Source organism: Struthio camelus, chromosome 15, assembly GCF_040807025.1.
Source record: "Struthio camelus isolate bStrCam1 chromosome 15, bStrCam1.hap1, whole genome shotgun sequence".
NCBI classification, from domain to species: Eukaryota; Metazoa; Chordata; class Aves; order Struthioniformes; family Struthionidae; genus Struthio; species Struthio camelus.
In genome coordinates, this window is record NC_090956.1 from 628,174 (window position 1) to 768,931 (window position 140,758).

General features: G+C 57.3%; 1 protein-coding gene and 1 long non-coding RNA gene across 2 annotated transcripts; both read right to left on the reverse strand.

Annotated features, from left to right (window-relative positions):
* Nucleotides 1-32,443: 32,443 nt before the first annotated feature.
* On the reverse strand, nt 32,444-33,148 carry LOC138061097 (uncharacterized). The gene is made up of 2 exons (XR_011134736.1): nt 33,041-33,148; nt 32,444-32,635 (listed from the first exon to the last, which is right to left on the reverse strand). It is a non-coding gene; the product is annotated as an uncharacterized lncRNA (long non-coding RNA).
* Nucleotides 33,149-33,349: 201 nt separating this feature from the next.
* On the reverse strand, nt 33,350-100,357 carry HS3ST4 (heparan sulfate-glucosamine 3-sulfotransferase 4). The gene is made up of 3 exons (XM_068908771.1): nt 100,120-100,357; nt 99,378-99,798; nt 33,350-36,433 (listed from the first exon to the last, which is right to left on the reverse strand). Exons 1-3 carry the CDS (start codon nt 100,337-100,339, stop codon nt 35,797-35,799), a joined length of 1,278 nt encoding a protein of 425 aa, XP_068764872.1. The 5' UTR covers nt 100,340-100,357; the 3' UTR covers nt 33,350-35,796.
* Nucleotides 100,358-140,758: the final 40,401 nt, after the last annotated feature.

Genomic DNA, 140,758 nt, shown 5'->3' on the forward strand with positions numbered 1-140,758 from the left:
CCCTCCCTGAGCAGGAATCCCTCCGCGCCCACGCACGCGACGGCTTTGCTGCCTCCCCCTTGTTTGTGTTTTATGATGAATCTGTGCCCACTTGCAGGGGACCGTGCCAGACCGGCAGCAGGAACGGGCATCGTGCCCGAAGCGGCGCGACTCGCCGTCGGCGCTGCGGACCCGCCGCGCAGCGCCAACACCGCCAACACCGCCAACACCGCCGGCGGCGGGCGCCCGGCGCGGGCCGGGTCGTGCCCCGTGCCCGGCTGGTGACGGCGAGCTGCAGCCGCGGGAGGCCCCGCAGCGCGCCGGGCGGCCGCCGCCGTCTCCAGCTCCCCGAGGCGCCGGCGGGCGCTCCGGCCGCCCCCGCTCCGCCTCGCGGCTCTGTGGGGCGAGCCCGGCCTGGGCTCCGACCTCGCGACGGTCCCGGCCCGCGGGCCCTCGCGGCACCGCTGCTCCGGAGCAGCCCGGCAGCCCTGCCGCGGCCAGCTTCGAGCCCCAGGCAAGCGCCGAGCGCGAGCGCGAGCAGAGAGCGAAGCGCGCCGAAAGCAGACTCGCCGTCACCAAAGACCGCTATAAAATGATAACAATGTCAAGCTAGCCGATGATGTCCAGAGCTGCCTTGGGCAGCTTGGTGAGGGTCCGTCCGGCAGCGCCTCCGCCCCGCTCCTTCTCCGGCGCGGCTCTCCGGCGCTTCTCCTGCTGCTTCCCGGCGCAGCCCCTCGCCCGGGTCTCTCGCCCGGCGGGACGGAGCCGTCGGTGGCGCGCTCGTTGCCCTGCCCGGTTCCCCCCGGTTCCCCCCGTCCTGCTCTCTCCTGCCTCGCCGCCTGCCCGGGCGGACACCGGGGCTGTGCAGCGGGCTCCGGCCCCCGGCAGGTAAAGGCGCGTTTGGCTGGGGCCGTTCTCACCCGGGGTGCCGGCGCCCCCGAGACACCCGCAGCACATCCTACCGAGGAGCCGGGCGAGGCGCTTTTCTTCCTGTTGCTGGAATAACCATCGCAGTTCATGGAAAACGCGACTCTTTTCTCCTCTGATATTTAATCTCAGCAGCGCAACAAACCGGCGCCGCGAGCCTCGGAGGACGGGGCAGAGCGCGGGCTGCGTGGAGGAGCCGGCGCCGCTGCCTCCGGCCGGGAAACGGCCCCAGGCGCGGCGGGGCGAGCGGTGCGGCGCGGCGGCAAGGAGGGTCGGCAGCAAAGCCGAGAGGGGAGCAGAGCGCAGCGCGGGGCGGGGGGCCGGAGCCCGCGGGGCGGAGGAGGCGGCGGGTCGCAGCCACCCGGAGACGCGCGCGCGTCTCCCACCAGTAGACCCCCGGGGGTGCCCTGGGGTTCAGCTGGGCACGGCGGCCGGCAGCGCTTCCAGCGGGAGCTGGCGGGCGGTGAGCCACCTCGGCGCGCTCGGCCCGGATGTGATCGAGCCCTTGGAGACCTTCCTGTCTCACCTGCCTGGCGCAGATCAGAGGAAGGCTGGAAACATCGGAGACGACAACACGTAAAAAGCGATAGGAAAGTGAGGACTCTCCCCGCAGGCAGAGGCCGGTTGACCTGACCGCTGGCCGCAGAAAGACCGCTCGTGATCAGGGGTTGCTTACCTGAGCAGCGGCTGGTTCGCTGGTGGCTGCACGGGGGGCTGGAAGGAGGCGCGAGCTCCTGCCATTCGCAGGCCGATGAAAGGACTGCGCGCGCCCGGCGCAGCCCCTTTACCACCAGCTTCACCCACTCGGAGAAGCGGGAGCCGTTTCTGGCTGCTTGCTCAGAAATAAAAGGAGCCCAAAAATCAATAATTTGTTTACATTGTAAAACTTGTTGAAAATCAATTGGCTCCACATGTCGCAGATCTGATTGCATTTTGTTAGCGGTCACAGGGACTGGTTTTCCCTTGACACGCCTGCGCTCGTGCTTTCTTCAGTGCATCAATTGTACCAAGCTTTTTGGATAATTGAGACCCAGCAACAATCCCCTTTATAAATATTAACTCCGATATGCTTGGGAGACTCTGCCGCTCTTGGATGAATTTTTAACTAGGTTTTTAAATCTCTTCCTCCTCGTCAGAGGAGCGGGCGCGTTCCCCGGCCCCGTGCCTGTCCGCCCGGCTCCGCGAGGGGCGGCGTTGGCGGTCGCGCTGCCCGTGGCGCGGCACGGACGCCCCGGGTCCCGGCCAGCCGGCGCTGCGGCACGGCGCACGGTCCGGTCCATGTCGGCGTCGCTGCTCGTGGGCCTCCTGCCGACCCCTCGGGACGCTCGGGAGGGACGCGCACCGGCTCCTGCCTCCCTCGGCCGGCAGCAGAGTCCTGTCCAGCAACGCCGGCCAGCAGCCCGCGCGGCGCCTCGGCTCGCCGCGGTTTTCCCTGCGTTGCTTTTCCTGCGGAGCAGCACGGCCCCTTTGAGTCCGCAGCGAGCACGAGCAGCCACCGCTCCGCGTTGCTTCCTGATCGCCCGTCTCCCTGGATGCTGAAAATCAGCTCAGACCGGGTGGAAACGGCCCCTTCCACCCGTGCCCAACCTCACCAGCCGCGGCCGCCCGGGAGGATGTGCCGTCCCCGGCGCCTGCCGAGTCGTCGTGCTCAGGTCCGGGCGGGCGCGCGAAGGCACAAGGAGCCGGCTGCGGCCGCACCTGCCGGGCGGCCGGAAAATGGGCGGCTGGGCCGGTCCCCTTGCTGGCCTGGGGATGGGATGGGATGGGATGAGATGGGATGGGCTAGGATGGGATGGGATGGGATGGGAGAGGATGGGATGGGATGGGATGGGATGGAAGAGAACAGGATGGGATGGGATGGGCTAGGAGGGGATGGGATGGGATGGGATGAGATGGGATGGGCTAGGAGGGGATGGGATGGGATGGGAGAGGATGGGATGGGATGGAAGAGAACAGGATGGGATGGGATGGGAGAGGACAGGATGGGATGGGATGGGATGAGATGGGATGGGCTAGGAGGGGATGGGATGGGAGAGGATGGGATGAGATGGGATGGGATGGGATGGGATGGGCTGGGAGAGGATGGGAGAGGATGGGATGGGATGGGGATGCAGCTGCATTGCCAGATGCGCTGCCTTTGGCCAAGTCCCCCTGCCCGTGACCGTGCCGTACCTGCTCGTCCTCTGCGCTCCACCCTTCCCCACCCCTGTTTCTCTCCATCCCCTTTGTCATCTGCAGGGTGACAACCTCCTTGGGGCGACAAATCTGCCTTTCGGCAGGCCCCCAGCAAGGCTGTGGCCAGAGGGAGAGTGAGCAGCAGCACCTCAGACTGCCCAAGCGACACGAGTTTGCCAGGTCTCCGAAGGCTCGGCGGGGGGTTGTCCCTCTCCAGCGGGGAGGCTGCGGCCGCGGCCCCGTCCCAGCGTCCCCACCGGCCTTTCCTTTGAGCCGTCCGCGTTTGTCTGCGCCGCTCTGCAAAGCAGCAGGTCGGAGTCCGACAGCTCTGGCCTCTCTCAATTAAACTGTCTCTTTTCCCCTGCAATCAGGTGTTGCCTTCTTTAATATCATCTGAAAGTCTGTCAAACTGTGTATTTTCTTGTGAAACCTTTGTACAGCAAAAGACAAAAGGAATAAGGGAAGCTGTTAAAATGAAAGCCCTACTTTACATTTCAAATGCTCCAACAGATTTTTCCTCTTCTTTTTTCTTGGATGTTTAATAAAAGCTCCTGGAGGATTTCTTTACGGCGACGGCGCGCCAAGAGGGGCGCCGGGGAGGCCGCGTCCCTGCCCGGCCTCGGGGCCGCGCGAGCGGAGGCGGGATGCGCTGCCGGGAGAGGCGGCGTTGGCCTGACGGGCGCCTGGGAAGCGGCCCGGGAGCCGCCCGGAGCGGCCGCCGTCCCTCTCCAGCGGCCGCAAACCCCGGTGCCTGGCCGGGGCGCCGGAGCCCGCGCGGGCGGCGGGTGGGGAGAGCCCAGGGCGAACGCGGGGGAGAGCTGCGCTGCGGCCCCGCCTGTGTTACAGGGCTGCAGTTGTCTGTTTAAACAAACTGCAGCATGCTACGAATATTATTAAAATGTTCCACTAGTCGGTAAAAGCGCAGCTGAGCCTGAGCCTGCAGGACTCGCGTTTTGATTCCTCGGCGTCCGCGCTGGGAGAGCGGTGCCCGCTCGGTGCGGGCGCTCGGTGCGGGCGGACGGACGGACGGACGGACGGACCCACCCGGCACGTTTTCGCTGCCGTCTGCGCCGCCTGCCCCGGACACGGCGCCGAGCTGCTGCCGGGGCTGGGGGGGCGCCGAGGGGCAGCGCGGGGCCGCGTCCGGCTGCGTGAGCTGGCTCCCGGCCTGGGGGCTGCCAGCGCCCATCCAGCAGCGCCAGGGCAGCAGGAGGAGGAGGAGGAGGAGGAGGAGGAGGGGGAGGAGGAAGGGTCGCTCCCGGTGTGAGGGAGCTGGCAAGAAGCAGCACCGGCACCGGCTGCTGGAGCCGTGGCTGGTCCAGAGGCTGGAGCGCATCTCCGTGTCCATCCACCAGCGGGAGGAGGAGGAGGAGGAGGAGGAGGGGGAGGAGGAAGGGTCGCTCCCGGTGCAAGGGAGCCGGCGGGAAGCAGCACCAGCTGCCGGCACGGTTGGTGGTCCAGAGGCCGGGGCGCACGTCCCCGTCCGTGGGCGCCCGCGCTCGTGGCGGAGGCTCTCGGGGCTGCATCCCCAGTTTGCTGCGATGGGGACGGACGCGCGGCGCCCGAGCCGGCTGCAGCCAGGGCACGGCCACGTCTTTTGGGTCCGGATCAGTACTTCCCACCTGGAGGGAGGGAAGACGTGCCGCGGCACTGCCTGCAGACGCGACCTCCCACGGGTCGGCTCCTGCCCCAGCAACGCGGCGGATAGAGGGGGAAAACGGCATTTCTGACCCGCTGGCGGGCGACAGCCGTCCGTGAGCCGCCCCGAGCGGCCGGGAGCGGGGAGCAGGAGCTGCGGCACGGGCCGATCTCCCCTGTGTTGGAGCGTTCGGGGAGGACAGGTTGTTTCCTGGCTACTTGAGATGGCTGCAAAATGTAGCGGAAATGCCAAAACAGGCAGACTGTGGAGCGTCACATTTTGTTAGTGCCGCGTGGAGAAGGGTTGTCAAACCGGCGAACGAGACACGGGCAAAGTCTGCAACCAACACAAACTCTGAGGTTTATTCCCATCCAAAGTGTTGTGTTGTGAGTGGACGTCAAAGCCGGGACTCAAACACCTTTGCTTGCTGCCAAATACAATGTTAGAGTCTGGAGCATTAACCAAAGCTGATGGAAGTGTATTTATTTAAATTGTCAAGATAAATTAACTTTTAAAGCCACAATGAAAAAGTCTTAAAGGTCTGTGCCGCGAACCGGCAGCATGAATATTCAGGCACATGCGCTCATTGAATTAGTTTGTTGCAAACATATTTGGAGACAGCTGTTCATTTAATAATCAGGGATAATCACAGAAATAGACGACCAGTTACTCCATCTAAATTGCATGGTTAAAATTATAATTTTATAACTCTATGTCAGCAATTAGATTTAAAAGCTATAAAAATCCAGCAAAACCCAGTTGGGGGAAAGCTGCTATTCATTTAATGCAGAAAAGGCAAGGTCAGATTTGGGCTGCCACCACGTGTAACCAGCAGCAGCAGCCGCTCCGACGTCCTGCTTTTTGTGACACAGGCCCGACGCGCGGGGCTGAGCGCTCTGGTCCAAACGGCCTAAGGCTAAAAGCAGTCCAGGCAAGGGTTAATTTTTTTTGGCATTTCCTGTCTTCATTACAATATTTGTGGCAAGAATAGATTAATTCCTCCCATTCTTTTTGCCTTTCCAGCCTTTCGTCACGGGAACGCATTTCCCAGGGCTGTAACGTTTGATACTCGCTCTGAGTTACGGCTGCACCGTTTGCTGTAAAAGTTTGACTCTTTCAGTATGCTGCATTTTGTTCCTACCCCTGCAGGCTATAAACAACCCAAATTACCTTTTTCCTTAGCTTCCAAGAGGACTAATCCCCTCTAGCGCTTTATCAGTCAGTTGAGGAAGAGTTGGACCAACCCGCCAATCCAAACAGAATATATTGAAAAAACCCCATGTTCCTACCGCGCAGAACGGTGCCGCGACGCGCCCAGCGGCGCCCAGCGGCCGGTTTTGGGCTCGCCGCCCCCGAGCGCCGGCAGGGCAGGATGCTGCGCCGACGGCCCGGGGCTCTGCTGGGCAGGGAAGCAGCAGCAGCCGGCGCGGCCCTGGGAACGAAGCGGGTGCTGAGTGGTGCGAGGGGCGAGGGGGAGCAGTAGGTCCTTGCCCGAGGGGCCGGGGGCGGCAGGGGCGCAGCCTCTGCCCGGCGTCTCTGCCGGCGGCAGCCCGGGGCGGGAACCGGCTTCCCCGGCCCCGGAGCCTGGAGGCCGGCGGCGCGGCCGGCGGCGCGGGGCGAGGAGCGGCGGCGGGCAGGAGAGGGCGCGGGGCGGCCGGGGCACCGCGGGCGGGCCGAGGGGATCGTTCTCGTTCTGAGCCTGCTGTTTAGTCTGTTTTCCATTTAAGGAGCGTTTAATTATGAGAGGCTTTGTTTTTTAATTGTGGTTTGCAGGCGTCGGTTGTTCTGAACGCGTGCTCACGCCCGAGTCACCACGGGAGCTCCCTGGCTGGCGAGCCCGGGAATTTTAGGGAACAAGTCGCACAAGGAACCGTTTCAGCTTTCAAATTCCCGGTTTACGCTGTGTTTTACGCTTCGGGTGCCGGGAGCAGGAGCAACCAGCTGCCCGTCCCGGCGGCCGGCAGCTCCCGCCCCTGCGCCGCTGGGGGTCCCGGCCGGCGTGGGCTGCCAGGGTTGCTGCAAACCTCCTGCGCGGTGCGGGTTACGGTTCCTACCGACCGCTTTCACTATTCCGGAGGGAACCATCAGCGCCTTGTTGTGGGTAAAGTGACAATAAATGAAAGGGCCGTCAATTTGCAGTCTTGCCGCACAGCGGCACTCAACCCGGTTCCTGTTAACGGTCTGTTGTCCCCCCCGGGCCGAGGAGCCCCGCGCGGCCGGGGGGGACGGACGTGCCCCAGCCCTCGTCCCGGCGCTGCGCCCCACGCGGGTCCGGCCCCGGGCAGGGGAGGCGCCGGCGGGGCCGTTCCCCGGCCCTCACCCGGGCTCGGGGCCTTCTGGGCTGGGGGTGCTTGGGGGCGACGGTGCCAACAGCCGGCCACCGAAAAGCCCAGCAGCGGTGCCTTGATGTTAAGCGCCCACTTTTCCAAAGTTTCTGCAAGGCGCAAGCCCTGTAAGCGCCCAAAGAGAGGCCGGCCCGTCCACGGGGCCACAGCGCTCGCTGGGCAGGAATCCCCCTCGCAGCCCGGCTCGCGGCTCCCCCGACACGGGGTGCACGCTGGGATAAAAGCGGTGCCGGACAAACTCGGTTTAGCCAGAGCTGCACGTGCAGAAGCAGCTCTGCGCCAGGGAAACGGGCGCTGCTTTTCGGCGTGGGACTGGCAGCAGGAGGTCGGAGCTGCCCGCCCGTTCGGCGGCCGGGAATAACGCCAGCCCCGGTACGGGCCCGGCCGAGCCGGCACCTGCCCGGCCTTCCAGGCTTCGGGGTGCGACGCTGCAGGGCGGGAAAGGGAGGCAGCAACAGCGCAGCCTCGGCAGCCCAGGGCAGCGCCGGCCGGCCGCGGCCACGGCCCGGCACAGCACAGCACGGCACAGCACAGCACGGCACGGCACGGCACGGCACGGCACAGTACAGTACAGCACAGCACAGTACAGCACAGCACAGCACGGCACAGCACGGCACAGTACAGTACAGCACAGCACAGTACAGCACGGCACAGCACGGCACAGCACGGCACAGCACGGCACAGTACAGTACAGCACAGCACAGTACAGCACGGCACAGCACGGCACAGCACAGCATGGCACAGCACGGCACAGTACAGTACAGCACGGCACAGTACAGCACGGCACAGCACGGCACAGCACGGCACAGCACAGCACGGCACAGTACAGTACAGCACGGCACAGTACAGTACAGTACAGCACAGCACAGCACGGCACAGCACAGCACGGCACAGCACAGTACAGTACAGTACAGCACGGCACGGCACAGTACAGCACAGGACGGCACGGCACGGCACAGTACAGCACAGTACAGTACAGCACAGCACAGCACAGCACAGCACAGCACAGCACAGCGCAGCACGGCACAGCACAGCACAGCACGGCACAGTACAGTACAGCACAGCACGGCACAGCACAGCACAGCACTGTACAGCACAGCACGGCGCAGCACAGCGCAGCACGGCACGGCACAGCACGGCACAGCACGGCACAGCACGGCATGGCACAGCACGGCACGGCACGGCACAGCACGGCACGGCACGGCACAGCACGGCACAGCACAGCATGGCTCGGTACGGGACGGCACGACACAGCACAGCAAGGCACAGCACAGTACAGCACGGCACGGCACGGCACGGCACGGGAGGGCACAGCACAGTACAGCACGGCATGGCACGGGACGGCACGGCACGGCATGGCACAGCACAGGACGGCACGGCACGGCACAGCACGGCACAGCACGGCATGGCACGGGACGGCACGGCACGGCACGGCATGGCACGGGACGGCACGGCACGGCTCGGTACGGGACGGGGGCCGCAGGACGCGGCTTTGCGCTGCCTGCCGCGCTGCTCCGCTCGCGCGTTTGCTATTCGCTTTGCCCAAGGACAAGGAGAGTGCCGGGCCGTACCCCTCAGGAATGCAGTTTTACGGCAGTGGAGCTGTAAATAAAGGTCCCTCCGCGTCGCCCCGCGTGGCGACCTGTCGTCGCTGACCCCGCCGCCCGTGCCCGAGCGAGAGGAGCCCGCTGAGCGGGCAGGGCCAACGCGGACGTGCCTTGTGCTGGACAGCTCACAACAACCCCTGTGGCTGTTTCGACGATACATGTGAATGGGGGAAATCCTTATTTTTAGACTTGCATTCCGTGTTGGTTTATGAATTTTAAAAGAAGAAAATCTTCGTTCTCCGGGGCCGGATCGGACGGGGTTTCTCTCCGCCCGAAGTGTCCGCCCCGCACAGGACCGCCAGGGCAGAAACGCGCTCGCAGACCCCCTCCTGCAGCAGCGCCTCGGGCCGTGGGCGGGCGGGAGCGGGGCGCCGGGCGCGGGGCTCTGCCGCCGCCTCCGCCAGCAGCGGGCACACGGGCCGGCCAAAGCCGAGCTCGCCCGGCTGAGCGCACCCCCGGCCCCGCGCCCCATCTCCGGCGCAGCTGCAGCGCGCACGGAGAAGAATTTCCCTTTCATCACCCTTTTATTCCACCTTTTAATTCAATGCTAAGTCATTTTCCTTCTACCTTCTTTTTCTGTTTCTCCTTGCCAGAGAATTTTCCAAGCCCTTGGTATTATCCTTGTCCCTCTCCAGCTCTCATCTAGTCCTGCAAGACCCTCTGGAGAGAGGGTAATCACACCAAGTAAATTGACTTGCATTCAGTGGCAAAAAGCTTCATTAAAACCCAGTGAAGGTTCCCAGAGGCACCTTCAGCTCCCAGCGAAACCCGCACTTGCAGCAGCACGAGCCGGGGTGTAGCGGGACGGTGACGGCGGCCCCGCTGCCCATCGGCCGGCTGTGCGGGCGTCCCGGCCTGCGCCCCGGTGCTCTCCGGGGAACCCTGCTCCTTAACCAACACCGACACCGACACCAACACGGGCAGAGAGTAACGGTGCTGCACCAGCATTGAGGCTGCTGTGCGCCGGCCCGGCAACCGCTCGGCAGTGGGGCTGTTCCAGGCACGTTCTGCTGTTGCACAAAGGACAGCGGGACGCCTGCCCGCTGCTGCTGCTGCTGCTGCTGCTGCCGCTGCTGCTGCCGCTACTGCTGCTGCTGCTGCTGCTGCCTGCTACCCACTGCCTGCTGCTGCTGCTGCTGCTGCCACCTGCTACCCACTGCCCGCTGCTGCTGCTGCTGCTGCCACCTGCTACCCACTGCCCGCTGCTGCCGCTGCTGCTGCTGCTGCTGCCGCTGCTGCTGCCACCTGCTACCCACTGCCTGCTGCTGCTGCTGCTGCTGCTGCTGCTGCTGCTGCTGCCACCTGCTACCCACTGCCTGCTGCTGCTGCTGCTGCTGCCACCTGCTACCCACTGCCCGCTGCTGCTGCTGCTGCTGCCACCTGCTACCCACTGCCCGCTGCTGCTGCTGCTGCTGCTGCTGCTGCCTGCTACCCACTGCCTGCTGCTGCTGCTGCTGCTGCTGCTGCTGCCTGCTACCCACTGCCCGCTGCTGCTGCTGCTGCTGCTGCTGCTGCTGCCTGCTACCCACTGCCTGCTACCCACTGCCTGCTGCTGCTGCCAGTGCTGCTGCTGCTGCTGCCACTGCCGCCGCTGCTGCTGCTGCTGCTGCCGCCACCTGGTACCCACTGCCTGCTGCTGCTGCTGCTGCTGCCGCTGCCACTGCTGCCGCTGCTGCCGCTGCTGCTGCTGCCCGCTGCTGCTGCTGCTGCTGCCGCCCAGTACCCACTGCCTGCTGCTGCTGCTGCTGCTGCCCGGTGCTGCTGCTGCCGCTCTTGCTGCCCACTGTAGGAAAAGCTGTCACTGGCTGGGGCAGGTCATGGGGCACCTGGTGCGTGGAGGCCCACGGGCGTGGGCTCTGCAGAGGAGGCGTTTTCCTGCACAGCGGGCGGGCGAGCGCGGCTGAGCGGCCGTGGGGAAGCGCCGGGGCTTCCCGCGGAGGTCCGGTGTCGGGAGAAGGGGCGACTCGGTCGAGGGCCCTGCTGCGCAGAGCTGCGCTTTGCAAACCTGCAGTTAAGAATCTGTCAGGAAGAATAAATTGCTCTAGCGTGGTATTTCTCAGGAAGGATTACCTTACTACCTTAAGGTAACTTAGAAAGTCAGCTTCTTTCCTCCTACAGCAGAGGAGCAATTACCACTTTGTAAAGCTTTTAATTTTTTTAACATTGCATATAAATACTGCTGCTCAAGAGTTCAGAGGCAGGGATTTTAAATCTAATCCACATTTAACAAGGCTATTAAAGAAAATGTTTAAGCTGTCAGAATTTAACTGATTACAATATTTAATAAATCTTACCCCCAAAAAGATGTCTTTTAAAAAAAAAACCCAGCAAGAAGCCAAGATCACATGGCTTTTATATGCACACTACTGAGAGTGCTTTAATGGGAAATGGAAACCCAAAAGATGCAATAATCCTGCCAAAAAGGCCCAAATGTATTATAAAAATGTTTAAAGCTCCATTTGAGTTTTTCTAATTAACTTGATAATGACACCAGCATCCTCTCTCTATCAGTCTCCTGGAAGATCAGATGCTTCGCGGTTGTTAGAGCAATGCCGAGTGGCAGGAAAAGCTAGGATTGCTCCCTTTCCCTTTCGGAGCTACCCTGCGGCACACGGGCTGCGCGCCGCGCCGCTCGCCGGGGAGCGGGCAAACGCGGGCTCCGGCGAGGGGCTGCCCCGCGGCTGCCCGCCCCCGGCCGGCCGCGGCCTCCAGCCCGGTTGCCGGCCAGGGCTTCCTGCCGGCAGATGGAAAACGGCGACGGGCAAACGCTGCTGCTGCTGCTGCTGCTGCGCAGGGGCTGGGGCAGCGGCCAGCAGAGCGTGGTGCTGCTCCCCGGCTCCCCGGAGAGGCTCTGCAAGGCCCGAGCTCCCTGCTCCCGGGCTGTGCAGCTCCCTGCGCCCGGGGAAGCGCCGCTGGCCGGCGGCGGGGCTCCGCCGGGACGAGCGTCCGCCGGGACGAGCGTCCGACCGCGCGCTCCCGCTGCGGGGCGTCAACCGGGCTCCCCCCGCTCCGGCTCTTTGCTCCCGGAGGCGAGGGGCGCCCCGGGCTGCCGGCACGGACCCGCCGGTGGAGAGCGGGGAGGCGGTGCATTGCTGCCCACACTTGCCCTTAGGCAGAGCTGTCTGAAAGCCTGTCCGTCGCTCGAGGCCTGGGCAGCCCGGGTCGCTGCGCAGGGCCCTGGGAGGAACCGGGCTCCAGCAACTCGCCTCCCCTTGCTCTGCAACACACCCAGGAAGAGATCGTTAAACGATACGAATCTCTTTAAATCTTCTGGAAACAGATGGGCAAACGAAAGCATCTGTCTGGGCTCCTGGCAGTTGCTCAGATCTGTGTTTGGTGCCTCTTCTGCAGGCAGTGGCAAAGCAGGAGGCAGAGATGTGTAGGGAGAAGGTGAATCAAGAGCCAGGGCAGCTGAGCTTTATGGAGCCAGCTGAGCCCGAACGGGTGGTGAGCGTGACATCTGCAGCACTGTCCTGCAGCTCGCTGTGCGGGTCCCAGGAGCAGGACTCCACCAAGCAGCCACAGATCGATGGAGCTGCTTGTTCCTCTGCAGGTCCTGCCGGTTCCCGCAGACAGCACAGCATCCCCGCGGGCAGGGATAGACCTCGATGGAGCAGCGGTGCCTGGACGGACTGGTGGGGAGAGCCGCCACGTGCCGGTCTCTGCAGAGGGATGTCCTCTCGTTCTTCAGACGTGCAAAGGCGTGCAAGCAGACACGGGGTCAGGTGCAGCCCATGCTCTAGCAAGCCAGCCCCTGGTCTTTGTTCTGAGGCTGCTCTGCTTGTCGCTGGTCTGACGAGGGACGAAGGCTGAGAAAGTTCTCCCACTGAATTAGCTGAGATCCACATTTTGAGACTGCATTTCTTGTTGTCTGGGTCAGAGCAACAGCCCGGAGCTGTGGTTTGTATTCTCTAGGAGATATTAACTGTAGAAAATCTGAGGTCAAGGCAGAGTCATATAATTTCATGGTTGAAAACTCTGGGCTGTAGCAGAAACCTTGCTGATCGGATGGTCAGTGTTATAGGGGAAACGTCCCTGGAGGAACGCCGAATGCGTTTGGGCAGAGGGACAGCCCCATGTACCCTCGCATGTATCCTGAGCTTTGGCCTTGGCAGGCCGGGAGGGTGATGGGGCCCGAGCTGCCATTGCTCCAGACATCGAGTCTGGAGAAATGCTTTGATGGGCTCACAGGTCTCCTCGTTTTAGCTGGGTCCATGTGCAGGTGCCTGCTGCTCCTGACACTAGCACCTGGGGAATTTCTCCCTTGCTCCCAGCCTAGGCAGCAAGCGGCAGTGGGGAAGCACTGTTGACTCTCTTCATATGTCCACCAGAGTAGCCCCACAATCACTACTGCTGGCATTTGCTTCTGTTTGCTAATCGAATCCAGGCTTTGCTTTTCAATAGCAGGCATCTTCCTGAGCCTTTGAACTGTGTCTCGTGACTCTTGCTCCCTTTCTGCAACTTTCATACCTCTTGAGAGCGAGGAAGGAGAGCAGCTGCGATACTGCCGTGCTGTCTCCCCGGAGCCGTGCGGAGAAGCTCTCCTCCCGCTCCTAATTAGCGCCTCCGTTCGCACACCAGCCCCTTTGGCCACAGCTCATGCTGGGACTGTGCAGAGCTGCTTGTCGATGCATCTCGGATGCTCTGCCAGGTCCTTCGGTACAGGACAGGCTTCTCCTCGGAGGAGCCCAGCTCCGGGACGGCTGTCGCCTCCCTGCCACCTCCCCAGCAGCGACGCCTCTGGACAGCGCCCCGGGGCGTTCCTCCCCGCTGGTTCTTCATCCGGTTAGCGCGGGCTCTGCTCTGTGAGACGGAGCCAGCAGAAGTCTGTTTCGTCAGCGTAATTGCCTCAATCCGCCCAGCGTGTCCTCTCCTCGGAGGAAGAGCAGGGCTGCTTGGCGAGGGCTGCTCCGCGTTGCAGCGCGCCAGCCGGACTCACCCCGCCTGCAAAACCTTTACGGGGCCCCCATGAGCTTTCCTATAATTCTCCTCTGAGCCCGCGGTCACTCCCCAGCAGTTTATAAAGTGTCTCTGTAACTCCCCTGGGCGTAGCTCTTCTGACCAGCCCTCTAAATACCCGGTTCCTTATTAATCCTTTGGTAATTTTGCAGAGCACTGTAATTTCCCCCAGCTCCAAACCTGAATAAAATCTAGCAGTGGGTCGGACACTTCTTCCTCCGGCCTCTTCTCTGGATTTTTGGGCACAAGTTATTCAAGCGTGGGACACTGTAAGAATTATTATTGTCACTAGCATTGCGTGACATCCTCCGCTGGTAACTGATGGAAAGCACTTCTCTGTGTGTGATAAATGGCCATAATGGTTCTTCCCATGTAGGGAACAAAAATATCTACTGAATGTGTGTGGGAAAGGTATATATTAATTACTATCTTTGCTGTCCCTGTAGAAACAGCCTCTGCCATTGTTAGAATTTATTTTGTCACTAAAAATATGAAATCTCTGTTTTGTTACCCCCGTCAGAGTATCTTCTGCTGTCCTGTAACTTTTGTCTGCTTCTCGGAGCTCTCGACCCTGCTTGCCCAGAAAGCTATTTCCTTCCCTCCCATCCGCGTTGGACCCCTTTCCAGCCACTTCCTTGGCTCCCAGTGAGCCAGCCCCAGCCTTTTAACCAAAGCTGTCATTTTCCACCTCAAGAGCAGTCAAGTCGGGGACGCGCGCAGGGCGTTGGAAAGGCGTGTACCGACCACGGTCCGCGGTGGAGGAGCCGGTCGCCTGCATGCTTCAGCCATTGACCTGACCCACCTGCAGAAAGTGATGGACATGCCTGTCCGAGACGCGGGGCGCAGCAGGCGCGTGGCCACCGCACAGCTCTGTAGGTGTCTAGTGGTGGGTGTTCGGACACCGTCCTGTACTGTGCAAACTGTCCAATGCTTGACTCTGTCAGACACAAATTTGTTAGCCAGGTATCTTTTGGAGATAGGATCTCCAGGACCCTCCTGCGCTGTCTGTAGTCTAGCAGACGGCAGCGATGCCGACTCCTCTGAGCTCTGCTGCTCCTGCGTCCCAGCACGGCACCCTGCTCACTCTTGGCCTTTGGGGCTCCTGAACAGGCACAGCTTTCTCCAGCCTGGTGTTTTGCCTTCTGCTAGGGTTTTTTTTCCCCCTCCACTTTCTCCTCCAGCTCAGCACAACTTGCTTTGCTTTCCCTCATCTCGTGGCAATGTTAATCTGCCTTATTCAAGCTGAGATTTGCTACTACTTGTAGTTTTAATTCAGAAGCCCTTCCCAGGGCTACAGATCTGTGTCCTCGCTACGTTTCCCCGGTTCGGTCCAGCAGGACCACCTGCAGCTTGGCGTGCTTAGCTTAGAGGTGTTGCACGGAGCCCTCCCGCGGCAGCCTGCTCGGTGGGGCTTGGCTCTCGGCCTCGCCTGGGTTATCCTCCTCAAAGAGCAGCTGCGAGCGGGCTGGCTCAGCGCCCTGCGGGGAAGGGTCTGCTGTCCGGGCAGCCCTCCAAACGGGCATGTCTAACAGCGCTCCGGAGGCACCTTTGCAGGATCTCTGCAGCCACTTGAGAAGTGGCCCCAAAGAGAGCCCAGAAAAGGGAGTCTGGTCTGCAGCACGCCCTGCGGCCGGCACCGGGAGAGCTGCCCAAAGCGGCAAACGACTGCTGCTCACGAGCATCTGCTGTCCCTGGCCTGGGCAACGCAGAGCAGCTCTGACGGCTCGTGGCAGACTTGGCAGCCCTTGAGATGTTTGCCTGATGCAGCAGCTCGCAGCTCCGGGGAATTCATAACACGCGCCTCGGGGGATTCCCTGCCTTGCTGCAGCAGGACGCCTGGCCCCCGCCGAGGCTGGGCGCTGCCCTCGCGATAATGACTGCATTTCTGGAGCGCGTCTCCCGCCAGGCTGCACGGGGCGGGCAGGGACCGCGCCGAGAGGGAGCTCCCGCGGCGCGTGCGGGCTCCCGGAGCAGCAGCCCGCAACAGCAGACCCGCGGGAACGCAGCCGGCAGCATGTTGGCCCGGGAGGCGCCGGGGAACCGCAGCCGGGGGCACGTGGGCCCAGGAGGCGCCAGGGATGGGCTCCGAGCCGTGCCAGCTCCCGGGGTGCCGTGCGGCGCCGCGGGGCCAGCGTGCCGGGGGCCGGCAGGATGCGGGGCACCTGCTGCCCTGGGCGCCGGCAGGCTGCAGCTCGGAGATCTGTAAGGCATGTCGCTTTATGGAGGGTGGAGGGTGACGCTGCTGCGTGCTGCCGCTCTCTGCGCCCCGACCGATGCCTCGAAGGAGCCCGTCGGGGCACAAAGAGCTGCCTTTGCTGGGGCTCAGCGCACCAGCCGGGAAGCGGACGGCTGCGCTCCTCTCGCGGGGAAGGACAAGGTCCACAGCTGGTCTTACCTGTCCGTGCTGCAGGTTAATGCTTCAGCACAAGCACCTTGCTGCTCCAAGAGGAAGATCTGACCTTTGCTGAAAACCAGGAGAAGAGCAGCAGGGGAAAACATCTTTAAAAACAACAGGCAGGGAAAAATGCTAGCGATTTTGCATCTTGGCTTAAAAACAATCCATTTTAAAACTGAATTCCAATATCTGTTTGGGGAAATGGCTGTGAAAACTGTGTTTCCTTGTTCTAAATTTTGCATTGAATATAAAGAAGCAAAAGATTTCAGGAAGTTTACAAACAAATAACCTTTTCTAAAAAGTGGGTTTTTTAAAAAGCCAGCTCATACCAAAACACCAGCTGCCCTTGCTGCCACCCGCCCGTGCATGCCAGGGAGGCGCTGTGCTCCCGCGCGGCGGCTGGCGGCGACACGCGCACCCTGCTCACGGCTGCCCTCAGCTCCTGCACGTCCGCGCTGCCCCGCACCGCTCTTTCTCAGGTGCCGTAACCGGCGTGCCCAGCGGCGCCCAAGGGGCAGCGCCTCCGCCTGCGGCCGGCACTCGCCGGAGCCCTGCCGGTTGCTGCGGCCCCGGCCGGCGGAGCGGCGCTCCTGCCGCTGCCCAGGTCCCGCGCCCGCGGCGCCCCGATCCGCCTGGCCCTGGTGATGGGCTGTCCGCGCGCTGCACTGCGCTGATGCCCTTCTCCGCCTCAGCCTTGCCTTCTGGGGAATTTCCACCCGCACTTGCATTCATTAAAGAGGCTTCACGTATCGTACGGAGATGGGTATTTTGAAAAACAAGAGATCGATGCAAGTGTTGAGCCACTTTATTGGCTCATTCACTTATTAGCGAACGTGGCTCCCTTCTTGCTGTTTGTGCTCAGAATGGATTTTTATTGCTTAATTCTCTGTAAGTGAAGTGCTAGCAAATTGTAAAATCCTATTGCTTAACATGTAGCATTAAGTATTGAACTAGCAAAAGAATCAATTACAGGTTTGGTCGCTGATTAGCTTGACTTTATGGAATTTAACGTCAAGTCTCATAATTCTGCTCTTGAATTCAGCGCAAACGGCACGTGCGGGAGGGCTCAGGGCTGTGAGCTGCTCCGTCCCAGCTCCGCTGCCGCGGGGCGCTCCGGCGGGCCGGCCGGCCCCGGCTGTGACGGGACCCCGCGGAGACGGCGAGCCGCGGCGAGACGTGCCGGCCGAGCCGGGCCGGGGGCTTCCCTGCCCCGCCGCGCTCCTCCCCTCGCCGAGCAGAGACCGGGAGCGGGCCAAGTCACTCTCGTTCGGCATCCGAGCCGCTCGTGAGCCCTCCCAGCCTCCTGCCACGGGAGAAACGGGGCAGGAAATGGGTCCAAGCGTCTTCCAGGCGCAGGCAGGGCTGAGCTGGAGCCGCTTGGCAGAGGATCACCGACCTTAGAAAACTCTGCCTGGCTCCTGGTGAAACGTCAGTGCAGTGACTCGGGGCAAGGGAGGCAGGAGGAGGCATCCGAGCCTGAGTCAAAAGCCCTGGCAGAAACATTCACATCAATTGTAATCAGTGTGTGATCCCTCCCGGAAATTTTCCAAGAGCTGCAAGTGCAAGGAGGGAAAGCAGGAAAAACAGCGATTTCCGCAGCAAACGGGGTAAACGGTGGAGCGGGACGGGCTGAGCTGCGCGGGGCCCCGGCGCCGCTGCCGGCGAGGGAGACTTCCCACGGCGAGCCGGGCTGGGAGCCGGCTCGGCCCCATCCGCCGCCGCCGACGGACAAGCACCGCTGGATCGCCACGTGACACCGGCTCAGGTTAGATTCACTGTCCATTCCTCTAGCCGGACAGCCCGCTCCGTCCTTCCCTTTCGCCTGTGCGGGGACCCTCCACGCGCCTCCGGCCCCTCGGCAGGAAACCCCTGCGGCGGAGCGGCTGCACGGCGGCCAGCCGGGACGCGGCGCTCCGGCACGCGCAGGGGGAGGCCGGCAGGATTCCCCTGCCGGCGCTGGGATTCTTGGAGGCTCCTTCTTGTCTGACGGAGCTTATCCCCCTTCCAGGAGCAGCTCTGCTAGCACACTAATTTGTGCTGAACTCTGGCAATCCCCCTGCATCCTGAATGAGCATGGTTTGGGAAATTAGTTTGTAGGAAATGTATCAAAAATATCATGTCCTCAAGCAAGACATCTGTTTTTGCAGCCAGCAGAAGAGAGGCTATGAACAGCAGGAGCAGCTCCGCGGTCAGCAGCGAGAGAAGGGCGGGACGAGCGGGGCTGGGGCTCGGGATGGAGGGGGACGCGGTGCTGGTGTCCCAGCGAGGAGCGGAGTCGGTCCAGGCTCCGCCGGTCCCACCCCGTGCTGGGCGCGAGCCCGCGATCCGCTCTGCGCTGCGCTGCGCTTGGCGCGGTGCTGGTGCTCGGCAAATAAGAAATAGCAATAATGATTATGAAAGCAGTGTGCGTGTGCCCCTGAGGCCCTGCAGACAAACTTTTACATCAGAAACCAACTGGAACATTTTCCCCCTTGTCTAACTCACAAAATATGCCCGTAAAAACAATAATTTATCTGTACAAGGGCAATTCCCTAGGTATTTAAACAAAGATGGGGAGCTCCTGACTCAATCCAGCCTTAGTGGAGAGCATGAGACCTGCGGAATTCCTGCTGTGACTTTCCCGGGACTTTGCAAAACCGCAGAAGCCTTTTACATTTGCATATCCAAAAATCGTTACACCAAATACTATTTACTGCTTGAGGTTAAGCTCTGGGGCTGTGCTGGTCCCACCCCAGCTGTCTCCCAAACTTGCTCAAGGCTCCCCCCGGCTCCGGGCCTGCTTCACCTCCCGGTCTGCAGGACGGTGCTTCTCCCTTCCTTCAGGTTTGACTTTCCTATCATGGCTTTTCAACGCACTTAAATCTGCGCGGTGTTTGAAATGCAGCTATGTTTGTCGGAATTCAATTACCCCTGAAGATTACACAAAGATTATCAAAGTTGTAAACAGCAGAATATGCTCAGAGATCAATGAAGCGCAACAAAGGCCATATTTAACCGGAGGAATAAAAGTAGGAGCAGGCTGGCAAACTGCGACAGCGCAGCGTGACGGCGCGTTGGGAGGTAACCGGAACGGGCGTTGCAGCCCCGCGCATCCCCATGGGGCGCCCGCACCCCTCCGGCCGAGGGAGCCCCGCGGCCCTGCGGCTGCGCCCGGGCCGGGCAGCTCCCTGCCCCACGGCGATGCTCTGTCCCATGGCCATGCTCTGCCCCACGGCACAGCAGCCTGCCCCATGGCAATGCTCTGCCCCATGGCAATGCTCTGCCCCACGGCAATGCTCTGCCCCACGGCACACCTGCCCCACAACAACCCTGCCCCATGGCAATGCTCTGCCCCACGGTAACACTTGCCCCACGGCAACACCTGCCCCACAGCAATGCTCTGCCCCACGGCACACCTGCCCCACAACAACCCTGCCCCATGGCAATGCTCTGCCCCACGGTAACACTTGCCCCACGGCAACACCTGCCCCACAGCAATGCTCTGCCCCACGGCACACCTGCCCCAAGGTAATGCTCTGCTCCATGGCATGCATGCCCCACTGCAACACCTGCCCCATGGCAATGCCTGCCCCACTGCAACACCTGCCCCACTGCAACACCTGCCCCACAGCAGCGCCTGCCCCATGGCAACACCTGCCCCATGGCAATGCTCTGCCCCATGGCACACCTGTCCCACGACAATGCTCTGCCCCATGGCACTCCTGCCCCACAGCAATGCCTGCCCCACTGCAACACCTGCCCCACTGCAACACCTGCCCCACAGCAATGCCTGCCCCATGGCACGCCTGCCCCACAGCAATGCCTGCCCCACTGCAACAGCTGCCCTCCGCAGCGCTCTGCCCCACGGCACGCCTGCCCCATAGCAATGCCCTACCTGGGGCGGCACCCTGCTCTGGGCAGGGGGCTGCTGCCTGGCTCCAGGGGGTCTCACGGGTGGGCTGCCGCCCCCCGGGGTGCGCCAGCACCCACCGCCCTGCCCGGCAGCGGGGGCCGGGGGTCCAGCCCCACGCGCCCCGTGGTGCTCGTGGCTCTCGGCCGCCGCGCTGCTCTTCCCCAACATGCTGCGCTGTATCGGCCGGTCAGGCAGAACGACCGAGTCCTTCCTCCCGCTCTGCAAACTAAACGTCGTTTTCGTCGGTGCTCAGCCGGGCGGCTCCCGTGGCCCTGGGGGGTGCCGGGGGCTGTGCGGGGCAGCCAGGGCCCCGCGTCTGTGGCCCCCCGTCCCCCCGTCCCCATGTCTCTGTGTCCCCGTGTCCCCGTGTCCCCACGTCCCCCTCTCCCTTCGCCCCCACATCCCCATGTCCCTGTGTCTCCATGTCCTCGTGTCCCTGCAGCCCTGCGTCCCCGTGTTCCCCATGTCCCCACGTCCCTGTGGCCCCTCCATGTCCCTGAGCCCCCACGTCACCCATGTCCCCATGTCCCCGTGTCACTGTGTCCCCACGACCCTGAGCCCCCCCCACGTCCCCCATGTCCCCCATGTCCCCATGTCCCTCCATGTCCCCTATGTCCTCATGTCACTGCATCCCTGCATCCCTGAGCCCCCAACGTCCCCACGTCCCCAGTGTCCCCACATCCCTGTGCTCCCATGTCCCCATGTCCCCACTCCGGCCTCACTCCTGTCACCATGCCGTTCGGGGCAGGCCACCTCCCCTTGTCGGACGCGGTGGGGTTTCCAGGAGAAACCCTGCAGCCCACATGAACGGTCTGCCTCCCGCCGGCTGCAGCCAGCGCGTGCCGCAACTCTCCTTCCCTCTCTGCTTTTCTTTCTCTTCTTCTTCTTTTTTTTTTTCTTTTCCTATTTACTTCTACTTTAATCTGCATATTATCATCAGTGCAAAGACCTCTGAAATAACATCTGACAAATGATGCCTATTAAAAAAAAGCTCTGCACTGTCCTCTTTCACCGCCTTCCAATTTGGACTAGCACTATAACTATGCATCAATAGACAAGCAATATTATGTTAAGAACATGATAAAATACCAGCAGCTTCATAATGGCAGCAGCCAAATGGTAATTTCTGCTTCAGAAATTGGTCATTTATTTTGCTGGTCTGTTCTTACGTTCAAATTAGATGAAGTTTAATATACTGTAAAATTGAATGTATTCTATCCTTTTCAACAAATATGGCATGTATGAAATGATTTATGGGTCTTACAAACCTTAAAACGTTAAATAATCTCCTTTTTCCTGTGCCTTAAGTCAGTGGTGCCAAATAGTTTAAGTATAGAGAATCAAAACTTTATTAGCTCCCATCCTGATCATCACTTTATTTTGCTGCATTTACAGAGGCAGGAACAGTATTTACCATATTAGACTGAGTTCTAGAAGCAGCCATATTAATTGGTACATTAATTTTACCCTATTAACTGTAATTGGTAGGAAAGCCACTCTTCCCGGGTGAACGTTGTAATCTGTGTTTTAAATCTTTAATAAAGCCACAACGGCGCAGTAGAGGCCAGAGGTGCTGCGTGGAGTGCTGCGTGCTGTGCCGCGCTGTGCCGTGCCATGCTGCGCTGTGCCGTGCTGTGCCGCGCTGTGCCGTGCCGTGCTGTGCTGCACCGCACCGTGCGGTGTTGTGCTGTGCGTGCTGTGCCATGCCATGCTGTGCCATGCTGCACCGCGCCGTGCTGCGCCATGCTGTGCCGCGCTGTGCTGTGCTGTGCCGGGCTGTGCCATGCTGCACCGTGCCGTGCTGCGCCGTGCTGGGCTGTGCTGTGCTGTGCCGTTCTGTGCTGTGTCAAGCCATGCCGTGCCGTGCCATGCCGTGCCGTGCCATGCCGTGCCATGCTGCACCGTGCCATGCTGCACCGTGCCATGCCATGCCATGCTGCGCCGTGCTGTGCCATGCCTGGTCCCCTGCTGCCGTCACCGCCGCCCCCGGGACGGCCGAGAAGTGATGCAGTCCGGTGGTGGCTCCGACCCCGTGCTGGGTCCAGCCCCGGCCCCGGGGCGGCGGACGAGGGCAGGAGCAGGGGCCTCCCACCCTGGCCCGCAGCCCTCGCGGCAGCTCGTCCCCGGTGCAGCCCCGCAGCAGCCGCAGGGCGACCGAGGCACCTTCATTCTCTCCATTTGCTCTCGATGACTTTCCTGCTCCCCTGCCGACGCTGCGGGGAAGCGATCCACCCTTGCTCGCTCCGGCGGGCGCCAGCCTTGCTGAGCTCGCGCGGTGCCGGCGGTTCACACGGCCGCTGAGCTCGGAGCGGCTGCAAGGCCGGAGCCGCCTGCGCGGCAGGTTTTCGGGGGCCGCGCGGTGGCCGTGCCGCAGCCTCCCCCCGCCGAGACCCGCGCTGCCCCCCTCCCCAGCGCCCTGGCACAGGGTGCAGGGCTGGACCGGGCGGACGCCTCCTGCATCCCGGTTCAGGAGCCGGTGCAGCCGCCGGCTCTTCGCTCTTGCGGCTCTGGGGCGCCGAAGCAGAGCCCCCCCCCCTCTGGCCCAGCGCGGGGGGGGCCCGGCTGGTACCGAGGTGCCGGCGCAGAGCTGGCCGGTGTCCGCGGCACCCAGCACCACCGACCTGCCACGTTTAGAGACTTCTGTAATAACATGGGCGGGGAGAATAGACAGGAGGACAGGGAAAATTCAAGAAGACACAGCAGCCACCCTTCCTGCTCCTAGAAAATAGCTGGAATTTATGCCCCATCTTAGAGCACGATCCCGGTGCAGAGATGCTAATCGGCGTTTCTGTGTGTGTGTGTGTGTGTGTGTGTGTGTGTGTGTGTGTGTGTGTTCTTAAAAGACAGTGGCTGCATATAGCTGACAGCTACAATATACTGATTTTTGCATCCATGCACACACAGTCTGGCTTTGCTTCTATCAAGGAACATTTCTTATGGAAAAGTAGCTAGATTTCTGAGGTGAAGAAACAATTCTGCTCAAGACTGAGAGCTGTTTAGAATAAATGCCAGACACTGAGATGGAGACATTGCATGGAGACTTAATGCTGGTCACATCTCCCTTCTCTGCCAGTAAGTCAAGGATGTGTCTTTGCTATTGTATTTGGTGACTCATCTTTCAAACAATCATCTCTGGGAGAATTTTGTGCCAAGATGAAAAAATAGCAGGATCCCAGAAGTGCGCCTGTGTCTTTCTCCGAGCAAGCCCTTGGACGGAGCTGGGGCAGCTCTGCGCCGGCCGCCACGTGGTGGGCAAGGGCGGCCGGCGTGCCGGGGCAGCTCCGGGCCTGGACCCGCGACGCAGAGGAAAGGAGCGGGAATTCAGGAGGGAGCCTCTGCACGGAGGGCAGCGGCTGCGAGGCCACGGGCCGTGCCCGGCCTCCTGCCGGTCTCCCTCACCCGGATTCGGAGCGGCAGCAGGGCCGGACAGGCCCCTGCAGTGCCGGGAGGGGCGCGGGGCATCCCCAGGAGGGAGACAGCCCCAGGCGCCGCGGGGGACCTGGGCACGGAGCAGCTGTGGCGCTCCTGCAACACGTGTGTGTGCTCCTGCAACGTGTGTGTGTGTGTGTGTGTGCTCCTGCAACGTGTGTGTGTGTGTATGTGTGTGTGTGTTCCTACAACGTGGGGTGTGTGTGTGTGTGTGTGTGTGTGTGTGTGTGTGTGTGTGTGTGTGTGTGTGTGTGTGTGCACGCATGCGCTCCTGCAATGTGTGCTCCTGCAATGTCTGTGTTCCTGCAGTGTGTGTGTGTGTGTGTGTGTGTGTGTGTGTGTGTGTGTGTGTGTGTGTGTGTGCACGCTCCTGCAACGTGTATGTGCTCCTGCAATGTGTGTGCTCCTGCAACGCGTGTGTGCACGTGTGCTCCTGCAACATGTGCGCTCATGCAACAGTGTGTGTGCCCCTGCAACAATGTGTGTGCTCCTGCAACATGTATGTGTGCTCCTGGAACGTATGTGTGCTCCTGCAACGTATGTGTGCTCCTGCAACATGTGTGCTCCTGCAACATGTGTGCTCCTGCAACGTGTGTGTGCTCCTGTAACATGTGTGCTCCTGCAACAATGTGTGCGCTCCTGCAACGTGTGTGTGTGTGCTCCTGCAACATGTGTGCTCCTGCAACATGTGTGTGCTCCTGCAGCGTGTGTTCCTGTGACGTGTGTGCGCTCCTGCAACACGTGTGTGCGCTCCTGCAACATGTGTGCGTGCACCTGCAACGTGTGTGTGCACTCCTGTAACATGTGTGCACGCTTCTGCAACATGTGTGCACCCACCTGCTCCAGAGCTGGAGCTGTAACTGCATCCGACCAGCAGCTGAGGGAGATTTCCTTCATCCTAGCAGCAAAACATGCAGATTAGCTGAGTAAGTGAAGTGCTGTATGCTAATTAATTCAACAGACTCACTGTTCCATAACATAAAACCTACACAAGGAGGATGTGCTGGAATTAGCTTCCTGTGGAAAACATTTCCCTGCTGCTTAACACAAAATTGCGCAAACTTAGTAAACACTTTACGAGAACGTCAGCGCTTCCCTCCGGCTAATACCAAAGGCGCTGCGAGCGCGAGCGCGGTGTGGGCTGACTCGGAGCGGCATCCCTCAGGCAGGGCAGGGCTCCTCGGTGGCGCCAGGAGGAGTCTAGCGGCAGACGTGTCGCTGGTGATGCCGAGACGTGGCAGTACGTTTTATCTGCAACTGGGAGGCAGCCCGGGGGGGCGCGGACGGCCAGACGGCAGCGCCCGGGGCCGCGGGCCGGGAGAGCAGCCCCTCCGCCGGCTCGGCGCATCCCCGCTGCGGCAGGCGCAGGCACCGCGCCGCCGGCACGCACACCCGCCCGCCCGCGGCAGGACGGCTCTGTCCTTCTCCGGGAAGCTTTAACAGCTCGTCTGCAACCTGCTTCTCTTAAAGCGCACGCGATGCGTGGAAAACACATAGGTGTAAAGTGCACTCACATCTAAAATGAAACCCAGCCCCGAATCATGTCTGCTTGGAGTGCTCCGTGACCCGGGGGAAAAAGCAGCCCTTATGCAGGCGAGGAGATAGCGCCGTGTCTTCATGAGCAGCGGGAGGGCACCGTCCCTGGCACTGCGTCTCCGCTCGCACGGCTCCTTCCTCCGGCTCCGCTCGCTGCGACACCTCCGCGCCACGCCGGGCGTCTGCGCCGGCCCGTCCAGCGCTTGCCAAGGGAAGCCGAAGCGAACCGCGATGCCGTCTGAGGGCACCACCAGGATGGCTGATGGGGCTACGGAGAGCAAAGCCCGGCTGCAGGAGTGTTTGCTACCACCGGGGCACAGCTGGGCACAGCGGGGCACAGCTGGGCAGAGCGGGTGGAAGCGGCTGCTTCAAAACGGGAAGCAAAAGGCTTCAGCAGAAAGGCTGTGGCAGCTGAAGGGGCCAAGGGAGGAAAGGAGCCCTGGGAGGAAAGGCAGCAAGCGACGTGCTGGGTTCCCAAACATCCTCTGCACAAGCACGTGGCTTAAATCCTCACCAGCCCCACGCTCTCGAGGAGACCACGGGGCCACTGTGAGCGTACGACGGGGAGGGGGGCGTCATTTGCCTCGGCTCTGCGTGTCTTTATTTGAAATGCACCTGAAAATGGGAACGCCATGTGGTTAGAACGAAGTCAGTGGTGAAACTCAGCACAGAAAGCAGATGGAAAGCTGGAGTTCCCAAATTACCTGTGCAGGACACCAAGCGCATGGGAACTGGTGAAATGCCTGTGCTCTTGCAATTCATGCCCTTTAATGGAAAAAGCTCCATCTCTACATATAAGATCCTTTAAGAAGGTGCAATTCAGCTTGTTCACTCCATGTCCCTGGGGCAGCAGGACACAATCTCTTCTGCTGCAGTGCTTGTGTCAACAGACAAGCCGGTATCTCTTTCTGGAGCTCTGTGATCTTCCAGTTTGTGTAATAAAGAGCTCCTAGCACAGTCTGGGACGCCAGGACCATGACTTTAGCTCATATTGCTGTGTAGCTCTTCTTTTCCTGCATGAGAACATACATGCAGAAAGCATGAAAGCAAGCACATGTCTAATGTATGTCTCTGGGAACCTTTCTTTTTTTTTTTTCTTCTTTCTGAGAGTAATTCTCATGTTGTAAATCTGGCAAATCTACTTTGCCACACAAATTGCAGTACCTGGAATGAAGACACCAGACGTATGATTTTATTATTAAATCCTGCTAGAAGAAAATGTTAGTTAAGCTATTTCTCTATCTCACCCTGTAGAGATGGCCCCTGACCAAATGGATAAGGAAAGAATTTGCTGTTGTTTATGCACCTCAGCTCAGAAGCTTTAGCTATTGAGGAGCCGCAAAGTCCTTCTCAGCAGGACCTTTTCTTTTGTGAACTCTGCTGGATTGTGTGAACTGGAAAGTGGCCAAATTGCAGCCCAGATAAAGAGAGCCTTTTTGCATAGTCACTAATGAGCTGTCTATTCAGGATGGTATCCTGCTAAGGGGAGCATGTTGTGGTGCCAGTGTTTAGGATTAAGAAATTACTGCAGTTAGCTCAGGAGATGCTCAGGTCTTTTGAGAGAAAGCAAACTTCTGAGCAGAAGCCTTTGCTAGACAAACAGGTCGGCCCACAAAGGGCAGCCAAAGTCATCAGTGCTTGGGTAAAGCACTGTAAATTGCTTGATCTCCTTCAAGGAGATCATCTGCTGAGAGTGGCTCATCTTCACCTACCAAGCCTGGTAGCCTCATTAATCCGCTGGTGCACATCCCTGCGTGTGCGGGCCAGCCTTTGAAGTTGCAGGGCAGTGTGAAGCCGACTATCAAATTGCTGAGAAATTAGATGAAATTAGCAGGAATTAACCCTGTTGAGGCACTTCTTCCCAGGTAAACCAGGAACGTTGAGGAAATGGAGCACGTCTGCATCCTCGACCACAGGGCTGAACCCGGATGGGGGGAGATCTACGCACGGTGGTGCTGGCAGCGCTGGTGCGGGGCTGTGCGGGGTGGGGAGGCCCGTCCTGACCCTGTGTCCTGCAGAGCGCCGGGACCCCCTGGCCACCCTGCAGAAGATGTCACCACCTTGGAGCCAGGTGACATGAGGAACTGTGAATTTTGGCTGCTGCCCTTGGCTGCTCAGTCACCAGGCACGTTCGCTTTGCGCTCTCCTGCCACGGGCAGCCTCCTCCGCCGTGCAGCCCCGCCACAGCCCCGAGGCTGTGGCGTTGCAGAGCAGGAGAGCCCCGCAAGGAAGGAAACTGCTGGGCTTTGGCCAGGCCCAACAAAAGCTGCAGGTCAGACTTAGAAGGTTTGTAGACAAAGTTAAAACCTAAACAATACTAATTGGAGGGTCTGAGGTCCAGGAAACCATCCTGTGAATGGAAAGATTCCATGAGAAATGCTAAATTTGTCCAAAGACTTGCTCTTAGTCACTTACTGTGCTCAAGTGAAATTCTCCAAGAAGGGCGTGTGGTCACCCTCAGTGACCTGTATATTCCTCATGCCTTTCATTAACTGCACCTTATGCTCCAGATAAATTTCTAAGATAAAAGCAGAAGTCATCCATTAGCTTTTTCTCATTAAACAAGATTTAACTTCAGCTGCTTGCAATGTGCGGGGAAAAGCTCATTTGCTGCCATGAGACTGCAGCGCTGGGCACGGTCCCTGGGAGCAGCTGGATCGGACGTGGCCTGGGAAGGTGGCAGGAGATGTTGACGCACAGGGAAAGACGCAGCCAGCGCCACGACCCACCACGAGTTGGGCTTGGTGCAGCTGGGGTGACACGGCTTTACCAGTGCACGGACAGGCCAACCGGGCCACCCCGTAGGTGCTTCCCTGTAGGCCTTTGTTTCCTTGCGGGAACGTCTCCCCTCTGCCACGGCGGTGCCTTTGCTGTGCCTCCGCTGATGGCGGGGTGCAAGCCGGATCGCTCGGCTGTAGCTGCTGCTCGGGCTCGAGCCAGAGCACCGGCGCGCTCGCTGCATGGTTAGCCCCACAGACGCTCGCGACAAGCTTTGAAGGATGCTTATGCTATTAATGGGGGCATGTTTATAACTGTTTATCTCTGTCAGTTGGGTGGAAAATTGCCAGATGTGTCGTTTGCCCTCATTACACAGACATCTCTCTTGTTATCTGGATCAGTGCTTTTAAGCAGTGTGACACCACCAGAGAAAAGCTCATTTCTCCTGTGTGGGGTTGATGTTTGCGGGATTCTGCCTTCAAGCAATCTGGAGAGACACTCGGGCAAGTCTCCAAACAGGACAAATCTCCATCGCCTGCGATTCTGGCTATTCGTCCTGCAGAGGGAGAAGCGAGCAGCGTAACGGAGAGCGTCCCAGGGGGAATGCACGCCGGCCAAGGCTGGCGAGGCTCGACGCCCCGCTGCTGGGCTGGAAAGCCCAGCCTTGCCCTTGGCAGCCTCACGCGGACTGCTTTAGGCCACGTGGCTCTGGGAGGCCACGTCTCCACGTCGCCTCTCCGGGAGCAGGATGCTGCCCGGGCAGGGGAGTTGGGTGGCCAGGCCGGCAGCCTTTGCAGGAGAGGCCCAGGGCAGCCGGTCCTGAGCCGGAGCTGAGCCCCGAGCAGGGTCCGGGTGGGCAGAGCCCGGCAGAGGCTGCAGGCGCTCGCCCCGCGCCTGCCGTCCGCCGCGCCGCTGGCACGACCTGCCAGCAGGCGTAAAACGCCCCCAGCGATGCCCTGGGTCTGCAGCGTCTTCTCAAACACAGCTCTTAATGCCAGTTGCATCTTCATTTTATAGGACTAATTACCTTCCTTGTCGGGTATAAAATTCAGACAGATACACTACCTCAATAAATAACCTGCAAGTGTTTCCCGGAAGTTAACACCACGCCTGCTTTGAAAGCTTCAGGGAACCGCGCCGCGCGGCGCAGACTGAGACGTCTCCGTCGCTGTAAGACGCGGTCAGGAGTGGGCTGGGGCCGGCCAGGGCCTCCTAGAGAGCCCCAAGCGCCGAGGGGACGACAAGGACCTGCAGTCAGGCACACGTCCCTCGCAGCAAAGAACAAGGGAGAAAGATAAAGAAGGGATTAAATAGAAATAAATTGTCCCCAAATAAAATTTTGTCCTCGTTTCGCACGAGGCACTGAAACCTCTGCACAGACAGCTCCTCAGAGTAGAGCCCATTATGCTCCACACTTTTTGCCTTGAAACATAAATAGCTGCCTACCATGTAAGTGTTTGTTATGAGGAAATGTATGTGCTGGAAAAGTTAGACATTAAATCATTATTTCATGCAGAAAGATATTGCTAAAGGGAGGGGATTACTTACTGTGTTAGCTCTGTCCTTCAGCTGCCGTACCTCTCCGCACACAGGGACTTCAGCCGCAAAACGTGGTGCTGAAACAATTCCGGAGCCTTCCAGTCCTGATCTCCTCCGAGACCGGGCGGCGGAGCGGCCCCCGACCCCAGACCCGGCCCCGGTCCCGGCCCCGGTCCTGGCCCCGCCGGGGGGCGAAGGCAGCGTGCCGCCCCGGCACCCCGCGGGCAGAGCTGGGTCCCTCCGTCCCCGCCACGCGGGACCCCCGGCTGCCGCAGGGCCCCCGGCATCCCCGGCCTCCCGCTGCGTGCTCTCCGCTCCCCTCCTCGCCCCCTTTCCTCTCTGTTGTGGCGCTGAAGCAAACGAGGGGCCCCGGGGACATGGAGGGACCCTCCTGCCTCTGCCTGCGGAAACGGACGGGGCAGCCTCGCGGCACGGGCGCTCCGGGCACCTGTCCGGTGCTTTTTGTGCAAAGGCTGCCTCTTCCCTTGGGAGCCACAAGCGTCCTTGTTTGCAGCTGCTGCTCTTTGAATTGACTCTCCTTTGCCTGGTGACCAGACGTTCAAGCCATAGTTTCACCAGTGCCAGAAACCAGTCAGCAAATTCCTCCTGTCTGCAATGGAAACCTTGTCCCACAGTCACATTTGCCTTTTTCTGTATCTGTGTCATGCAGCATAACCCACCCGCGTCCTTCTCCATCATCCCAGTGAGTCACCAGTTTACAGCAGAAATTCCTATTTGTAGGTACGTCCTGCTCTGCAAAACCTGCTGATCTGGCAGCCTCTGTCCCCACAGGAGATGCACGTGGGTGACTGCTCATGTCTGTTGGGCTACTAGGCTTTATGTTGCACCTAAAAATTACCAAAATATCTCTGTTGATGTTGTAAAATAATAATGAAGTTTTCAAATTATTTCTTCTGAATTCAGGTCTTTTACCTGAAGCCAGAAAAGTTTCTTAAAAGGCAGCAAGACTTTTCTAATCAGATTTTTTTTTTCCTAGTGAGTGACTCACAGGGGGATAGTTTCTGAGTTCAGGAAAAAGCAGAAAGTGTCATGCAAGCTAGGGAAGAGTAAGAGTAGCTGTTTGTTTTGATGTTTTCGGAGGTTGCACCCTGTTGGCACTGAGCATAGTAATGCATTCATGCCGGAAAAAGGAGTTTATTCATGCTGACAAAGTGATAACAGGCCAGTGTGGCTTTACAACCTGACCATCTGAATAATTCCCATGTTGCCTCCTCCCGAGGCTCTGGTATTACGGAAAAACTCCTTCTTCTGTTACTTGAAAGCTAATGGCTGGAGCTCTTTACCTGATGCTCTGATGTCCTACAGTTGTCGATCTAGGTGCAGAAACTTCAGTGTTGTGCATAGGATAGGGAAGAGCAGCAAGCTATGGCTCTTATATCATAATCTAGTGTGTTATCCTTAGCCAAAGGGCTCTGTTTGAAACCTGGCATCAGTGTATACAGAACATGTTGCATCTTTGCTGGTACCTCGTCAATCTAGTTTGCAAGACATCCTGGAGGATGTGACCTTGGAAGGCAGGCGGGATATCGACCCTGCATAATAATAGCATCTCGGCATCACTGGCAGCCTGTTGGATTCAGGGCAGTTAATAAATAATGAGGATGTCAAAGATAACAGCAGGAAAGTGGGAGCAAGTAACAACTTTACAGCCAGCTTTCTGACAGCCGCCTGGCAACATCCAATTAAAAGCACGCCCCCATCCAGAGGAGCAGGGCGCGGGTCCAGCGCCGGACCCGCTGCGGCGCTGGGATGCTGGCGGGATGCAGTGGTCTGAAGACACCCCGCAGCGCCCCAGGGTGCAGCACTGTGGCCCCAGGGCGCGGGGGAGCAGGTGAGCCAGGGGCTGCGGGTCTGCTGGCAGTACCCTGACACCGTGGAGGAGGGCTGTGCTGAGGCCAGGGCTGCACCAGTGCACGGGCAACACTGGGCCAGGGCTGTGATGGAGCCAGGGCCATGCTGGAGCATGAGCTGCACTGGAGCAAGGGCTGCACAGGGGCCAGAGCTGCACAGGCACAAGGGCTGCACCGGCACAAGGGCTGTGCCAGAGCAAGGGCTATGCTGGAGCAAGGGCTGCACCAGTGCACGGGCTGCACTGGAGCAAGGGTTGCACTAGATCCAGGGCTGTGCCAGAGCAAGGGCCGCGTCAGGGCCAGCATTGCACAGGGGCCAGGGCTGCACTGTAGCAAGGCTGCGCTGGAGCAAGGTCTGCACTAGATCCAGGGCCATGCTGGTGCAAGGGCTGCACTGGAGCAAGGGCTGTGCTGGTGCAAGGGCTGCACAGGGGCCAGGGCCGCACTGGTGCAAGGGCTGCGCTGGGCCCGGGGGCCCACGCGCGAGGCCAGACCCGTGGTGCAGCCAGTGCCTGCCTGCTCCAGGCTGGCGAGAGGAGCACTTCCCTTCCCAGTCCGTGCTGGGAACACGGGAGCCTTGTGGCTGGCTCCTCTGGACTAAAACAGACAGATATTTGTCTGAAGGGCCGGGTTGCATTGTAGTATAATCGTATAACTCAAACATTAGCAATCTGACTGAATTTGAGATGTAATTGATCTTCTGATGACTTTTTAAACATCTGGTGAGAAGGGACTGCTTTCCAAACAGCAAAATCTACACCAAAATGATCTTGATTTGAATAATAAGTATTCCGTCCTTGTTTGGTAAATATACCCAGTGTTAACGGTGCTTAATGGTGCCTGTAATTGGTGTCTAAAGTTATTTAAAAGTAAATTTACTAGAAAATAATTAGCAATTTTATAGTTCACTACTTCCTAATTTTGTTGATAAAAGTTTTTCCGTGGTTTTATCAGATGACACAATAAGGCCGTGCTATGAAATAGCTTTTTTCAAACTGGCAGGGAATTGCATGCACAAAATAAAATAAAAACATTTTCCCCCTAATTTCTTTCCCTGGCAGCCAGCCCCTCTTGCTCTCCTTTTATTATGCAGTGATTTATCTTTCATCAGCAGTGAGTGATGCTCTCCTGGCGCGGTGCGGGGGGGGGGGGGGGGGGGTCGCTCCTTGTGGCCCCGGAGCTCTTGCCCGAGCTGCGAGGGGGACCGTCCCCGTCCCTCTCCGGGTGCCCAGGCTGAGGCTCGCTGCGCTGGCAGGTTGCTGCCGCCGCCGCGTTGGCTGCTCCCGCTCTGGCCTGGCGCCGGAGGGAAGTCGCCCCGTTGCTGTGATGAGCCAAACGCCCCTCGGGGCCGGGGCTGCCCCCTCCCCGCGGCCCCGTCCGCCGCCGCTGCCCCTCGCCCAGCCGGAGCCCGGGCAGAAACGGAGCGGAGAGCTGCAGCTGCGACAAGGCTTTATTGTTTAGCGCTGTGGGTTCAAGTGCGCCGTGCGAGGCTTTCCGGTACAGACCGACACGGGCAGGCGGAGACGTGCGGGGAGGCGGTGACAGCATCTCTGGAGCACAACTCTCCATTTTCAGTCTCTGAACCATAAAGTACCAGCTTTTCCAGAACAATGAATCACCCAGTCTGTGTATAAAATTAAATATAATTTATGCTTTGCTAATTGAAATCAAATACAAAATTCAATTTCCTGTGTATTGTAATGCTGACATTTGAATAGTTTTAAAAAAAAAAAAAGAGCTATTATCCTGACTCTCTCTCTCTTAGCAGGCCGCTCTCTGGCCAGAGAGAAAATAATTCCTCTGCCAAGTCACTGCAGCCGAGGAGACGCGCGCGGCCAGTCCCGCAGCCGGCCGAGGTCGGCGCTCCCGCGACCCTGTCCCAACACGGACCAAAACCCCGGCGGAGGCGGCCCCGCCGCATCCCTCGGCCGCGGCGGCAGCGGGGCCCGGGGAGAGCGCGGCGTCCCCGCGCCGACCGCCGCTCGGCTGCCCAGCATCGCGGCCTCGGCGCCCGGGCCGCAGCCCGTACCAAAACCAAACCTCTGCGTGCGTGGCGAAAAGAAAGGGAAGCCAGAGCAGCGGGCGACTGCCGGGCCCGTTCCCCGCCCGCTCGTAAAGCGCCGCCGCCGCCGCCGCCGCCGCCGCGCGCTGGCCCGCCGCGGGTGCGCTGCATCCGGCGCGGCGGGGCGGCCCCCGGGCCCCGCCGGCAGCCGGCGGGCCGTGCAGCGCGTCCTCCCGGGGCTCCTTCCCCTCGGGCCGCGGACGACGGCCGGGACCCGGCGCCGCTCCCCGCCCGGGCGGCCCCGGAGCAGCGGCGCGACGCCCCGGCCGGGGGCTGCAAGGCGCAGGGCAACCTGCTGGGCTCGGACGGGCTTTCGGGGGTCTTTCAGGCTCAGAGAGCTCGCTCGGAGGAAAACTGCCCCGGGTCGGCTGTGGACGGGGGTTGAGCGCGCCCAGGCTTTGGCTGCGGAGGAGACGCCCGGCACCACGCTGGTGGCCGCTGACATCCGCGGTCAGGGATGGCCACGTCCCCAGGAGCGGGGTGCCTGCGGCGGGATCGCCGGGCCCCGGGCGTCCCCCGGGCTGCGCTCGGCGCCGGCGGGTGCGAGCTGCCGCGGCCGGGGGGCTGCACCAGGCTGTGAGCGCGGAAACCGTCCTGCGCGTCCCTCGGGCGAGGAGCTGGGTGCTGGGTCTGGAAACAAAGCCCTCGTCCCCGACCGAATTCATCAATCATCTTGCACAAGTTGTGTAACAACAGTTTTCACTTAGGAGATGAAATGACATTTTAACAACATGTGAAGCAATTTAAAGCTGTTCCTATTACATACTTCCAATTTTCACATAATAATTTTTAGATTTGCTGTTTTGTATCAGGAGCTGTTTTAAATCTGATCAGGCTAAAAGGAACTGACGTTACTTTAGCAGGGACTTTTGTGACGCCCCTCTAGCACGGCCCACAGCGTAAATTTTCCAAATGAATTTAGCTCTTGTTTTTACCCAGTCCGAGGCACCAGCACCACTGTTGGTGTAACGAACCACGTGACAGACCGTGAAACCCAAAGCAGGTGCAGCTTGTCACCCAGCATAGCAATGATTTTGTTTGGTTAGTTGGATCAATAAGGATTTCTTGCCACCTTAATCAAAACCGAGTCTTGGTCTTCCTAAAGAAATCTTAAGCTGCATCACTGCTGCTTTGGGACAGCCAGGAACCCAACATCGCAAAGGCGCTGGGAGGCAAACACACCGCCACGCTCCCCTCGAAGGTGGCTCACCACCACTTGCTAAAAGGAAGAAAAGCATGCTCGACTGGCCTTGGAAACCACCCAGAGGAAGGAAACGTTTCCGCAATGGTAGCTCTGCATTTTTTCCTTTGCTACCGCTCTCAGTGTTTTTCTCTCAATAACAGTCAGGGAAAACAGTGCAGCTGCGTCCAAGTGCTGCCATCTCACTCTCCACCGATCCCAGCATGCAGCTCACATCACACTGCTGGAGGATCCAGGTGTGATATGGGTTTGTTTTATAGTTGCTACCAGGACTTGCAAATTTGATTGGGTGTACATCTTGGTCATTTCCACTAGAAAGCACACATTTTGTGCAGACCAGTGCTCACCCTGGGAATTAATTGCTTTTTTGTTACTGATTCTGAAGTAAAGACTAAGGCTGCTTCACAATTTTGCAGACCTAGCTGTCAACAGTAAGGAGCAGAGCTCTGGTGTCCAAGGTACAAGTGAGCTGCAGTCCCAGGGCCAGTGCCTGGGCAGCATACACCTACCTGGACATACCATGAGGTTTGACCTCCCCACCGCCCCAACACCTCGGACCTGCAGGAACAACCCTGCTTCCAGGGACATGCCTGTTTCCAGATCACAGACTTCTTCCTGGGCAGGTAGGAGCGAGCTGCCCGGATGGGACATGCTATACGGACACACGCTGCTGCGCTGCATCTCTGTCAGCCTTGCTGGATGGTGTCCACCACATCATGCTGAGCTAGTGCCTGAGAATGGTTTAAGGACATGATTTTCTAGAGGACCATGGGTGGATTGAGGGGAAGGCCCAGATTCTGATCTTACTGAGCATCCAAGTAAATCAGAAACAATTCTCTTCCGCCCGTGGAACTACATCCAGCAGCAAGAGGAGAACTGGGGCCAAGGCTTTTTTGTGGCACTTGGTAAATACTAGTTTTAGTGCAACAAGTAACTGGAAGGTCTGGTGCAAATGAAGTTTCTGTACATAGTTCCTTTGCAGCATAACTGGCTTTATTCCTTCCACACACAAACACACGAGTGTGTGCACGTGAATGCACATGTCGTGAAATTACCAGATCTGATGCTGCTGTTCAGGCAAAACTAAAAGCCAGGGCAGAAGAAATCAAATCTATTGGTTTGTCTCGTTGCTGCTGGATTTTGCAAGCCACCTTCATGCTCAGCTGGCAGCGGCAGGACGTGCTAGTCCCGCCAGCCCGGTTACGAGGGACACACCAGCAGCCAAACGCCAGCACAAAGCATCCCCTCACCCCGGGGGCTCTGCTCCCTGCAGCTTCTCCTCCTCCCACCCATTCCCTGATCCTTCACGTAGCAGGAGGGGAGAGCCCAGGCCCCAGTGCACCCTAGAGCTGACATATCTCTAAGGTTTCAGAGCTGGAAATGCTGTTCAGCTTGACTTTAACCTTGACAGCACAAGAGTCCCATTCTTACCAGACTGAGACTGCAGCCCCATGCGAGTTTTGCGTCTCTAACAGTGATTCACATCTCAAAAGAAAAGAGCTTTTTTCCTGATTTCTTGGTTCTACTTATCGCTTTCTTCCTGCTCCCACTCAAAATCTTGGCCTGTCATTTGGTAAAACATAACATTGAAAGGTTTGTAAAACTTCCGCAGTCTATGGATGACATCCGGGTCTATTTTGGGGTGAGTTCGACCCTTGGACTTGCCCAAGCACCGGGGAGCACTGCTGTCCTCTGGCTTCTTTAAACAGGGGAACCCCTTGGTTTTATTAAAATAAAAATGTTTCTCTGTCACAATCCTCTTGAGGCCTAAGAAATCCTGGACCTTGGCCATTTCCCCAGCCGGGTCAGTGATGAGCCTCTCGCCACTGACAAAAAGGATCTGGGACAACGGGAAATACTGGAGCCAGTTCTCCAAGTGCAGGGCATAGATCCCAATGCGGATCGCACTCCAGGAGGCATCGATCAGCCCCAGGGTCCGGTTCTTGAAGGCGAGCACCTCAAAGGTGGGGATGTCCGGCTTCTTGGAGAGTGTCTGCGTGTAGTCCGAGATGGCCCGGGTGACCGGGTTTCTCACCACCACGATCAACTTGGTGTCCTTGGCCATGGAGTGAATGCGCTTGGGCGCCTCGTTGGTCACAAAGTAGCTGGGGGTCTTCTCCATGGTGATCTGGCCCTCCAGGGTCTTGGGCATCACGTTCCTGCGCAGAAGGAGAGGAGGAGAGGGGAGAGGTTAGTGACGGGCTGGGAAGGCGCCCGGTTTTGGCAGGACGTTGAGGAGGAGGGACGCTGGACCCGCACGCCTCGGGTCAAACTGCCTCTGGGCCTGTCTGTCCGAGGGCCCTGGGCACAGCGGGCGCCTGAAGTGTTAAATCAGCTTTGGTAGCACATTATACAGTCAGTTCACCATAGGCATATGTAGACGAAAGTTAATTGACAATAAACCTGTACAATACCTGTCTGTTCAGCAAGCCATCTGCTTCCATTTGCTCAATTAAGTCTATTCACTTCAGAGCCTTGTACCAGAGTGGTGCAGTTAGGATTACACAAGACCTTTTTGTTATGATGACATGCTTTTAAATGTCGCAGCTAATAAAACTTAATACAGAATAAGATCCCTTGCTTCTAGTACAATAATTAAATTTATTTACTATCTTGTGTGCGAGAAAGAATGACTTTTCTTTTATCTCTAATTCACATGCTCTGTCAATAATTAATTGCTGCTGGGTTTTGAGCTTCCTGTGCAAGCACTTTTATTAGCCAAAAGGAATTTGCCTACTGGATAAATTAGCATGTAGCAAGACTTTCCTGGATAGCATATTACCATATTGTAAAATGAAACTGCAGCCAAGATAGCATTTATATCTAAGAAAATGGAGAGGTAAATGCTTTTCCCAGCTGCCCCCAGTTAAAGATTATCATAGCAAGCCGGAAGGTATAAAACGACGTCCTCTGTAACCGCATTATAGCCTCTTTCAAACCTCCGTAACGGCTGGGTACTGCAGCGGCTGAAGGGGCACGGACACGGCGCGGCTCCCTGGCACGCGGCCCCCAGCTGGCCCCGCTCCTCGCTGGGCAGGGCTCCGAGTCCAGCACCGTCCGCCGTGCCTCGCGGCAAAGAAACATGCCCGGCTAGGGCTCTCACAACCTGCGAAACATCCCATCTCGCGCTGCTGGCAGTCGTCCCGCTGCTCCCTGCCAGGCGCCTCGCACCGCGACTGGCACGCGCAGGGGAAGCGCCGCAGCCGTTTTCAACACCCTCTTTGCACAGAGGGTGACGAGGCTGGACAGAGCACGGGGCAAAGGAGAGGCAGCCACGGTGCCTGCGCCTGTGTCCGTGCCGGAGGGAGCGTTAGCTGGGCCAGGGTTTCAGCCCCTGCACTGTGTGTTCAAAGGTTTCATCAGCACAGAATTCGGATTTTTAAGTGCATTTTAACAATACTTCCATTTTAAGCTTTTCACATACTCGTGCACATGCACACCCACACAAAATGCAGTTTGTCTCACTGGGTGTTTGCTAAGCCGTCCCAAACACGCGGTGCTGCTCGAGGGCTGCAGCGCCCGTCAGCAGGGCGGGCTGGGGGCTCCGCTCACCTGGAGAGCACGTGGCACCGACCACGGCTCCACCAGCCAAGGTGGCAGACGCAGATGCTCAGGGTCTTGCAGGACTATCCCTCCACATGGCAACTATTCTTAGTACAAACGCATGGCAAGAAAACAATGCAAGCAGGCTGGAGATGCTGCCCAAGGTGCTCCTACAGCATCGACAAGTGCAGCAACACGGAGGTCAAGCAGCAGAACAACAGGAACCGGCCATCTCACAGAACGACGTGCTGGCACAGAGCGTCCCGGGGCCCCGGGGGGTTTCTCCCCAGCAATGACACCCCTCCTTGTCCACTTCCCTCTCTGGGCTTGGGGTAGGTGCGATCCTACCACCTGCAGCTCCTTCCTGTGGTGCTGGTGCCCAGCAGCTGATTCCTGCAGACCCACGCTGCGCAGCACGAGTCCACGGGGCACTCCGCGACATCCCACCTCTGCCTGCTCTGCCCAGCCTCTTTCCAGGCTTTGCTCCTTCTTTGCATCATGCATTCAGGCAGCAGATATGCTACAAACAAGGACTGGTAGGAAAGATGCACATTGAGGTGTGTTTCTTTCATAGACAGGCTTGAAAATTTCAAATGAGGAAGGATGAAAACACGAGGAGACTGCAGAATTAGAGGCTGGCATTCCTGTGGGAATCCGACACCCAGATTTAATGATCCTGTAGGGAGGCAGCATCTTTTGGGGCTATCTATGCAACAGGAAGGTCCCAAAACTGCCATCAGTGATTGAGTCCTGAGGTACGGACTCCTGTACATAGAGGTTGCTTCATCTGGGAGTCCTTCGCCTGAAGGCGCAGCCATGCGAGTGGCACTAGGAAAGTGCCCGTGCACAGAAGTGAGACAGGGCAGTGGGCTGCGTGCGCAGGCAGCAGCTCCCACAAGGAAAACAGGAGCCAAGCGCTCCGCACGGCTGCCGAGAAGGAGAACATTGCCAACGGTGAGGCCGGGGGCTTTCCTCTCCGGGAGCGGCACGCAGGCATGCTCCAGCTCCCATCGGAGGGGCAGCAACACCATGGGCTGCCAAAAGCAGCTGCCGATGACTGACCCTGCAAACGCATGTCGCCCCACTCCTGGAGCTGCACCGGGGCTCCTACCACCTTTCCGTCTCTGTGTGATTGTGGCTGGTGTTTGCGTGGGAATCGCAGTCGCACAGCACCACGTCTCCGAAAGCGACTGACCGACAGTAACTCAACAGCAGGATGTGACCTGCTGCACAGACCTCTCAGCAGCACAGTCCCGCTCTCTGGCCACGACAGATGCTGTCTGTGTGCACAGAGCCGGCGCCGACCAGGCCTTTCTGTGTTGCCCAGAAAAAACAAGCGTGGCTGTGTAAATCTTCCTGTGTGATGTTCTTTTAAATTGCTTAACAAACTTGGACCTAAAATGCTAGAATTTCTCCTTGGAAATGAGTCCTTGGTCTTGATGCAGGAGAACAGATGAAAGGGCCTGAGGACAACTGGGAAGCTGAGCGAGGGGCTGGTGGCTGCTGGGGGATGTCTCAATGCAGCCTGCTCCCCCGGCCACTCTCACTGCTACCGTGTGTGGGCCCGCGGCCAGGGGGTGATCCACGTCCTGTGGGTACGAGGGCCACGTCGGCAGCACATCCAGCCTCAGCAGTACATGCACGTACACCAGGTCCAGCCGTGCAGGTGTGCCACACTGGTGCGACATGCCGCCTTGAGCCTGCATCCAGGGACAATGCGGCGAGCTAAACAACTTTGTAAATTATGCTTAGAAAAATGGCACTGGAGAGCAGGCCAGCAAGGATTTCTGAACAATAACTATCTTCCTGTTATCAGGATCCCCCTGCAGATGAGGGTTATGCTCCAAACATGCTCAGCTGCAGGGGCTCAGGCATCTTCCCCAGTTACTGACTTCTGCCCTGAGCAATACTGTGACAGCAGGGACGTTCCTGGCTTGGTTCTCTGCACACAGATCTCCGATTCTTCCTGCTTATTCCCCATGCTGCACACATTGGTGTACAGGCATTTCAGAGAGCCAGTCAAACATGCAGGTTTCTCAGGAGAGGTGCAAGAGGATCCTCCATAGCCATGTCCCATGCTGTCTCCCCAGCTGCATGCACCTACTGGAGGCCTCCTGACTTGAGCGGTGTTTTACTGACTCCCCTGCCACTATACCACTCCCCTTCCCCCATCTTTCCTAGTTTAAAGCCCTCCTTACCAGGCTGGCCAACCTGTTGGCAAAGACACGCGTGCCCCGCTTGGTAAGGTGGATCCCATCTCTCCCCATCACCTGTCAATCTTCAAACAGGGTCCCATGCTCATAGAAACCGAAACCCTGTTGCCAACACCAGCAGCGCAGCCAGTTGTTAGCTAGGAAAATCCATCTACTCTTCCCCATCCTTCCATCCTTCCCCCTCACAAGCAGGAAGGAGAGGGGAGAAAGTGACCTGGGCTCCCAGACCCTTGACCACCACCCCCAGAGCTCTGAAGTCCTGTTTTATGGTTTCCAATTTGCTCTTAGTGTCATTAGTGCCCACATGGAAGATCAGCAGAGGGTAGTAGTCCGATGCATGGACCAGCCTTGGCAGTCTTTCCACGACATCTCTTATGCGAGCCCCTGGCAGGCAGCAAACCTCTCTGGACAAGAGATCAGGTCGGCAGATAGGTGCCTCTGTCCCCTGCAGCAGGCAGTCACCCACAACAATCACTCACCACTTCTTCCAGCTGTTCCTGCACAGCACCGGCACCAGGTCTGTCAGGCCAGTTGCCTCCCTTGGAGCCATGCCCAGCTTCTCCTCAGCCTGGAGGGCACTAAACCTGTTCCTCAAAGGCAAATCTTGAGGAGGAACAAGAGCCTTTCTTCTTCTACCAGAAGTGACCAGTTTCCAGCCTTCTTCAGTGTTACAATGTAACATTTCACACCACACAGAGCCCTTAACAACTCTACTGCAGGGAGGGCTGGGGACTCCTGGAGCTGCACAGTCCCCAAGAATACCCTGTCAGTCTCCTGCTCATCTTCTCTGATGCTTTGCAGCCTACTGACTTCCTCCCATAACTCCTTTATTTGGTGATGCAACTGGTCAACCACAGCACACCTCACACAGGAGAGCTGACTATCAGCCCAGGCCCCAGGCACCTCCTGCAGCCTGACACCTGTTCCTGCTGTCAGAGGGTCTGTCCGGGTCCAAGCTTCAGACACAGCTGATGCAGCAACTCCAACAGCCACTGGGGAACGTGCTCTGCAGCATGTCATGACCACACCTGAGGAAGCACACACTGCTACAAGAAATGAAAGTGCCCTCTAGCACCCTGCTGCCTCTAGGAGCCATGTTCTGGGCCTGGCTCTTATAGAGGCCTCCCCTAGCAGTGACTCACAGGGTGCTTGACCCACCCTAATCAAGGGCCACCTGCATCCAAGACCTCAACTCCCTCTGAGCAGGGGCAACCCAGAGAGCTCATTAGCAGCACCTCCACCTAGCCAGAGCTTCCCAGCAGAACTTGAGGCCTCCGGTAGTTGTCCTTGCCTAGCTCCCTGGCCCCCTGCACCTGCTGCCGGGGGCGTTTCCACCGCGCTCGCTTCTTGCCCTGGCATCCAGCCCCAGCCCCAGCAGCCCACGCGCCGGGCAGGCTACGGGATCGCTGCTTGCATGAGCCCTTGTTTGCCCTGTATTGCAGAGTGAGACTGTGATTTGGGGGGGTTTTAGATGACAGAGCTTTAAAGGAGATGAATATTAACCTGAACTGAGGGGAAACACTGGTGCTGTCCTTCAGCCACCCTGGCATGCCCTGCACCCTGCCAGCTGGCAGGGGCTGGTGCCGCTTGGGAGCGGGGATCTTCCCCTCCTTCCAGGCACTGCGATGCAGTGGCAAAAGCCCCTTTGTGGGCCCTTCTGTAAACAAGTGTTTTGCTCCCCTCTGCTCTAGGGTCAGGGCAAGTTTAATATTAAGCTTACTTAGCTTTTATTTTAAATTATGGTTTCAATAAACTGTTGCAAAATAAAATGCCTCTAAGCCTTTCCTCCGTGGTGAGGATGCTGCAGAAAATATGCTCGAGCAAGTTACAGAGGCTGATGTTCAAGTATAAAACAAACACGCCAGGGGTTATGAAAGAACCACGAACAAACTATTAATTACAACAGCCCCTTCAGATGATGTTATCACAATAAACAGGAGCCAAGAAATTGCAGAGCTAATAATCTGCAAGGGTTGCCACATTTAAGGACTGTGTTTAATTCCATGCACAATAAAGACAAGTGGAGAGCTAGGTAGGCACAGAGGAAAGACAGCAGGGAACTGGTGATGGAGGAACAGAGGAAGGGAAGGAGGTTCAGCTCCTGCAGCACAGCTGTAAGGGCGCGGGAAGGGGCTGAGCACGGCGACGCTGTGGGGCCAAGCGACCGCGGGAGCAGCCGGACCCGGCGCGGGAGGATGCTCCTGGGGCAGGACCTGCCCGGCTGCGGCTCTGCCCGGGGTCGCCTCCTCCGAGCGGCAGCGCTGGGCAAGGCTCCTGGAGAGGACCGGACCGCGCAGCCTCTTGGGCACCCGCCGGCTTTCCTGCACCATTTCTCCTCGCTTCCCTCCCAAGCGGGCTGATGAAGGGCACCGCGGCATTGCTGACCCCCTGCGGTACCCGGGCAGGACGGGGACGCGGCTCCTCGTGGTTCTGCCACCGGCCCCCGCTCACCCTCCCGCCCCTCGCCTGCCTCTGCCGATACCCACGACGGGTAACGGCAATGACGGGGACACGTCCGCGGGCTGGGTCCTGTGGGAAGGCGCGCGACACAGCCAGCAGAAAGCCTTCGCGTGGGGGGACGTCACACACCTGTAGGTAGCAGCATCTCCGTGTTGTGCAATGTCAAAATAAACTTCCATTACCTTTTCTGAGCTCAGACCCAGCAGGTACCTGCTACCCCCAGGAGAGGCTCAGATACGCGTTATTTGGGCGCGCAGCGGGGCGGTTGGTATCGCTCCCCTTCCGCGCTCATCGCACAGGGCCGTGGCACGGCCACTGAGGAGCCCAGGCTGCTCCGCGTCCCCCCCGGACCGTGGGGTCCCCGGCTGCCCCTCGGCCCCGGCGCTCCTGCTGCCGCCAGGGGCAGCGCATCCGTCCGCCTCCGCCAGCTCGGGGCACAGGCTGGCTCTAAGCCCTCGCCGGAAAAACGTGCTGCAGTGATTGCTCTTAACTGCTGGCTTCAGACAAGCTCTTTATTTTCAAAGGATACATTTTATAAATTTGTGAATTTGCATGTTGCCAAAAGCCCCTTGCGGTTTATTTAAATCCAGATTATCTTGTTTATTCCTTCAGTCACAGCTGTCATTTATCTCTGTGTAGGCAGCTTGTTCACTATGTTGCAGGTTTCCTGCAATCCCACTCAAAAGGAGTCTTTGTTAACTGCATTTGCATGTTCCCACCAAGAGAAAAAGTTCACAGCCACTCCCAGGGCTTGCAGAGCTGCAGAGAAGGACGTTGACGTGTCCGAGACTGCTGTCCAGAAGAGGCAACGGCCAGGTGCTGCGACAGCATCACCATCTCTGCTGCACTTCGCTGTGCAGCAAACATCTGCTTTTGTCTTCAGAAAAGACAAACATGGAGTCATTTTCCATTTCATTATTAACACATTCCGGTATAATTGCTTGAGCTGTCTACTGTGACCTGCCAGTAATTCAGCAGGCGTGGGACTTTCAAGGGGAGAACAGCATTGCAGCTGAAGGCTGCAATATGCATTAAAAACAGAACCTATTTGCTGTAAGCCCTCAAGTCAAATCTCTTGTTGAATTTGTTCAAACATAAATTTACAGCTGAATTTACATAGGTTTAATGTTTTATAATCTTTTTGGTCTGTGAATCTATATTCAAGACTGAGTGCATTAGCTTCGAAATATTGTGCTTAACGCTGAAAATAATTTTAATCTCTCCAAAGTCCAATCCTTTGCACATCACTAAACCTCAGAATCCAATCCCTTCTAATAAGCGACACTAAACTTGCATCTGCCACTGCCTAATAGATTCATACTGCTCTCATTCAAATGGCTCGTGCATGTGTTTTAAAAAACATTAAACAAATTGTAAAGAACTTCAGAAAAAGCTTTTGGTTACTCGTATGTTTCTATTTGAAAGAAGTGGTGCCAGTTCGGAGGGGGCTGCAAGAGGACGACTATCCCTCTGGGAGCACAGTGGAAACTCAGCATCGGACTGCGGAGGACGGCGTCAGTCTGTCCTGCTGTGGAGAGGGGCTGACCCATCCACCCCGCGACCCACAGCTCTGCTCCTGCAGGGTCCAACGTACTGTCCAGAAATTAAGGGCTACCCAGCATCATTGCTCTACCTCGGCAAGAAAAGCAGCTCTCCTTTGTCCAAAGCTCTGTCAAGCCGTTTGTTCTGTGCTGGCCCTCTCTCCTGCCACATCCCTGCCGAGCTTCCCCTGGGCTCTGCAGGACGCTGGGAGCCCAGGACCAGGGCACGCAGCCGGAGCAGCGGCCACCCTAGCTCCAGCTGCAGCCAGGAGAGGAAGGAGCAGCAGGGGCTCACGAGTGCCAGGCGGCCCTGCAGCAGGGCCTGCCACGCGCTCCTGCTGTGTGCACTGCGCTCCTGCTGCGCGCTGCCCTCCCCTGCTGCACTCGCCTGCACGCTCCCCTCTCCTGCTGCACTCCCCTGCACTCTCCCCTCTCCTGCTGTGTGCTCTCCTGCATGCTCCCCTCTCCTGCTGCGCTCCCCTGCATCCTCCCCTCTCCTGCTGTGTGCTCTCCTGCATGCTCCCCTCTCCTGCTGCATGCTCCCCTGCACGCTCCCCTCTCCTGCTGCGTGCTCCCCTGCACGCTCCCCTCTCCTGCTGTGCTCCCCTGCACGCTCCCCTCTCCTGCTGCGCTCCCCTGCACACTCCCCTCTCCTGCTGCGCTCCCCTGCACGCTCCCCTCTCCTGCTGCGCTCCCCTGCACGCTCCCCTCTCCTGCTGTGTGCTCCCCTGCACGCTCCCCTCTCCTGCTGCGCTCCCCTGCATCCTCCCCTCTCCTGCTGTGTGCTCTCCTGCATGCTCCCCTCTCCTGCTGCGCTCCCTTGCACGCTCCCCTCTCCTGCTGCGTGCTCCCCTGCACGCTCCCCTCTCCTGCTGCACTCCCCTGCATGCTCCCCTCTCCTGCTGTGTGCTCTCCTGCATGCTCCCCTCTCCTGCTGCGCTCCCCTGTATGCTCCCCTCTCCTGCTGTGTGCTCTCCTGCATGCTCCCCTCTCCTGCTGCGTGCTCCCCTGCACGCTCCCCTCTCCTGCTGCGTGCTCCCCTGCACGCTCCCCTCTCCTGCTGCGCTCCCCTGCACGCTCCCCTCTCCTGCTGCGCTCCCCTGCACGCTCCCCTCTCCTGCTGCGCTCCCCTGCACTCTCCCCTCTCCTGCTGCACTCCCCTGCATGCTCCCCTCTCCTGCTGTGTGCTCTCCTGCATGCTCCCCTCTCCTGCTGCGCTCCCCTGCATGTTCCCCTCTCCTGCTGTGTGCTCCCCTGCACGCTCCCCTCTCCTGCTGCGTGCTCCCCTGCACGCTCCCCTCTCCTGCTGCGCTCCCCTGCACGCTCCCCTCTCCTGCTGCGCTCCCCTGCACACTCCCCTCTCCTGCTGCGTGCTCCCCTGCATGCTCCCCTCTCCTGCTGCGTGCTCCCCTGCACGCTCCCCTCTCCTGCTGCGCTCCCCTGCACACTCCCCTCTCCTGCTGTGTGCTCCCCTGCACGCTCCCCTCTCCTGCTGCGCTCCCCTGCATGCTCCCCTCTCCTGCTGTGTGCTCCCCTGCACGCTCCCCTCTCCTGCTGCGCTCCCCTGCATGCTCCCCTCTCCTGCTGTGTGCTCCCCTGCACGCTCCCCTCTCCTGCTGCGCTCCCCTGCATGCTCCCCTCTCCTGCTGTGTGCTCCCCTGCACGCTCCCCTCTCCTGCTGCGCTCCCCTGCATGTTCCCCTCTCCTGCTGTGTGCTCCCCTGCACGCTCCCCTCTCCTGCTGCGTGCTCCCCTGCACGCTCCCCTCTCCTGCTGCGCTCCCCTGCACGCTCCCCTCTCCTGCTGCGCTCCCCTGCACACTCCCCTCTCCTGCTGCGTGCTCCCCTGCATGCTCCCCTCTCCTGCTGCGTGCTCCCCTGCACGCTCCCCTCTCCTGCTGCGCTCCCCTGCACACTCCCCTCTCCTGCTGTGTGCTCCCCTGCACGCTCCCCTCTCCTGCTGCGCTCCCCTGCATGCTCCCCTCTCCTGCTGTGTGCTCCCCTGCACGCTCCCCTCTCCTGCTGCGCTCCCCTGCATGCTCCCCTCTCCTGCTGTGTGCTCCCCTGCACGCTCCCCTCTCCTGCTGCGCTCCCCTGTGCTCTCCCCTCTCTTCCCCTCCGGAGCCCGCCCTTCCCTCAGCAACGGTAGCAGAGCAGTGGAGAATGGTCTTTTGTTGCCATAACAACGAAGGTGCTAACATGGTGTTGACTAACTGCAAGCTGATATGATCAGAGAATGGAAGTATCGAGTTGCTATGGTAACCCAAATGCCGAATTTGAAATTGTGTCAATAGCAAAGTTACCAAAGAGGAAGCAAATGTAAACAGCAGTTTGGGGAACGCAGGCCTGACGCTGGCCCGAGATGGCCCTGCTGCCGCAACAGGCGTTTTGCCCGTGCAAGGCACCGAGGAACCCACCGAGGCCCGGCTGCAGCGCGGCGCCGCGTCCCGCGGGACCCCCGTTCACCAGGGGTGGAGACCGCGGGAACGGGGAACGTGGGGCAGGGCTGCACGCACGGGGCTGACCCCCCGGGCTGCCGCCTGTGCGCCCCGCCTCTGCTTCCCGTGTGCTTCCCGTGTGCATGCGGGCGCTGCTGCGAGGCAGCAAGGACGGGCTGCAGTGCTCCTGCAGCCGGAGGGAGGCTCTGCCCGCGCCGTGGGGATCCAGCCGTGCCGTGGGGCTTGCACTGTGGGGCTTGCATCATGGGGCTCTGCCCGTGCCGTGGGGTTGTATCTGTGCCGTGGGGTTTGGGCCATGGGGCTCTGCTTGCACTGTGGGGCTCTGTCCATGCCCGTGGGACTCTGCCCGTGCTGTGGGGCTCACACCATGGGGCTCTGCTTATGCTATGGGGCTCACACCATGGGGCTCTGTCCGTGCCATGGGGCTTGCACCATGGGGCTCTGCCTGTGCCAAGGGGCTTGCACCATTGGGCTCTGTCCGTGCCATGGGGCTTGCACCATGGGGCTCTGCTCATACTATGGGGCTCACACCATGGGGCTCTGTCTGTGCTGTGGGGCTCACACCATGGGGCTCTGCTTATGCTATGGGGCTCACACCATGGGGCTCTGTCCGTGCCATGGGGCTTGCACCATGGGGCTCTGCTTATGCTATGGGGCTCACACCATGGGGCTCTGTCCGTGCCATGGGGCTTGCACCATGGGGCTCTGCCTGTGCCAAGGGGCTTGCACCATGGGGCTCTGTCTGTGCTGTGGGGCTTGCATCATTGGGCTCTGTCCGTGCCATGGGGCTTGCACCATGGGGCTCTGCTTATGCTATGGGGCTCACACCATGGGGCTCTGTCTGTGCTGTGGGGCTTGCACCATGGGGCTCTGCTTATGCTATGGGGCTCACACCATGGGGCTCTGTCCGTGCCATGGGGCTTGCACCATGGGGCTCTGCCTGTGCCAAGGGGCTTGCACCATGGGGCTCTGTCCGTGCCATGGGGCTTGCACCATGGGGCTCTGCTTATGCTATGGGGCTCACACCATGGGGCTCTGTCCGTGCCATGAGGCTTGCACCATGGGGCTCTGCCTGTGCCAAGGGGCTTGCACCATGGGGCTCTGTCTGTGCTGTGGGGCTTGCATCATTGGGCTCTGTCCGTGCCATGGGGCTTGCACCATGGGGCTCTGCCTGTGCCAAGGGGCTCGCACCATGGGGCTCTGTCCGTGCCATGGGGCTTGCACCATGGGGCTCTGCTTATGCTATGGGGCTCACATCATGGGGCTCTGTCCGTGCCATGGGGCTTGCACCATGGGGCTCTGCCTGTGCCAAGGGGCTTGCACCATGGGGCTCTGCCTGTGCCAAGGGGCTCACACCATGGGGCTCTGTCTGTGCCGTGGGGCTTGCACCATGGGGCTCTGTCCGTGCCGTGGGGCTTGCACCATGGGGCTCTGCCTGTGCCAAGGGGCTCACACCATGGGGCTCTGTCTGTGCCGTGGGGCTCGCACCATGGGGCTCTGTCTGTGCTGTGGGGCTTGCACCATGGGGCAGGGCACCGCCAGCAGCATTTGAGCCCCTTTCCCAGAAGCAGGGGACGATGCCTTTAGAGCGCAGCCTGTTCCTAATGTGATTTTTCATCATCAAGCCCCGTCCAGAGCCCAACGATTGCAAAGAAAGGGATTCTGTGTCTCCACAAAATGTAAAATCTTTAACGGCTCATTGGCATGTGCATAAGTTGGCCTGGATAAGAAGTTACTCCTGAGAGTCTGCTATTGATTCTGTCAGGGATTCAGAGGTTTTATAGGCATCGCTCAGGATCTCTTTAGTACTTGTACCTTCTTAATGGCTCTCACCACCGATAGAACCGAAAATATCCCCCTGCGCACCGGGAAGAGGCTGAGCCCATGCCAGGAGACAGCACTTCCCTTCCCCGCCGGAGGAGCGCGGCTGTCCTCCAGGCTCGGCCAGGCAAGCCTTCCCAGACAGTCCTCAGCAAGGACAGCTTCTGTGCTTCCTTGCACGTGTGTAGGAGGTGGAGGAGATACCAGGCTAGGGGAAAAGGTGGGTGAACTTCACCAGGAAGGCTCCTCTCCTCCTACCAGTATGCAACAAAATCAGTGGGCAGCTGGCTGAGTAGCAGACGGAAATATAAATACACTCTGATTTCACTGGGACCATCTGGCTCCAGCATGATAGGCGGGTAAGACCGCTATAATCATGGGCAGAGAACTAAGCTGATCCATTAAAGTCTTTTAGTAGAAGCAACTATGGAAGCCACGTTAATCCAGCAACGTTATGTGAACAGACATCACAAGGTTAGACCCATTCAGCTGCAATTAAAAATAACCCTCACTGTTCAGGCTGGCTTGGGTAGCTATTTCATTGTTGTGTTCCCCAAAGACTTCCATGGATATAGATTGTTGATGCTAGCACAATGCAATCTGAAATTATGATCTTAGTGCTAAATCTTGCTTTCTCCTGTTCTTTCCTCAAGTGGATCTCCTCCAGGACACGGCTGTTGCCTTGTGCTGAAACCCCCTGCCCATCAGACAGCACTGCTCGCACAGCAACTGGGAGGCTCCATGTCAGGCAACGCCGCCACGACGGCGCTGCCGTCCTCCCGGGGCGAGTGCCCTCCACCACCGGCTTCTGCACCAGCATTCACGACAGCGAGCAGGAGCCGGCTGATTTCACGAACTGCTTGGCCTGTGCCAGTAGCTAAAAAACAACCACAAAAGCTCGGCAGGCTCCTAGCATGACTGCAAGCGCTCGGCATCTCCCCGACTGCACACATAATCACAGGTGACTTGCAGAAACGCTGCCCTCAGCAGATCACTGAGCTTTGGGCAAAGCAACCCCAGCTCTGCTGGGTGGGGATACGTGCTCAGTGTGACATTCTTTTACTAGGGATAAATTTGACCTGATCTGTCCAATTTTAGCATTTAATTTATTATGGTTCAGCACAGCCACGCAAAAGGTTGGAAATGTGTATTTCTAACCTCACTGCAGTCAAAATAATTTTGATTAAATCTCACTACTGTACTCTACCGAAGTGCTGCGATGTTGTTCACTGGGCATATCTCAGAGTCGTCGAGCAGATTTAATTAATGTATTAATCACAGTCATAGGTAGCACTAGCCTGAACGCCCCATGTCTTGCACGTGTCTAGACACAGGGGCTCTCGTAGGTCCTGCCTCTGCTGCCCGAGGATTTTCAAGTCGAGGTATCTGCTGTGCTGAGCCTGGCTCTGAGCTTTCCCCACAAGACCCAGCTTCCCTTCAATGCTCAGGTGCAGCTCCCTTGAACGCCAGCTCACTCATGCTTTTTTATTATCATAAGAGGAAGGAAAAAGACCGGTGACTTGGTGTAAATGACTTGGTGTAAATCCTAGCGGTGAGAGAAAAAGCAGCCAAATTCGCAAACGCATTGACCTGCCTGGGGGAACTCTGCAATGTCATCTCCACACTTGCAGGAGACTCGATCTTGCAGAAGAGGTTCAGGAAAATGCCACGGGGAAAGAATAGCTATTAAATCTAATGAGCAAAAAGATATAAACTAGCTGTGAAAAGAACTTGGGTGTCCCCACAGCCGGGACTCGGCGTGCTCCGTGGGCCCTGCAAGGTGCGGGTCGGCCGGGGGCCGGGGTGGCTGTTCCCGCGCGCCCGCGGGAGCCGAGCGTGAGCTCAGCGCGTCAGCTCGGCATCAGCCCTCTCCGCGGATGTTCGTGCTGCCGCTCCGCATGGAAATGACTCCAGATAACAATAGACCGGGAATGGGAGCGGGGTGGAGTGCCTTCCACGCATCTGCTTGGAAAGTACAAACACAGCTACAGTGGGATGAAAACCTGTCAGCGGAAAAAATCACCATGCAAGTGATCAAACCTCACTGCCAGTCCTTGAGGAAAGCCAGATCCAGCGTGTCCCGCAGTGCCGCTGCCGGCCGGGCCCAGCTTGCGCTCCCTGCGCTGGCGTGATTCCCACGGAGGGGCTGGTGCTGCGCCGGGCGCGCGGCCGGGCCGGGTGGCACCGGGTGGCACCGGGCGGCACCGGGCAGCCCGCAGCGTCCGCCAGCCTCCCCGCCTGGCTCGCGGGCGTCCGCACAGGCTGCGCGCGGACCGGCACGCAGAAACACTTCTGTACACCTTTGCTTGCCGATTGCTAAGCAATAGCTGTTAATAACATCTACCGCTTACTATTGATACCGCAGGCTTCAGTTCCTGGAAAGGCCAGTTTAATATGGAAAAGATACAGCCGAGGAGGTGAGGACAAGAGGCACAGTCCAAACCGCTCTAAATATTGATTTGACTAATTTGGGCATTTAGACCATTCCTGTTTCCCCAGAGATGGGCCTTTCCTGAGAAGGAATAATATGGATCTACATCGTGAGGAGTTCGGTTGCATCTTCTGCAAAATTTACTTCTACCAGAAAAAAAAATCTGGAAATAACGGCTGCCTAAGTGAAAGCACTGCTTCTGTATCATGCTAAAAGCTTTTCAGGGAAAAGCAGTAAATAAATTCCACTCTTCAGATGTATCTGGATGTTATCCTAACGCCGTGCCATGAGTAATAGGAGACCGATCAACAACTAAAAGGTTAGGAGCTGTTATGGAAGGACAACAGAGGAGTAATATCTGCAGAAGAGGTCGAATACCCAAGCGATGGCACGTGTCCCGCTGCTGAGCTCCCGCGCGCAGAGGAGCCGCGCGGAAGAGCTCCTGCCCCACCGACGCTGGACGGCTCGACACCAACAGCCGGGAGATGCTGCCAGAGGAGCTCCTGGCTCTTCACAAAGGGCCGCAGGGACACAACCCTTCTACGTCCTTAAGTCTGTGCAATGACGTATTTGGTTTCCAGTTTTGGATGAGATGGGTCAGTGCGGACTGGTGCATGTGCCAGCGAAGAGGAGGACGGGGCGAGGGGGGCTCCCGCAGCCAGATCCTCCGGAGGCAGGTCCTCAGGGGAGAGGGGGTGCCGGGGGAAGCGGAGCCAACCCCAAATCCTTCCCAATAGATGCTAGCTGGCCAGACATTCCCATTTGCAGGAGTCCCTCTGCTGTTCCAAAACAAAACATCCCGCTTTTTACGTGGCACAGTGAGGCACGTGCAAACACTCGTCCCGTCCAGCTGCAGACGCTCCCCACGGGACACGTGCCGAGGGCTGCAGGGCCGGGCAGGCGCGGCTCTTCCGACCCAGGAGCGAGCAACGCCAGCCAGGCTGCCACTGAGGGCACAGCTCTTCATTATACGTGCATGTTGATTATTTTGGGGTTTAAGCTCATTTATTATGCATGCAAAAATGGTAATACACTGGCATCTGAATGTCTTTTAGGCATACAATATCCTTATTATTCAAAATGTTTTTTCCTCCATAATTGAATGGTTTACCTTATTATTACTTTATGTTAATGACCCAGCATTTCCATTTTTCTATAGGATGCTTAATTGTAAGCGAAGTGCAATCAGAATCAGAGATGCCATCTGTAATTGACGGCATCATAATAACAGCCAGCGCTGCAGGAACAAAGTACTGAAATAAATGGAACCAGGGAGAAAGCAGCCTCCGAAAATATCCGGGAAGCTGTTCTGGGCCGGGACGAAAGCACCTCCATGCAGCATCCGCTCTCCCTGAGCGGTGACAGTTTGAGCATTAACACAGATAGAGTGCTATTTATATCAGTTTGTACATTTAATCAGTTTTTTTGCAGTTTTCAGCGAGATGTGAACTATATCCCTGTCCAAGGCATTTGGTTCAAATCAGCTGAGACAGAGAATAATCAAGATTTATGATTCTCATTCTGACTCGGATCACACAGTCAGTGCAATTGGTGCAGCAGAGCTGAGTGACATGCCTTCACTTTCCCTCGCAGAAGGGATTTAACGTCCATCTCGCCGCCTGTCAAAGCGGGGCCGCAGCTCCCGGTGCGGGCGCGATGGGCTGCGCCTGCCCCGGCCCCTCCGCGCGCCGGCGTGCGCGGGCCCCCGGCGCCCAAGGGGCCCAGCCGCCCAGGTAGAGGTTGTTTGGCAGAAATGAGTAAGACAGCAGTCTGCAAAATAAAAGTGATTTCATCTTGTTCTGCTGCTCAGTACAGCTCAGAGCAGCCGAGAGGATGAATCGCTCTTGGGTGCAGGCGACCTCCCCGTTAAAGCGTGTCTTTGCTGGGGGAACAACACGCAGGTCAAATACACCTCCTCCGCTGCGAGGAGGAAACAGAGAGAATCAGGTCTGCAGCTGGCAAGAACCCTGTGCGCGGCTCAGGAGGCAGTTTCCAGCAGCCGAAGGGGTTGTCGGCACCCCAGCGATACCTCTATTTCCAGGGGCCCAGAGCCGCGCTGTCCAAAACCTCAGCTGGGGATCAAATGTTCAGATGAAAGTTAAATGATCCCAAAACAACTCTATTAAAAACCAGCGCCGGGCGATGGGAAGGAAGCAGCCGTGGGACTGCCGGTCCCCGGGCGCCGGCCGGCGGGATGCTCTCCCGCCCCAGCGGGCGCCTGCTGGCCCCGGCGCGACGCTGCCGCGAGACGGAGCCTCGGCGGCCGCTGCAGAGCGAGCTCGCGGCTCCGTCCGAAATGCCCAGCGAGGCGCAGCTCGGCCGACCTGCACGATCCCTCCCGGCGGGACAACGGAGCCGGTCCCTCGACCTTCATCTGATCAACCCTATCTTCTGCTTCGGGCTCTCGGAAAGAAAGCGCCGTGACGCTGGTGCGGCGCCTGGCAGGACCGGCGGGTTCGTCTGACAAGGGGAGCGCTCTGGTCTGCAGCAGGCCGTGAAGCAGCAAGGGAACCTGGGCTCATCCTACCTCCCGCCGCCGAAACCTAGGCAGAGAAATGTGCCAGCCGCGACGGGAAGTAAATGCTGTTTGCTTGCAATGCTGAAATCTTCATGCAGGGACCATGTCAGTGCAGGCGCCTGCTAGTGCTTCGCTTCTTCAGCGCGTGTTTAGCCACCTCTTCCCCGGCACGTGCGGGCCCTGTGCCCCGCTGCTCGGGTTCAGCCAGGATTTGGAGTGCAACTCACACATGCAGCATAACGTTCAAGTAGGTGAAAAACAGACTGGTTCCACTCCAGTCAATAGAGTAAACAATTCCTGGTGTGGATAAACAGAATTACTAGTGCTGAAGAGCCCTGGGCAGCACTGCACACTCTGATTAGTGTAAATGCTAAACACAAACCAATTAACACTCTCTAAGACTGCTTATCTCGTGTCACTTAGTGCTAAAATAAAGCCTAACACTAAATACACATATTGATTTAGCCATTAAATGTAGCATCACTCAAAATAACTCATTATATTATTGAGAAAAAATAAAGTCACCTTAGTTTTCAGAACCAAGTGTACTGTGAGCAGTGATTTAATTGCTTCACCCAGCAGTGGAAAGTTACTACTGATATTCAGAGCGGACTGACACATCTTGGCCTGAAAGGCGCGCGGGGGCCCGGCCGGGGGCTGCGCTGCCGTCTCACCGCAGCCCGGGGTAGGCTGCGCAGCTGCTAATGACACTGCTGCTCGTCTGCTGTCACCACGTGCGTCAGCTGCCACCCCATCAGCCTTGCTGCCGGAGACCTTTCCTGAGCTACAGCTAGACGCCGCCGGCTCTCAGAGAGCGGCGATCCTGGTCCGGGAACAGCCAGGGCCAGGTCCGGTCTGGTGCTTCAATGTTTGTTAACCGAGAAGCGACCGGGAGCGGGTGGCACGGCAGCTGCTGCAGCGGGACCGGCCAAGGCTTGTCCATCGGTTCCTTGGTGCCCTTGGCGGCGCCAGTCCCCCTCGAGAAAGGAGCAGGAAGGCAGCGGGCAGCAGAGCGGGGCTGTGGGGCCCTGAGGAGCTCTGCCCAGGCCAGAGCCGGGCCGGCTCCCGCCCCGCTGCCGCCGGCGCCCGGCCGCCCGGCCGGCCACGCCGGGACCCTGCGCGGGAGCAGCCCGCGCTGCCACCGCCACCATCGCCACTGCTGCTGCCACCGCCACCATCACCACTGCTGCTGCCACCGCCACCACCACCGCCACTGCCACCTCCATCACCACCATGACCGCCGCCGCTGCCACCACTGCTGCCACCACCACTGCCACCACCGCCATCACCACTGCCACCACCACCACTGCCACCACTGCCACCACTGCCACCACCTCCATCACCACTGCCACCACCACCGCCACCACCGCCACCACTGCCACCACTGCCACCACTGCCGCCACCGCCACTGCCACCGCCACCACTGCCACCACTGCCACCACTGCCACCACTGCCGCCACCGCCACTGCCACCGCCACCACTGCCACCACTGCCACCACTGCCACCACCTCCATCACCACTGCCACCACCACCGCCACCACCGCCACCGCCACCACTGCCACCACTGCCACCACTGCCACCACCTCCATCACCACTGCCACCACCACCGCCACCACCGCCACCGCCACCACTGCCACCACTGCCACCACTGCCGCCACCACCACTGCCACTGCCACCACCGCCACCGCCACTGCCACCGCCACCACTGCCACCACCGCCACCACTGCCACCACCGCCATCACCACTGCCACCACCACCGCCACCACCACCACCGCCACCGCCACCGCCACCACTGCCACCACTGCCACCACCGTCACCACTGCCACCGCCACCATCACCACTGCTGCTGCCACCACCACCATCGCCACTGCTGCTGCCACCGCCACCACCACCGCCACTGCCACCTCCATCACCACCATGACCGCTGCCGCTGCCACCACTGCCGCCACCACCACTGCCACCACCGCCATCACCACCACCGTCACCACTGCCACCACCACCGCCACCGCCGCCACCACCGCCACCGCCACCACTGCCACCACCGTCACCACTGCCACCACCGCCATCACCACTGCCACCACCGCCACCACCACCACTGCCACCACTGCCGCCACCACCACTGCCACCACCACCACCGTCACCACTGCCACCACCGCCACCACCACCACCATCACCACCGCCACTGCCACCACCATCACTGCTGCCACCGCCACCACCGCCGCTGCCACCACTGCCACCACTGCCACCTCCATCACCACCTCCATCACCGCCACTGCCACTGCCACCACCACCACCGCCATTTAACCACAGCCGCTCCATGGATGCGATGCAGGAACGAACTGGCCAGGAGCGTGACCCACCAGGATAATAAACGGGGCCGCCATAAAAGTTAATGTCCCTAGCATTTCCTTCTGGGCTGCTGCCTTTCGCGCTAATTGAAGCAAAAAACATTCCACTTAGTTAAAACGTCTGTGTAATACCCTCTCTTAAACACACCTGCAGATCAAGGTCAGGGCTTCACTGGGTTCAAATTAGCGGCTGTCGGTGGGATGGCGGCAGCCCACGGGGGACGGGGCAGCGGGGAGCCGGCGGCAGCACCGGCACCTGCATCCCACGAGGGGGCAGAGCCCGCCAGAGCATCCCGCCCCGCCAGTGCCGGGGGAGAAGCGGGGACGGGACGTGGGGCCACGAGTGGGCAGCGTGCGCTGTGCACGCCGCTAGTTACGAGGACGAACACTGCGGTCGGGCCAGGTGTCCCCTCTGCAGACAAGGTTAATGGGATGTGAGAGGCCGCAGCTGCCACCGCACCAAGTGAGGAGGACAGCAGCACTAATCAGCCAGAAGCAATGCAAAAATGGTTATCTCAAGCTGTTTGGAGGCAAGGATTAAAAATAAATCTCCCCGAGTTTAATATTCTGCCAGTCAGCTCCTTTTTGTAGGTGGAATCTATTAAAAAATTAACTTTCTCCTAAAATGCTAAAGTATTTTTGACATTTAACAGCTTGCTTCAAGCAAAAACGTGCAATAAATAGAGGGGAGAGCTAATTGGCTCCAGTACACCCAACATCCGGCCCTTCATGAATAAGTAATACAGAGCCAGTGCACTGATGGCTCAAGCAGACCCATGAAATTCCTGATCAATGATGCATCTGCTCCAAGCTCTCATGTTAGTACAACATAACGGGGAAGTTCCCATCGCAATCCAGCAGAAGAACAAAACCAGCCGCACACTGATTCTTTAGACCAGCGAGTGCCAGAGGGGCATGCGCTGTAATTTCATCTTACTGAAGTCTACACTTGGAGATACTTAGTTTGCTGCAAGATAGAGAAGGAACTGCTTGGCAATGTATTCTTCTCAATAAAAATTAATGCTTTAACAAGAAGCCAAATAGCTACAGCTAATGTACTTCTGAATGAGATCTAAATTTTATTCATAAGCATCAGTGTCAGGACTAAAATAACATTTTTATGGACACTATGAGCATAAACAGCTCTGCTGATTCAAAAACAGAAACTGCACTTCTGAATGAATCAACTCATTCATTTGGAACAAAAGCATCATTTTAAATACATGCCTCAAATAAAAGAGAAAGCCAGAGACAATATTCTTCTTGTGAGCCTGCTTCCAAGACATGCACTGCAGAGGAGAAGGGGGATGAGTTCCTGGCAAGGGGGTGGTGGTGGGGAGTCCCAGGGAATGTGCTGGGGGAGAGGAGATCACTCAGGCGCCGTCTGGGACACGGCTCGACTGGGGCAGGAGCACGGTCCCGTCTCATGAACCATCTACATGTGGAAAGGAATCAGGGGTGGGGCAGAGGGGCACCACACTGCAACTGAGCGCCGACATTCGGGACTCGCTGGCTCTGGTGCACGGTGAACCGGCCTTCCGTCATTTTGAGGTGGATTGCACCACCTTTGGAGGCTTTTCTGGACTCCTGAGTACCAGGTGTTGAGAAACTAGACGGGATTAAGAGAAAATAATCTCAGGGCTGATGCCCCTGTGGATGCTGTGGCTGGCCGTGGTGATGGCCCTGCTGGGCCCTGGAGAGCACCGTGTCCTTGGCACCAGCCGCTGCTGCAGGACGCGCCACGGCGGCAGAGACATCTATGTGCGCGGTCTCGGCTCAGGCACATTTCTCAGCTCTGGACTCCCCGGCTGCTAGCGCTGGCTCACCCGGCTTTTCCTAGATGTGCTCTAACTGGTGTTGGTCTGTGACGTATTGTGTGAAGGACTTTCTAGAAGCTTCGTTTGGATTCTGATGTGGATATTGATAACATACCAATAGCCATTTCTATACCAACAAAGCAGTTACAAATGCTTCAAAAGCACAAGTTAAAAATAGTCATAAAATTGGAAAATGTGGAGAGCCTCATAGCTAACAACTAACTGATAAAAGATCTGCAGAAAAATACGTCTCGGAGAGTACACTCATTATGGACAGATAAGTAAGTCAGATAGATGTCAGAGAGCACTCCGGCAAAAGGAAAAATTTATAGACGTGTATGACAGGACAAGAAAATGATAATATTCTGGACCAACGGAAATGTTGTGCTTCAAGTCCGGAAACAATGAGCTGCAAAACACAACCAGCTCTGCTGAATGATGGTGGCGAGCTCCCACAGGACACAGCCAATATACCCACGACAGCAGGAATGTCTGTTTGGAAAGGGACAGCTAGAGTGGTTTGGCTGTGTAAAGGGGACGGGATGGGGACAGTGACGCAGGAGAGAGGAAATCATGGGGCTTATTTGAGAAGCCCAAGCGACGGGTCTAGATAGCTCATTCTTTTGTGGTACTCTTAATGAGCACCTTTCCGGAGATGGCTTCTTCCAGCTGCCAGCAATGGCCAATTCTGTTAAACCTCACCAGAGCCTCTAACCAGAGCGAGGTCACGTCCCCGAGGCGCTGCAGCACTGCCCTTACGGAGGACGCCGGGAGCTCCTGCCCGCCCAGCACCACATGGTGTGGCACGCATGGGTGGCCGTGGAGCGACACTGCATCCAGAAAGACCCCAGGGAAAGGCCAACACTGTGTTGAAAAATGCACGGCATATTCAGGGACATGAGATGTTCAGATCTGACATTTCCTGAGCCATATCCAGAACAGCCTGCAGGGAGAAGAGCAAAAGAGGTGCAAAACAGGAGAGGACACGGCTCAGCCAGGCATTGCCTTTTGCTGGGAAAATGTTTTCAAGACAGCCAGTTCTTGCAGGAAGACGATGTCAGATGTGCAGCCCAGGGTACTGTACAATCTGCACTCTGGGTTATTTAATGATGTTCTGGGGCTCTTTCAAGACAGGTTAAATTCTTTGCTCCTGCTCTGGGAGAGCAAGTTAGGCAGTAATTGATGTTCTCCTAACAACCGGAGACAGGGAGCGGGCTCCTAACAAGGCCTCCGGGTGCCGTGCTGAGCAGGCAGCGCTTTGGAGCAAGCCGTGTCCTGCTCCCTTCGGAGGCAGAACGGTCTGGAGGTCTCCGGGAGGTGAGCACGCTCCACACACGCCTCCCAGCGCCTCCCAGCAGCTCCCAGCGCCTCCCAGCAGCTCCCAGCAGCTCCCAGCAGCTCCCAGCGCCTCCCAGCAGCTCCCAGCGCCTTCCAGCACCTCCCAGCAGCTCCCAGCAGAGCCGGCCAGCCCTGACCGCTTTGCACTGCTCCCAGTTTCACGCACTGGCCAGGCTCAGCCCCAGCCCCGCGCCGCCCTGTGACTAATCCGTTAGGTAGCCCGGCTGCTAATAAAACTTCAGCGGGCGCCGGACAGTTTGCTTATTTTACAAGGCCAATTAGGGACTACGCAAGAGGAAAATCACCGGCTCCCAGCGCCCTCCTAGGGGAAGCAGGACCCAGCAAATGGAGTTAATATTGAAATATCACAGAGCAGGTGATTCCCATGCGGCCCGAGGAGGGAGCGCGGCCGACCGAGGGCGACGCGGGGCGGTGAACCCCGCGCCCGGCCGTCCCCGGCTCTCCTGACGAACGCAAGTAGCTCGGAGGCGCTCGGGGCCGGTTCTCCCCTCGCCGCCCCGCTACCGCCGCTGAATTTCCTGCAACCGGGGTAATATATCTGCGGCCACAAATGAAAGATCAATATTTATTTAACACACACACTGCCCTTTAGAGGCCCTTAATTGTAAATTAATCATCATTAACTGACAGTGATGGAAAAGGCTGAAGGCTCCAGTCACGGCTTTCCCCGGCAGCGGAGACCCGGGGCGGGCGCAGCTGCGGAGGGGAGCGGGGACGGGGGACGGGGGACGGGTCGGGGTGCGGACGGGGACGGGGGACGGGGGACGGGGGACGGGTCGGGGTGCGGATGGGGACGGGGGACGGGGGACGGGTCGGGGTGTGGACGGGGACGGGGGACGGGGGACGGGGGACGGGGGACGGGTCGGGGTGCGGACGGGGACGGCGGACGGGGGACGGGTCGGGGTGTGGACGGGGGCGGGGGACGGGGGACGGGGGACGGGTCGGGGTGCGGACGGGGACGGGGGACGGGGGACGGGGGACGGGTCGGGGTGCGAGCGGGGGACGGGGGACGGGGGACGGGTCGGGGTGCGGATGGGGACGGGGGACGGGGGACGGGTCGGGGTGCGGACGGGGATGGGGGACGGGTCGGGGTGCGGACGGGGGACGGGTCGGGGTGCGGACGGGCGCGGGGGACGGGGGACGGGTCGGGGTGCGGACGGGGGACGGGTCGGGGTGCGGACGGGGACGGGGGACGGGGGACGGGTCGGGGTGCAGGCGGCAGGAGGCGCTGCAGCCCCCGTGCTGCCGCGGCCGCGGGGAGCGGGGATGCTCCGCGGGCGGCTGCTCCACCATCCAGGCGGCGCAGGGACCCCCGTGCCGTCGCCCGCCGCGCCGGGGGGCAGAGCTCGGCGCCCCGAGGACGTCGGCCGGCAGGGAAGCGGCCGCGAGCCCTTGGCAGGACGCGTCTGCGCCTTAACCCCGCTCGCCCCGCAGGGCCCCGGGGAGCCCGGCCGGCGGCGGCGGGAGCGCGGAGACCCTCGTCTCCCGGGGACGCCGCTGGGCCGGGCTGCAGCGTGGCTCCCGGCGCGGGTCCTGGCGCCAGCCCGACCCGTCCGCAGCACGGGTCCAGGAGCAGGCAAGAGCTTGGTTACATCCCGGGAGTTTTGGCTCTTCCTGGGAATAGCAGTGATATAAATAAACGGCACGGAAAGCAGCGAGCGGCAGGCTGCACAAGTGGGGCGAGGAAGGGCTGCGTCCCCCCACGTGTCCCGCGGGCCCTTCCACGCGCCCTGCCGTACCTGCTTCCCGGGGCTCGGGAAGACCCGCAGCGGGAGCCGGTTCGGCGGGCGCTGCGCTACAGGCAGCTCCCAGGCGGCCGCAGGGACGAGGGCGACATCTCACTCGCGCGCCGAGAGCGGAAAGCTGGTGGAAACCACCCAGACCTCCTCCCGCCCGCAGGAGCGGCCTCGGCCGGCGCTGCCCCACGCGGGAGCGGGCATGCACCCGCCAGCGCGGCCGCCGCTCCGCTCCCCGGCTCCTCCCTGCGGCGCCGGGGAGGACGTCTCGCCGCCCGGCAAACCGGCGCGGGGCGGACGGGGGCCGAGCTCTCATCTCAGGCTGCCCGAATGGTAGAGGCACTTGCAAAATGCATTTCTGTGTAGGACGCCAGCGTGCAGTTTTCCAGGAAAAGGCGATGTTCCCATCCAAAGCCTTCACTGAGCAACCGGTCTAGAGCTTGCCAGTTCCTGGTGCCAGGCAGTGGGACTGGATGATCTCAGCCAACTCCCGTCTTCGCCTTGTTCTCCCTAAAAAGATGCGTGTTTCTCCTAGAGCTTAGTTTCTCTTTGGGATTGCTTTGTGAGCAGGGGAGTGGAAGCGGCAGAGGATCAATAAGACCCAGATCTGCTGCTTATGAAAGGTCCACACGGTCTGGAAGTTGTTGCCAATGGCAAGGTCTCCGCATTCACGGATTTTGCCATGGCTTTTGCAACAGCGGTATCAGCCTGTGAAACTTTCACTGGGTGGAATCCGGACCAAAACTGCAGAGGTCTGAGAAGAGGGAAACGCTAGAAGCGAAGGGGCCATCCGCGGAGCCGGGGAGCGTTGGCCGGGCTGAGGACAGCCCCCAGGCCGGGGAAGCAGCCCCCGCGCAGCGCTCGGGTTTACCGCGCTGCTTGCAGGAGGCAGTGCTGGCAACAGGCTCTAAGCCCAGAGGGTTGCTTTTCCCTTGGGTGTGAGAAGCTGCTGTTTGTTTCTTTTCAGTTGTTACAGAAACACAAAACAGGAACAAATGCCAGTTCCTCCTCCTTTGGCTCCTAGGTAAATGAGCTGTGAGCCTGCCTGCGAACGGGGGCGTGCGGGAGCGCAGCCTCGGAGAGGCGAGGGTGAGCCCCACGCTCCTGGGCAGCAATGCTGCTTTTCAGACCGACTTGCCCATCAGAGGACTTTGGAGATATTCACCTGTGCGCTCTGCTCTGGCGGGTTAAGGCAGCTCTGCCCTGCATTTCTGTTGTTGCGGTGATTCAGCAACAAAATGCACCTGACTCTGGGGTGGCGAGTGCAGCTGATCCCCAGGGTGGGCAGGCTGAGCAGATGAGCTGGCAGAAAGAAATGCAAATTCCCTTTCTATAAGGACAGCAGTGGCATGAACGCTGACTTTATTAAAATGCAGAATTATTTCAGGTCCCTTTGTTTAGCTCAGAGCCTGGAGGTAATTTATGCACAAGGATGGAGCAGCGAGGGCTGTGCTGAGCTGCCTGGTGCCAGCATTTCTTGGCTTGCGTTCTTGCTGCAAAGGCTTTCCAGCTCTGGCAGGAAGGGCTCTGGGAAGCCCACGCTCTTCCCCGCCTGCTCTTGCAGAAGTTTTCCTGTCCCCCCAGCCCCTCTCTGCAGCTCCTGGGGACTGGGCCTTTAGCATAGAGGCTAATTAAGTGCTCACTTATCAAGCAGGCTGGTTCTGCTGCTCCACTGTGCCTTTCCCTCGTGGTCTGCCCTTCCTCCTGCTCCCAGAGAACAGCGCCTTGATTGCACGCAGGACCTTGACATCGCGACATGGGAGACACCACCTCTGAATGCTGATGCATCGCATCCCCTCGCTCCATCCTTCAGTTTCCCTTGGAAAAGAGGTTGGAGCCTGGCAGGAAAAGTGGTTTGAGTCATGGCAAAATGAGGAGATCCATCCTCTTCTGTCTCCAACACCATGGGGTGCAAGCCGCACCTCTTCTCACACACAAAGTGCAAATGCACCAACCCCTTGCAGCCACTGCAATCTGCACCACCGCTGGATTTGGCCCAGGTGCCTTCAAGCTGGGAAGCTCATGGACTTTGCAGCTCATGAATTCGTTTCAATCTTGGATGCTCGTTCCTGGCAATGCGAGACACTGCAAGCTCTGATCAAAATCTGGGGCTTGGTTGCCTCTTCTGCTGCTTTGGCCTTTATACTGAATTGAAGCAAGTAAGAGCTGGCAGAAGAAATGCCAGAACCTGGCACAGAGATGAAAATTAGTTTCTTATGATGAAATATTAAAATTCAGAGGGAGATGGCCAAGCAGTTCACTCCCCGAACACAGCACCCCAGAGCAGCTCAAAGTAAATATCATTGTCCACAGTATGCAGTTGATCTCATCCCCAGAAAGGGACCTGGACAACATAAAAAGGGGGGTTTCCACAAGCCACGTGAGATGGACAGACATGGCAGGGAAGGAAACGTTGCCTGGGGTCTGTTTCCATCCCGAGGAACGGGAGGCGCACGCCTGGGGCGGCCAGGACACGAGGCAAGAGGCAGTACCAGGATGCTGCTGGAGCTATGAAACGGGAACATATCCAGGTCTGGGAATGCAGGACCTGAACAGGATGGCCGGCTGAGCTCTTCCAGCAGGGGAACTTAGCAGGGTTTTGCCACAGGGCATCAAAAACTCCATCTACTTCATATCTGAATGAATGTAATTGCTGAGGCAAATGAGGTCTCCTGGAAATTGTTGACAGAGAGGTTTATTGAGAGGAAATCTTGCATCAGGTTGTGTGCTCTTGTTTTGAGGAGCTTAAACGATGTCCAAGATCATGCTAGACTAAATCTTTGGCTCCCACTGCCACCCAGGAAGTCTCAGCTCAGCTGATTGGCATTTTCATCTGCATACTAATGCTAGGCTTATCATCAGCAAGAAAACATTCCCAGCCCATCGGTCCATCGGTAAACATCTGCAATAAAAGTAAACGTGGGAGGAAGTGACCCGCCTCTGATGTCCCAGAGGAGAGCTTGCCCTGCGCCGGCACTCGCGGGATTCGCTGTATCCGGACTGACAGAACATGAGGGCTCTGCGCGTCATCCCCAGATCTGCTCATTTGGCATTGGGATGCGCGCTGCCGGGGCTGCTCCGAGAACAGCACAGCGTGTTCGACACAAAGTCTAGCTCCACTGAGCCAGGTTTATTATCTGATAAAAGCTAATACCCCTAGGTGCTATAGGCAGAGCAGAAGGCCTGCTATAAACAAGGGAAGGAGCAGGTGAATAAATCTTAAGACTTCTGCTTTCATGCAAGTGGGCTGCAGATTTAGGTTGGAGCATAAGAACGGTGCTCTCTGTGCGACTCCTGGGTGTAAATTACACCGAGTCACTGCATACATTGATCACTGGCCCATCATAGCAGCTGGTAAAAAGCTGCAGGCTTGCAAGAGTCAGAAGGAGAAATAAGGACGCTATAAATGTATGCAACGGAGCGGCTGAGAGCCAGTCGCCCTTCTGAGGAGAGAGGGACTATTCTTAGGTGGGTATTTTGGATGCAGTTCAGCCGAACCTGCCTTTTAGCATTTAAGCGCCTCTCCCCGTCGCGGCACGACGACCGGATCCTGCCCGTCTGCGCCGTGGGAGTGCGCGCTTCCGCGGCGCCGTCTGAGACGGCACCACATGGCGCCTTGAGCACGCGCCAGCGGAGCGGCGCCCGGCACGGCGGCTGCGCCCTGCCCGGCGGCCAAGCGCCCTCCCTGCAGCCCTCCCTCCCGCCGCCCGCCAGCCGAGCAAGCGGAGCAAACTTCACGGGGATCACGCGGCCCTGAGCGACGAGCAGCATTGCAAGGCGCTTACAGACCCCGCTTAGCTTCGGCAAACGCTCTGCTTTGCTAAACCTCCTCACTTTTGGTTTCTCCGTGTTTTGATCTCTTCGCTGTTGCCAATTACTATGCAAAATAGTAATTTTAGTCATGTTAGTTCCCAGTCCTGTTAGCAAACAGCCAATAAAATCTCCTGCATTTGCCAAGTGAGGGAGGGCTCAGCACGGAGAGCAAGCGCATTTCTGACCCTCCGAGGGGGCTTCGCCGGCGGTGCCAGCAGAGCCTTGAAGTTGCACGGAAGGAAAACGGTCGCGGCCGCAGCAGGAGCTTCCTTCTGGGCAACGACCAGTTTCGCTCGAGCGGAGGAAGGGCCGCCGCGCGCCAGGGCCTGCGTCGGGCACGCGGGGACGCAGCCCCTCTCCCCCGCTGCGCCGCAGCCGCGGCTCGCTCGGGGCTGCTGCCGTCGCGGGGAAGGCAGAGCCCAAACGCATCCTGTCTAGGAGGAGATGCACACCAGCGAGCCTCTTCCCGGGGCGCCGCGACGTGCCCTGGCTTCCGCGCGGAGCACGCGGAGCGGCCGGAGCAGCCCCGGGCTCCGGGGAGACGTTGCTGCTTAGCAATGAGGGTTTTTTCCAGAGCAGAATTACCCAAATGTCACCAGCGCTGGGCGGAAAGGGCACTTCTCCGCGCGGCTCCGCGCGTGCCCTGCTGACATTGCTTATCTGCCCGCGGTCCCCCGCGGCCTCCGCCGGGATTCGCCCGCCTCGCGGGGGGCTGTTCGCGTTGCCGGGAAAGACAAGCCTCGACACTGGCCCCAGCCGTCCAGCAAGGCCATCGCTCCTGCGCGATGCCCGGCTCCGAGAGGCTTTGCCGCGGGGAGCTGCGCCCTCCGGCTGCTGCGCTCGACGACGGAGCAGGGGCCCATCGCTGCAGCAGGAGCCGTTGGAGCCCGTGGCACTAATGGACCCCGCTGCTAATTGGCTCCCACGTCGCGTTGTCCCCGGAGGGGAGGACGCCCGGCTTGCTGCCGCCCCCCGCTCCGGGGCTGGCAGCCGCGCCGCGGCGGTTTGTCGAGTCGGGGTTTGCTGCGCTGCTCTGCAGCTCGCGGGCGGGCGGGCAGCGGGACGCCTGCCCCGTGCGAGACGAAGCTCCAGGGCGGAGGTGTCTCCGCCAGCGTCGACCCGTCCAGCTGCCGGCTCCACGGACGGCTGCATCCTTGCCCTGCGCGGGCTCCTTTCCGCCCAAACGTCTCTCCGGGTTGGAAGCGCTGGCCGGCCGTGGTGGATGGGGATGGCGGCTGCCCTGGGCAATCGCATGCTCGCGTGCAGAGAAGCGCAGAGAAGAAAAAAGCCATAATCCACCCTAGCTGCTGCTGTGATTTCTTATCTGCTGTGCCAGCAGCTTACTGATGCCTGCCTGGGGCCTGCGCCTGCTCCGGGAGCTAAGACAAGTGGGGCAGCTGGAGGCACTGACCGGCGTCGCCTGCTGCCCGCTCCGCAGCGAGCTGAGCTGAGCCCCGCTGCAGAAAGGGGGAGGCAGGAGCCTGCCGGGGCGGCCCGGCCGCCCTGCAGCAGCGGCCTCCAGGCCCTCCATCTGCGGGGCAGGCGGGAGCCCGGTCACGCAGGAGACATCTGGCAGGGCAGCGGCACCGCGCAGCGCTCGCCGCGGGAGGCAGCAGCCCGTCCGGGGGGGCCGCAGCTCCGCGGCGCCGGGCCGTGCGCAGGGCTCGGTGGGCGATGCTCCCTCCCTCGCCGCGCAGCCCCGGGGACCGCGCGCCTGTCTGCGCCTCCCTGCCGAGGCGCTCCGCAGAGGGCACGGCTTTCGGGAAGCTGGGATGTCTTCCTGTAAGGCTACAAATTCTTGTGCGTCAACCCGTGGCATGATCAGAAATGCTGTGCTCAGCCTTTCTGAGTCCCAGCGCGCCTGCTTACGATACCCCTCGCACCTGAGCGGCCACACCGTCATGTCGCGGCCGCAGCAGGGGCCGGGGAAACGGTGCGTGTGAGGCGAAGCCGAGGGCTGAGGAGCTGAGCCTGGATTTCGGCTCGGTCACGGCGCCGGGGGTGCCAAGCCGGGTCGTGCAGACCGTCAGACTTCAGGACACGGACGTGGGAACATGCCATCACAAAGCTGCAGTTAACAACCGTTTTGATATAGGGGAGAAAATTTAAAATCCTCATGTTACAGCAGAGGAAAAACATTCCTGCGTTTGTTCAGGTGTCTCTGTACACCCCTGTCTCTGATGAGAGAGCACAGTCCAGCAGCCTGCAGTTGCTAGAAGAGGCACATGGTGAGAAGGTCCAGGGAGGAGCATGTTCAGCTTCAGCAGGAGCCTCCTCCTGCTCCCTCTTCCTTCTGCACCCCGGCTCTGCGGGTGCTGAGCCCTTGCTTTAGCCACCAGCGGCGCAAGAGGGAGCCCTGCAGAGCCCGGGCAGCAGGACCTCTTGTGCGCCGGTTTGCTTTGGGTCCCTCGCTAATCCTGTTGGCTCCAGTGGATATCTAGACAACGCCTGACCTGACGGGCCCGTGTCTGTGCTTGAGCTGAAGCTCCCCAAGCCCTAGAGCCGGCGCCTCGCCGCTCGGTTCTTCAGTGCAGCCTCATCTGAGGGGCTTCGTAACCGCAGCTTCACACAACGTCCTACACTGGGAAGCAATAACCTGTGGCGGACGCACAGGCTCGGTGAAAAGCCTCTGCACGCCCTTTTGTTTGCAAAGGATCCAAACCTTTGCGGCCCAGTTACCAGCTATGCCTCCTACACATCTCTAGTCTATTTACAGACATAAATCCTCAGCATATCGAAAAAAACGTTCCGCTTTGCCAGCCTGATTTGTAAACCACTTTACAGTAGCCCACAGCTTTGGTACAGACGTTTTTTTATGTGGCACCATTTGTGCTTCTGAAGTTAAGCCTGACTCAGCAGTTCCCACATGAACCCCCTATTTCAGGGCTTATTGCACAAACATAAAGCCTTTAGCACATGTTTTAGGGACAACGAGACTCATGTCAGGGCACGCAGTAAATGACCAGAAAAGACCCATTCCCCAGAGGACTCTGCATCTTGGCCGTCTCTCTAAACCTTTAGGCAGCCTCTCCGCAGCCCGAGTTCCCGAGCCCTGCGCAGCTCTGCAGCCTCTTCCCAAACCCCGACCCGCATCCCAGCTCACAAGCTGTGCCAGTTCTCAGCATCGCGCACCCGCTGCACCGTTACCCGGCACCTCGCCCCCCGGTATCCCCCTGCCGACGCAGCTGGGGGTTTCTGAAAGCTCCCTGGAGCGGGGCTCCCCGCTGAGCTCCCGGGAGAGCAGGGGCCATTTGACCAAGTGCAGCAGGGAGAACCTCAGGGTGCTTCCACTCTGCAAAGGGAGGGGAAATAGCAACTTCTAAAAAGTCCATTAGCTCTCTGTCAATTAACTTCACTGAAGAAGGTAATTACCTTATTACTTATAGTACTCCTGGAGCAGGCAAACATTCCTCCTTACTGTCATGCCACAAATTATTCCCCTGCACTTAACATCCAGCCCAGCATCACACTCGGTTCAATGCAACGGCCAATATTATTTATTTCAGTAACCCCAGAACAGCAGGCTGCCCTAGACTCAGCACAGCATGAACACATCCAAACCTGCACTCTTTCCTGACAGCTTAGATTTTCCATAACTAACTTATAATAGGAAAGACTGAAAATCAGAACTCCTCACTCACTCCCTGCTCCTCTCCATGGCAACAGCACACACACGTGTCTGGCTGCTCCGGAGGGAGGGTTTCGGCCAAGACTGGATGAGACCTGGGTGCAGACTGCACCGAGCCCCTTTTGTCCGTCCGCACTGGGTTTGGCTGTTTGGCCATTCCCGCTCCTCTCCTGCTTTTCTACAGACGTGTGTTCCTGCAAACCCTGCCGGAGGGGTTACACTGCGCTGTGCAGCTTAACCGTGGATCTCGGTGAGGGGCGGAAGCCAGCGGGATGCTCCGGGCTCACAGCCGGACACGACACGTCGCCCCGGCCGGCGGTGCCTGATGAGCTCTTCTGTGGTTTTTGGCAAATGCTGCTCTGTTGTTCCCGGGACCGAGGGCTTATCAGCCTCATGCCTCTTCTGCGACAGGCACAGTCCCACGTGCACGAGCTCCACCTTCAGAGTAACATGTTCTCCTAAAGGCGGCCTTGCATCACAGTGTATGTGGCAAAGCAGTGTATCACAGTCATGCTGGGATAGAAAATCTCCACTAAAAAAATCTCCATAAAAAATAAAATAAAAAACTTCCACTGTAATCCTATTAATGCATCTCCACACAAGTCGGTATCTCCTGAAGAACACTTCCCATTAAAAAAATCAATTTAGTATTCGACTTTCTTCCTGTGGTGCATATTGAAGTGGGATTTGACAATGATGGAAAACAGATTTGTGTTAAATACTGCCAATAATGTCTCATAGCTCAAGGTTACAACTCCTTGTGAGCGACAGCTGCTCGTAATCCAATGCTTTGAAAATACTGCACTCCGCTATCAATTATCTGGAGTTATTAGGTTTTAAAATAAACTGCACATCCAGACTTCAGGCCACACGTTTTTCCCTGCGGTTGCTTCACTCTGTCCTGGGTTTCTGAGGTGGCTTCTGCCAGCCCCGGCGAAGATGCCCCAGGGCTTCGAAAACCCGCTGCTGGGCGGCGCGGCGTGCTGGCTGGCTGGCTGCGTCCTCGTGCCCCGCGCCCACGTGCTCCGGAGCTGAACCGAGCTCCAGACTTCGGAGAGGCTTACAGCAGACAGGTAAGCCAGCTTAGCCTCTTCTCTTCGGCTAAGCACAAATTGCAGGTTTGGGATTCACCAGTTTAGTCGGAAATTTCAAACAATTGCTTTTCTTTCTCCAGTTTCTCAAAGTCCACAGAAAAGCAGTTTGCTTTGTGTCCTAAATCCCATCTTTGATGTTTGACAAAAGCTTTATTTTCTTTGATAAACAGAAATGAAACTAAATATTAACAGAGCCTTTTCATCCTCACTTAAGAAAGCAGCATTGTAGGAGAGTCGGAAGATCTCTCTGAGCATCTTTTTATTTCGAGGCTACTAAAGCATCAGCTGAGCCAGCGTCTACCGCTGTGACTCCCTCCGCCATGAAACGCCCGGACAGAGGCACTACAATAGCACGGCTATCGCGGCTGCCCCATGCCGGCCTCGCACGCCTGCTCCCCGGGTTGATCTCCGCCGTGCTGCAAGGGACAGGGGACACTAGCAAGTGCACGAAGGGCTGGATTTTGGCCCCTGCATGGTGATGCACAACTTTACATGTCTGCAGAGGAGGCACTGCCACATGCCAGGGAGCCAAAAACAACAGCCACAACCAAGGGATCAGAATGTGGAACTAGCGACTTAATTGATAAGATTTATCTGACAGGTAAGAAGTGCAAAATGCACGCGCGCTTGGGAAGGAGGGACCAAGCAGCAGGGATTCCTATGCACACATCCCTAGGCGTTTTCTCAGTATATTAATTTGCAAGTCAATAAAGCCACATAGAAGCCTTGCCCTAATTTTGGATTGCATTTTCGAAACAGTGTTCCCTGAGAAAAGGATTTGGAGGTATGAGTCATTCCTGCGCATTACCTTGCCTAAGAAATGGCAGCAAAGTTGACCAAGTGCAGAAAAAGCTATGAGCTGATCATAAAGTGAGCCATACCTGAATGTTTTGCAGACCACAAAGAGATTTGTTGGTCCTACAAAAGCTAGAAGAATAATGAACATTCCTGGCTTCTACCTATTAGCACTTTATTAAGCAATTACAGATATAAAGACCTTTCTCTTATATAAAGCACTCCTGCATCATCAGTAACAGCCTACAAATATTCTAGAGGCATAAAAAGAGTAATTAATCGGTGGCACACAAGGCTGTAATGGGAAGAAACTAACACAAGGAAAATGCAGACGAGTATCGGAGAAACTTTCCCACCACCAGAACATGTTAATTGGAGAACTGCCGCCCCCGGGACAGGGGAAACTCCACGGCGTGATGCAGGTCACGGGTCCCTGGCAGACATCCCAGGGAGCTGGCTCACGGGAGACGGACAGAATGACCCAATACGGACTAGCTTTTCCCAGTATCAATCACCGGGCGATTTCTAATGATGACTCGGTACTCGGCTGGTTCGCACAAGGCAGCGACGTGCTGCCGGGGTCCTGCCCGCCTCGCGAGGGCATTTCCCACCCAGGCCCTCGCTGCTGGCCTGGCACGGCATTCGTCGTGCCACGGATGAATCCTGATTTCCCTGGCCGCGGCCGTGGCCGTTCCCCTGGCCGTGGCCGTGCCGGCCGAGCGCGGGAGCCCCTGCGGTGGGTCTGTCCCCGCTGACGGCGTGTGCTGGCGCTGGCGCTGCCGCGCCGCGGCCAGCAAGACCCTGGAGGTGACAGGCAGTGATGGCAATGGAGGTGGCTGCAGCGGGTCCTGCCCGTCCCCTGGGAATAAAAACAGTTTAACAGTTTTGATTACTCTCTGCGCATATAGTAATGCTCGGGGGCAGAAACAGGGGTAACTGCAATTCTACAGCGGATTAACTGATAATAGCAGCTACTGCCTTGCCTGGGAGCGGCGGCGCATGGAAAGCGCTCACGGGAAGGACCAGCTCCAGGCAAACATCAGTCTGCCTGCGACAGCTCCCGAGAGCGCCCTGCCGCTCCGCACCGCAGCCCGCTCCTGCGCAGCAGCTGCGAGCAGGAGCTCTGGGCTCCAGCCAGCCTTTGAAAGAGCAAAAACCATGAGGTGTAGGAAAAAAATTACCACAAGTCATAAATTCTATTTTTTTCCAGCAGCTTTGTCAGAAATTTGGACACATGGTATTGAGCGCAATAGCATTACCGGACCTTCACTGACCTCTCAGGAGACACCTGTAGACACAGCGAGCCCTCATTATGGATCTCCCAGTTCTTGGCTGAGGTTGGAATTTGCTGGTCATGGTGACCCCACCGCTTCCCTGTCACGTCACCCCAGCAGCTCTGACTGTGCTGTGCAAAGCCTGCTACACCACCACCACCACATAATTCATGCATTTTTCAAGGTGACAAAATATGTCCACTGTTACTGCCAGCCCTCCTTTAACCACGGAAACTCAGCTGTCCTGTGCTGTGGTGCCAGCGCTCCCTGCTTCCAGGTGTGCTCTGCAATCATGGAAACCAGCACAGCTCTTTATAGCTACGCAAGAAAATCCATCCAAAGGGTTGGGACTTACTCAGCTGCTGCCTGCTGTTCCCTCTGTGCACTTAGGAGGCTGTGCCCTGCCTGTCTGGATGCTGGAGGTGGAAAGCAGAGAAGACACCATCTGATTCTACAGTAAATGCCAGGAACTCGGTGTAGTAATGAGTGTCACTAACACAGGCTCGGAGTGCAACTTGTGCAGCTGCAATACACGGCAAGGTTACCTTTACCTGCCATCGCGGGGGAGGCTGCGCTTGTAGGACACGTCCCCTCCAACACTGACAGATCATTTGCTCCGCCTGTCCTCTTGCAAACAGATGTCTCTGTGCAACAGAGCAGCCACCCGAATGCTAAAGCAGTGCGCTCCCGGCGCTCCATAAAGATCTTGTATTTGTTCCCAGAAGTTAATCTTTAAAGATTTTTAGAGCAATCAATAACCGGTGGATGCATGCAGAGCAGGCTGGAGCTGTGTCAGGTCCCCGATGCTGGCGGGGCTCGGCGCCCGGCCCCCCAGGCATGCCGTGGTGCACCCCAGGCTCCGCGGGGGGGCACCGAGCCCCGCGGTGTCGGGGGATCTGGCCATCACCGAGGCAGGGGTGCCCAGGGCGCCCCGAGTCCCCTGGCACGGAAGGCCAGGCCCGGTGCATCCGGCGCCTGGGGGCAGCGCAGACACGGCCAAGAACCGAGGGGATGTTTAGCTTCAATCTAGCAGAGAGATTAGCGCGGAGAGCGGGGCGCTCGGTGCCAAGGAATTGGAAAACCGCTTCATTTGCATTTGGTAAACAGCGTGGTGCTGGGATGTGCTGCTGGTGGGGACAATGTGTGCTGAAGGAAACGTGTCTCTTCCCGTGGACCGTATGGCGCATTATGGTCCCACGATGACTACTGGAAAACCAGATGCCTTTCCACAGACACTGATAATGACTCACTTCATGCTCGCGGAGCTCCTCCGAGCATCTCCTTAGACCCCTGTTCATCTCCTCTTGACAAGGAGACGGCGGTGAGCGTCCCCTGCTCCCTGCCAGGGTGCTGGTTCCCCGGAGCCTGGCGAGGGCTGGGGGCTGCGTGCGCTCCCCGGGACTGTCTCAGACCCGGGCTGCCCATCGGTTCTGCGTGCGTCCCTCACGGAGTGCCAGGACACGAACATTTCCAGAAAACACCCCAGGTCACAGCAACCCCCTCCCAACCCTTTGAGTAGCATTTCCATATTCATGAGCCTTATCATTCCCCTCACAAACTGCTGTGTGAATGCAAGCAATTCAAAAAGCAGAACCAAACAAAGACAGATTCTGAAGCCATCAGGGAATCAGCAATATAGGTTCTCAAAGACTCACTTGCCCTGTGCCTGCTCTGCTTACTTAAGCTTCTGTTCCAGCATTGCGAGTCCCAGGGCAATGACTTAGTCCCAGCAAGGCTGGTGCAGCCTAATGTCCCTAATAACAGCTCCTGCATAGTGGCTGGGACCGGGATAAATCCTTGCAGTGTCTGCAGAGTGAGGCACTTGGGCTTTCCACATGCAAAGTAACTATGAGGGCCAGCTCCCTGCTAAAGGAGGGTGGGAGAAGAGCGGTTCCCAGTGAGCAAGTGGTGGAGGCAGTGGGTGCCAGGATGTACACTGGGCAAGCCAGCGCTGGAGCAAACCTCCAAAGTTTGCTGGATAAATGCTGCGACCGGCGAAAAGCCACTGCCAGCAGCGGGCCTGTGACGGGCTCGCCTGGGCAGCGCGCTCCGGCTGGGACGACCCATGCAACCTTGGCTGTTTGTGACTTTCAGCCGTGTCGGAGCGTTGCATTTAGCATTTTATTAAGGAGACCCATTATCATTTGAAAAACATTCCAGACTTTGTCAGTGCTTATCCTTGTCTGACTCCACAAAGCTTGTTCATGCTTTTATCTCCTGCAGACTAGATTACAGTAATGCCTTGCAGCTTGCCGCTTGCCAGGAGGACTGATTACCGGCCCTTGACTTTGTAAGGCTGTGCCACGGCAGCGTGGCGCCCGCAGGAGCACAACCACGTTGACCAAGCGTGCCTTCACCTACAGGCTTGTTTCCAAGGTTGTGCTTGATCTTAGAAACTTCTTGAAGGAAAAGGGCTCTGGCTGGCCAGCTCTAATGAGCGCAGTGTACAATTAGTGTTGTTACTGCCCCCGTCAACCCGTGGCGAAGTGTCACCAGGGCTCTGCGCTCATCACAGGTTTCATCTGAAGGAGGTTGGGCCCAGCCACAGCTGAGCCTTTGGTACTTCATCTGCCGCCTTCCCGCCGTGCGTGGAGCACAGCTGCTCCAAACGGCTTCCTGGGTTTTATTGCCTTGCTCACCCCTTGCTGCAGGCAATCATCAGGCCCTGCGCTCTGGAGCGCAGCTAGTCCAACATTTGTGGGAAGAAACGTCTGTTCATGTTCTGCGTGGCCTGGCACGAAACTGCAAGGGACGCGGCTGCCCTAAACCCTCTCCTCCCAGGGAAGGTCCAGCACGGCACTCGCTCCTCCCGTAACGATCGCAGCTGGGCGCAGAGCAGCCGGCTGGCTGCTCGGCCCCTTCCCTCCCGCCTCCCCTGCAGAGAAGGAAACACGCCGGGCACCGTGTAGCCCCGTCACGTCTCGTCTCCGCTCCCAACGGCGCGTTCCCGTTCCCCTGCTCCCCACGGCCCGTTCCCAACGTGTCCAGGGCTCATGGGCTGGCAGCAGCCAGGCTGCTCTCGCTGTGCTGTTCTGCTGCATGCTGTATTAATTCTGGCTAATAAACCTACGTTCAAATTACAGACCCGCCCAGGGGTCAGCGATTTGATGGCTCTTCTCTCCACCAGCCTCACCGCAGCCAGCCGCGGACCAGGCATCCCCCTCCCGCTGCTACGGACAGGGATCGTGCCGAGGATCGCGGCCGCCCTCGGGGCTGGGACGGCCCTGCCGCGGCTCCCGCGGCCCCGGAGCGCGCCTCTGATCCGGGGGGCCGGGGAGCGGCCCTCGGGCGTCCCTGCCGGCGATGGAGGCCGTGTCCCAGCAGCGGTGAGACGGAGACAAGCTGTCACCCTCTCATCAGTGCCTGCAGCTCCTATTTTCAGGGAAATGAAATGATAGCACGCACCAAGCAAAGAAGGTGGATTTATCGCCGGCGCTGCTTAGCGAGCAGGAGTGTGGTGCAGGCTTTGCAGAGGCAGCGCTGCTGTGCGCGGCACGGGCCGGGCCGGGGCACGGGGACGCACCGCGGAGGAGGACGAGGCACGCGGGAAGGATTTACCTTACCCTGCCCGGGGGTATCGTGGCTTTATCAGCCCGATCCCAGGGAAGCACAGAGAAACGTTTACAGCCAACAGGTTCACTTCAGCACGCCGCAGCTTGTCTGCCTCCCCCCACAACTTATCTGAACTCTTCCCAGATGGCTTTTATCTTTAAACTACTGTACAGCAACACAAAAAAGACAACAATAATTTAAGATCCTCTTTGACTGCAGGATAATGCCAATTCACTCTGCCAAAGGATGGTACTTTCCCTTCTTTATATGGCTTGTGGTTTTTTTCTGTGTATGCAGATAATCTCGTGCTCTCATGCTCCTCATAAATGCAGCCATAAACTTTCCTCCCTCTGCCCCCTCTGGAGCATACAAAACCCACAGGATAACCAGTAAGGATCCCAGGAGGCCTCTCCAAGGAGGTAGCAACTGAAATGGGGCAACCAGCAGCATCAGACTTTCAGTGTCCTGGCTCTCTTGGTCTTTCAAGCAGTCATGGGGAGCGGAGCAGGCAGTCGCACTGCCCGTGCTGCTCCGAACGGTCATAAATCCCCAGGGCACAGACTTTGGGATCTTTCCTCAGCCATTAAACTCTTGTCTGGAGAGCTCTCGATCTAAATGTTCGTGCTCTTTGGATTGCTAGGTGTAGTTCCAGCCTGGCTGGCTGCAACTGTGCCTGCCATCTGGGGAGGTCTCCACGGGCGCCGTTCCTGGCTGGGAATGTGCTGGGGAGCATGTGGCCTCCTGATACGTGGGACTATCTGGCTTGAAGTCAGTTCCTTCTTCTTCTATTTCAGAGCCTGCCCAGTTTGCACCGATGCCTCTCAGATGCTCTCTGGAAGGAAGTTCTGCTTAAAGACTGACAAGGAATGGGTTTCTTCCCCCGAAGAGATTTCGAAAACATCAAAAATTCTTCCCATACTGACAAAAGATCAAAATCTTGGAAATGTTACGAACTTGCAATGCATTGCTTGGGGCCTATAGAAACACAGCTATTCCAGAAAAGCTCATTTCAGCCCTGTCGGTTTTGTCTTTGCTCACATTTTAGGTCTAAATTAATTAAACCTTCAAATGTTGACTGTCCTTTTCAAACCTTTTCACTAGAGCAGTCGAAAGTGCTCTGCCAACTATAAAACTTTTTCCCCAAACATTTTAAAATCTGGAGGCTCATCAAAATCAACTTTAGTTTGCAAACTGTTTAGGTTTTGACTTAGCAGATTTTTTGTGGCAAAAAGAATGGTTAAAAAAACATTCCCAGCCATCTCTGCTGAAGATTTTGGGAGAGCAAAGGGGACTGGCACAGATTGCTGATGCTGAGCCAATCTCTCTAGCACCAGGTTATAAGCATCCTTCTTCTTTCTAGAGTGCAGACAAAAACTGCATGTTCTTGTAAAAGCTTCGAGCCATTAAAAAGACAAAATGGTACAATGTTTAACAGCGCACAGTCCCTGCTGGTGGTTCTCCATCCTTGGGGTTGCACCTTGGCAGCTTGAGCTACGCTAGCGTCCCACCGCCCTCGGACACAGCTGGCGTGGAAGCACATCCTCAGCCGAGTAGCAGGGAGACGCCGCCATGGGAATCGGGGTGCCTCATCCTCGGACATCAAGCAGGTCTTCCCCCAGCAGCAACATAACAAAAGCCTCTTCCTTAACAGCAGAAATCTCCTGTCTTTCTACTGTTTTCTCAATTCATCTTTAAGAGTGGGAATGAAAATCACCACTTTGCATTTTCCCTTGGCCAGAAATCCTGGCATCTCATACTACTGGGAAGGGACACAGATCCCCAGGAGTCTAGGGCTCGCTGCAGCTCTGGGGTCCATGATGTCCATGTTGGTTTTGACAGTGGGACTTCAGGTTCTTCAAATGCTCTTGAAAATGTCACGCTTAACCTTCCCTGTCCCAGGAACTGCATAGGATCTCTGGTTTCAGTGCTGCATCCACAGCTCCTTCAGCAAATATTTCCTGGATTCCTCTAAAAAAGAAGCAGCTTTCAGTTTTTCCAGGAGTCTTCCTGCTCATTACAGGTGCCTCCATCCTGCAGATGACAAATCACTGCCTGAGTGTATGGGCTGCACAGCATGTCTCTGGTTGAGTAGAGATTTCACCCAGAACCACATCCCCATGAGTTATTATCAGTTTCATTAGATTAATGATTGCAGAACCACTAACAGCATAGCAGATGAGGCATTTATTTTTGCATTCGCATACAGTAGCAACCAGTTGCATGGTTTTGCTTAAATCAGAACCAGAGACTGACTGGAGACTGACAGAGTGAGGCATGATTTCTTGCTGGCTTTAGCAGCCAGGAGGCAGATTTATGATGCTTAAAAAGATACAGACTGGACTGGGAAATGGACAGAAATCTTCTTGGTCTGTGTGTAATGACACCCAGAACTGTAACCCCTTGAGTACTATAACCTTCCTTCTAGTCTATACTCAGGCTTATGGTAAACTCCCCTAAAGCAACGGGCCGAGGAAATTAAATTACAAAACATTGTCTCACTGCCTAGTCTGCCGTCTCTGTTGTTAACAGCCATGAGTAGACCACATAGAGGGCATGCAGAGATGAAGGGATTGCTTGCACCATTAACACCTCTCATGATAAATTATACGTAAAGTTTTACTGCCAGGTCTCAAGGAGGCTGCGAACAGGAAACACCAGGGAAATGGTGGAAACGCAGATCTAGAGAGGCAGGGAAGGGCGGGGAGCAGCCCGAGCCCACAGATGGAGGCAGGGCAGGTATATCCCAGCTCCTCCAGGTGCGCGTGCTGCCCCAAGGCCCGACACGAGGCGCCAAGATGCTGGATCTGGTGGGCGCCAGGTGAGGGAGGTCGGGGCAGTTGGCTACCTCAGCCCTGGGGAGGGGAAGCCCAAGACTCCCGCGACAGCCGAGTCAGCTAGGGCTAATCCTGAGAGCTAGGCATGACCTTCTTGCGCTTTCTCACTTCAGCATTTTAAATGTTTTCCTATGCTACAACCCAGCGTTACAGGGAATAAACGCTATTCTTCATCCTGAAACCTTCTCTAGCACACAAGTTACCTCTGAGTGAGCTGACAAGCACGGACCCTCTTTCCTTTGGGAGTGAAGAACTACTAAAGAGGTTTCCACCAGCACACCTGCCAGCAGGTGCAATCACAAGGCTCGTGCTGCACCGGCGCAGCAGAAGTGGGACTGCCGGAGGGTGCAATCGCGAGGCTCGTGCAGAGCGCCATTCCTCAAAACCCATTGCATTTCTCTTTAACAAACGTCAGTGAAGCTCAAGGCCGTTACTGGTATCTGTGAATGCTTCCTTGAAGCAGCAGCTATGCAGTGGCAGTAAAAGAGATGCTGACACAGCCTACGTTTTCTGTGTTCATTCAGCCTAAATCTTTTAGTGCTTTGCCCTTCGCTTGTGGCTGCTAGAGGCAAACGGAAGGCAACAAGAGCAGGCCAGCGTGCTCGGGTGTGCGGCGGCGCTGACGCGAACGGGTGCGCGCATCCGTCCGGAGCCCACGCTCGAGCCTGCCGGTGCTGCGCCGGGAACAAACCTGACGCTCCCCAGGAAGCTGCCACCCACCTACATCTGCTTCCTCGTGAGCATCTGCCGGCGCGACCCTGCGCGGCCCGCGGCGGCCGCGCTGCCAGCCCCTCTCCTCAGCTGTGCCTCTTCGAAATTCCCGAGGCAGAGCATTAATGCTCTTGGCTATCGCATAAACCCGAGGCAAGCACAAAAAGGATCGAGTAAACGATAAAATGGAGATGAATTTTAGGGACTAGAGGGATTGAATAAAGAAGCTATGCACAGGAAAGACACATTTTGACAAGGGCTAATATTTTTTGTGGAGCAAATAACTCACTAATAACAGATATGGACATTTAAAATGTGGTATTAGGAAGAAAGCCCTGTTTTCCCTATTTCTCGTTAGAGCCCCTGACAAGCACAACGTTCGCACTGTGCACTCGGCATTGCGTTATATTTAAACATACTCCTCTTTCTTGCCCTTCCTCCTCCTCCCTGCTGGAGCCTGGAGCTTTGAGACTGGATCATTGCTGCAGCTCTTAAAACGCAGACAAACTCTTTCACCGTACAAATGACGCAGACAGCCCGTCCACAGACTGTAAGCGCAGAAGCGACGAGGATCATGTACTCTCATCCCCCATCGCACTTGATACTAGCTTGTGCCCGCTGATCCCTGCCACAGAGGGAACTTCCTCCTGTGAGGAGATGCTCTTCAGCTCAGCATTTTTAATTATTTATGCTTGTGTGGTTACCATGCATTTGAGACTATCTGAGTCCATCCCAGAGGAACGCGGCACACCGAAGGACTTCTGAAAACTCTGTTTGAACTATGATTGCAGGACCTGCAACCTGCAGGACTCCCATTATGCTCGCCTTCGTGTTTTTAAAGGACTTTGCCACAGGGCAATCAGGATGCCTTTTAGAGAACGTGCTTCAGCAGGCTCCCAGTGCACTTTCTGTGCCAGGCCATCTGTCTGCACTCCCCGTCTCTCCTTGCCACAGCCAGAGATTTGCACAATTGAACACATTTAACTGTCACTGAAATCTTCCTACCTGGAATGACAGTTGTAAGCCTTATCTGCATTTAGGAATTGTGCTAAGCCAGCAGATCCCCTGCATATTCTCTGTTTGAAAGCACACTATGAAAAGCTCTGGCAGCAGGGCCACATACAGGGAAAGCCCTACATCTCCAGGCTACAGATTAAGCTTTGCACCATATAAGACATTTCACTATTTGATTCTGGAATTTGGCATCGAACCAGAAGAGCGCTGGGTTATCTTAAGCTTCATAAATGCAGAGATAATGCATTAGTAGGGGAATTGTTCTTAAGTCAAGGGTTAGAGGCACATGGAAAAAAAAAGGTTCTTACGGGGTGCTCTCCCATTAACTTTGGTGGGATGAGTGCATGCTTACGCACCCCACCCTTGGGAAACTGGAACACACTGGTATTAAGCTGAAGGGCTTACTGAAAAACTACAGCAAACCAATTCGTCCAAGCTCCTAAGTACATAAAAGCATCAAAAGGTAAAAATGTACACTAAACTACGGTTATTAATTAGGATGATGGACAGGGACAAAAATCTAGTTACACTGTTTCCTTTGCACAAATGCAAAAGCAGATCTGAGGGACAGAATCTGGGACGTTCAGCACAAAAGGCTGCTCTGGGTGTTCGTGGCTCGCGCAGCAGAGGCGAGCTGCAGACTGCCAGCCTGGCCGTACTGAAAACGTGCCAGAGGATCGTCTAGGTGGATCCACGTCCCTACGAACACAGGCAGGAAGGTGGCAAGCAAGTCAGTTCTGAGTTGGTGCTCACCCTGGATTGCCCCTTTTTGCAGGAGATGGTGAAGAGCTGGTGGATGGTAGGAGCTGAACAGCTAAAACAGGCAGGCTTGAAATAATCTTGACGAGAGAAGCGAGGCAGCTGCTCCAAGGCTTGTGCCAGCCTGGAGCTGAATCTCGCTCCGGGAAAGGTGCTGCAGCAAAGGAGACCCTGTGTCTGATCAGGAAGCTCAGTCAAGAGCTGGAGTGTTTAAACAGCAATAGGAAAAGAACTGGGAAACAGAAAACAGGAGAGAGCAAAAGGCTTTTAAACAGTGAAAATGTTCTGCTATGGAGGAGGAGGACTGAAGAGGGAGGATTAGCCATCTATAAATACAAGCAGCACTGAGTTAAAAGGCTAATTAGAATAGCAAAAAGAAATACAGCAGCACATTTCAGAGACTATTTCAACTAACAAAGAGTTTTTCAAATCTGTTTGCAAGAGCGAATATGAAAGAGAAAATTGGATCCCTATGAAATGATTGCAAGAATTGGAGGAGGAAAAAGGTAATGGCAGAGCTCTTAAACAGCTAGTCAGGCTCCCTGACATCTTCATCTGCTGCAAAGGGAGAGGGAAAGATGACGGGACTCAGTTTTCGTGCCTTGTGAGGGAAAAAGGGCTAATAACAAAGGCTGGTTTGTGAAGAGACCGGCACAAAGGGAAAGCCAGGTATTCGTCCCTGAACAGGCTGAAAGGAAGCGAGCGACGCAATTATTTCAGGCTTAACTGGAAGGGCCGGAGCAGCCGCCTGCGGACGCCCCTGCCCTCGCTCAGACCTGGGGACAGGGCGCGCGGCAGCAGCCGCCCCGGCGGGTGCAGGACTGCGTCCTGGGACGCCCCACGTCTGCCCAGCCGCCGCTGCGCGGGAGGCGGCTAGCCGGCTTCAGACCCGGCGCGGGGCGCAACGCATCTGTGAACCATCACCTCCAGCCTCAGCGTGCGTCAGAGATTGCTTTCAGCTTCCCCAAGAGCTGCAAGAGATGGTCCGGGAGGTCCTAACCTACCAAACGCACACGTACAGACGCACGGCCCCCGGCGCCCTCGCCCTGCAAACCCGCGGGGCCGGGCCGGGCTGCAGAAAGCAGGGCTGGGGGCCGCGGCCGCCCTTCCCCAGCCGGGCCGGCTCCGCGCTCCTTAGCCCAGCGGCTCTACCGAGGCAGGAGCCCGGCAGGTCTCGCTACCGACCGCTCGCAGCCTCCCCCCGGCTCAGCTCGTCCAGCGACAGCCGTCACCCGCGCGTGACCGGTCCTGCAGCTTCTACCGGACTGTGCCACGGTGGGGCCGGAGCGGCCGCGAGGAAACACGTCTGTTTCTTCGCACAGCGCGCTCTGGTTGCCCCCGTCCTCGGGACACGGGAGCATCCCAGCCCTGCGCAGGCTGAGCGGGGAGCCACCCCGAGACACGGTTTGCATCTGCCGGCCAGGGGCAGGGTGGCAAAAAGGAGACTGTGCCTGGACCAGAGGCCAGTTTGGACTCACGTCCTTCATTTGCGCTCCCGCCAGTTCGGGCTCCAGCACCAGGGCGTCGTCGAGACCCCGCTGCGGTCGGAGAGGAGGGACTGGCTTGCCCAGAGCTCGCAGCCAGCTGAGGGCAAACGGGGTGACTTTTATTCTGCATCTGCTCATGAGATCACTGGTGGCTGCTGCGACCACAGCCACAGGTCACGATGACATCAGGCCATTAACGGGACAAAAGGGCGACGGCTGGGGACGGTCCAGGGACCGGGGTGGGGAGACGGTCACCAGAAGCAGACACGGACCGACGCCGTCTCCTCCGGGTGGACGGTGCTAGCTGCCGGGGAAAGGGCCGTCTGTCTGGGAGCTTCCCGAAATTAAACTAGTTGCATTGCCCAGCAAATCACAGCGGCAGCTCCGATCCTTTGCTCCTGTGAGGACACGGAGGGCTTCGCAAGCCCTGATTAACTCGGACTGCTGCGACACGGCTGCGAGGCAGGTACAGCTCGATCCACGGAGCGGGGGAGTCGGTAGCCCTGGGACCGAGACGCAGAGCCCACGGGATCTCGCGCTGCCACGAGCCCCGCTGCCTCCCCGGGGACGATCACAGCCCCCGAGCTCCCACCCCAGGGCTCCACTAACTACTCGTCCCAGCTCCCTGCACGCTCGCGTCCATATTCATTGCGACTTTCTGGAATAAACATACGGCAAAACCATCAGGAACAGTTTTGCTCACCAATAGCCACCAGCGGCAGCCCCGCGTCCTGCCCAGGTCAGGGCAGAGCCCGTCCGCGCCTGCCCCGGCTCCTCCTCGCTCCTGCCCGGGGCACCATCCTGAGCAGGCAGCGGGGCCCAGCACGTCCACGTCAGGCTACGGCCGGGGCACTCCCCGCATGCGGCACCCTTGCTGAGGCAGGAGACGGCGTTTGGGTCCCGGATGCCCCAACCCACTTGGCTCTGCGTCCCTGTCCTCTCCATGCTAGGGGTCGAGCATCTCCATCCAACAAGGAGCCCGTTTTCCAGGCTGCATTTTCTGCAGTATAGAGCACAGTGGAGATAAACAGAAAAATTCACCGACAGGCACCTAAATAAAATATTTTTCAAGTGAGTTTCCCATGAGGTGTCAGCAGCTCTTTAATATTATGCTGCCTTTGCTGGCTGATCATGTCATCGCTCCAGCTGGCGGGGAGAGCGGCTGCCAGCTGCCTTAAGGAAAAGGATGCTAGCAACATGCTTCCTCTCTCCTGAAGAGCTCTGCTGGCCGGGCCTCAGCACTTCTTGGCTCTACAGAAGACTAGCTTCTTGCAAGGGGCAGCAGGACGGTCAGCAGCAACCGTGCCCAGCCCCAGCTGGCTGCCCATCCCCAACGGGGAACGGAGCAGCAGGTACCAGTCACAGGGTGTAGAGGATTGCTCAAAAATGAAGAGTTTGGTTGGCTGCAAAGGGGTGGAAGCGGATGTAGCCACCTGCACCACTGATGCCTCCAGTCCTGCCCAACTGGTGGGCTGGGACGGCCACCCCGTCCCCCGGGCTCTGCCCGGCCTCCTCCGGGGGAGCGGAGGAGAGAAGCAGCACCGCTGCACGCAGCCGTCACAGCGTCCCCAGCGGGCCCCATCCTGCTCCCCGAGCTGGGGGTGTTTGGAGATCACTGGGGAGAAACGCCAGACGTGCTCGCCCTGCCCTGCCCCAGGCATCCACCCGCAGTCGGGTCGGGTCGGGCCGGGCCGGGCCGGGCAGCAGACCCGGCCCCGACCGTGTCCCGGGACGTGACGCTCTGCACCGCTGGGTCACCGCTGGCTCTCCCGCGGGCGGGGGGAGCTGCGCGGCCCGGGGACGGCGGCTGCAAAGCTCAGCTCTAAGAGCGGACTTCACCTTAGCTGGAGAAAACCCTTTGCCCTGGGGCAGAGTCACCGCTTGCATACGCTCGCCAGGTCACAATTTGGCCATTTGCAATCTGCCCTTTCTTGAGGGGAGGGAGAAATTGTCATTTCCTCTAATTACATGGTAAATGCCAAATAAATGCCCTACCCTGTATGGTAATTGCAATGTCAGTGAGTGATTAACGCCAGCTCTGCGAGCTGAGGACGTGCACAACGTTTGCGAGCGGCAGCAGCCCGGCTCCGCGAGCGACGACGCTCGGCAGGGCGCGGGACGCGTGCAGCCGCCGCGGACGGGCGAAGCCCCGAAGCCCCGAAGCCCCGTCCGGCCCCGGCCCCGGCGGCTGCCTGCAGGCGCCCCGCGGCGCTGCTCGGGGCAGGGCGCAGCCTCACCGTCCAGCCGGCCCCAGCGCCCTCCTCCCCGCGCTCTGCAGACTGCCCGCTGTGACTCGCGCTCGGCCGAGCCGCGCTCCGAGCGCGACGGGTCGGGCCGGAGAGCGGCCCCCGCCGCCCCCGCCGCCGGGGCTGGACCGCCCTGGCCGCAGCCACCGCCGCGGCGCAGCTCCCCGCCGAAGAACAGGCTTTCCAGCTGGGCTATACGTGTGTACGAGGGTCTCAAACAGTGACACCTGCTAATTACATCTTAGAAAATAACAAAAGGAAATTCTAGAAAAAGCTCAGCATCCAGCATCCCCATATAGGCGCTGGATTTTTTTTTTCTTTTTAACCTTTTAAAAAACTCCCCAGTGCTGCTGGCACAAATGCAGAGTAACCTTGAATTATACGTAGCAGGGCTGGCTTTCATTATTTATTAGCAGATCAATTAGAATATTCTGTTTGCAGAAGAATATAATCCAATATGTACTTCAAGCACTAACAACTAAATATATGCTTATTTAAAAATCAATCTAAAAGTCAAGGTTTCCTTTATAAATCCTTACTACAGATTAAAAAAAGGCTTTGAGTGTTACCACCTGCTGAACACCATAGTCTCAAGGAGACAGTTATACATTTTAAAACATCTCAGATAGGAATTGATTGTAAAAGGCAAACAAAGGCTGAAAAACCCCGGCGCGGAAGGGCTCCGCGGCTGGTTCGCGCGTGCGCCGGCTGCAGGGAGCGGGCCGAGGCGCCGGCCTCCCGCTCGGCCGGAGCGTGCACGGCGCGGGGCGCGCGCCCGGCTCGCTCCGCGACGCAGGATCCCGGCACGGCTGGTTTTTCATTGACTTGCCCGGGTTGACACGGAGCCAAAGCGCCAGCCCAGGAGCTCCGGGCCCAGGAGCTCCGCACCGGCCTCTCCTCGCTCCCCAAGCAGCAGGTTTCCAAGATTAATTGTCATGTATTATTTATTGACCCCAGGGGTGACCTTGGTCCTGCGCTGCTTCGCTAGACGGCGTCTCTGCACCTAAGCGATGCTGAAATGCAGCCGACCCGGGCAGGGCCGGGCACCGGCGGTGCGGGAACCGTGCTGCTGCCGTGCGCCCGTCACCCCGTCCCCATCCCGCCGGGGCTGCTGCCGTGCCCCCATCGCCCCATCCCCGCACCGCCGGGGCTGTGCCGTGCCCCATCACCCCGTCCCCATCCCGCCGGGGCTGTGCCGTGCCCCCGTCGCCCTCGGTCCCGCGGGACGCCCCATCACCCCGTCCCCGCACCGCCGTGCCCCCGTCGCCCTGCCCTCGTGCCGCGGCTGCCCCACTCCCCAGCGCGATGCCCCGTTGCTCAAGCTTGCTTTGATCCCCCCCGCGTTAAGCCAGGAGCGGGTACCTTCGCCAGCCAGCGAGCTGCCACGTTCTCCTTCTTTCTTAAGCTCTTTCTTTTTCCTCTTTCATTTTTAAATCTTATCTCCAGGTAAAGAGGGTATTTGCTGGGATCAAAAGGTGACCTTTAGCAAGGTTAGCAGAGCCTCAAACAACACCCCTGCGAGTCCACGCACACTCGAACATTAAACGGAGCGATTCTCTGATCTCTCGAGCCGCAGCGGAAAAGTTGTTTCACAAAGATCTGTACCAAAACTCCAGGCAGTGGGCTGAGAAAAACTTTCTTTAAAAAAAAAACTAGAGTTAGGCACAGGTTGTCCTCTACCTTCTAAGAAAATAATCATTAAAAACTTTGGAGGTATTTCTTTCTCTGTTAACAGTTCCCAGTTTCTTGCCAATTTCCTGGGGCTAAAAGATCCCTGCATATCGCCCATCTTTCACTTATCTAAATAAAATCACTCAAATGCATCTTAGGAGAAGCGTTACTGCTGTGGAGGGAGGAAAGAGGCAATCAGAGTGATTAGAGACTGATTAGCAGTCTGAAAACACAGCCGCAGAGACAGTGCCATGGACAACACCGCCGCTGCTTCCTCGAGAGAGGAGACGGGACGGAGACGCTCGAGGCAGAGCCGCTCCTGTGAGCGTGGTGTCACGCTGGGAATTGCACCGCCCCGGCATCACGTAGGGAATTGCACCACTCCGGCATTACCTGGGAATCGCACCGGGAATCGCACTGCCCGAGCATCAAGTAGGGAATCGCACCGCCCCGGCATCGCACCGGGAATCGCACCGCCCCGGCGTTACCTGGGGCCGGACAGAGGCCAGGGCCAGCGGCGCTGCACAGCCCCAAGGACGGGAGCGACCGGACCTGCGCGGCAGGGCTGGTCTCCCCCGGAGCACCACGTCCGGGCAGACCGCGGCGCCTTGGGCCCCCTTGGCTTCGCTGGGAGAGGGGCAGAGGACCAGTGGCACAAGCTGACGGCTGGCGCGTCCGCTTTCCGACGAGACCAGGCTGTTTTACCTGGAAGCTGGGATCGCTCCAGCTGCCGAGGCAAACCAAGGCCTGGTGACGCCGTGCAGCAGCAGACGGCTGAGCACCGCAGAGGGGCGGCTGGGGCGAGGGGTGGCCGGGATCGCGCACCCTCCTCCGTCCGCGCCGGCGCCGCGCGGGGCTCCCGCAGCCGCCAGCAGCCGCGCGTGGGCAGGCGGACGGGGATGATTACCCGCGTTAATCATTTCCGCGCCACCGTGCACGGGGGCAGCCGCGTGCAGCCGGCTCCGCTCCGCTGCCAAGCGTTTTGCACCAGCTCCAGGGCGGGCAGGGGCACCGAGCGTCCCGCCGAGGCAGACCCCGCGCGGCCCCAAGCCGGCCGTGCCGCGGCCGTCGTGCACACCAGCCCCTGCAGCGCCTTCCGCACCCGGTGCCCAAACCAGCCCCATGCACGAGGTCGGGAGCAGAGGGGTTAAAATGCCTTATTATTCCTTTTACAGCTAGGCTCCATTATTTGTAGACTGAATTTCCCAGAAGCCAAGGCTTTTTACTGGCAGATCTGCTGTAGAACCGTGTTATTATAGATTGCAAGTTCCTTAAAGGTCAGATAACACAATACAATTGAATCATATTAGCGAGTGTAGCGACTTGGTATTTTACTAAGAAAACCCATAAAGTGGATTGTTTGTTGCAGAGAAACATACATTGTATAATAAAGTCAGTGTAATTGTCTCCAGAAACAAACAATCAGTTTACAAGGAAAACCTGCCGGTAATTGTGGGTCCTCTGCGCAGCTGCTTTCGGAGCGAGGCATCGGGAGGATATTGAGTGCAGATATTGCAAGTAGGTATTTTACAATTTAGGTACAGTACCTAAACACATCGCAGAAGACCTAGTAGGGAAATAAACAACTTCCAAGTGTATTGTTGAGAGACAAATATTCAATACTTCATTTAATGTATGGTTTGCAGTTAGCGGTTAATCTAAGACAATGCAGAGGGAGCCATGTTTCACACTGCTATTAAGGAAATGCAGAATTGATCGTGAGAATGATTGAAGATTTCTAAAGAGCACAATTCCCAAGTCAGTGATGACCCTTCCTTTTTTTTTTTTTTTTCTAATTTGTCTGTAATCTACTCAGACAAATCCTTTTATCATGTTTATTTCCTTTCCAAGTTACAACCAGCGTGATTAATTACTTAACTTTGCAGCCCTGTGTATCCTGCTGTACACTCCCATTTTTCTTCCTTTTAAAGTGGTTTTCCACCCCAAATAGCCATATTTTCTTTTTAAGCGTCTTTACTTTGTTAGACTGGAACTTGCTGCTAATAACCTATCACATCAGCTGAAACCTACAGCAGAGATTTCACCACGACCTGCCGAACCACCGCCAGTCCCGGCCTTTGATTTCATAGTCACTTCTGAAGATAGCGGGCATAATTAGTCACTCCACTTCCCGTTACAGAACGGCTCAGATACTTTCCATGGTGAGGCATAAGTCTTGGGGAGAGGAAAAGCGCAAGCCGCTTTCTCCAAAAATTTCAGCACTAGTTACACTCGCTCAGGTCACAGCAGCTATTCTCAGCGCTCCGGCGGGCCTGGAAATTCTCATTTGGTTCTAGATTTAATCTCATAATGAAAAAGGAATTGGAGCCAGTGCCTGTGTTTCAAACTACCCTTGTCACAGAAAGAAGAAGAAAAGTCATTTTTTAAAAAAATTGAATACACAAAGCCACATCTCCTTCCATCCGTCCTCAGAGCCAGCGCGCACTGTTCGCAATCTGGACGGAGCAGGCGAGGGACGTTGGGAGAGTCGCGCGTCTCCCTCCCTCCCGGTGCAGGGTCTAATCTCCTTCGCTGCCGAACACCACCGCGTCCCCGCCAAACAGCAGCGAAATACACGTGGAAAAGGAATTAGATTTGAATCTAGCTTCCTCTTTCTACCTTGCCTTTCCCTTTTCTCTACTTCGGTGCTCTTCAGTGTTGTAACTAATATGATTTGTGTTTAGCACGGTGTGAAACAAGAATGATTTACGGGGCTGTTAGCACCGCACAGCTACCTAACGCCATCCCAGCCCCCGGAAGGGCGCTCCAGCCCCAGACTGCTACGAGAGCTTGGGCTTCGCTATCATTATCTACGAGCCCTGCCCGCGCCGCCACGCCGGGCTCACCCTCGCAAAGCCCGCGCGCTCTCCTCGCGCCACGCCGCGCTCGACAGCTCCAGCCCTCCCCAGCGCCCCGCAGCCAGGCGCTGCCCGCGCCCTTGCGATGGGCTCACGTGCTGCTTTTAAACCGGTGTCTCAGCTCAGCTCAGCTCAGCTCAGCGGAAGTTGTGCCTTGGCTAGAACACGCACGGGCGCGCTCTCTGCCTCTCATTACCAGCAGGTAATGCAAAGGGTCTGCGCGCTCAGGAGCCGATCAGAATCGGCTCCTTTAACGTTTTGAAAGGACCAGCATTTTCCAACCGATTTAAATGACTTACGTGCCGGTCACATTGAGAATCTCTGGGACCGGGCAGATTTTACCCATAGCTTCTAAACTGGCTCCGTCAACAGGGATCCTGCACCTCTGCACGAGCAAATGCCCTTCATTAATTCTTAATGCTGCCCCAAGTACATTCAGTGTCCTCTCCTGCTTGGCAGCCCTCGCCCTGCAAAGCGGGGCAGACAGCAAGCAGCTCCCTCCCCTTCAGAGTTTTTAAAAGTATAACAAGAAGCCGAATGAAAGAAACTCATTTTAATGCCACAGAGGGAATTGTTTTATTGCTAAAGCAGCAAATAGAACTAATTGAATCTGCTGGAAAAAAAACAGAGAGGAGGAAAGGATAGGTGCAGTGCACAGACAGAAAGGGCGAATGGGAATCTGAATATTCATGGGCCTGGAAACCGCAAATCCTTGAATGCGAAATATCTTCATAACTGATAACGCTGCCACAGGTGATGCATCTACAGTGCTCAGAGACAGAAGTCTGGAACGCCTGCATTTGCAATATTTTTTTTAAATAACATTACGGAACAAGTTCTCTGGTCCATAAAGCTGCTGCGCAGCAGCCCAGTAAAAGAGCACAGGCGAGAGCCAGCGCTGGGGGCCGGGGCGGGTTTCGCCTGCAGCCGAGCGCAGGGCCAGGCCGGGCCGGAGCAAGGCTCCTGCGCCGGCTGCATCCGCCGGGGCGGGCGCCGTCGGGCTGCGACAGCGGCTGCGCTGCTCCAGCCCGGCTGCCGGGGCTGCAGAGACTGGGGCAGTTAATCCCAAATCACTTTCCATTTCACGCGCAGCCAGTTAAACCTGCCACAAGCTTTTGCACTTGCTGTCATCAGTGACCCTTCGTTCTCAGTGGCAACATATATATTAATGCAGGGGCTTTGCATTTTAATTAAGGCAGCACGCGTGTTCTTTATTACAATACTAAGTCATTCAGCAAGAAACACCAGGGATATAAATCCTGTTAATGAAGAAGGAACTACATATCCTGCACTGCACGTTGAAGCACAGAGGCATGGACATAAAATGACGGTTACCGAAGTGCACGTGGGCGCTCCCCAGGGAGAACGACGTCGGAAATGCAACGTATGGTCCAGGGGGCCAGGCGGGGTTCACCTGGCACCGCCGCAACCGCAGGCACCGAGCCTGCGTCCCGCGCGCGCGGCCAGCCAGGCTTCGCCGCTTCAGTTTACTTTTTTTACTCCCCCAACCCGTTTGCGGCTCGAGCCTCCCAAATCCCGCGACACGGCAGCCCGCGACATGCTCTGCACCCGTCGCTCGCGTCTGCGGCGCCACGTCGCGAAGCGCCTCGCCGGCTGCCCCGGGGGTCCCGGCCCCGACCCGCGGGAATCCCGCCACCGAAAACGTCGCCCTCCCGCGCTCGACAGCTTCGACTGCAGCGTTCGTAAGCGAGATCCTCAAACGTTCTTGCAAAAAAAGCATTTTTTCCACCATTGCCTGCCTCAAAAAATGGCTGAAGAACTTCTTTCCGGATTTTCCAAATTAACCAGTCCCTGGCAGGGACGTGGATGGTCTCCCAGAGAGACAACCACATCCCAAGATGAGAGTGTTTCGGAACATTACATGGAATTTGGGTAATTATAAGACACCTTGATGTAGCTTTACCAGCAGTGGCTCCAGCAGAAAAGCCTGTAATGATCTCATAACACATTTCCCCTGCTGCTGTTCCAGCCTCAAGAAATCCAGAGTAGTTTGAGCCTTAAATCTGTCCCAGCCCTTCTTCTGTCATTAATTGCTAGGCTATTTGTATTACACATTTTATATACCAAATAGATTCCAATTTCATGGTGGACTAGATTGCAGAAATGCCTCTTCTAATCTTTTTAATTCTAAAGTAGTATAAAACTTTAATATTTTCTAATTTACCATATCTAACAATATCACTACAATTTAGGAGCAATAAAAGTCAAGCTACCGTCAACGCGATAAGCTTGCAGCTTGAGTTCCCAAGTTCAATCAGTTAACCTAGGAGAGCAATAGCTTCCCTACAATGAGTAACGACGCTGAATAATATTTAGAGAGAGATAAACCCCTTTTTGCATAGGAAATTTCGTTATGATTTGCTGGGTCTTAGAAATCCTCAGCTTGACACGTGAGTTTACCAACGCCTCGGGCGTTTTTGCACAGTGCTTTGATTTCTTCCAGGTTTCCAGAGGATTTTGAGCCGAGTAAGGAACCCGTGCTGTTCCCGACCTAGGCACGTGCAGCACGCCCAGCGGCACGGAGCGATTCGCACGCAACGGCCGGCACCGGGGCCGGCAGACGGGAAAAGCAGCCCCAGCAGCAGCTGCGGGAGAAGAGACCAAACCCAGGGCCCGCGTCCGGGGAGCGGCGCCGCCGGGCCCTCGGCCCCTCGCTGGGGGAGGCAGGTCCCGCTCGGCCCGCTCTCGCTTTCCTCGATTTACTGTGGCACTCGCTAACCGAGAGCGGCGAGGGGGAAGGCCGCTGTCCCGCTCCCCTGCGGACCCTCGCGCTCACGCCTGGCCCTTAACGCCAGCAGTTTCCCTTTCTTCGTGTGTTTTCAACAGCTCGGGTAGGAGAAGCAGCCTCCCTCCTGGGGGTCCCTCGTCCCCGCAGCGTCCCCTCCGGCCCCGGCCCCGCGCCCGAGCTCGCAGCCCACGCACCGCGACCCTCCGAGCTCGCGGACGGCTGCGAACCAGCCCGAGGGCAGCGCGACCGATGCCCGCGGGCGAGGGCGAACCGGCGGCCGGCTGAAGACCTCCAACAGCAACCGCTTCGGGAGCCGGGCTCTGCAAGCGGCTTCGTGAGCCAGCGCTGGGGACGTAAAAGGGTCGGGTTGCTTTCAAAACAAGCGGGACCGGAGCTGGGAAGCTCCTAATTAGTGACTTGGCCAAACGACGCCGTCCCCGTTACCCAGGGGCCGCCCAGGAGACGGCTCCTGCCGGCTGGCTCGGGAGCGGAGCGCGCCGGTGGGGCCGAAGGCGCCCTGCATCGCTCCGGAGCTGCCGCCTCCCTGCACTGCCCTTACCCAAACCGCAGGTTTGGGTCTTTTCCTGGCCGGGGTGAGGGCAGCTCGCGCCGTCGGCCGCCGAGCCCAAACGCGAGTGCAGCCCCAGCTTTCCACGAGCGTCCTCGCCCGCGCGCCTTCGTTACACGAAGGTCCGTCAAGAGCAAATACAGGAAAGGCAGCGCTGAGGCCGAAATAAAGTTATTTGCAGACGTGGCCGAACACTAATAGATAGTATTTCATATTAGGGTACCCATCTCAGTGCAAAATGAAAGGAAATATGGTCCAAAAACAAAGGAGAGCTATGAATTCAGGCTACCAGAGCAATGTTGCCCCGAATCAGAGCCAGAATCGTTACCTGCTAATAAAGGAAGGGGCCAAGTCTGCTCCAGACCGGCTCCGGAGGGAATGGAAATCAGACTTTCGCTTGAAACGCGTTACGGCAATCTCTGCAATGCAAAATAAAGTCTGGCAGTCGGAGTTTACTTTTACCCAAAGTCAAGTCTTGCTTTGCAGGTTCATAGCTTTAACCGACGTCCCTTTACTACTTCTGCTTCCCGCCGAGTCTCCTTTCCTCGGTTTCCCCACGGCACGGAGATCGGACCAGACGACCGCCGGTATGTTTGGGGAGGATTCTACGTTACTGAGCTGTAAAATCGACTATGAATTTTTCATCCACCCTCAGCATTTGGCCTGTTTATATTGCCAAATAAATTCTTTAAAGAAGTACTGTACTTCACAGGAGAGCTTGTCAAGGTAAATACCTTCATTTACATAAAATGTGACTAGCAATTGAAATGTTAAAGTCGTAAAGAGCAAGTTTATGATCCATCCTTGATGCTTGGATGTATAATATGACAAGGGGGAAAATAGTGTGCCTTGCAACATTTACTAAATTGGTGTGTTGACTCTGGGGATGAAAATGGGAGATTTGAAAGAACAGGTATTTTTTTCATAAATATGAATCCCTTCCACAGCCTTCAAACGCTTTGCTTTTTAAACACTCTCCTTCAACTCGGAAACAGCAGCTACCTAAATAAACAAACTGCAGAACATAGACCCGGGCGGGAACAAAGCACCGGGCGAGCGGAGGCCCCGGAGCGGCGGTCCGGCGGGGGAAGAGGGCGACTGGCGGCGGAGCAGCCGCGCACCGCCGGGGCCCCGGCGTCCGGCGCCTCCCGCCCTCCCCAAGGCGCCACTTGGATATTCTAATTTACGGCCCGAGGCGCAGAACGTGTCGTTAGGTGCCAGGTAGGAGCTGAGAACTGACGCCCGCCCGCCCGCCCCTCGCGGCCGGCGCGGGTCCCGGCCCCCCGGCGCGGCCCACCCTGCCCCGGCTCCCACCTCCCGCCCGGCAGCCAGGGCGACGCCGCCCTTTGCTGGGGCCGAGCCCCGTCCTTGCTCTAAACAGTAATTTCTCACCGCGCTTGCAAACGCTCTTATAATTTAGGGTTTTACGTTAAACTTCTTAAAAGGGACTGGAAACCAATTTAAACCACTTCAGATCCTAAATAATACTTTCGAAAAAGTGAATAAAAGGATAAAATGGACTGCTGCCTACTTACATACCACGGTGAAATTATAATATCCACACTTAATGCTCTGGAAAGTTTGATAGTGTATGTTCCTTACCTGAACTCCGCACTAAAATTTCAGCCATTCATTCATACTCTTATCCTTCTCAATTCATTGAAACCACTTCAAGCAAAAATCATTTGAAAGAAATTACCTCTGTGTATTACACCACGAGCGGTGAGAAATGTCCCACATGAGCCTCTCCAGCCCCCAAAGCAATAAAATTTCTGCTGAAGTGCATGATATAATAACTCAGGGAAAAGAAGTCCCCATGACAACTAGGGGTAGAAGAAATCCATGAAAAGCAAAAGATTCAAACCTCTCTCAATACAAGGTGCCACCAATTTGTACCGGAATTTTCACATTGAAAATCAAAAGCCTTTGTCCATAACTTTCTTTGAAAACCTGTTGTTGCTTCTGAGCTGGTCTGTGCTTCTAACAAAGCAGAACAAGCCTCACTAAATCAAAAAGTGAACAGAGGTCAGACGCTTCATCTAAACCCATGAATGCAACCAGCTGACTCCTTGCCTTTCGCTTTTCCAAGGGGGCTGTTTTTCCCCAGGCCTATTTCTGGATTTTTTCTAGTATCTACATGCTTCATGTGACACTGCACTCACACAAAAAGCTAAGCTCAAACTCTGACACTACAAATAACACTTAAACCATTAGAAGCAAAGCACTCCAGCATTTACTTAAATGGATTATTGAGCAAAATCCTAGAGAAAGTGTGTTCTCGAAAATACAGTGCAATAGTTAGATTATTTCAGGCCTGGCAATGCATTACTGTTCCCCGAGCGCTGCAAGGGATGTTCCACAAGGTATTAGAGGAAGCGTGTCTGCCTCGCTTAGCTGTTCTTCCGAGCCGTGGGTTCGTAATTCTCTTAAGCGCTTTTGCCTTAAAAAAGCAAGGGCTGCTCCTGCTGGCGGGTGCCCGCGGTCGGGGCCGGCCGCAGCGGGAGCGGAGCGAGCCGCGACGCCAGGACGGGGCCGCGGCGCGCCGGCGCACGGCAGCACCGCCGCGAGCTCTCCGGCCCCGCGCTGCCCTGCGCCGAGCCCCACGCCGGCCGGCGGGTGCTCCTCGCACGTCGCGCGCGGTGATCGGCTGCAAACGTTTTCCGGCAGGCAGAACTCGCGGCGCTGCAGCTCTCCGCGGCCGGCGCGTCGGCCCCGGCATGTTTCTCACTCTCTTTGCGAGGAAGGACGAGCCCAGCGGGGAAAGGCTCGAGGTGCCCAACATCGCTGCGTTTCTCATCGCTGCAATCACGTCGCCTGTGGTTAGCCATCATCAGGTGATAAAACACTGCCCAGAGGCCCGATTCATTCCAGCACCCCATGCCTTCATCTGAAACCGAGCAGAAAGGCTTTGAGAAACCTGCTGGCAGACAAGGGTGGAGAGGGGCCCCTGGCCCAGCAGGCATGAGGAGAGGAGAGCAGGGAGGCCTCCAGGGCTGAACACGGGGTGGATGCACCCTGGCAGCTCTGGGTTCAGGAGAAATCCAGCCCCGACGCTGCAGCGGTCCACACGAGCCTTCCTCTCTGCAGCCCCCAAAAGAGTGAAACGCAAGGAGCCCGGCCCCTGCTCGGAGCCTGCAGCCTGTAACCCAGGTCTGTGACAGATTTTATCGAGAGCTGGATCCATGCATTCCTGGACGGTCTGTGCTGCACGTGTGTGTTTGCTTTGCATGGATGCACTGGAGGATCTGGGCTAGAAAACCAGTGCCAAGATCTAATCCAGACCTAAGGGTCTGGGGAAGGGGACACAGTATTGAAAGAGCTATTGTTACAAGGAAATACTCGTACAATCTTCTGCCCAGATTAATCCCAATACACTGGATCCACAGAACAGGGAAGGCAGCTGAGTCACCGCATTTCAGCAAAAGCCAACTCACAGCAGGTCCCAGAAAAATCAATACACCTTCCCTAACTCACCAGAAGTGCAGAGGATACAGTACACAGGGAAGGCCTTGTGCAGAGAAATACAGCGGTTACCAAGCACCTGCAGCAGCGCCCGTCGTCAGAAGCAAACCCCAATCTGTCCGTCCACCCCAGGGGGGCCCGCGGTGCCCATCGGCACCGACTCGGCGCGCTACTGGAAGCGGACTGATTTTCTGAACATCCTGAGCTGAACGGAGTTGCACAAGCATTACCCAGCGACGCTCGGAGCCGATGCCAGCCGCGGGAAAGGCATCGCCGCGCCAGCCCCTGCTGCCGGGGCAGGACGGCAAACGAGGCCGCCAGCCGCATCCAGGAGGAGCGCAGCCCGTTACGGCGATAACCGCGCGCGACGGCCGCTCCCCAAACGCAGGCGAGTTCAGCATCCGCCGGGACAGGAGTGAGCGCATCGGCTCCTCCGCCACAGCCACCTGCTTCTTGGAAACACCGGCCCGAGAGCACGTGTTTACTATGAGGGAGAAGGGCTCCCTGCCACGGTATTAGTCATTATTTGCATGATGGCAGCAGCTCACAGAGTAACATATAGGCCTGATTGTTATGGAGCACCCTCCAAAAAACCCGACAAGCAGTGAAAACAGCACTAGATATGCAAACCTTTCCATTGCTTGTCGTGGTGACTGCTCCTTGAGCAGGGCTGCTCCACGCATAACACTAAGCCCCTGAATAAGTGCGTAACGTGTGGAGGCCCAGGACAGAGTAAAAGGAACATGGTCTAATTACAGAGGCATTGCAACGAGCAGTTGCAGCTGTAAGCGAAACTGCTTCAGTGCTCAGCGACCTCCAAAGTCTTCCCGCAATTCCTCCGTCCCTGTTGCACGCTCAGAAAGGCTCACGCGCTGCACATCTGGCTGCCGGGTATCGCTGCTCGGGGCCCAGCTCAAGCGCGGGACGTGCCCGCCGGGCGCCGGCATCGCGCTGGGGAGAGCACGGCGCCTCTGCGAGCGCGGCTGTTCCAGCCCGGCCGGGCTGCTGCCCGGGCTCCCCAGCCGGGGCCGTTCCTGCAGCGAGCATCGCCCTGGGCCCATGAGGGAGCAGACCGACATCTCGACCCCGGGTACTGCCGGGAAGGCAACAGCAATTCCCACGGGGCGACGGGCACAGCTGTGAGTTAGAAGGAACGAGAGGGCGATGAGGAGCCATCAGTAGCTCACGAAGGAGACGCAGACACCTGCTCCTGCCAGAACCCGACACTCCCGCACCGGGACAATGAGTTCTGGCATATTGTAAGGGATGGAGTCAGCAAAGTTCATCACGGAAGATAGTATTTACTGCCAGGTATCAGTGTCCCTGATTTAAGAAAAAAGAGAGAACTGAAGATATGCAAGTAATACATACAGTTGCCAAACTCTTAATTAAAAGAAAAGTTACAAATCACTTCCCGCTTACCCTTTAACACAACATTCTGCATTAAGAAAAAAAGAAACCTAGGAAACATATCAAAAGTTAACATATGTTGGGGTATTATGTACAATTCAAGGAAAACTGCATCACTGAACTTGTCCTTCAGACAACCCAACATTAAAATGTATGGAATTACAAATTACAATTGCACAAACAATTCTGGCAGCACAACATTAAACTACTAAAACAAGCCTTAAACCCAGTTCGCATCAGTACATGTGTAGGAAGACTCAGTTCTGTAATTTCCACACAAACTTTGACTGCCGAGTTAAAGCAATCACAAACAGCACAGCTTTTCCTAAAGGTTACCAAGAAAACAGAACAGACTGCAGAGAACCGGTGTAACAGGCTCTCTACATACAGCATCATCCAATATGCAGAAAGCTATATTTTGCACTAACTTCAGCTTCTGAATACTGTCCTGATATAGATCCCGGACACTGTGTTTATAGCTAACTAACCTCAAGGCAGCAAACACATGAATAATGCAGCATGGTACGCACACAAGAGAAATGGTAGCATTTAGGTGTTGTCTCCATTTTATAGATGAGGAAAACCGCTCTGAGACCAGCCCTCAGCTGTGTTAACAGAGTTTGGACTCGAACACAGGCTCCTCTTCCCTGCAGCTCTGCGAGAAGGTATCCTCAATAATGAATGACAAAGCAAGGGACGCTCGGGCTCTGCTGTTTCCTCATTTCATTACATAAGAAAAAATGAACTTGGCCACGCTAAAAGCTAACAGCGTATAATGCATAAAGAGAAGTATGTTATATGCAAAATATAAACAAGTGATAGAAGTCACTGTAAGGAGATGCTGATATAAACACTTCAGTGGCTGCTTTTTTTTTTTTTTTTTTTTAAAAGACATTTCTGTGGCTAGAAAAAATCCCCAATTACTCTACCTGGGACACAGCTGCAAGCAGTCAACCTTCTTAGTGTACTACGCCAGTTAATCTGAGAGGTTCAGGAGAAAATTCCTGCTAATGCAGATGGCATTCCTTTTATTTTATTTGTATTTGTACAGCACCAAGCACACCAGCTTCCTAGCCCACAACACCAGCGCAGTACCAATACAGCACAAGCAGAAACTCATCGGTCCCGCTGAGACACAGGACGTTTACTGCTGTGTGACCTGTTCCGGCAAGGCTGAAGAACTTCTACAAAGAGGAAGGGGAAGAACGCTGTTTGGGTCAGGCAGCTGCCGAGATGGTTTTAGGTTAAACAACCAGGGCAAACGCACTGGGCCACAGCAACAGTTAAGCAGCAAATGTAATGTATTCAGCCCATGATTGGAGAATGCATCCCTTTCTCTGGCCAGGAACTTCACAAATCAGCTCTTACCCAATCTTTTCATTTCCTTCCTCTCCAACAGTGCAGCATATCTCTAATGCTAGAAATCAGCTAAACAAGTCGCTGAGCTACTGCAAGAACGAAAAAATTCAAAATGCATTCTGCAAATAAAAACCTATATGTGTCTTTTACTCCAGGAGAGGAGTTACACCCACTCTCTAGCCCTTTTCTTGTAGCATGGCTTTAAAGATGAAAAGGCAGCTGCTTGCTATATTCAGTGCTTGATCTTCTTCTGCCTATTTTGAAGAAAAATCAAACCTTTTTATATGCCACTCTCTAGCCTCTTCCAACAACTTTTTAAACTTGTTTTTCAAGGCAAGCTTTCCTGCAGGAAAAAAAATCAGTAAAATAAGCTACCAGGTCTGAAAATATATATTATAAATAAATAAATAAATAAAATAAGCACAGTCAATCCTTCATTCCTTCCCCATGTTGGTACAACGCATTCAAAACACTCTGAGATAAATGTGCTTTCATGGTGCTGATCTCCTGTTTGTTGAAGACCCTCAGAAAAATCCCTCACCGTTTTAACAAAGTCAGGCAGATGCTATGCAAAATAAATGTTATGAAGACTTTGCTTCCACAGTTTCCACAGAACATTGCCTAGAGCTGCTCAGATTTAAATAGTTATCATGAAAACAGCCTACGCTGTTTTTATAAAACTGACCAGATAATCCAGGCAGTAACTAACTTGCTGCACCTGACATAATATTTTCCTTATTTTTCAGAGTGGGTAAACAACTCCTACACAAAGCAAAACAAAAAGCCAGAAATTAAGTGCTTAACCATAAATTATTTTCTTCTTGGAAAGCAACTAGCATGGGTTTGTTTTAATCATAAACTAAAGAACTACAGTAATTTGCAAGTTACGCTAAAGCACTGCATTATTTTTAGTTCCACGACAAAAAAATTAAAACCGTGAGCCACCACAATTCATTCATTTACTAAAAGTGCCAAGGCACTTAATTAAATTGCTGTAGTTCAGTATTTTTTCAAGAAACAGAACTTTCAGCATAAGACTAACTTTGAATGTTACGCTGTGCACTACAACAAGATGTAGAGGCAACAAGATGCTTCATAAATACAATTAAGTCTAGTCAAGGGAAGAAACTTTCTGAGGCTGGAACTTGTTGAATAAAGAGTAAATCTTATTTGTGATATCAGCTCTGCAGCTTGTATGGAAGAAGGAATCCTTTTCCAGTTCAAAACCTGCAACATCACCTGGAACTTGCAAGCTTGTTTATTTCACTAATTATTAGTTACTGACCTATTTAGATGGGTATCGCGCCAAGGGCAACCGAGCTGCCGCGGTCTGCTCCAGCGCTCTGCGCACGGCAGCTGTAGAAAAGGGATGTTCCTACACATCCCCCGCTCCCCGCCAGACCGCTCCCATCGAAATCACAGCTTCGCCCTGCCCGTCCTGGCAGCGCGGCCCGTCTCCGCGGCCCCGCCGCCGGCACCCCAGCCCGCGGCGCCCCTGGGACCCCCGGCGCCCCTGGGACCCCCGGGCGTCTCCGCGCCGCGGCGGGGCGGCCCCGCGCAGCCCCGCGCCCTCACCTGTACCACTCCAGCCCCTTCTCGTAGTTCCTGTCGAAGAAGTGGGGCTCGGTGCCCACGGCGCGCACGTCGGGGTGCGCCCGGATGGCCTCCAGCAGCGCCCGCGTCCCCCCCTTCTTCACCCCGATGATGAGGGCTTGCGGCAGCCGCTTCTCCCCGTAGTCCGGCGTGGTGCTGCTGCCGCCGCGGCTGCCCGGGCTGCCGGCCCGGCTCAGCTCCTCGTCCGTGGTGCTCGACTCCTGCGGGTCCCGCTCGAAGGCTCCGCTCTGCGCCGCGATCACCTCCCCGGGGGCCAGCGGCGTCCGCAGCCAGGCGCCCGCCGCCTCTTCCCGGCTGCTGTTGGAGGCCGGCGGCGGAGCCGCGGCGGCGGCCGGGGCCGCGGGGCTGCTCGGCGGGCTGGGCGCGGAGCGCGGCGCGGCGGGGGCCGGCGAGCGCGGTGCTCCGGGGGCCGCCGTGCCCGGTGCTCCGGGGGGCAGGGAGCGCGGCGCTCCGGGGGCCGCCGTGCCCGGTGCTCCGGGGGGCAGGGAGCGCGGCGCTCCGGGGGCCGCCGTGCCCGGTGCTCCGGGGGGCAGGGAGCGCGGTGCTCCGGGGGCCGCCGTGCCCGGCGCTGCGGGGGTCGCCGTGCCCGGTGCGGCGGGGGCCGGCGAGCGCGGCGCTCCGGGGGCCGCCGTGCCCGGCGCTGCGGGGGTCGCCGTGCCCGGTGCGGCGGGGGCCGGCGAGCGCAGTGCTCCGGGGGCCGCCGTGCCCGGTGCGGCGGGGGCCGGCGAGCGCAGTGCTCCGGGGGCCGCCGTGCCCGGGAGCGCGGCCGGGGAGCGCAGGGCGCCCGGCCCGGTGCCCCCCATGAGGCTGTAGCACAGGTAGGTGAGGCAGAGGGAGAGGCTGCACATGCAGAGGAGCTTCCGAGCCGGCGGCCCCTTAGAGCTGCGCCCGCCCGGCACCCCCGGCTGGGCGGGGGGGGACATGGCTGCTCCCCGCTCCTCGCCCCGGGCACCGGGCGCACATGGTGTCAGCCGCCGCCCGGCCGCCCCAGCGGCATGGGGCGCCGCCGCCCTCCCGCCCCGCCGCCGCCGCCGCCGCCGGGGGGGCGCCCCGCATGGCACGGCCGCCGCCGGGCAGCGGGCGCAGGGGCTGGGCCGGGCCGGGCTGGGCTCCGCTGCCGCTCCGCTCCGCGCCGCGCCGCACTGTTGCCGCCCGAGTTCCTGCTGCTAAACTTTGTGCCGGGTGGGAGGCGGGAGCGCGCTCCCGGCGCGGAGAGGGCCCGCCCCCGCCACGGAGAGCGCGCCGGGCCGCGGAGCGCCGCGCCGGGCAGCGCCGGCCACAGCGCGGGGCGCCGCGGGCTCCGCGCCGGGCACAGCGCGGGGGACAGGCCGGGCGCAATGCAGGGGACAGCGCCGGGGACAGCGCGGGGGACAACGCCGGGCACCGCGCGGGGGACAGGCCGGGCACCGCGCGGGGGACAGGCTGGGCTCAGCACTGGGGACAGGCTGGGCTCAGCGCCGGGCTCAGCACGGGGCCCCGCCGCCGCGGTGCTGGGGCACTGCCCCCCGCGCAGTGCTCGCCCGGGCGCCGAGAGGGCCGGCTGCAGCCCTGCTGCCCCGGGGCGGCTGGGGACGGCATCCAGCAGCCCCCGCCCCGCGCCCCCACCTGCTCCCCAGCACCACTGTGCTGCACCCACCCCTGGCCAGCGTTCACCGCCCCGGGGAGCTGGAGGCAGGGCTGGCTGGAGGTGCAGCCTGCTCCTCCGCATACCTTTCCCTGGCAGAAATCGGGGTGCCTGAGCTCCTTGACCCCTTGTTCCAGGCTATTCTCCTCCAGCTCCCCCAAAGTGCTTTCCCTCTTGCTCCCCTTTCCTCCAGCCCGTGGCTCCTGCCCAAATCCTCCAGCTCCCCAAGGCCTCACCCGAACAAGTCCTCTGCTCCAGACCAGCAGTGTCAGGCTGCAGGAGAGCTGGGGATCCCCTGGCTCTGATTCCCTGAGGAGTGGGGGCAGTGCAAAGAGGTTTCATAGGGCAGCCCGCTTTCTCCTCTGAGCGTGAGGAGAGATGACAGCCAGTGGGCAGGGGCAGTCAGCAGCTTCTCTGCTGGTGCAGAGAAGCTGATGGGCATTTGGAGAACAGAGGACTCACGGTTGGGCTGCCAGGAGCTGCACTAGCAAGTGAGGCCAAAGGCCAGGGGCAGAGGTTCACCAGCTCTGGGGAAGGGTGCATTGCACAGACACCATCACACGCTGCCCTCCCGGGAACAACGTCCCCAGCCTTGGTGGAGCGGGCTGGGCTGAGATCCTCCCTCCTCACGGCCTTTCAGGAGCAGCCACCATCCCTTCCCAGAGAGGCTGCCACCTCTTCCCAGCTCCACATGTTGGCACTCCCCACCTCCAGTTCTCAGCTTTGGCTTTAGCAAGGGTTTTGTGAGGGGATGAAATGGCTTTTGTGTCTTTCTCAGCCTCCTCCTACGCCACATTCTGGGATCTCCCGGGGGTCTCTCCCTGTGAATATTGCACTGTGGCAACAGGGCACCTCCCAGCCCTTGGTGTGCTTGCTGCTGTGGTCCCCTTCGGCAGGGAAGCGCTGGGATCGCCTTGGTTCAGTGGGGAACTGAGGAACATGGTCGTTTGCTAAAGCCCTCACAGGTGAATGAGCAGAAATCTGACCTTCAGCATCTGAACTGCTACCCCAAAAGCACCAGCACCATCCGAATCCTGCAGATTACCTGGAAAGCTCCAGTGTCAAAGGTGTCCCCTGATGCCAGCACCTGGCAAAACTGCAGAGAAGCTGCATATTAACACAAACAAGAGCCACAGCCGGGCATCTGAGTGAGCGCTGGAGAAGTGCAGGCCCCAGCGGAGTGCCTTCCCGGAGTTACACGTCCCACCGTGCAGAGGTGCCCTGGGCTCCGGCTGCCTGGGAGAGAGCTGGCTGAGCTCCCTCGCGCTTCCCCAGCTGACAAGCTGTGGCCTAGATTTTACAGGGAAAGTCCAGGGATTGCTCCAAATCTTGCTGTTAATGTGTGAAGCTCAGCAGGGAACACCTCAGAGCAATGTGCCATTGGAGTCTCAGCTGTGCTTGATCTCATGGCAAAAGCAACATTTGAAAAAAATATTGAGTGCAAATATTAACTAGATACCCAGTGCTGAGAAAAAAAATATTCATCAAATAAGATGAAGAGCATAGACTTTTCCCATAATGAACAAAAGCTCAATGCTGCTCTCAGCTGGACATGTGTTCTCTCTGTGCAGCTCCAGTTCTGGTAGGGATTATTCCGTTATAATATATTTTTTATGATACACAAGAGACCTCTGAAATGCAGCGTCGTGTGTCCTGTAAATCATTGCCTGTAACTCGTGGATTCCTTTTCAACTGCATTACAGTAATGGGGATGTTAAGGGGCTAACTTGAATTGACAAAGGAAAAGTCTTGCATCCTTCACTCGCGGTCTCATACCTTGGTAATGAAAGGAGGCTGTACTTGGCACAGCAGTGTCCAGGTGGCCAGGCTGGCCTGGGGGTGTCACCCTGAGCTCCGGGGAGCCAACGTGGGAGCCACGTTCTGCCCCTGCCTGGCAGCTCCAGAGGAAGGTTGCGGGTGGGATGACCAGCATATTTAGCAATCCAATTGGGATCTGAAATGAAAATCCAGAGCAGGTATAGTCTGGATCGTTTTGGAGGGGAGCATATGCTGCAGCACTGGGGAGAGATTCACCCTCTCCAGAAGCCTTGGCCTGTGTGGGTTCGCCCCGCTGCTCTGTTCAGCTCACGTGCGTGTCCTTAGCCCAAATATCACATAACTGTTATAATGTATATAGATGTATCTTGAGTGAATAGCTACAGAGATGAACCTCTTACGTGGAAATACGTTTACTTCACCTCGGAGAACCCACTGAGCATCTGCTGGAGTCAGTAAGACTGCTGTCTGCTGAATTTGCCGGTACCACACCAATGTTGTTAGCCCTGCAGACTCAGGACTTTTTCTTGCACCAGGTTTGTGTGACAAACTCCCAAGGCAAAGTTGACTAAAAGTAGTTACCAAAATTCATTGCAGTGGATGAGCCATTTTTACATGTGATACAGTGATCCCCCTCCACACACAAAAAAACCCCAGAGAAAATTGTTTTGAAGTTCCAAAAATGTACGATAAACCTCAAAAAAGATACCATTTAATGAAGAGTTGCAATATTTTGGCCTTTTTTGAACTGAGCACATATCTAAGCCCCAGTGCTTTCCAAAATGCCCCAATCTGACATTCTAGTGTCTCTTCTCCTGTGATGTGCTGCACAGAAGACTAATAGGATTTGCAGGCAAACCATACATAACAGAGAGAACATTTCTTTTTGGGCACCAGCTTCCATCCCAGAGGAAATTTTACAGCTAGATTGTAAAGCTTTTAAAACAAGCGGTTTAGCCTTAAATGACTGCTATCCAGCCTCTGACTCTTTTTATTCATTCTAGACTGTGTGTTTTTCCTGTATGGATGTCAAATGCATCCATGAGCAGATATGAGTGTTATCCAAGCGTCTGGTGGTGTTCAGTGACTGGATGCAATAGGAGCTGATGGAGTGTAACACTTTATTTGACAGTTCTGCTTTTAAGGACTTAGGTATTTACACTGCATACCTGCACCTTTCTATTCATATTGATTAGCAACATGAGTGTCTCCCAAACATTCAGCAAGTGTCCCATCCAGAGAGGCCAGCTGGTGCTGTCAGCTCAACATGGGACCCAGAATGGAATAGACCGGTGGGCCATCTAGTTCACTTACCAAATTTTGGCAGGGATCAAGACCAGCTGCTTTGGAGGACAGTGAAGGAACTCTGTAATGAGCAGCCATGGAGCAGCCTCCCCTCAGATGCAGTTTCATCTCTGAAACTGCATTCATGCAGTCTTAGCCCCTACCATTTAGCGTGACCTGTGCCTGTCCCAGCCTGGGAGACATGCCTAGGAGGCTCTCATCTCCAAACAGAAAGCAGCACCGAGATCCACGCTAAACTCTTGGCTGTGGTGGTATGTAACAATAACTCACAGCAGGCAGCTGGGAACCCTTCCCTGCACTAGCCATCAGGGCCTGACTCAGCATGTACTAAAGGCAAGACTCTAATTAGAGCATTTTTTTCCCCCATACTAGACTGGAAACCCCTTTCTGAGATGTTGGGGCACCCTCCAAGCAGCACAAGGGCGTTGCCCCCCTTGGTGGTCCCATGCAGGGCTGGCAGCCTCGCTCAAAAAAGGAAGCAGAGCTCTGCTCCAAGCGGAGAAGGGTCGGAGTTGGCTCGTTCACTGTTCAGATGTGGGAATGGCAGGTACCTTCCTCATCACCTCTGCTCCAGGACGGTAAATTTAGAGTGCAGCAGGGGCAGAGCAGGGCTCCAGGGATGACCTCTGGACTGAAGAGCCCATCTGAGGACAGCAGGACATATTTAGCCAAGTTGGAGGAAGGCTGGGGGAGCATATGGCTGCTCTCAAAATACACCAGCAGATGAGCACCAAGGAAGGAGGAAAATGGCCTCAGATAAAAGACGGTGCTGGCACAAAAACAAATGGCTATAAATTGGCACGAATATGTTTAGGCTGGAAATTAGATGGCTTCTAACCATGGGAGAAATGCTGTTCTGGAACAGCTTCCTGAGAGGACTATTGGGGGCAAGGCATGCAATTAGTTTTAAGATTGAGTTTGAAATGGACTTCATAACATGGTTGCCAGCAATTGCAAGGAAATAGGATTTGATGGCCCAAGCTGTGCCTTCCAGTTCAATGCTGCTGTGGTGACTCACAAGCACTGATTTGAGAAGAAGACCTCTGACAGGAAAAGGCTCTTTAATCTAGCAGACGAAGGCTTAACAAGACCCACTCATGGGGAAACAGAATTAGAGACATTTGGGTGAAATTGAAAGTATCTATTTTTGAGAGGGACGGTAATTTACTTCTGTAATAATTTGTGAGGGGATATGGCAGGTTGCCTGTCTTGCCAGGCTGTACACTGAGCCTGGAAGTATTTTAAAAGAAATGATCCTACTGGACGGAGCAGTAAGCCGGGGATACGGTCCCTGGAGGAGCGTCTCCGGCCTGCACGCGGGGGCTGGCCCAACTGGACAGTCACGACAGAGCCTTGTGCTTTTGACCTGTGAATCTCTACAATTCCCAATAACTTCCCAATTATTTCTCCTGCTAATAAGTAAGCTCCAGGGATTATTGTCTTTATTTCCTGACTTTTACAAACCATTTTTTAATATAATCATTCCTACAAAAATATTTTTCAGAAAGCTTTGTAGGTTAACATCTTATAATTCTTCTTCATTATTTACTTGTCATAAGAAGCAGTGAAACACCTTGGAGATTAATTCACATTGTGCCCTACCTCCTTCAGGAAGTGAATGGAGATTGTCAATGTATACTGATAGAAAGTAAACAGTAAAAATGCAATGTCATTTAAACTAATCCAAGACTCTGCACTCGAGATGTTTTGCAGTGGCATTCCACAATGTCAAAGCATTTTCCTGTTCATGGAAACAGCTTCAGCTTTAGAATAAGTGTTATTCTGATGGCTTTTAGCAGAGGCTTCTGTGATCTAAACTGCAGATCTTAGGAACCTATATCCATCTTTATTGCCTAAAATTAACAAAAGGTGGAGGAAGAGCATCTCTGGACAAGGTGCTTAGAAACCAAATCCCCTGTTTTATCAATGAATCATTCACACTTTCTGTAAAAAAGGGAATGTGCTAGGGCTCTTAGACTTGGAAGAGGGTGTGTGTAATGAGTATGTTGTGGTATATGATTTATACAGTAAATAGTCCTGAAAACCTTGTAGTCAGAGGGGAAGGCATTCAAATTGAGAGCTGGCAGAGAGCCATAGAAGAGATTAGACAAGGGGCAGTCTCAGGTGACACAGGCATGGGAAGGGGCTCTATGTCCTCTCCAGGTCCCACCAGCCCTCCCAGTCTGCTTTTCTATACATGCCGCATGGCCAAGAACTGTAAAGGCCCCGGCTCCACCTGCACGTGCCACGGGTTGTGGCAAATGCTAGAGAAAACAGGGACTTCTGGGCTGCTTTAGTTCCTCCTGTGAGTGTTTTGATAAGCCAGCCCTTAGGAAAGAGCTGCGAGGAGACTGAAGCCAGGATTTTTTCTCTACTTATCAGCTCCTTCTAATCCTCCCTGTGCATGCGGTGATGGGACTCTCCCCTCCTCTCCCTCGCTCTTCCTGCAAGTCTGTCCTTGCTCGTACACCTCCGAACAGCTGGCTTTCTATCTGGACCCGCGCAGCAGTACAGGGAGAGCTGGCCTCGCTTCTCTTCAGGGGAGAGGCTGCGCGTGGGAGATAGGGACGGAGGAACGTGAAAAACAGAGCTGCCACGCTCGCAGCGAGCCCAGTCCTGGGGCTGCCAGCACGGCGTCGACACAGCCACAGTTCCCGACAGAGGAGCAGCGCGTGCTGGGGCCGGCAGAGCCCTCCTGGAGAAGCAGCTCTGTGCAACGAGGCTACAGGGGCTCAGCCTCTCGGAAGCCCTGCTGAGGGACACCTAGGCCATGATCTGCCACGGCCAGAGGTTCAGACCTCCCACTGTTCCTGAGCATCCTGCTCCCCTTCTGCATGTCCCAGTTATTGCTCAGGATTACCGAGCCCACCAGTTCCACTTCACAGCTGCCCCTGGTCTCACTGGCAGGCACGGGAGCAGGCCCTTTGGGAAGGGTATTAGGGGAGTCCTCCCAGTCTATCAGGTACTTACTCGCAGCGTAAATGGGTGAGTAGCATTATCTGCCCATTATTGGGAGATGATCTCTTCTAATCTCTGCAGAATTAGGACCAGAGCTTGCAAAGGAAGAAAAGCCCATTGCTGACCACGGGACAGGATGGCATGACAAAGCTGCACTGAATGCAAGTACAAACTGGCTGTCTCTGTCCTGCACTAAAGCAGTGATGGTGGTAGGAAAGGGAGAGGCAGCAATCTCAGAGACCTCTGCAAGGTGGCTGAATACATAATCACTTCGCTATAGAAATAGAAACCGAGGCAGGGACGGGGGAAGAGATTTGCCTGCGGCCACAGAGCAGCTGTGGTCCCAGTCCTGGAGGGAATATCCAGCTGCATCCAAGCCCCAGAGCTTCTCAGCATGTCAGGGTGGTGCATGGCCAAGAGTACAGCATGTTCCCATCTCAGAGGCTCCCAGGGCTGGTCGTACCAGCAGCAGAGCCCTGGCCCTGATGGCCAGACCCGCCCCTGTGAGGACAGGGTCTCCTCCAGGGTGGCTGTGGCAGCGCAATGTGCAGAAGGCGGGCATGTCCAGGGGCTGATGAGGACCACAGCACTGCTGGTCACAGTGATGAGGATTTCCAGCACAGCCAGGAGACCACCTGGGCTCTCCACCTCTCCGTCGGAGCAACTTGACTGACTGCTGGTGCCAGGTCACTCGATGCTGGAAGAGGTCTCTGGCCACCACATCGCTGGGGCGAACCCTGAGCGGGGAGGGAGTGGAAGGTATCTGCCAAGGAGCGCAGCGCCCAGGACCTTGGCTACAGCTCAGCTGCAACACTACCTGCTGCCAGATTTGCATCAGGAGGCTGGATTAGAAGCATTTTGCCAATACACACTGTGATTTTTTAAATTACCAGACGTATGGCCTGCTCCAGGAGAAAAATACATTGGCGAGGGGGTTTGGCCACCCAAGATGTCTGCTGCGCCACTATGCTGCAGCTTCCCGTAACGTCACCCCCTCGGATCCAGGATGCTGCTTGAACTTGCTCATAGGCCAGCTTGTTTACGGTAAGATATCAGCACAGTCATGCCAGCTTCCCAAATCTGCCTCAGGTAGCTTGGCACACACCGCTCCGAGGTGCTTGGGACCATGTTACCATAGCAATCAGATGAGCTGCCTGCAGAGGCAGTGGCCAGCCTAGCCTCTGTGGGAGCGTGTCCAAGGGGACGCAGCTCTCCCATAGTCCTAGCCCCGGGAGCTTTGCCAGCAGAGATGCTCTCCCTCTCCATTGCATACTGATGCTTGGGCCATGGAGAAAAACACTGCCTCCTCATTCACTTCATCCCTCTCTGCAGAAGACCTTCTGGTGGCCAGCAACACCACTAGCATTTAAGCTGTTCAGTTTGAGCTGACAAACTTGTACCAGTATTAGAACCTGGTTCTACACCAGAACTTGTGATTCTCCCCCTGCTCCATGGCTGGTTTTGCAGGAGCTCACTCCATTGGGCTTGGCTTTGCCCAGCAGAGCCCACCTCTGCATTTGTGACAGAGGGAACAGGAGGGATGGACACTCACGTGGTGGGCTTTCAGGCAACCTCAAAGAGACCTTTGTTTAGCCCCTCTGGGCTGCATGGCCAAGAGGCGAGGAGAAGTAGGAGCAGCTGGGCAGGCTGCCGGTCCTGCTGACAAGAGAATGGGGCACTGCAGAGGGATTTGCCTCATTGGTCCACTGGCAACTGGGAAGAAGACAGCCACTTGGATGGAGGTCTCAACTATGAGCCAAGGAGCTCTGCCTTGCATCCAGTTCTTTAAAAATCATAGTTTAATTCATCTCTAATTAGCTGCAGACCAGCACAGAACAGCAGAGGGCATTCAGTGCCAGAGCAGGAGCCTGTTAGCAGGTTCGCTTTTCCCTACTCCATGAGCAGACCTTCTTTACAGGACACAGGCATGTGGCATCCTCAGTCAAAGATCAGCATCCTTGGCGCTTGCTCAGAGTTGCACAGACAGCAGTCCCTGCCCACATTCGCAGCTGGGCTCGGTCTGTCCGTGGCTGGAGGGTGGATGGGAAGGGAGAGGCAGCGGGACGGGCAGGTTGCAGCGCCGGGGGGGTGTGAGCGTGTGCATGCTCGCTGCATGCTGCAGAGCCCTTGGATACGTGTGGTCACAGCTGCTGTGCTGGGTCAACAGCCCTGCTCCTGCCCCAGGGTATTTAAAAGGCGTCTCTTTAAAAGCCGTTCTGCTTCCTGCCAGCATGCGTGAGCCTGCCCCTCTCCAGCCTTCCTGGCCCCGGCGTTGCCCTGGACAAGGCTCAGCAGGAGATGCCTCTGATCTCGCAGTGAGGGACGGAGACCTCCTCGAGGCATCCACTGCTCATAGCTCTGCTCACGCTGCGTGCCGCGACCCTGCCGACCACCGGGTACTCGTGCCAGCAGGGCTCTCACGCTGCTGCGATGGCACGAGGTTGTCCCCACTGAGCAGAAATCAGCGTTTACAATACCCAGCAGTGAGGCTACCCTGGGACTTGCCCACGATCTGCTGCACTTTGCTGGCAGGAGCAACGCTCAGGGTGAATCTTTGTAATCGTCCCTGTTCCTACTCAGACTTCCCTTTCTCCTGCTCCATTCCTCCCCCTTTCCTTACTTGCCACTCAGCAAAGGTCTGATAATTTCAGTAGTTTAATCTCCACTCATTAGATGGGTCCTCCACCTCCCTCATCATTTCTGTAGCTCTTCCCTGAGCTGCCTAATTTATCATTCTCTGCCTGGTAACGAGGCACCCAGTGTGCTCCTGGTAAGATTTATTCTTTAGAAACACCCATGCCACCTACTACGCAGGCCTCTGCTCTCTTGCTTAGGGACTCTTTTCTTGTAGGATTTTGTATGATTTTACTTGGAATTGAAATGGGATTAATAAGTGATTATTCCTTTACTGGATTTTGGTACCACCTTTGCCTTCCTTGATTCTTCTATCTTCTGTAGTCTAGAAAAAGAAACCTCTGCTGGTGTATCCCTCACCTACTGTAATGCAAATAATACCTGAATTTCAAGAGGGAAAATGAACGATGTTCCAAGCCTTATACGACCAGCTAGACACAGGGCTCTGAACAAGAGAGCAGTTAATGTAGCCTGGGATGGCATTGAGTGAAGTCTGAAGTAATTTCTTCTCTATCAGAAATGAGACATTCTTGTTCTCTTGCATTACAGTTATTGTTCAGATATTAAATTTCACAAACCTGGCTGCTGTTTTACCATTACCTGGCTAAGCAGCTGGCTGCTGCCGTGGGATCAGAGCCTCCTCCAGCCAGCAGCACCACGGGCACGGTCAGAGACATCCCGGAGAGCCTGCTGCTGAGCAGAGAGGCCGTTGCTACCCCCTCCTTCCCGGGGGCCCAGCGAGGGCGGCGGCCTTCCCAGGGCTTCACGGACGGGCCATGCCACATTGCCGCACTTGCCAAAGGTGGGCAGCGGGATGCAATCCTGAACCCCTTTTCCCCTGACGAACGACGAGCGTCCCACAGAGAGCAGAGGGAGGAGCAATTGCTAAACTTCCCAGTGGGTGTCTCTGAGAACATTTAAGCCTTGGTTAAGGGCAATAAATAAGAAAGAAAGCAGAGAGGGAAAAAAGGCTTTTCAGATAGTTTAGTTCAGAGGAGCCCCTTTGAGCCTGCAAGCGTTCAGGGCTTCTGTCTCTGAAAGGCTTCGCTGGGGACTGCAGGGCTGTCCAGGACTGGCATCCCACCGCTGCAAACGGCGGAGCACCAGAGTATCGAGGGATTAAGGAAAGGACCAGGAAGCAGCTCAGTGCTGCAGGGAGAAGTCTTGGAAAGAGGATATAGGATCTATCTTCAGTAGATCAGGTCTTCAGCAGACTGCACAAAATGGGAGCTTGTCACCCACTCTCCCACTGGCATATGATAAACTTTGCAGTTTGAGCTTGTCCCCTGCTGTGCTGGCTTAGAGCAGAGGTATTCAGCGTGTGGTTCAGTCTGGCTGTAGGTGCGATTTCTAGGCAGAGCTGGCTCATGTAAGACATCTGGCTTTATCTGGGAGCAGCGAGGTCTGGTGGTGCGCCAGCCAAGAGACGTTTATGAGCCTGTGACTCCGTGTGTCAGGACAGGGCGTTCTCCGCAGCGAAGCACACGGGCCACGTTCCCTTCTCGAGCAGTGCCGGAGAGGGAAAATAGCCCATGCGTCCCCAAATCGCCTCCCTCGAGGCTGTCAGGAACCGCAGCAGGGCGGCAGCCCTCCTCTCTGGGTCGCTGCGCTTGGACCGCGCTCTTCCCTGTCCCTCCTCCCCTTTGGCCTTCCCTGGCTCCGGTCGGAAACCAGGGCTCGGCCTCGGCGGAGCCGGACACTGGCCGTCTGCTCCGGGCAGGAGCAGGAGGCGCCGGCTGGGAGCGCACGCCGGTGCCGGTGCCGCGCCTGCCTCCGGCAGCCTTCGGCGTCTAGCCGAGATTGCCAATGTGGTCCAGTCCTGCCATCGCTCTCGCTGCCGCCGGCACCGGTTCGGTTCCCAGCTCCTCTCAGACCTGCACTCTTCATTTTGGGGTGCTCCAGGCTGGAACCAGCGACCCGGGAGGGAAAGCAGCCTCCCTGATGAGGATGAGCTGGAAGTTTTCACACGGTGTTAATCAAAACTCGTCTGCAGTGAAGATTCCCCACCCTCCTTCCCATCATACTGGTTGCAGCAAGTGTGCTGGGAACCAGGCTCTGGCGCTTGCTTTCACGTGACTTGTTTCGTTCTCCCTTTTCACGTGTCTAGCTTTTCAGCTTTCTGTCACAGCTGAGCAATATAACCAGTCCTAGCCAGGTTCTGTTTTTCTTCCATGACGTGATAAGTGACAGCTCATTAAACTTGAAAGAGTATCTAAAATATTTGGGGAGGTAAAAAGAAAAAAAAACCCACAACGCAAATGAAAGGGGGTTGGGTTTTGATATCTAGCGTTTTGTGTTTCAGAAATCCACCATGCAGCGAACTGAAAGCAAAGTGACCACCTAACCAGCTACTTAAGCGAACTTCAGATTAATCTGAGCAGAGTTCCTAAAAACTCAGACAAAAAGGTTAAATAGTCCTTGTCAGCCCATAAGCCTCTTCTATAGGGTAGAATCAACTCTAGCCCTCGTTATGGAAAACAGTCAAAATAATGCAGTGATGCTACCTCCAAGAGAAAATAGATAGTGCAAGTTATTCCATCTTCCCTTTCAGAGATAGCAGTTTAGAAAAAGCTAGGCTGTTTACAGAGAGCATTTTGCTTCCAGTACTTTCTGAAGTAAGTGAATTTTGAATTAGTTTAAATGCAGGATAAATCAGTGAAATAGGAAGATCTTTACACTCCAATAAGATGCTATTACTCATAAGTATATTGCACTGTAGCTTGTGGACTAAAACTATCAGTGCGTGACAGGACAGCAAGGGCATGAAACACAGGGGATCCATGAAAATTAGCAAAGCACCTTCCATATGAAGAGGTAATTTGGGATATTGATTTGTGATGATCGCAGTGCAATGCTGAGACAACTGCCCAGATCCTATGATCCTAGCTGCTCCAGGCAGCTGTGAAAACTCCAAAACCATTTCCAGGAACAATCTGTATTTCTTCTGATTTCACATTAGAGGCTGAAGCAGGAACAGAGAATTAAATGTTGTGTTGTTGTTAAGAACACTGTGTCCACCGTTACTTTTGTTTATCACATCCATCATACTGACAAGGAAGAACCACGGCCAGGAGCTGGGTCCCTTGCCAGGCACGCTGAAAACACTTTGGTGACAGGGTCTTTTTAATGAGTTTATAACCTAGGTTAGAATAGGATGCACAGGTTGGCAGAATACACAAAAAGGGTAGAGAGGAAGGGTGGAGCGGAGGCTTCTGCGGAGAAGGACTGTTTGAGCATCACCCACAGGATGCTTAAAGAAATAATAATTTTTCTTTTTTACATCTATGACCTCACTGATGCTTCAGAACAAAGCCCCTGGATTTTGCTGTGACTGACACATTAGAAATATCATGGAGAAAAGGTCTATCAGCAGAGGGCAAGGAAAGCTGGAACGAGAAGGGTGTGAGCATCTGCAGCTGGCCAGAGCAGAGTGGCACAGGCAAACCCTGTGCCCTGCTCCCTTTTACACAGGTCTTCCTCACCATGAGATGCCATCGGGACATGTCCTGCTTGTGGCAGCAGAGCATGGAGCTCCCCATGTCTCCAGGGACAGTTTTTATGGTATGAACATGATCAGCAACTCAGGAGGACGCCCCTGGGAGGGCTCTGAAGGTGGCCGGACATGACGTATCCTGCTACACGCAGGTGCCCTCAAGAGCACCACTGAGCAAGATGCACAGCAGAGGCTATCATTTCTGAACGTTATCCTTGGACATCTCTCCAGAGAAAGAGCCTCCTCGGGCTGCAAGTGCAGGTAGAAGCTGGTTAGGGAGGAATGGTATTTTCTCTTATGCTGAGTCTCCATCAACCACAGTCCTCACTGGTTTTGAGCATGGAAAGAAGAGGGTGACCTTCTCTTGAGCTTATATCTGGCTGTTGTGTTTCTGGGTCTGTAACAGACATGTCTGAGAAAGGAAACATAGCATAAATGAAACTGGATGCAGAGAGGCATGGAGATTCTCTCCCTGCTCCCTTGACATCTTTCACCCTACTCCTCACGAGCTGCTTGCATTTTGTGTCAAGAGGGTGATTCTGCAAATTAAATCAGTTCCTGTCTCCTCCTTGTTGGCATGGCAACCCAGGAGGATAGATGACATAGCCTTGCTACATCTCTCATGGCTCTTGTCCCATCTGCATGCCTGGCTGGAAGCACATCCCAGCTCCTGCATGCAGGTGCTCCTGCTGATCCAGGCAGATGGTGCAGAAATCCAGGACGGTGTGACTCTCTGGGCCCAGCTGCCCAACACCCAGGCTCATACTCAGTCTGGTTAAAGGGCCAAGCTCAGCTCATGAGGAGGCAGGTGCAAGCCACCATGCAGAGAGCTCGCACCTGGGCCAGCAGAGGCCCCGAGCATCCGTGAACAACCACAGCAAACGCTGCACATCAGCAGCCACCTCCACGCTCTCAGACCTCCCAAGCTTTGGCAGGGATCAGATTTTCCCTGCTGTCTCAATAAATGAATTTAAGCATTTTCCAGCTCAGCAACTAGAGCCTTTGCTAGTCTTGCATTTATGTTTGATTAATGAGATAGCCAGTAATTTCAACATCTCTTGAGGTCTCTGTCTTTCCTGAGTAATTCTGAAGTTATTGCTGTTTACATAGAAGAAAATCACATTGCCTCACAGAGAGCATTACTGTGGTGATAAGAGTGGAAACTGATCCTCCGGGAGCAGAGGTGGTGGCACTTCCAAGAGTTTCAGTGAATGCCCATGTTTTCCCAGCAGAGAAAAATACCCCTGACTTCTGTGGGCTGAGCGCTGCTCACCCAGAAATGCTGTTTTGTTTCTCCCAGGCTTGGACCCCTTCCTGTCCCATGAAACTGGAGCGCGGGAGGTAGCTTATCTCTGCTCCCTGCCCGTGAGCCACACTAACAAGCCCAGGGGGGCCAGGACTCTCATTTCCATGGTGAAAACCTCTTACTTTGGACCTGAGATTTATGGATTCCTCCAGGCTGGGGTTGGGAGGATGAATTTCCACTTGCAGACTCTGATTTTCAGACCCATTTGAGACAAATCCATTTGCAAAATTATCATGTTAAAAGGTTCTAATTATGAGGGACATGTTGGGAAGACAGCTGGGATTTGCCTTCTGTGGTTCCCACTAGGCCTGACTGGCCCTGGTTTTTCTCACATACCAGCATAAATATGGAATACTGTTACCATGTCAGAGCAATCAGGCTGTTGTCAAGACAAAACCTGACCTGGGAGGAGAATGCAGGCAATGATAATTTGAGAGATACTTATACAAAATCAGGGCCTGTTCCTAAGATGTGGGATTAGTCTTGAGGCTAAACCATACAGATTTCTGTAGGTGCAACCTTGAAGCTGCTTTGCCTTTAGCGACAGAGCGCTGTAGCAGTGCCACGCACAACATCCCATGTCAGTTGATTTTCCATGAAGAGTCTGAAGCCAGTTCAGACCCTAAGGTCTGGTTAGCAAGGGCTGTTGTTGCGCAGGCTATCTGGCTCCAGGGAGCCTCAGTCACAGTCTTTTCCGTGTGCTGCAGTAGCTGCTCTGGACGAATCCTGCATGGACAACAACCTGCAGCTCCATCCGCGGCTCAGCACGGGGGGACGGCCGCCGGCTGCGAGCCGCAGCACGGGCTGGGCCAGCCGCAGCCACCGCGGCCGCTGGGGCAGAGCGGGGACCCCCAGCTGGACAGGTCTTCTGGCAGCTCTCCCACATCCAGGGAGCTCCAGCATCTGGCTGTTGCTCCTTTTCTTCCACTGCTTGGGGAAAAACCTACCAAAAAACGCTACATCCAATGAGCCCTTGGTGTTGGGATTTAAACAAGGAGTGAGAATAGGGTCTGTATTAAGGCCCATATACGATCCGTTTGTTCTCTACATCTTTGAGTCATCCAGTTAAATCTGGTTATTAGCTTCTTTCCTAAGTGTCCTAGTCAGCCCAGCAAGCCCCAACGGTTTTATCAAACACTGGGTGACTGGGAGTGTTTTTGGCTGAAGGCAGCAGAACTTGGCTCTGTCACACAGGTGTTTCTGGTATGGAAACCCACCTCCGTCAGCAGCAGTGCACAGCACCTGGTGGACCACGGCCAGCACAGTTGGCCAGCCAGGGCCCAGTGGCGAGGCTGTAACGCGTGAGAGAAGAGATGGTAACGTCTGCACACGAATTGCTGCAAGACTCCCAGGAGCAACCTGCTCCATGCCCTGCCTTTGCTCCCCTCCAGGCTATCTCAGGACAGAGGGCTGAGCAAGGACATGAGACCGATCTCAAACCCGTGTCTCCTCCCTCACTGGGTGGATTTGAGGCCCAACTTTGCCAGCAGTGAAGGGTTTCAGGATCTCCCTCTAAAAGAGCTTTTCTCAAGCGCTCTCTTGTGGCTGTGTATGAAATAATTTCAATTTAATGAGCTCAGTTAGTGCTGATTAATTGAAAACAATTTAGCACAGGTTCCTTCCTCACTGTAAAAACATTGTGGTCTGTCCTCTCATTTCTCATGCTCTACCTCCGGGATCGTCCTCCTCCCTCCCTTCTCCCATCACGCCGCTTACACAAGTTACCCGTTCCCTACGTGTGCCGGCCTGGAGAGCCACAGCCTCAGACTCCTCAACTCCTGCGTCTTCCCCTGAGGGGGTGTACCCCCAGCTGCTCCCGGTACACGTGGCCCGTCCTCAGCAGAGAGGCTTGAGATTCCTGCTGCGATATGCAGCAGCGTTTGCTGAAAAACAGCAGCTCCCTGCGTGTCACAACACCTGCAGACACAGCACAGCTGGCGGCACCACCAGGAACGTCCACGGCGGCGCCCGGCCGCGGCCCCGCGCACGGAGCGGCAGGGTGGCGAGAGGAGCTCCCGGCTCCCGACCCGCTGCCAGCGCCTCTCGGCGCCGCATCTGTGCACGAGCTGCCCGGCGCCCGGGCATCTGGGCAGGCGAGCTGCCCGCGAGCCCTTTCACGTCTGTGTCCTGCATCCAGCGTGCTCTGAGCTTCATCTTCTTCGCAGCGTTCACGCTGTTGGTTTTTCGTTCTCATGAAGCCCAGCTACACAGCTTTGAAGTCCCTTGGGGCTTTTGAGGCGCTCACTGTAAGGAAAATGCCTACGCAATCCTACCTCAAATCTCCGGCCAGTCTGAGGACCCTCAATCACGCATTTTTATCAAAGGCCCCCAAACTGCAGTTTCTTTCTGCTGTCAACTGCACTGCTTGTCCCACAGCCCGTGCAACGCACACCAAGCTGCGAGTCCGCAGCCCAAGGGCTTCCAGCACCTGTACCAGAGAGGCTGGGCAGCACAAACCGCAATTAGCTCTTATCGCTAAGCAGTTCCCATCCCTCAGCCAAGCCCATCAGCTCCTCTCCGCACAGTCTGCAGGGGCTCCCCCAAAGCGATTTCCTTTTCCCTGCAGCAGATGAGCTCTTCTCTGTATTAGCACGTCCCGGCAAACTGCTGCCAGTCATTGTACCTTTATTCTTGCATTGGGGGCTCCAGCTCCCCGCAGACCCTGGCGTCCCAGGGCTCCACTCCCATCCTGCGCCACCGGGCTGCTCGTTACCTGCATAGTGCTGCACTAATTCCTTCCTTTCCCATTTTATCCTCCAGGCTGTCCCAGAGAGAGCTCAGACTCCACCTCGGTGTTCGCACGGTTTTAACGCTGGTAACGTGTCCTTCTCTGGTGAACAGGGCTGGGCATTTTGTTTTGTAATGTCAGATTTCTGCTCTAGAAAGGTCTGCTCCCTGAGGAGGCGTGCTCACTTGCCATGGGAACACCAGCATGGCTGAGCAGACGGAAAGTTTGTGGGTGATTTTTGGATACTCCGGTGACTGACCTCTGCAGGGGTTTTGCGCTCTCTTCAGGACACTGCTGCAACTCCTCGGAGAGAACGCTCTAGATTTCACCCTTTGGTTCTGTAGGGAGCACCATGACAGAATAGTTATGTCTCAGGCATAAACTAAACATCACTTATCATTGTTATCTCCCAGGCAAATTAGCCAGCGGCTAATACAAACAGCGCCAAGCCGTCCAGCTGCCGACGGAGGCTGCGGAGCCACGTGAACAGAGCACAGGGCCGGCTTGCTCCACGCTGCAGCAGGAGAGGGGACCTGGCTGGTGGACCCAGGCAGGCGGCTCCAGGCACAGCAGTGTCCCCCCACCTGGCAACATCCATGGCCCTACACCCCACACAAACCAAGAGAGGGGGCCAGGCAGCCTGCGCAGCATCCTGGGGGCTCAGTCCCCACGGGCACCAGGAGCCGAGGGCAGCCTGCATCTCCCAGGAGCAGGTCCCCATCAGCACCAATTGCAGACACCAGAGGCTCATTATCAACGGGAGGAACCGTTACTTTAGATGAACGAGCATCACCTGAGTCAATCACACCCCGAGTGATTCGCCAAACCAGGCAAACTCCAGCTGAAATGCAATTCATCTCTTAGCCTTATCGCCTTGTGCTGTTTGAACCTGATTTACTGTTATTGGCAGTCAGCAACCTTTGCCATTTATATTCAATGCCAAGCTTCAATTTACAGTATACTTTCTGCTTCAACTCACCCTGGCCTCTATCTCCACCTTACACATTAATGCAGTATATGCATGGAATTCATCTTGGAATTTATTTAAAGAATGTCAGCCACGCTGGCTTTAATACATTCCTTCATCAAAGCAGCACAAAGCTCAATTTAAATGAAAACTAGCAAATTACAGACTGTTATCTAAGCCAGTACGCAGTTTAGTTCTTTCAAACTGGAGATCTCACAAGCTGGCACAGAGGGAGATCGGCATCACTTTACGGATCCAGGATGGTCCCAGTCACATTTTGGGGGAATCCATGTGAAAGGAACAAGGAGATTAACTGTGAGCTTGCAGCCGAATGTAATTCGTCTGGTTACAGAGGATAGTCGGCGACGATGTGCGAGAGGCCTGTTTGCACGTCCCTCGCCGAGCGGGGCTGTCCCTCCGCTCCAGGCATTGATGGAGCCTGACAGCAGCAGGCGGTTGGCCCGACGGCTCCACACCCGTCTCTGCAGGGAGATGCTGCACATGCCGTTCTTCACATCTGCCCGGGATGAAGATAACACGGTCCCTGCCTTGACCAAGCCGGCTGCGAGATGCCCTGCTCCCAGACTGGAACGTAAAACTTCAGCAGAGCACAGATTACTTGGCAGCTGCCGCTGCACCTTTGCAATATATATGGGATAAGAAATGACAGACGGGAACGGAGCTGTGGGGCCCAACGAAGATTCAGGCAAAGGCGAGAAGGATGACAGCCTTCCCCACTCCCCCAGCTGCCCAGCGACAGCGCACGCACACTGCTGCTTCTCAGGTCTGCAGAGAGCGAAGAGAAAGACACACGCTGCTTGTAATAGCTACTGAAATATTAAACTTCGAGGGAAAGCGTTTCTCAAAAGGGCACACGCTGCACGAATGACTAGAGATCATGCTCTGTAATAGCATTTAGCCTAGACTAAGGGCAAAGATTAGCAGCTGAGCACACAGGAGAAAACAATAACCGTTAATTAGTACGAAAGCAAGAGAGCTCTGTTGCTCCCCTTTGTTGCCTGCTGCTGTGTTTGGGGTAGGGGAGGGTAAAGGGAGAGGGGTCTCGTGGTGCCAGGATTTTCCTTAGCACCTCTGGTGTGCTTTGGATTGGTGGTTTTGCTGCCTTGTGCTCTGGGTAGTTGGAGCGTGCTGGGCTGGGGAGGTGGGGTGGGCTGGGGGGTGTCTGCTTTACCGGCGCGCAGGGAAGAGCGTTTGCAAGGCAGCAGGCTGGGCACGCTGGCGTGCGCTCTGCGGCGCTCAGCGCCCTCCCCGTGCACCCTGGGGAGGGGAAACCTGCCCTGGCTCCAGCCTGAACCCACGAGCCGTGGAGCTGCGGTGGCTGCAGCTTTCCTTGAAAGAGAGCAGAAAATGCATTTGTTCATAGACAATTGGAGAGCGGGGGACGAGCCCCCGGGTCCCGCGGGAGGCAGCGGGTCGGGGGCTGGCCGGGGCAGGCAGGGCCTCCCGCGGGGAGCTGGCTCGCGCCGTGGCACCCCGGAAGAGGAGCCCCGCGGGGAGGAGCGGGGAGCCGGCGTGGGCCGAGCTGCGGCCAGCGCGCGGCGCGGTGCCCGCCGAGGGCTGGCAGGGAGGGAGAGGGGGCGAGAGGCAGGATGAGGGCAGGCTGCCCGCTGCCAGCCCGTCCGCTCTCCCAGGGCAGCGGGCGGTCGGGGCCGGGCTGCGCCTCGTGCTCCTTCGCCCGGTGCAGTTCAGTGCACCGAAACACCGCAGGGCGCTGCCCTCGCCCCGGAGCAGCAGGCCCGCCGGCTTCTCCCCCGGAAGCGCGGTCTGTCCGGGCTGGGGACAGCCGATGCCCCGCCAGGCTGCTGCAGCGGCTTTGGCACGCCGGCACCCGCAGCGCTCTGCCCGGAGCCTGGCGCGGAGGAGCCAGCCGAGCAGGGCGCGGGAACGCGGGTGAGCGCCCAGTCCCTGCCTGTGCGGACTCTGGGCAGCCCAGCCCAGGTCTTTCGCTGGGAACCCAACTTGTCATGGGGAATTCAAAGGTTTCTGAGCGCTTCTCCAGCTGTTTGACACCTACTGAGGAGGGGACGGGGGACGTGCGTGCTCGGTGGTGCAGGGAGAAGCTTTTCTGCAGAAAGTCAGAAGCAAACAACAAGTATCATTGAAGGAATGTGCTGCTTCACACATTTTGCAGCAATTAATATTCTTCTGGAGAGCCAACCATTGCTCCTTTGAGAAGGGGACAAAAGAAATATCATTGACAAGTTTTTCAGCCTCATTACAATATTCTGTACATCAAATGTGCGCAGCGTACCAGAAAATACAGATGTTGCTGCTGTCATTTGGGATAACCTGATTATCCTTTTATTTCTAGCTTTGTTCAAAATAAATTAGCTGTGGTAGTCTGTTCAGAGAGATAATTATAGTCAGGCTAAGCACCAGAATGCAAGAAACCTTTGCTAGGTCACAGGCTCGACTGAGGTCAAACCAAGCTGAAGATCCGAGTTTGCACATCCCACTCGGTCAGGATCTTTTTCCCTTCTCCTCCCCTCCCGGCCCGAGCTCTCCTACATAAACTCTTCCAGGCGAAGGAAGGAACGTGTGTCGGAGGCGCAGCGGCTGCTGCCGCCCTTGTCCCCCGGCAGGGCCCGCAGGCGAGGGCTCGTTTTGCAAAGCGCGGCTCAAACGCACAAGAAAAGAGCAGCTTTTGCTGCCCAGCTGTTGCCAAGGTCCCTGCGGGCACGGCATCCGCGGCGAGTTTTGAGGAGTCGGCCGAGGTCTGGGCAGGAAGTTATTTTCCCTGCGTTGGGACTAGCTTGGGAGAAAGCTCAAAGACGCTTTGGCTTCAGGCGACCTGGCTCCAGCCAAGGCTCCTGCAGACGTCCAGGCCGGTGCCTCCGTTCCGGCGAATGTTTAGGTTGAGAACTGGATTGCTTCTGGGACCTGATTTGCAGTCTAATTAACACACAGATTCAGCACACTCTGTGCACCAGTTAAATGCTTTCATTCCAGTCACTAACTCTGCTCATTTTCTTTAAGAATAATAAAATAGTGAAGACATTTTCTTTTTAAGGCTGATGTTATTTTAACAGCTGTTGAACATGCCAGTCTTACTAGAAGCTGTTTAATTCTTCCAAATTAGGCCATAGTCAAATATCTGTTTTCTAACTCTAGATATTTAAAGCCCAAATGATTAGATAATCTGGAATACAAATGAATAAAGCCTGAGGAAAAGGAAAAACAAGCCCCTTTAGTGAAGTCCCTTCCCATATGTTCTGACAAAAATAATGCAAATAAATGCAGCTGCAGATGTGTGGCAAAAGACTAGTGTGTAACCTTACGGCAGTTGTTTCAAAACGTCGTTTTGCCTGTGCTCAGTACGGGATTCCTTTCGGTGGCGCAGACACCGGCTACTTCGGGCTGATTAGACTACGAGCTGGAATGTGGCGGATTCAGTGGAATTGCATGAGGCCAGATGCCGTTAATTAGTTCTCCCGCCTGCATTAGGAACCCCTGCTGCATGTCATTAACGTGACCCGCGGCTTCGGGCCTCTCCTGTGCCCCCCGCCCTCCGTCGACGCAGCCCTGCTGACGGGAGATCGATCCCGGCTCCGCGCCGAGCGAGCTGCGCGCTGCAGCTGGATCGTGGGGAGCCGCTACGGCCTCGTGCTTGATGAAATTACAGTTCAGAAAATTTGCTGTCTTACGAATCAATACTAAATGCATGTTGCCCTTTCCAAGGAACAGGGCTAATGCGTTTGCTGAGGACAGACCAAGCGGGGCCTGGCAGAGCGGGCGTGCAGAGGGCTCTCGGGGCTGGACAGAGCGACACGAGTTGCGCTCGGCCTCGGCTGCCCCGGGGGCGGCACGCGTGCCCGCAGCAGCTCCTCGGGGAGGTGGGAAAGCAGACCGCTGCCTGGCCGGCGCGGGAGCCTTCTCTCCCCTCCTGCTTCTGCGCCGCTCTCCGCTCCCGCCGAGCCTGCCCGCCCGGCTGCTGCCGCCGCCGCAACTGCCCTTGGCAAATCATGTCGTGCCCGGGCGCAGAGAAACGTTATAAACGGCACGCTGAGGCGGGAGGGGAGGGGTGCGGGCGCCAAGTCTCGGGGTGCCCAAAGAGGTACCCCAAGGCGGCAGGAGCGCCCTCGCGCCCGGCATCGCTCGGAGCAAACGCGGGCGCTTTAGGGCAAACGGGCTGGGCGGGGGTCCCCGGCACGGCCGAGCCCCTGCCCTCCCGCGGGCCGGGGCCGGGGCCGAGCTCGGCACGGCTGCGTGCCCTGGGCTTGCGATCTTCCGCGCGGGAGGCGGGAGGCCCCCGGACGCATTTCTCCCGGGAGCTCACGGCTCAGCCGCCGAAGCAGCGGCCTCAGCGCCGCGCACAGCAGGAAATAGGGGACGCTGCGGATTTGCAAGGAGGCTTCCCGTCGCGTGTTTAAAATGGACTTGCTCTGCAAGGGGAACGAAGGGAAACGGCAAGGGATCAGGGGCTCGGGAGGACGGACGTGGCGGGGAGCAGCCCCGGAGGCGCCCCGGCTGCGCGGGGCCGGGCGATGCCCCGGCGATGCCCCAGCGATGCCCCGGCCTGCGGCGTCGGTCGCCTGGGCAGAGCGCGGCGTGCGGGATGGCGCCGCTCTTCTCCTTGCGGGCCGCGAGGGGAGGCGAGGCCGGCTGGCTGCCGAGCGCGGCTTTGCTAGGGAGCTGGCTAGGATCTTTGTCGTTCGGTGTCCGCGTAAAACACTTCCCAGGGCTGAAATTCTGCTATAGAAAAGCTATTTATCAAAACGTCCCCTCCCCGTTCTGCTGATGCACTAAGCAGGAGTTGCCAGCACAGTTCGGCAGCAGGCTGAAGGCAATGTGATAGATATGTGGCTAATAATCAATCAATACTTTTGTTTAGGCCTCTGTCTATCAGTCTGGCACTGTGTGAACTAATTAGATGATAAAATGTGATGAATGTGTATTAAAGTCAGCTTCTTCCTGTTAGCACTCCAGGGACCCTTTCCATTTTCTAGCTGACCTTTTAGAGCTCAGCTTTATTGTACGTGAACGCAATTAAATCAATTTGTCAGATATTTGCATTGCTCCTGCTAGTTCAGAATTCAATTAGTCCGTGTCACTTTACCGTCCTTGCGAGCCTCTGCAGCAGCGCATTTGGAAAAAAAGCGTCTTAAAACCAAAACTCATTCTGCGCGGGTGCAGCTGCTCTCTGCGGTCAAGGGCCGCAGGGGAGCGGGGCCAGGCGCTGCGATGGCTTCGGCTCGCAGCCGGCGCGGGCGCCGCGGGCAGGCTCTCCCGCCCCGCCGGCGCCGCGCTGCTCCGAGGCGGCCGGCCGGCCCGCGCCCGCCTGCCCGCCGAGCGGCAATCTCGTCCGACGAACTTACTCTGGCGCGGCGAGCGGGGCCCCAGCGGTCACCTCCGTGCTGCAGGGAGCTGAAACAATATCCAGATGAGAGCCAACCTCGGCAATTATTTTTCTTCCTGCTGCTACAAAGTGATGGCTCCTTTACCCATGTTTGATCTGCCAGCAAGGAGCTCTGATAGTTACGATTCTGCTGCTTGTCCTGAAAGCCTGTTTGAAATGAGCACGTGGGAACGCGCCTTCCCCCGCCGCTGCGCTTGCACCGCGAGTTATTTCTTGCAGCGCAGCGGCTGCGTGGCGGCGGGCTGCCCGGGGGTGCGCGAAGCGGCGGCCAGGCAACGGCGGTGCGGGAGCCTCTGCAGCCTGCACGAAGCCTGCAGCAGAGCAAAAGCCCTCCCTGAGTCCATTCAGTACGTTTATGGGGCAGGTTTAATCGTGGGAGGAGGAGGATGGCGGCGGGGAGGCTGGGTGCTCCTGTCCCGCCAGGCACCCGCAGGGCACCGGGCCACCCGCCGCCCGTTCGGCGGCCGCTGCCAGGCGCCCGGTCCGGACCTGCCCCGGCCCCGTGGTGCAGGGGCTGCCAGTGAGCACCCGTAGGGGCCACGCGGCCGGTGCCGTGCCGCTGCATCGTCGCAGCGGTCGGCGCGGGGACGCGTCTCCGGGGAGGTGGCGGCGTGCCAGCTCCACGAGCACAGCAGGACCTTGGTACAAGTCGTGCTTCCTGCCACGCGGGATGTGCAAAGGATTGGGGCATCGAGGTAGAGCCTTGTCGTTCCCTGCCTCCTCCTGGAGAGGGATGGGTGGCTGTGCTACAGCTCAGCGGATTTCCTGAGCTGGCGGAGCCGGGGACGGGAGTCGGGATCTCCGACGGAGCTGTGAGCGTTTCATTTGCCTTGGGAGCGATGCAAAGACCCAGCTGCAAAAAGGTCGGGCCGGGCCGGGGAGCCGCGGGTCAGTGTGGGCCCACACGGGCCGAGAGCACCAGCCCTTTGTGGGGCTCCCCGGTGCGGTGTGGTGCACTGGGGCCGTACAGCGGTGCAGCAGCATGGTGCAGCGGCGTGCTGCAGTGCAAGAGTGTGGTGGTGCAGCAGAGTGGTGCAGTGGAGTGATGCAGTGCAGCGGCATGGTGCAGTGGCGTGGTGGTGTGGTGCAGTGCGATGGTGTGGTGGTGTGGTGCAACAGCGTGGTTCAGCGGTGTGGTGGTGCGGTGCAACAGCGTGGTGCAGTGGAGTGGTGCAGTGGAGTGGTGCAGTGTGATGGTGTGGAGGTGCAGCGCAGCAGCATGGTGCAGCAGCGCAGTGCGGTGCGACCGCTCGGTGCAGGGATGGACGCTCACTGGGCCATGCCTCTTCACCGCGGGGCTGAGCCCGTGGGGGCTCTGGGCACGCGGCACTGGAGTAGGCGGAAGGAAGAGCCAAACTGGTGAACCTCACCTGCAAGTGTCCTTGCTTTGCTCCAGCACCAAAGCTTTCGGCGCTGTCGCCACCCCTTTACCCTGGCACTTGTGTTGTTTGCACCCTTTATGTCGGCTGGTGCTCGGGTGCAGGCACTGGCGAGGTGGATGCATTGGCTGCTCTTTGGGAGCAGCAGGGAGAAGGGGAGCGGCTGCGCTCTTGCACTTCACAAGCACGTTGTGCTTTTAGCTGCAGCTGAGAGAGGAGAGACAGAAGCTTCCTGGATCTAAATATTTGGAAGACAAGAGTTTTGCTTGCACAAGCTCACCTTCCTCCTATGAGTTCTGGCGGTGATATGAATATCCAAACTATGGCAGGTATAATTAACAGATGGAACTAGCTAATTATGTCCTTTGCATGTAAGTAGAAGACGCAACTGTTAATTGCTATTTGCACGTTTATTATTCCAAGCACTGGGACTGCTGGCATTTACTGAGACACGTGCCCTGTTTAGAAACAAACAAACTGCACTCCTGTCTGCACTGTGGTGCAATTTAAGGCCTAATTAATATAAGCTGCTACGCTGCCCCGCTGCTTTGAGAGCGTGCGTGTGCCGGTGTCAGCGGCAGCCCCCCGACCCGGCAGCCGACAGCGCTCTGAGCCTGGAGCGTAGCTGCGCGGCACGTGGGTAACGCTGCAGCTGCGCGAGGGTGAGCGTGCAGGGCTGCATGCGAGCAACCAGCCATCGCCCCGCTAGCGGCAGCGGCAATGCTGCACGCGCTCCCGATGAGCCACGCTGACCTCCGAAAGCACCTCTCCACCCACTTGGTCTGGAGACTGTTCCGGAGCCAGCATGCAAATCCTGGACAGCTGCAGGAGGACCTTCATTTGCCGTGCGCGTCTGCCAGCAGCTCCGAGATCGGAGGAGCAACCGTGGTTCAGAAATTTCTTCCAAAATCCCCTTTTCCTCTGGAGTGTCTGAGCACTTTTTACACTGAAGGCTCTCCAGTTTAGAGCAAGTCCGACCCATGCCCATCCCCAGCTCTGCTCTGAAGTTAGCAGCAGGAGCAAACCTTCTCACGGGGAAAGCTGTCGCTCGGAGCCTCTCCCCGGCCCTGGCGAGGACCGACCCAGGCTGTGAGCAGTGACGGTGTCTGCGCGCTGGGGCCTGATGCAGGCGCTGCCAGGAGCCACGAGAGATCCAGCCCTGCCTTGGCGCTCCTCCTTTCACCCAGACGCCCTGACCCTGCACGTTGGAGAGCCGGTGGCTGGTGCAGGATGTCCCTGCTGGGGGACGTTTCCCGCGTCCCTCCTTCCCTGGCGGAGAGGAGGAGGTTTCTGTAGATGTGAGCGGCTGCTGCGCGGGCTGGCGGGCGCAACAAGTCCCCCGTCCGCTCCCGGGACTCTGCCCTCGCCCCCGGCCGCAGGCTCCTCTCCGACGTCCTTCGCCTGTGCCTCTGCTGCTGCCCTCTCCGCCGAAGGAGGCGGCGCGTTGGCGCCGTGCTCCTGCTCTCGCTCCGCGGGGCTGCGCCCAGCCCGGGTGGCCCCCGACCCCCGGCGGCACGCGGCACCGGCGGCTTTAAAGCCTCTGTTTCTCCCTCTCTCTCTCTGAAATGTAATAAGAAAAATAACAACGATATTTTCAAAAGTAACGATTAAATCTCTAGTCTTGAATGAGTATTTGTTTGAGACCAGTGCTCAGAGCATGCCTTAGCGCTGGGATTAGTTATATAAATACCAGAGATGAATAGCAGAGGAATTTCTACCTTTTCTATTAAAGAGTTGAGATGGATTTCAACGACCACACTTACATCAGGGGGTCTGAGCTAATATTCTCTAGGTGAAGGCTTTTCTTTGTGATTGGAAAAATCAGTTTCTGAGATGCCGCTGTTCCTTGGCGAAGCAGGATGTATTGCACCAACCTGCGCTGTGCTATTAGCGGAAGGTTAGAGTGCATCCCACCTGCTGCAGGTCCCGCGGCCCAGACGGGCTTTTGTAGCCCTCTGAAACGAGCGGGAGAGCAAGGATACGGCCAGGGCTCTCCGGCCCGAGGGGAGCGCGGGCTCCTCCGAAGGGCCGGACTCGCCGTCCGAGGAGAGCGCCTCCGGCTCCCGCTGGCACCTGCGCCGAGCGGGTCGGGCCGAGACCCCCGCCCGGCCCCACTCCGGCAGGCAGCTCTGGCGCGAGCGGGCGCTGCCCTGCACCAGCCTCAGGTTTTTCGGAGGTTGGGCTTTGCTTGGCATCTCCAGCGCAATCACCTCTTCTTGCAGCGCGGGGCGGTGCTGGCCCGCCGCGGTGGCTCGCTGCCTTGCCGCTGCTCGGTGCCCAGCTGCCCTGCCTCCTCCTCGCGGCTCTGCTGCCAGCTCCCGCGTGCCCCCGTCCGTCCCTCCGTCCGTCCGAGGGGACCGTGCAATTGCAGAGTGAAAGCAAATGACTCCATCAAAACGTGACCTTTGGAGAAAAGCGCCCAGTGAGCCTGGGACCCTTCCTGGCGCCGTCAGAGAAAGCTCTTTGCAGGTGAACACATCCCTGGGCTCATTAGCAGGAGAAAGAAACTGGCCTGGATAATCCTCTAGATAATAGACAGCAAGGAAGCACTTGGTTCTGCCAAAAAGGGAAGAGCCCCCCCTCCCCAACCCCCGCAGCATCTCACTGGCAGGGTTTAACACAATAAAGCGAAATGTGCTTCCTGCCATGGAAACGAAATGGCCCAAGGTGGTCGAGCTTGCAGGGGTTCCCCTGGAGAAGCAGGAAACAAGGAAGCGTCTAAATGCATTTTCTGACCTGCAGTACTGATACCTTAAAAATGCCTCTCAGTGGGGGAGCGCTCGGAGGGCATAGGAAAGAGCCTCAAGAAAACAGATCTAGAAGATGGAGAAAAAGTAGGTAAAAGCTGCAGAAGGACTTGTGTTACTGGAGACATACAACCTCAGAAATACCAGTAAAAAATATCCCTGATCTTCCCTTAATTGCAGTGTTATGTGTCCTGCCCTCCTCTCAGCATGCTCTGTCCTGGTTCCCCTGCCGACACAGCAGCTCGCCAGGAAGCCGCTGAGCTCCTCGCCCAGGTGTCCCTGTGCCATCGCTGCACCCTCGCGCGGGGAAGGGATGCTGCAGGGCTCGCAGGGCAAACTTACGGTCAGAGACTCCAGATGCTGATCTCAAAACGGGAACTGCAAATTATTGCCATCTGGCTTCCCTCTCCTTCAAAGTAATGAGCTGTGGTGCGAATATTCGGATGCTCGTGCTGGTAATTGAAATAGCTGAGGAAGGTCATGGGATGATCAGCACAAAGGCTCACGCGAAGCACCTGCGGTCGCCCCTCGCTGGCACCCTTGTCTCTGCCGGGAGAGCCGCTCCCAGGACCTGCCTGGTGCCCCGGGGCCCGGCCGGGGACGAGACCCCGTCTGTGCACGCGGGGGGGCCCCCAGGTCGTCCCCGCTCTGTCCGGACGATCCCCCCCGTGCAAGGTCGGCTCTACAGGGGAGAAACTCTGGCCGTGATTTCTGATTAGTGAAGCAACTGCCCCATACGAATCCCACGGACTGGACAGAGTATATCCAGCGCTTCAGGCTAACGGAGAAACGCAGCCACAGAGCAGAGCCCAAAGGCCCAGGCGAGGCGCATGGCCCGTGATGGATGCCAGCTGCCGGGGTTCAGCTCACCGCAGAGATGCTCTTGCAGCGCTGCCCTCGTGCCGCCCGGCCCTGCCCTGACGCCGCGGCGGCGGTGGAAGCGGACGCAGCAGCTCTGCCCTCCTCTCGCTGCAGCCGCGCGCGCGGGAGCCCACAACCGGCCGGGAGTGAAGGGCTGCTGCACCGTGCAGACGGCAGGCAACGTACCCAGCGGGGCGGGGGGAGAGCAATGCTGTGGCACACTCGTGGTTACGGTTTAAGAAATCTGCAGGGAATTAATGACTGGGGGAGCAGCTGCGTGCAGGCGCTGTCCTCGCTGCACGGGCATTCGGAAACCCTCCGGGGCTCCTGGAACAAAGAGGAGCAGAAACAGCGATAAATGTAATTCTGCTGGTATGGACAGGGGTTGCAGAGCTGCATAGCCCTAGGTACTTCAAAGCAAATTAGCCATAGTAATCCGATAACTAGTCTGGTGCTAGAGAAAGATCTCTTTCTTGTGGTGCCAACACCCGGGGGCGCACAAATAAAGTGCAGGGACGGAGGTTAGACATGTTTCCAAACCGCGCTGTCCTGCCTGAGCAGCGTTGCAAAGCAGGGACGTGGGGCCGGAGGGAGCACGGAGAGCGTCTGCGGCGCTTGCTGCACGCTCGGGCCCCAGGTGCACACGAGGCGCTGGAAAGCAGAGCCTCTGCGGCATCTCCGAGGGCTCTGCCGCCGCGGGCGAGCGCTGGCCCAGCCAGAAAACCTCCGGCGGGGCATCAGGCGAGCCGCGCTGGTCCATGCTGGGCCGCTACCGAGTTGCCGCGGGGCTTCGCCCTGCGGGACCGCTGGCTCCGCGGCCCCGGCTCGCGCAGGGACCCGGCTCGGCCGGCGACGACTCCCCGGGGCACGAGGAGCAGCAGGTAACACAACTGCCCCGTGAGGTGCACTTTGCTTTGGGAAAGGGGCTGCGAGGGAGGGAGCCGGTGAAATGTTTATAAGGACATGGGAGATTCTCGCATTATACACGAGGCAACAGGCCCCCGAGCCTGGGAGCGCATCTCTCCAGCGCGACTCTTTGAAGCGAGCGCTGCAGGGAGAGCGTGTGCACGAGGTGCCGCGCGCCACTGGCGCGTTGTACGCCTTTATTTGTCCTTGGTGCTTGCAGCAGAGCGCTTGCGGCGCGGTCCTCGAGGTGGGCACCGGCCGGGAGCCGGGCGTCGCGGGCTGCGGGAGGGCTCGAGCACCCTCACGCACCCTCACGCACCCTCACGCACCCTCACACATCCTCACACATCCTCACGCACCCGAAGCAGGTCGCCAGGCGACAGAGCAGTTGATTTGTCAAAAGAATAAAGTCGGAGGAGAGTAGAGGAAGGATGCGTCTGATTAACGGTGTTCAGAGAGCGTCTGGGGCCAAGTTCTCCTCCCAGAGTCTCCAAGGCAGGATTTCTCTTCTCTGTCCTGCGTCGAGTCCTCCGGGCAGACCCGAGAGCAACCTTATGCATTTAATCAGATTTCTGCTGTAAGTAAATACCATAATTTATATTAATTGTTTTCTATTTCCTATAAAGGGCTTGGCCTTTTTTGAAATTGTAGTTAACTTTTGTAGATACTTAATAAATATATTCTATATAAAATACCAGTGTGCTCTTAAAAAGATGTTTAGGAGCACTGGGTGTTGATGTAGTATCTGTTTTATGAAAATGGATATCAGAAGTATCTGCATGAAGCATGGGGGACCAAAGGTATCAAAACCAATCTCTTCAACCTTAGCTCAACAGTGAAATTATGCACTGAAAATTTTAAAAAGCTAGCAAATGCAAAAGCTAAGTTTTTAATACTGATATTAATTCAGACACAGTTGGATTTAACTTGTCCATTTTACATAATATGTCTTGATATGCACTTTGTCATGAAACTCAAAACAGGAAATATTTAATGTGTGCAATATGATGAATTTTGTGTTCCTGTTACATATTTTGCATATTTTTGACTAATGACTTTTAGAGAATAGTTTAGGTGTTGCAACACTATATTCTTGGAGCACAAAAAGGGAGTGATAACATGGAAAAGAAGGGGGAAAAAAAGAACTTAACAGTAAAGCTGCCTTTAAAGTCCATATTTCAATTCCATTTGGGGCAAGAGTTTTCTGCAGATGTGGTTAACTGGATGACAATCGCAACAGCAAACCGGGAGGGCCAGCAGTGTCCAGGGCTGGCCAAGGCTGACAGGGCACAGCTGGAAGCTTTCCGCAGGGGGATTTAGGGAGGCTCCATGATCAGATGAGCTCAAGCCCACAGGTGAGCATCTCCAGGAAGCATGAGGCTGCAGGGCTGGGTGTTAGGGTGCAGCAAGTGTTTGGGCCTAGACCTGGGGTGCTGTTCAGGTATGAAAAAGCTCTTCTTGACAATCTGCATTAAAATATCTTCTGTCCTAAAGAACTGGAATTACCAAATGCCATAACTGCAGGTTTTAAAGGCTCTAAAGTTGCTTCTGGGAGCTTATAGATTGATCAGGCATCAATACCTGGTAATTTGGGTAAAATAATCATGGAGCCAGGTGGAACCAGGAGGTCTTGTTCTTGCCGAGGCTCTGGTGAGGGCAGGGAGGTCTTGCCTTGTGGCTGGGGAGGTGGTGGCAGGAGGAGACCCAAGAGAAGCCCCTCGGGCCCCGGATTGCCCTGTGCTCAGCTGGAGCAGGGGGATGCTGCTGTTGGGCTGTGGGTCAAGGCAGAGGCTGGGCTGGGGAGTCCTGGGCTAGTGATGATTGTAGGCAACATGAGCCCTTGCCGGGATGGCCAGGAAGACCCATGGGGAGCATTAAGTCAGGCCAGGGAATAGCTGGTGCCAAAACAAGCGGGTGCAGAGAAATGCAAAGCATTACCAAGGAGGCTTGGTGCTGTGGCCGGTCCTCTCACCCGGGTGGTGTGGGACAACGAGGAGCACCTCGGAGGCTTTGTGCAGTCTGCAGCCCCTGCGCCTCTGCTGGGTATGGGGCAGGACAGGGCTCGGCTCGAGGGCCGTGACAGCGCTCCGAGGAAAGCAGGCAGGGTGTCCCCCCGCGGAGCGGTGAGCAGGAGGGACGAGGCCAGGTACACGCTGACGATGGGAAACAAGTCTCCGTGCTACCTGCAGCTGAGCTCCAGCGATTGAGACCAAGACCACGGTGAGATTGCAAACGTGAGCATCTGAAGGATGGACGCTCCTGTGGGAACCAGGAACGCGATGATACTTAAAGCTAGCAAATTTGGGAAGAAATATGAGTCATCACGTGCCTGGGCTCAGGTCAGTCTTGCACTACAGAGACCAGCAAGAGGTCTGATGGGGGGTGCAGACACCTCTTGCCACTCCACGTGCGTCTGGTGGCGGCCGGGCCGTTTCGGGGCCGCCCCGGCGAGGCAGGAGCTGCTCCCGCACGATGCGATGCGCTGCAGCCCGCTCCGTGCACTTCTGAAGCCGCCCCGCCAGCAGCATCGCCCTCGGGGGGTGTCCGATAACCTTTCCGCCCCACTCTGGGCGGGCCAGGGTGCCTTTCCGCTCGGAGAGCGAGTTTTGGCCGGACCTGGCGGCCGCCCCAAGCGGCAGGGGGGGCAGAGGAGCAGCGGGAGGGCATCGCCCGGAGCCCGTGCAGCGACGGGGCGCTGGGGCGGCGCTGAACGCACTGCGCTGATCCTCCGCGCTCCTCCAGCGGCGGTGAAGGCGCCGTACGGCAGCTGGGGCTGGGCAATCCGGCCGCCGACCAGCCGGTCGTCCCGACCCAAACCCAGCGGGAGTCAGCCCTGGGTCAAGGGGCAGCTCACGGTACAACGGCGCTTAGCGCGGTGACGCCGTCCCTCCCTGCACCCCGGCTTTGCCCTTCATGCCTAGAGTGGGGCTCGTGGGGGTGGGATTGACGGGGCTCAGGAGCACGGCCCAGCGCCACGCAGGATTGCCCGGGGGGCTCACCTAATGCCTGTGCACCTGCCTTCAGAAAGTTATTCATTCTAGCTGGGCCTGCTGCGATAACGAAATGTTTTCCTGAGGTCAGGTCTAAATTTTCCTTTGCTGAGTTTGTTCCTATTTATCCCTCCCTGCACCACTCCAAGCAGCTCTTTACAGCGCTGTGAAGAATTACAATTCTGCACCACAAAAGCAGGAAACGGAGCTATTAATTTCCTTGCAAGTCTGCAGGGCCCTGGCAGAATGGACGCTGCCCTAAGTAGCGTTTACCCGTGTCAGGGCAGAAGGCAGGACGCATCCATCGCGCGGGGCCAGAGCCGCCCCACGCCGACGAGGGAGCCTTGCGAGGGGCCTAAGCAAAGCACGCCCGGGGGAGTCACGGCAGCAAGCAGGTGAGCGGAGGCACCTGGAGGAAATCCTCCTCTTCACCGGGGGCCTGAGGTGTGCATGAACTGCATGACTGACAAGCTGAAAAGCCAGACATAGGGAAGGGGCGGAAAGTGGGATAGCTAGAATTGTCTAAACACCCCAATTCTAATAATTGAAGCAATTGTGCATCATCTGAAATGCCAAGATCTTGACAGGATAATGAGTTAAATCTGAGCGTGTGCATCCAGTGACATCTCTGGTGTTGCTCAGCAGAGCTGCCACGTCCCTGCCGCTCTCCATCCCTGCCTGCTGCAGGCTGCCACGGCTGGGCCCGCTGCTCCCCGAGGGTCCCAGAGCCGGGTTTGCAGCCAGCTGGGTTACGAGGGCTGCACGGCAGCAGCGAGGGCACCGGGCGCGAGTCGCTCGGCCAGCCTGGCCGGCAGAAGCCGCGCTCACCGCTTCGCCCCCGTCCAGCCCGTGCACCAGCGGCTGCTCCGTACCCGCCTGGCTGCCCGGTCGGAGCAGCGGGGACGGGTTGTCTGCCCGGCTCGCAGAGGGATGCCCCAAGAGCGGAGCCCGCTGCTCTCCTGCCCACTGGCCCATTTGGGTGGTGTTTATATGCGATTCGGTGGTGGTTTCCACACAAACGTCCCTCGGGCGCTGCTAAGGACCTCTGACGCGGCTTCCCACCGGTCGCGCTGTGGGGTGGGGGAGTTGGGGCCCCTCGGCCGCAGCCGGCCCGGCCCTCCTCGCACCCCTGTCCTTTCCACGCCGCGTCCGGTGGGGTCACAGCTGCTCTGAACAGGTTACCTGCCGCCCGATGCCTTCCAGCTGGTTGGATTTGCATGAATTTTCCCACTGAAAACCTTCCCCCTGGCAGGGCCCAACAGGCTCTGGCTACTCGAAGAGCCCGCAAGCTTTAGAACAGAGACGCTACTCCGGAGGGAGCTGGCTTTGCAAGACGATGGATTTCAGTCTCTCTCTGCTTGAGCTTATTGAGGAGGGTGAATTTTCATGGACATCTTTCCTCTCCCCGTCTCGCTTCATTTGACTGTCCCCAAAGCATATGCAGCTGGAGGATCTGGGAAACGGGACACTGAACCGCAGCAGGTCCTAGGGAAGAACCGCAGGAGGGTTAATGTGCATGCAAACACCCGCAGAGCCGGGGCGCGTGCGGGGGCAGATGGGGCTGATTGCACAGCCGGGGCCCGGACCTGTGAACGAGGCAGTGGCTGGACCTGGCCACGGACCAGCTGCCCCTCGGCCCGTGCCACGTTTTCTGCGAAACAAGGGTGAGAGCGTGCGGAAAGGCTGCGCCCCACAGGGAGCAGCGTGCCCCCGCGGCGCAGGACGCCGGGTAGCTGGTAGCGCTGCACTGTTACCGGCTGCTGTTGGCTGCCGAGAGCCGCCGGGAGAAGCAGCAGCTCTGGGCAGGGACCTGCCTCCGTCTGAGTCATGCAGACGGAGCAAGCAGCTCCTAATGATGTGGCCTTTCCCGACCCTCCTGTTCCAGCAGCTCCTCAGCAAAGAGCATTTTACACCGCAGAAGAGTGTAAATAGGATTTGTCACATCATTAAGGACTGCTCTAGGACACCTCTGATTGCCAGCGCCCGGGGCATGGCTGCCAGCGCACAGGGAACGGCAGGTGCCTGCTCTCCCCGGCGGCTGGGCCGGGCACGGGGCCGCGGGCGCCGCCGGCAGGTCCGGCGCGAGGGCCCGGGTGCTGGCGAGGCGGGTGCTGCGGGCGCGGGGCGGCCGGGGCTCGGTGCCCCCGGGGCTCCCACTCGGCAGCGGGCGCTGGTGTCTCTCCGCTGCGGCACCGGGCGGCAGCAACGAAACCTCGAGCGCGGTCGGGGGAAGCGCTGCAGCTGGGTTCAGCGCGTGGCCCCCGAGGACGAGCAGCGCCTGCAGGAAGGAGCAGGACCCCGCGTGCTCGGAGCCGCTGCAGGAAACGCTCCCCGAACAAGACGGAAGGGTGGGGAGGAGGCATCAAAGCTGCTTTGCTGAGTCACGTTGCAGACTGTCCCCCGGCGAGAGGTCCCCGTTCGCTGCCTGAGAGCGCTCCCCCGGCAGGGGAAGGCGCCGGGAGCTGCTCCTGGCCGTCGCCAGAGGCCTGGCCCGCCGCGGAGAGCCTGCGCTCCCTGCCGAGGGAGCAGGGGGTGCAGCCGGCCGGTCCGTGCCGCGCACACCGCGCTGTGCTGCACCGAGCACCGTGCTCGCCCGCTGCAGGAGCAGGGACGGCGGCGTCTCTGCCTGAGCACCCCTGGCCGTGCGATCCGGCCAGGCGGTCGGCCGAGCAAGCCGAGATGGATCAATCGGCGCTCGCGCCCCCTCTGTAACTCCGTTACGTCCCCCAGGACGGGTCTGAAGCGCCCAGGCTCGAAGCGGGTCGGGAGCAGGCGCTTTGCGACCGGAGCGGCAGGCTCGCCGGGGACCCCGAGTCCCGCAGCGCTGACGCTGCCCCCGGCAGCGAGAGTCGGCGTCTCTCGGCACCGGGCTGGCCGAGCGGCCCACGGGTCCAGGCGGAGGGAGGCCATCCGCAGGACACGGGCGGGCGGGCGCCCCCCTCGCTTCGAAGCGCGGGAGGTGCCGAGGCCCCGAGGGCGGCAGCGGCTCCCGCCGGGAACGGGCGGGCGGGGGGCGGAGGGGCCGGGGGGGCGCGGACGGGGCGGGCGGGGGGCGGAGGGGCCGGGGGGGCGCGGACGGGGGACGGAGGGGCCGGGGGGGCGCGGACGGGGCGGGCGGGGGGCGGAGGGGCCGGGGGGCGCGGACGGGGCGGGCGGGGGACGGAGGGGCCGGGGGGGCGCGGACGGGGCGGGCGGGGGGCGGAGAGGCGGCTCCGCCGGGGGCGGGCTGGGGCGCTCAGCGCGGCGGAGCGGCTCCTGGCGGGGCAGAGCCGGCTCCGCGGGCAGGGCCGCTGGCTCTCCGCCGCGGGTTTCGCGGTGCCGGGAAGGCAGGGGCCGGGGGGCGCAGGGCCCCGGGGGGCGGCCGGCTCGCAGCGCTGCTGGCAGCCGGGCCGAGGGAGCCGCGCTCCGGCCGTCCTGGGGCGCGCAGCTCCAGAGCGCGCCCAGCACGGACCGCAGGGTCGGAAGACGTTCAGCCTCTTGTCGGTAAATAGTAGTAAATTACCATGTTGGAGCACGCTCGGCGTGCGGAAACATCAAGCTCGATTAGCGCTTGTGGGGCTGCCGGGGCCCCCCCGCCCGAGACCCGCGGCGTCCCCGGCCCCGAGGAGCAGCGCGGAGCCGCTCAGCCGCTCCGCGGCGAAAGGCGCCGGGTGCTGCCGGGAGCCCTCGCTTCCCTGCGCGCTTCACAGCAAACAAAAATTCAGCCTACTTCTTCCTCAGCCCGTAAAGCGCCTCAGCCCTTGGAAGCTGTTGCGTCATGTCTGTCTGTTTGGAGTCTCTATGAGCATTCATATGGAAAAGATCTGCTCCTTTGAGTCATTTTTCATTAGCTGCAATACTACTGAGCAAAGCAGAGCTGGTTTTGTAAATTAAAACGGGTTGCAGTTCAATACAGAATACTTCATTTGCAGCCAAGTTAAATAAGAGAATTGACATAAATATAATGCAATTACTTTTGCTACTTTCATGCTGCCTTTGTGAGGAAGATAACCATCCACGTGAATACATTATCCCACTGCATCTCTGTATCGTTTCTGGACTTAACTCTTTTGAGTAGTATCAGAAGAATGGATACATTTAATTAAGTATCTTATTTTAGAAGTCAATTTTATGATGATCAGGAAGGGGTATCTTTAATTTTCAGTCATAGAAGGGCCTTTTTTTTGTCTGTAGACTGTTGTGAATTTAGGGATGTGATCTTTAACAGAGCCGCGAAGCACGCGAGTTTTGCACGGGCGGCGTCTAAGCCTCCTTCCGCAGCCCCAGCCGGGGAGAGCCCCGGGGTGCCCGTGGCTGCAGACTGCCTCCTGCTGCCCCGGCCTCGCCACGGCTCTGGGGGCCCAGACTCCCCTGCCGCTGTCGGCCCCGATTGTCCTCTCTGCTGGCCGCAGATGAGGCTTCAGGAAGCCGTTTGCAGAGAGTAACACGAGTACTGACTTTCGTTGTCTTTCCTGCCGTTTCTGAGCTGTCCGCAGGGACGCTGGGACCTGCCGCCCCCTCGCTGGCTGGCTCGCGCTGCGGTGAGGGGCTGCTCGCTCGCCTTTCGGAGCACGTGGTTGCAGCCGGGCAGCCGCCACTGACCCGACAGCGAGGGCTACAACTCTCCACCTTGGCAATGCCATTAGGATCCTTGCAACACCCAGATGAGGCCCCGGATCCTGCCCAGGGAAACGCCCGGCGCTGCGGTGCTCAGAGCTGAGACACGAGCCCCGGCAGGGCGCTCCCACGGCGGTCCCCAGGCTCACATCCCCGTGGGGCCACCTCTGCTGAGGACAGGCAACAGCATGGTGCTGGAGTCACCGGCCCGACCCGCCGGCGGGCTCCAAGCGGCGAGCACGAGGTGGTTGTGCAGGGATGCAAAACAGGGAGCCGGGGCAGCGTTCAGGAGCGGGCGCTTTGCTTTACTGACGTGCTAGGCTTACTGCAGCCTTTTTGCTGCCTTTACAATTAATTCTCAAATGCTCCAGCGCAGTTATTACCTGCTGAACCCCAGCCCATCTCCACCAGCTCCTTTCATTAGCAGTGACTTCCAATCAGTACAGAATTAATTGCAGGTTTGCTGGGAGAAAGGCGAGTTTGCTAAAGCACATTTCTAAGGGGACTGTTCCATTTACGTTGCTCTCAGCAAACGTTTGATGTGGGGATGAGGAAAAACAGCGAAGGGATGGGAAGGTGCAAAGGCAACACAGGGAGAGCGAAGGGATTTCTCAAAGTGCTTCCATGCACGCGGGGCAGGCGGCCACCAGCAGCTCGGCTCTTCCTCCCCGGCACTCGCTCGGGCTCCTCCTCGCCCGGGCTCCCGCAGAGCCTGCGCCAGGAGATGCTGTAGCTGGGGCACCGTCTTGGGAACACGACAGCCTGGAGAAGGGAACAAAGGCCTTCCTCTGGCTGGAAACAGCTTTGCATCACCGGGGGGGTTTCTGTGGTCTCACTGGGAAAAAGAAGTTTTATCTCAAAGAAAGATCCTCAAAAAGCATAAATCTTAGACAAATTAAAAATATGCAGGTCTTACTTAAAAGGAACAATCTCTAAAACTTCTGTTGAAGGCACATTAACTTTTTTTGCCAAAAACGATCATTTTTATCAAACAACATTTTTCAAAGAAATCAGCGTTTCACTGGAAAGCGTGCGACGCAGCCATCGGGAGGTGCTGCCTGAGGGCCAGCGTGGCCCCGCTGCCCCGTGGCTGCGCCTCTGCCCCGCGGGGGCTGAAGCACCCAAGAGGAACGACGGGAAGAGCAAGAACAACGCAGGCTGCAGCGGCGAGGGCCGCCAGGGCCGTGCCGAACAGGGCCCCCCGGACGGGACCCGCGCTCCCTGGCGCGCCGGGCAGCCCCACCAGCACCCCGAGCCTTGGCGGTCGGTGTGAACGCCGCCGCAACGGCGAATTCCTGCGCGGGGACTGGGCGGCTCGGCCCGGCGGTCGGCGCTGTGCCGGGCGGGAAGGCTCCCTGAGCCGCGGCGAGAGCAGGCGCCGCTCCGGCGGACGCCGGGCCCAGCGTCCCACCGCGCGCCCGCGCTCTCCGGCTCGGGTGGCTGCTGCATCCGGCGGCCGGGAGAGTCACGCTTCTCATGCGTCTCGTGCCGGGTGCCCAGCAGCGATGAGTCCTGCTGGCGAGGAAGCTGCCGCCCTGCAGCTGCCCGGTCGCTGGGCAAGGGCTGCGTTAGTGCCCCCACCCTGCCGCTTCCAGCAGGGACTAGTCTTGCTCCGGCTGTCTCCTCCTGGGCGGCAGGGAGCTCGGGAAGATCTCGGGGGCCGTGCGACACTGCAGGACAAGGCTCCTTCCCTGGCGAAGGAGGAAACAGCAGGAGGAAATGGCATTTCCTCATGTCCACCCCAGTTCTTCTCCAGCCTCACAATTTTGGTCTCCAGCTAGCAGCCATCTGAGGGCGGAAAGCCCCCTTCAAAGCATGGCTTCCCTCCAGGAGGGGAGCGCCCGCCGCGGGCGCCCTGGCGGAGGCTGCCCACGCTCCCTGTGCCAAGGAGATCTCTGCTCACAGGAGCGCATCTGCCGCGTGCATGATAAACCCCCACTCACGTCGCCCTTTCTTTCTTCCGTCTTAAAATACACACTACAAAGGGGCCGAATAAAATCCTTGAAACTGGACTAAAAACCTTTTGAAATGTGTTTGGTGCCAAAGCAGATGGAATCTGTGCTTCCGTCGGGAGGGTGCCTCTGCAGGCACATTGCCTCCTATATTCGCTTTTACATCAGTAGCTATTTTAGACTTGCAATGCCATTTCTCTGTGAGGGGCCAATAAAAATAACTTTCTGGAAACTATGTGATCCTTACCTTGGTATTTGGAGCAAAGCTGCTTGTATTGAGTGGAAAGTGCCTTCAGCCCCTTGGGGCAAGCAGCGTTTGCTGGGTGTGCAGGACAAGCCCCTGCTGTTTGAGATGTTTCTGGCCCCTCCAGAAAGGCTGACAAAGGTGGAAGCTGTCAATAGCCTCCATAAGCACTAAAACTTAATGGGCAGAGCGAGGACTTTGCTCCGGTGACCCAGTGCACAGCGGTGGGGTTGGGGCTTCCTTGGCCACATGCACCCTCCTGTGATGCTTTGCAAGCTGGCGCATGGGGAGAGGATGCCTGTGTGTCTGTCAGCAAAGCAGACACGGCAGCAGAGCACACGCTCCTCAGTCTCCTCTGCGCGTGGTCCCTGTTCCCCTCTGTGTCTCCTGACCGCGCTTCCCCTCTGGACCCAACTGCTTGCAGTGCCCCATGGGCCATCCCGTCTCGTCTCTGCAGTGCGGGCAGCATCGGGCTTCCCTTCCGCTTTGCACACTGGCAAGGCAGGAGGCAGGGCCTCCCTAAAGCCCGTGGGGACTGGCGGGGACGAGGCTTGTCCCATGCTACCTGCAGGCACGGGCTGGGCTGCTCTGTCTGATGGTGCACCACGGGGAAGGCGAGTCCTGGCCCAGCTCGGGGGTGGGAGCTCCGGGGGCCAAGGACCTGTGCGAAGGGGCGCCCGTGGGGCCGGAGACGCGAAGCAGCCCAGGACAGAGCAGAGAGCTCGGGGCTGGCTCGAGCACAGCTTCGCAGAGGCACAATGCATCCGTCTGCCGGGGCCTGGATCGACTTGGGCTCACTGGCTGTAGGTGTCCTCCGCGGCATTTTAATGCTACAGCCTTTCATCTCAAAGCTGAGCAGCTACGTTTTTAAATATAGAATATTAGGGGGTTTATGACAAAATCAAACAACACTTGCTGGAGAATTGATTCTGCCCCTTCTTTCCCTGCTAGCAGGTGCCGTGGTATTACTCCCGAGTGAGCGATATATCAGCCCTGCAACAGCATAGGGTTTGGTTTGCAGGACGCTCTTATGGCTGGCTTTTCAGCATGAGGAATAGCAGCCCAGCTATAGATGGGAGGATAAAAAGTCCCACTAAAATTCCTCCAGCAGATCCATACTCCATTTCTCTTGGTGAGAAAACAACTGCACAATTGATCGGCTCTTAAGTCCAAATTTGTGAGTTGCAGAAAGTTGCTGGCTCCAAAGTCACTTAAATTCCCCTTCATGTCCCAGAGGTGCTGTTAGTTCTCAGGAAGTTAAAATCCGCACAGCCCGAGTCCCCTGTCCTGCATGCCCACATGCCTATAAATCGTCTGAGCTTCGGTGCGCCCACGTAATCCAATTGCCGGAGAACGGATCCCTGCCCTGCAACAGGGCAGCTCTGCTGCATTTGGTTATGTAAGAGCAGATGAAGAATCCCAATATTCTCCTTAGTTATTCTTTCCCTACTTTCTCCCTGATTGCTCAGTACAAAAGCTTCAAGCCATCTTTAAACCAA

What these genes read in the sequence shown, in the direction of transcription:
- HS3ST4 (XM_068908771.1), bottom strand. Translation starts at nt 100,339, where the DNA reads ATGTCCCCCCCCGCCCAGCCGGGGGTGCCGGGCGGGCGCAGCTCTAAG. An exon ending in GGCCCCCGCCGCACCGGGCA is followed by an intron (nt 99,799 to 100,119) that starts CGGCGGCCCCCG and finishes GCTCGCCGGCCC; the next exon opens with CCGCCGCGCCGCGCTCCGCG. An exon ending in AAGGGGCTGGAGTGGTACAG is followed by an intron (nt 36,434 to 99,377) that starts GTGAGGGCGCGG and finishes CCTTCTGCGCAG; the next exon opens with GAACGTGATGCCCAAGACCC.